The sequence below is a fragment of the Cryptomeria japonica genome, chromosome 9 (genome assembly GCF_030272615.1).
Source record: "Cryptomeria japonica chromosome 9, Sugi_1.0, whole genome shotgun sequence".
In the NCBI taxonomy this organism is placed as follows: domain Eukaryota; kingdom Viridiplantae; phylum Streptophyta; class Pinopsida; order Cupressales; family Cupressaceae; genus Cryptomeria; species Cryptomeria japonica.
This window is the reverse complement of record NC_081413.1, coordinates 456,004,934-456,149,112: the sequence shown is the minus strand read 5'-3', so window position 1 is coordinate 456,149,112 and position 144,179 is coordinate 456,004,934. Positions and strand designations below refer to the sequence as shown.

The 144,179-nt window shown below is 36.6% G+C and overlaps 1 protein-coding gene across 1 annotated transcript; it reads right to left on the bottom strand.

Moving 5' to 3' along the window:
* Positions 1 to 114,600: 114,600 nt before the first annotated feature.
* On the bottom strand, positions 114,601 to 115,137 carry LOC131858434 (uncharacterized). Its single transcript, XM_059211673.1, has one exon. It carries the CDS (start codon positions 115,135 to 115,137, stop codon positions 114,601 to 114,603), a length of 537 nt encoding a protein of 178 aa, XP_059067656.1.
* Between the last annotated feature and the right edge of the window lie 29,042 nt (positions 115,138 to 144,179).

Genomic DNA, 144,179 nt, shown 5'->3' with positions numbered 1-144,179 from the left:
ATGTAAGCCTCACCATCTAACCCAGGATATTGATAAGGAAATAAGGAAAACATAGAAAGAAATTGATGATATAGCTGATAATATGATTGGTTCTTCGAAACTTACTTCAGTTTTGGATCAGGAAATGGCAACCTATGAGAAGAAGATTGAGAAATTGGAAAGGGAGAAAGAAAGGCTAAGAATGAAAACTCAGGAATTGAAGAACAAGCTTGGTCCTAGATTGGAAAACTTATTAACATATCGGAATGAGCTATCTAAAGTGACTATTCAAGGAGAATGATCATCAGAGAAACAAATGCATTATCTCACTGGTATGATACGATAAACAAAGACCATAATTTCTCACAATACTAAAGTTTTGCAAGGTCTTAACTTAGTTTTGGCAGACATTTTCCAGATTATACATAACCGGCTACAGGTTTCTAGGTAAATTTTGAATATTTTTTATTCTTTTGATATCCTTTGTCATTGATGTCAAAGGGGGAGTAGTGGTGTATGAGAAAAATGTACAGAAGGAGATCATTTGCTCAAGTGGAGCACACTCAGTTTTTGGACTTCATTTTTGGATATCAGTTTTTTTATTTTTCTCATGAGTGTTTCCATCAATGCCAAAGGGTGAGATTGTTGGCATTATACACACAGATGAGAATGGTTGATGTTGTCATTGATGGCAACCAACTAGTAGACATGGTTCATAGGTTATACCGGTAATAGACATCACCTACTGGCACCGACAGTTACTACAAAGGTTATTCACACTGGCATCCAGTTACACCGACAACAGATTATACCGGCATCTAGAGTCGACATGAAATTAATATTGTTTATGCAAAATGTTTTGTAATGTAATATTATATTTGTATAGCCGACATGATGCATTGTAAAGAATCACATATGTATGAGATCTTGTAGGTCATTTTGAAAATTAATTAGGTATGTATGTAAGTGGTATATGAGAGCGAATAACTGTATATGCATTTTGATGTAATTATGTTATGAGCGAATAAGAGCAAAGCAAAGTGAAGCAAGGTTTATGGCAAAGGTATCAGACAAAGTTTAAACCGGTACTGAATCCAGCATTGCAGATGCTATTTTGAAGTAGTACATTGTTATTGGATTTAATCATCCAATTGTAGTCAGTGGGACTCCATTTTGTGTTGAGCAGTGAGCTCTAGGTTGTTGGCCTTCCTGCATGTACAGGCCCCTATTGTACAAGTAGTATTTATTCACATTGGCCACCGAGTAAATATTGGGGGTCACAAATCCCACCGAGGTTTTTCCCCTATCGGATTTCCTCACCACAAATATTTGTGTTATGGTGTGCATTGATGCTTATTCTTTTGTTTCTCTTTACTGCATTATTATTTGTTTACCGATATATTATTTTGGGTTACAAAGTTGCAAACAAGTTTAAATATTTCATCTATCGGTTAGACACTGATTCACCTCCCCCCCTCTCAGTGTCTTTGGGACTGTCCTAACATCTAACAGATAAACATGTTTTATAGGGACCTGAAACCCAAAGTTTTACAGACCAAGGCCAACAACAAAAAATACATTAAACAAAAGTGAAATAGGGGATAAACCCCACACAGACCCAAAGCCGAAAAACCAGACGCAAAGACCCCAAAAAATAGGAAAAATCACTCAATTGAGAGAGTGCACCAATTCAGTGTTCTTCTGAATAATCTTCTTGTTGATTTTCTCCAAATCCTCCATGATGAATCTAGAGGTACCGTATTCTTGGTTCTGACTCCTGGTTCTAGTATAGGGACCCAAACTAGTCTTCCCACCAGCAACACTCTGACCACCCTCCAAAGCATTCTTTTTGTGTTTTTCCCCCAACGGAGGTTCACTGGCTATGGGTCTGGTTCTATAGTCGGCCATCATGGCATTTATTTTCTCCAACCCTTTATTGTTGTTACTCATCGCCTCCTTGCTGATTTCCACCAAATTATTCAGGTTGTATTTGATGTCATACACATACTCCTCTAGCTTATTAATTCCACACTTGTGGAAGATCTTTATAGTTTCAACATCCTAAAAAATCTTCTGAATCATGCTCGTGATTATCTCAGTTTTACTAGGCCCAGGGGAGTTCGTGAAGGTTTCAATAATTCCTTTAATTCCATCTTTCAGAGTACCAATTTCCTTATCCACCCAGTTCCAACATTTTTCCTTGCCTCAAGTGCCCTCCAAAATCAGGTCTTCCAGCTTCTTCTGCCCCCTTTTCTCCCCTTCTTTCTCCTTATTCACAGTCCCCTGTTTCTCATTATCCACATTGATAGGAATGTCTAACCTAATCTTCTGGTCCTTGTCTTTGGACCCACTTGACTTGGTCTTTTTTATTTTCTTTCTGATGGGGGTCTCCAGGTCTTGCATTTTCCTTCTACTGGATTTAAATTTGCTTGTCGCCCACCTTGGAGGGTTGGTTTTTCTACTACTGTTAGTTCCCAGGGTCACCATAGGCTCCCATTCTTTTTTCAGTCTATATGTAGGGTCCTTTTAATCCTTGATGTCACGCCAATCCAAATCAGTGCCACTGTCATCCTCTTTCAACTCTGTGTCAGAAACAAACTGCAACTCAGGGTTAGAAGAAGAAATGTGGGTTTTATCCATGAGGGAGGGTTTCACTTCATGGGCTTTGGCATACTCCATGATTAACATGATAAGCCCCTCATGAAGCACCGGATTATCCTAGTTCTCAGCATGTTTAGCTAAGCTATTTTCCAATGATGAAACCAAATAGAAGGGGATGTAAATAATTTTACCATGCCTAAAGTGGTTTAAGATTGTAAATTGATATGAGAAAATACTAGCATATCTGTCATCAAGAGTGATATACCTCATGATGAATTTTTCCATGTTAGCCCAAAGGGAATTCATCTCTTTCCTATTTTACTCGTCATCCACCATTTTTGTCACCCTTTGTCGTTCCTTTTCCTTGTCAAAAAAAGAAGCAATGCACTCCTCATCTGAATTCCTCTCTCTATAAAATTTCTTGCCCTCCATATCAAGACCAGTAATAGTGGCAAATAAGGTTTCATCAACCTGGAATTCTGCCTCATACACAACCAGCACACTCTTATTCCATCCTTTGACAAAGCTTTTAGTAACTAGGGTAGAGTTACCATGAAGTCTCTCCAGATAGAGAACCATCCCATTGTCAGAGATTTCCTCCTAGACCTCCTTATTTTTCTACCACTTATCATAGGTTGTAGTTTCATGCCTATTCCTCTCCCCTCCCATTCTGTTACTTAGACACTCCAAGAAACTACACTCCAAATGCAAAACTAGGAAGAAACAAAATTAGAAACAGGGCAAGCTGAAAGTTCTAGAGCTTCTCAATTCGATAATTTGAAATACCATCCCAATGGCTCCCATCCCATCATAATCTTTCAACATTAAATTCATTTGTAAGGATGAAGATATTGGCATCATTTCTTGACAGGTCATACATAGTTTTCGAGAAGGTTTCCCTCCCCCTCCACCATTCAATCGCCATGTTATCAACAACCAAGTTGGCCACATGATCCACTGGTTTATTTCCTTCCTAAAAAACGTGCGAGATCTTGAACTCCTCTAGGCCAACAATCATTTCAAGGCAGTCCTTAATCAGGTTCAAAATAGTCTAGCTAGGCTCAGTACTACCCTTGATGCATTTCATGATATTAAGTGAGTCACTTTCCAACCAGACTCGTCTAAAGCCTTCCTTGCTAGCCATGTGTAGACCTATGTAGGCAGCGTTGGCTTCTGCATAATGGTTAGTCTGGGTGCCCAAAGGAAGCGCCACTGCAGAGACTAGCAAATCCAAATGATTCCTCACCACTCCCCCACAACCTATCGGCCTAGGATTACCCTTGACTGCCCCATCAATATTGATTTTGATCTACCTCAAAGGGGGTGGATGCCAAGACACATTCACTTTAATGTATTTTTATTTTATAGACTGGAATAGATATATCCCAACAAATCTACCATCTTCTGATAGTATCCCATTCCTCCTAGTTAGAGTCAAGTGGAGGATCATTTTCCCTGGTAGGGCAATAATTAAGTAAGTTTTCCTTAATATAATTCCTTATTCTGATTGCCACCACTTGAGCAGTGGACTCCATATCTCTGAAAACCCTTTTATTTCTTTCCTTCCATATACCCCAAGCAATATGAGGCAGCGATAAGTTCCACAAAATACCAATCATCTGGTTACCATAAGGGCACTTCCATTGGCACCAAAAGTTCTGAATAGAATCAGGAGGGACCCAATTAAAATTCCACAAATTGAGAAAGAAATCCCATATATCCCCAGCAAAGGAACAATGTAAGAGCATATGACCATCATTTTCAACATATTCTTTACATAAAAACCATCTATTAGTGATGGGGATTACATGTTTACACATATTATCAGTTGTAGAAATATTGTTTTGCATGAACATCCAGAAGAAGATATTAATTTTGGAAATTAAGAGTTTATTCCAAACTCCTGCCCAAAAGGGGGCAGGATTAAAAGACCTAGTAAGGATCCTGAAAGCATCTGCCACCATGAAATGCCTAGAAGTAGATCCATTCCAAATGAACGAGTTCTCCACCTACAAGGAGGGGTGAGGATCAGATTGAGCCAAGATTGCAAAGGCTCCAGAGAAGCATCAAAGCTACTGAGGTCAACCCAACCTCCATCACTAATAAAATCTGCCACCCATGTACCAATCAAACTAGTGCATTTTTATTTGAATTGAGAATCCCACAACAATTCAAACAACTTACCCTCTCCCGTCCACCAATCTTCCTAGAACCTTATATTTCTCCCATTCCCTAGCAGCCATCGGCATCCCTAATTGATAATGGGGTTGGAGCTGAAGAAGTTGATCCATAGATTAGAAGCCGAAGATGGGAGCGTATAATTTTCTCATCCTTTGGAAACCATGAATTTGGTATTTGTTATTGAAGATAGAAGTTCATTCATTATTCTCCTTTAAGTATCTCCAAAGTTGTTTGGTCATTAAAACCTTATTGAAATCTCTCAAATGCCTAATATCAAGACCTCCCCTATTTCTAGGTAAGAAGACTTGGCCCCACACAACTAAATGGAGCCTATTCTTAGATTCAGTTCCTAACCAAAGAAAATGCTTATGAATTATTTCCATTCTATCAACAAATTTTGTAGGGATTTTAAAGAGACTCATAGCATAGACCGAAAGATTCTAAAGTGAAGCCTTGATCAACTGAAGTTTACTAGCTTGACTTAACAAAGCTCCTTTCCAGCCATCCAACTTATTTTGGAATTTATCAATAAGACCAGACCAAAAGGAATCTGGGGTGGGCCCCACACATAGGAGCAGTCCCAAATATGTATCTGGGAGGGAACCCATCTTACAACGCAAAATATTGGCAATCTTCATTCTTCTATGCTTGGGGGTATTCATGAAAAAAATGGAGCTTTTAGCAAGGCTAACTTTTTGCCCAGTTCCTTTCTCATAAGTATCTAGGATAAATTAAAGAGTTTTTTCTTCTTTAATCGATCTTTCCCCCATCAGCAAGGTATCATCAACAAATTGTTGGTGGGAGAAGATAGTAGCTTGGGAAGATGGTCGTAAACTTGACAGATTGTTCTTTCTATTTTCTCTTTGGATAATTTTGCTGAAAGCTTCACTCATCAGAATAAAAAGGAAATGGGAGAGAGGATCCCCTTGTCCAATACCCCTTAACATAGAGAAGAAACTAGATGTAGAGCCATTCGAATGTTGGTTAACATAATATTAATAGTTAAAATAGTATATTTTAATGGGTTCTATACATGGGGGATTCACTTAGTGAACCTCAGTTATATCATTTGTGTTCATGGCATACTAAATAATCCCCCTATTTTCAAAAATATTGCCCTAAACTCCTTAAATTTTGTTGCCCCCTCCCAATACAAAACTTGAATTAAAAGCCCCCCTATTTTAGCCAAATATTAAATTTTTCATAGCTCGAATAGAAAACCCCTCTATTTTCACCAGTAGGCAATATATTGTACCCTTATTTTTGGGATATTAAACTCCCCAATATGAATGCACATGATATAATATTTCCTAGCCAGTGAAGTCCTCGTGGTTCTATATTATGAACTTAATGCTTTATATTTTAATTAAAAATTATTTAATTAGTGTTGAAAGAGAATAATACTATATTGATCAATTATCTGATGAATGTCTTACATATATAAAGTGAAGAAATTTGTTCTGGCAACTCCCAACCACATCATAACTACTTAGGATCATAGCTGCTAAGAACATTGTATTGCTTAGCATCATAACCACACCATAACTACTTAGGTTTTGGCCTGATTGCCAGACTCATCTGCTACCTTTGACATCTTCTCTAGCACTTCTCCTTTACATTTTTTTGGACAGTTATTTTTCTTCTTAGACTATTGTATGTACAAGAAAAGGAGTCAATCTAGGAAACTTAGATCGTACTATTGGACCCACTCCTGGGTCACAACTTTGGTCTTCATTACCTATTTCAAAATATTTTGGTTTGGTTTAGTTTGTTGTGTTGTACTTTTGTTACTTTTGAGTAACATTTCTATTTGGTCCTTCATCTACTTGTTTTTCTATTGGCTTTTTTTGTTTGTAATGGGTTGAGACCCTTCACCACTTTAATAAATAAAAATGTAGTATTAAGGTTACACCAGTGTTCCCACCTTAATACATTGTTCCTAAAATCATCATTACCTTGCCAATGGACCCACTTTAAGGCTTACACAACAAAAATTCTTGATTGTACATAATATGAATGTACATTTTTAAGAAGATCTTCTCTTCAAGAAGAAAATATTGAACCAAGTAGGGCTCCATCAAGATATCTCTTTACCCTTGTAAAGCTGTAGCTTTGAGTTGTGATCTTGATTTTTTAGTCCCAAACTCTCAAACCATAGGGTCTTGAAGTATTCAACAACAATCCCTAAGAGCTACTATAGAGCTCTATCATTATTTAATGACCCTTTATAATTATTAATCATATACTTTAAAGCTCACTAGAAAATGATCCATATTGAGCTCAACACCAAATCCCAATCCCACCTCCAAAACATAACCCTCATAATACATGTATTCTTCAAATCTTTTTGCATCAACAAGCAAGGAAAAAAAGAAAGCATAAACCAAATATGAGAAAAAATGCTTCTCATGAAATCACCATCTCAAAGTGAGAAGATAGCTTGAGATGATGGAAAATCCTCCATCCTTCAGAGCTACCAACCTCCAATATGATCTTGTTACATTTTAGCCAATTAAATATGAGTCTTTGAAGGCCTCATCAAATGACACATGGATGGTTCTAAAAGTCCAAAAAAATTAAAACACATATGACATATTCCCTAATCTTTAAGTGAATCAATATTTCTACTTCCTCTACATAATAAGAAGTCCAGGCTTTCTTATAATATTACACTTTCCTTTGTATAGAATTATTACAATTTATTCCACTTCAAAATCTATTGCAAAAAAATACGAAACATTATAAGTAGAGCCACAAGAATTGCCAATATATGGAAATTGCTTATGTGATTGCCACCTCTTATAAATGTAATCTTTCTTTAGGAAAATAAATTGTGCATTTCTTGTAACTTTAGAATAAATCAAATATATAAATGTTCTACATGTCCAAATGGATTAAACCACAAATGGTAGTTACTAGCAACAAATGAAAGCAAAAATATAGAAATAGCAACAACTTAATAGAGTGACAAAATAGACCCTTGCAGATTAGAACTAATGTGTGCCCTTTTGATCTCACATGAACATGTACAACCAACTCCTCCAAATTGAAACTAACTTAACAACAAGTTTATAGGCAAAACAAATTAATAGTTTCTAAACCTACATGACTTTGTACATTGTACATTGATAATGATTCTATGAACTAAAACCTTCACCTTCCTTTATGAACTAACTCTTATAGAAATTATTCAAATTGTACACTATTTATCCTTATATAGTGCACATAGATGATAGATTTTAACTAGAATTGATGTTAAGTATTGGCTTTAATATATTTTATATCTTGTGAATTTGTTAAATTATTCATAGTGATAACTTAATTTATGATATCAAACTATGGTAAATACCATGCCAATCTATTCTCAAACAAATTAGTCCTTAAACCATACTATCACATGCATAACACAACATATGATATTCCTATAACTTTCTATAACTACCTTCTACCCTCATTGTACCTCATTTGTGTAGAAATTAGTGCCTTTTTTATTCAAATTACATTATAGTAATTTTAGGTCATGTAAATCATTGGCTTAAATAAAAAAAAGAGAATAACATTACTATTTCTATAGAGAATTCAACACTTGAGGAAAATAATCATTGAAATCTTAGTATATGGTCACCAAACACAATGTCTCTAGGCCCTTAACTATGTACATTCACTTAAATGTGTGAATGTAATACTTGGTTATATTGTTTAATAATGAATAAACGCGCGCATGCACACACACACACTTATAGTGAGAGGGGTGTGAATCAATATTAGTCTATTTTACTTTTTTACACCTAAAACTATAAGTGTATCAATTGCACAATATTAATAACATAGTATGCAAAAATTACACAATATAAAAATCCAAACACATAAGAGACACATGATTTTACATGCAAACCTATAACACCCCTGCTATGAGACCCAGAGGACTTAAACAATTAAACCAATGAAAATGTGAATAATTTTTAAAAATAAAAATAAAATAAGAGGAACCATACAATTGCATGTTGTTGTTTATGCTCTAATACCAAGAGTAATGCCCCACTATGAGGCCTAGTGGACTTAAATAATTAAACCAATGAAAATGCGAATATTTTCTTTTGGTATCAGAGCCCATGTTCAAACACTAGGATCTCTGGATAAGGTTGTGCTCTTAGTCTGGTTGGTGTGTATAGTCATTTTTTTGTATGCTTGTCCTTCTAGAGTATGCTTGGAATCGATGTATAGGACCTTGTAAGTCTTGGGTGTTTTGTGCTTGGTGTCTCTTGCCTGTTCCTCCTGAAGATTCTAATTGAGTATAACATGTGTTTTCACTTCTTGTTCTTACCTTCTTGATGTTAGTGCTTGTTATATGGGTGCATGTGCTTTTGATTTCTTTTATGATTTTTTGGATCCACAATAACTCTTAGTATAAAGGGAATCGTATATGCCTCCCTAACTGATGTTGTACTTTGTAGATTAGTTTATTGCATTGGATAACGAATTGTTCTAATCTTGAATGTTATGACGATGTGCTTGTGTTAAACTTAGAATCTGACTCAGTACCAAAATCATGTATGAATTAGATATATTTCTTTCTTTCTTCTTCTCTATAGAAATTAAAACTAACCACATCTTGTGTATTTATGGCTTGTGTATGTCTTCTTGTTGCGAGTGAATGATTGTGATTTCCTGAAACCCTTATGTGTGCCTTGAAGATTCTAGTGTGTACTTGAATGTTGGGAGAGGTTTTGGGTGTATAAATGATCATGGGGTAGATTAGGAGGGAATTGTATGTGTTTCCCTTAAGGATTCTATCATTTGTTTTTGGATGACTAACTTAACCATGTTTGTATGATCTTGTTCGTTTATTTGCATATGTATGAATTGTTTGACTATTAATTTATCTCTCTTTCCTCCATATAGGTATAAGAACTCGTAGGGATGCTACTAAATGATGTATTTGGAAATTAAAGAATAAGTATTTAATTGCATTTTAATGAGTATTATAAGGCTTGCATTAAGGAATGTTTGATTAATCTTTGCATTAAAGTCCTTAAAGGTGGTATTACACTTAGGATATCATGTGAAGTAAGTAGGTAAAACACCCATTTGCATATATACTATAGGTAGTTCATGTGATCTATTCGTTACACAGATCATGATAGGGGATAAGTAATAATTAAGATAAAGTTATGCACTATATGTAGTATGGAGGAGAATATGAAGTTATTCTTTTGTGGTTTTGTTTTATGTTAGAAGATAGAGGTCTTAAGCTTTGTAGAGGAAATTGCATGGTTAGCAAGGTGTATATGAATGTTGAGCTTGTTTAGTGAATGATTTAGAAATGATGCTTCTTACTTGTCTTGATTGAAATATAAAGGATGTGTATTTAATGGAAATACTAATAGAATGGATAGATGGTGATAGGAATAATGCATCCATCTGTTGGTAATTTTAATTGTGATTGTTAAGATCATTAAGTGGTTAGAAATTTATATTTTAGAGCTGCTCGAAGATGGTATTGTTAGGGATGTAGTTACTCGGTAATCATGATATTGTAAGGAATGATAGGTATGTATTGAGTATATTTCCAATATGTGTGAAATGACATATCTTCACCCTTCTTGCATATGTTTTCTTGCATCTCAGATAATTTCATTAAATTCTTTTTCTCAGTAATCATGATATTGTAAGGAATGACGGGTATGTATTGAGTGTATTTCCAATATGTGTGAAATGACGCATCTTTACCCTTCTTGCATATGTTTTCTTGCATCTCAGATAATTTCACTAACTTCTTGTGCTCAAAAGATTGCATTGTAATAAAAAGTTACTTAGTTAATTTAATAGCCTAAGGTGTCTATTATACATTCTCTAATACACTAAGGACATGCGATCTTGGGTGTTGTGTAGTGGTTACTCCCTGTAGTGTGGTTGATATTGATCACCTTGTCTTGAGATTTTGTAGTGACCGTGATTTCTTTGACTTGCTTATGTATTGTGTTTTGTGATTTTGGGGCTAGCTTACTCTTTTGAAATTTATTATGAAAGGAATGACCACTAAATCCTCTTTTCTTTCCATTTAATTTGGGACACTTGTCATGTTTTTGGTGTTTTTGGCTGTCGAATCACCAACACTTTTCAATTATTTAATGTTGAGCTTGTCAGATTTGTTCTTGGATTATTTTCTCTTTTGTTTCTTATGGTCATTCTAAATGTTTGAATTATTTGGCCCTAGTTGTGTGTTAAGTGTTACTTCTATCATGTTTGCTTGAACCCCTGATAGTGTGTTAAGGGAGAACACCGTAGATATCGGATCTAGGCATGTTGGGTAATCAAATAGTATTATTAGTAATTTAAGGAAATAAAAGTGTTTTCTCTATGATAAAATTTTTTGTAACCTTTTGGATTGTAAGATATGATAGGAAGAAGTGTGAATTGGGGCAAGTAGATTGGGTCATATGCTTGAGATAAATTTATTGATTTGCAGATTTATTGTATGACGAGTGTTTGTGAATGTCTACCTGGGTTCTAATTGAATTAAGTTGGCATTAGATGGTTGATGTATGAAATTGTTTTCACTGCCTCTCTTAGTTGGAGGCTATATTGTTCTGTATGATTGGAGCTTGGTGTTTATATGATATATCCACCTTCCGACAAGGAATTAAAAAGAGAATTGTTGTTTTGCAAGAATAATGGTGGAATGATGGTTTGGAATTATTTAATATAAGTGTGTGTGTGAAAAAGTGAACCTGTAGCTATAAGCACAACACTTAAATTAAGTCATTATATGCATGGTTAGTAATCAATAATCAATAAGTAATAAACCATAACAAGCGACCAATTGCCTTCTAAAAGATGCGAGTATAAGATTGCTCTCAGATTTTTATAAGCAATACCAGTGACTAGACTACACCAAGATGAAGGATTTAATCTATATGATATTAAGCTATATGGATGCAAGATGAATGAATAATTCAAGCAACAATGGATGCAAACAATAATGAATGGAAAATGGATGCAAACAATCTAAAAAGCACAATAATCTTCAATGACTCCAGAGCGAAATTAGCGTGATAATAATCTCCAAGCGTGTTCTCAAAAATCTCTGGGGTAAATTGGAACGAGAGTTGGAGACTGAATTTATAGAGAATCACAAGAGAGATGATGAAAAAGCTTCATTTTGGATTAATTGAAATAATTGGGAAATCATGTTCAGTTAACCTTGGGATAGATTCCAATTACAGTTTAATTGAAATGCATTCAAATTAGAAGTCCAAGTTGCATTAGAAAATAATAATAAATTAATTCCATGCATATCTGATAAAAATAGATAATTCTTTAATTTATTCAAGAAAAAGGTCTTTTCAATGCAACTGAACTTCTTTTTCTGAAAAGCTTTGAGTTCCAATTTTAGAGAGTAATTCAATAATTCAATTAAATTGCTTTTCTGATTTCAAGTTCTAAATTTAGAAAAAGAAATAATATCTCAAGTTTGATTTCTCTCTCAATTCAATTCTTTTTGTTTTATTTTCAATTCAACTCTTTGTAATAAATTAATTCATCTTTTGTAATAAATTAATCCTTTTTGCATGATTGAATGGCAAATTATTAATTAATTAAATATGCAAGGATATTTAATAAATTAAAATGGGATAATTGATCAAAATGAAATTATTGGAAATGATTTGATTAATTAAATAATTAATATTGAGTAGTTGATTTGCCATGTGATATTTGATGATTAAAGAATTAATAATGTGCTCAAGATTGATTCAATTGCCTTTGGTTAGGACCTTGGTGATGTTGTCGAGATTAGGGGCCCATGGTTTAGATGAACATTTTTAGGGTATTACATTTTCCCCTCTTTGAATTAATGTGTGAACAATGCGTTGGTTCAAAGAATGTGTGATGTCTAGGAGATGCCAGTTCTGAACTTGATTGATCACGAACTAGATGAAAAGCAGGGTGTTTAGCTTGATTCGAAGCGACAAAGCTGAATAAAGTCTGATTAAAGTGATACCGATCCCGAACTTGATTGAACTAAGGAACGATAGAAAATAAAGATACCGAACTTGAACTTGATTGATCAAGAAGCAGGTCTTACTGATCTAGAACTTGATTGAACTTAGATGCAGTGAGTGATGATAAAAATCGATCTTGAACTTGATTGATCAAGACACGATGAGCGAAGAATGAACCGTTCAACTTGATCAAGAAATGAATACTAAACACTTGCTTAGATTTAGTGTGATCAAAGATACTCTTGAAACTTTTGATTGAGTTTAAATGAATAATCAGTTTGATTTGAAGCGATGAAACCGATTAACGTTAAGTGATTAATTCAGATGATTGAGAGATATCAGCTTGATTTGAAGCGATGAAGCTGAGATGCCCCTTAGCAATAAGGATTGATTTTCTTTAATTGAAAAGATTTTGCTCGACTTTTGATGAAGATTTGAAAAAATTTCTCGACTTGTGAGATGTGAAGTCATAAGGTCGTGAGTATGCCCCCTCGGGAGAGAAATTGAAAGATAGCGAGGGATTGATTATAGGCAATTGTGTGGCGAAAATAAGTTATTTGAGCACAAATTGATTCTAAGGAATTTTTTAAAATTTCAGCGATGATTAATGAGAAATTGAGCATAGAGTTGATTGTAATGTTGATGTGTAAAATGAAATTGAATTAAGATTCAGTGTTGAAATTTGAGCGCAATTTGAAGAAAGAATGAGCATTTGATGAAAAAAGCGCTAAGTGGTTGAAATTGTGAAATTGGCTAGCAAAATGATCTTAAATTTCAATTTCGATCTTGAAAAATGGAATCAAAGTGGGCAAGTTAGCTAAGGGTACAATTTTCATGACCATCGGAGCAAGTTGAAAAATTAGGTTTTAGGCTATATATGAGACGAAAGTGTCATTTTCAAATCATTTTAACCCTCCAAGTTTGAAAATTCAAAAAGCCTTCTGCGAAGAAAATGGTGGTCCCGACTCATCAGCATCGATTTGAATGCCAGAGACATCACAATCGACCCCGAAACTACGAGCCAGCGGTAAGTGATCGATCTTAAGCCTGTTTATGTTTTCAATTTTGAAATTTTGTGTTCATTTTTCACATTTTTTGCATGTTTGGGGTCGGGTATCACGTTTTATCATGCGAGACAGGATCCTATCTCGTACGAGAAACTGGTAAAAAGTCTTTTGTCATGTGAAGCCATTAGAATTGTCATACGGAGCCCACCCTTATGTCGTACGACAGGTTGGTTAGAAGACCATTTTGTTGTGTGTAGTCTATTAAATTGCCATTTGAGGCTGTTTTCTCGTATGAGAGCCATTCCTGACTCATACGAGATGCTGCTTTAACTGTGTTTTGTCGTTCGAAAGGCAGTGATCATTTTTGAAAGGGTAAACATGAAATTTTGGTTTTGCATTTGACTTATTTGGATTTGTGTGATGTTTGACTTCTCTTGTAGGCTCATTTGGAATGTTTTCTGATGCTCGTTGTTGGTTTTTTTATATTTTTGCAGGTTCGATTACCTCCTGTGTTGTTTAGATGTGTTTATCCTCCCACGATGGCATTAGTGCATCATTTATCTGAGCTTGAGCAGGCTCATGTTGATTTGTGTGGCTTGACTCATTTATTGTGATTACCTAATATCCGTGTGAATGACGAGATGCTCACGACATTAGTAGAGCAGTTTCATTTGGAGCATATTACATTTCATTTGTCAGTTGCAGAGTTGACTATCACTCCCAAGGATGTGTACAAGATTCTTCATATCCCTTTTGTTGGGGATAAGGTGGATTATGGTACCACGTTATTATCGGGATTACAGGCACTTAGGAACATATTCAGGGATCCAGACATTTTGACTCATTCCATGAGTTGGGACATACTAATGAGAAGGTACAGTGAGGAGTATCCTCTAGCATGTGTTCTAGCAGGGTTCATCAGTTGCTTTTTGATGCCGGACAGAGGGCAGCAGGGTTTCCAGAGCGGATGGGGCCGGATGCTAGAGAGGTTGATAGAGAACCCTCAGAGACTTGGCTAGGGTTCTTGTTTATTGGCCAACATATATCGGGAGATGCATGAGATCGTTTATAGAGATGGGCGGAGCATGGCTGCGGGTGTATACATTTTGCAAGTGTGTGTTTGGGAGCACCTTCCCGTTTGTCGGCCGATAGTAGATGACAGCAGAGAGCTTGGGCAGCTGATCATTTACAGGTATGCCTAATATATCACACAACCACATCTGGGCAAGACAGACTTATGGAGACAGCAACTTGATGACCTAATAGTTGTTGTATGGAGACCATACAGAGGATTGGAGCTGTGGGATGACTGGCGGAGGGTTCGCAGGGACCTTTTTTTGACACACCCACTGATCAGGAGATCACAGATAGTTGTGGAGTGATTTGTTGTTTCACAAGTGATGGGGTAGTATGGTCGGCCTCAGGGGATCTCGCAGGAGTATACATCATATGCTCGCTATGCTGATGAGGAGAGGCAAGGATGGTCTCCACGGTTGTCGTATGCTTTGGCGATGCAGGAGCTGATAGGTTTATATCACCTGAGATGGGATTACCTGGATGATGTAGCAGATGCGGGGTATTGCCCCAGTATAGAGATTATTTTCAGTAGCATCCGTTCCCAAATTTTACAGACCCGGGCGAGCAGGCTCCACATATTGAGGATGTTGAGGAGGATGCCCTCGCACTAGCACAGGGATAGAGCCAGAGATAGGGCCAGAGGCAGGGTCAAGCACACAGAGCTGAGGAGCAGGGTGGAGGTGGTGATGGAGGTGGAAATGGGGGTGGAGATGGGGGTGGAGATAGGCCTGCGAGAGATCAGGGGATAGATACTGGATGGTCGATGAGAGCACATCTTGCAGAGCTATGGTCATAGTTGACAGTGGCGCAGACTCAGCTGGCGGAGCGAGACTGATAGCTAGCCGAGGTGAGGGCCGAGCGTGATCACCAGATCATAGCATTGAGAGCAGATTCGAGAGTACAGATAGAGTCTCTATGACTGGAGGTCCTTCTCCAGAGCAGTAGGGCAGCATATTATGTGGTGGCATATAGTGTCGCAGTTCCTATTGCACAGCAGGTGCAACCCTATTTGCAGTATATGGCATGATCGGAGGGAGTTCAGGCACCGCGCCAGGATCCTGAACATCAGGCTCCTCCTCCTCCACCAAGCGATGAGGGAGAGGGTGCTAGCTAGATTTTTCATTTGTAGCTCGGATATTTTTTTGTAGCCTATACAATTCTTGCTCCGATGGGAGTTTATATATGTCATTAGACATCATTTTGTACTCTTATACTTGACATTATATATATATATATATATATATATATATATATATATATATATATACCCGAGATCCAATTTGACTTCATTGTACTTGTGTTGATTCGTTTATGAGATGTCTCTTATATGCTTTATTCTATATGTATGCATTTCTTTTCCATATGAATGTATGTAATGCAAATGATCATGAATGTATATTTTTGTTTCTTTTATATGCAAATAAATGATAATGCAAATGAGTAACAATAAAATGTATGAAGCTATATGAAATGTTATGTATGCAACTAAAACATCTCAAAACACAAGTACTCAATCAAAGAAATGATGATAAAAAGACCACTTAGCATAAGTAATGATGATGCTTTCAGCTCTCCTTCAGAAGATAAAGGGATTATTACCATATCGGAATCACTCTAAATTCACAAAAATGCAAAATGATATGCAAAATGATGTGCAAAATGCAACCTAAACCTAGTCACTGGATTTAAAATACTTAAGATTCATCACTGAGCATAACAAACACAACAAGCAGGTTAGAGTTCTTTTCTTTTTCAATGTGCAATATTAATTATCTTGTCCGCGATGACCCTTTTTTTCGTTCATATCTGTTGGTGTAAATAAATACTCATTTTGGATATTATTACACTTTACTTAAGTTAACTTAGGATAATGCATCTCTTCGTAGTTTGGATTTGAGACACTTAGGGAAGTGTGCACATAGGGATAGAGCTTGTAGGAGAAATTCCACCTTTTGTGGTCTTATTTTGCTGTTACACTCCACATTCGGTGGGTCATCCACCTCTTGTGGAATATTATATTATTTCTCCTACCTACCCTTAGTATTTCTTACCTACCCTTGTTTCTCATTGAGCCACATGTCATAATTGTGTGCTCGTACATCCATATGGCCTTGCCTATATAAGCAGGCCTATATTCATTGTATTGGTTAATACAGTTGATCATTTGCATATTGATGAGAATACAGTTTGTTTTTGTCATTCTATTGTCTCTCTTTTTATGCTTTTCATTGTGCCCTTGATCTTGGCAAAATCCTACATGGTATTAGAGCTATTGGGGCTTCATTGATTAGTCTTTTGGAGACATTTTGGAAGCTTCTATTTTCGGATTTGGGGATCTTCATTTTTTGGGGGCGTCGTATAGTGATTTGGACATCACCGTTGAATCCGGGAGGCCGTTTCCATAAATTTCGACTATAAAGTCGACCTATTTTGGTGAGAAAACATTTTTCCCCATTTTTGCTATTATCGTACGGATTTCGAAATTTTTATAAAAAAAATTATTTTTCGAAAAAAAAAACAAGAGAAAATTTGGAAAAATTCAAAAAAAAAATTTAAAAAAAAACAAAAAAAAATATTTTTTGGGGGTCCGTAGACCCCCCCGTTCCCCGCAGTACCCTGCAGGTTGTAGGTTGCAGGGACGTACCTACGTGTACCGTCGTCGCCGCAGATCTCCCCCGTGTCGCCGAGACCCGCGCCTCCGTGTATCCCCCGTGCCACCGAGACCCACGCCACCGTGTACCTCCCACACCGCCCAGCCTCTGCACCGCCGGGAAACGCGCCGCCCAGCTGCTGGGACCTCGCCGGCCGCCGCCCACACCTCCCGGCGACGCTTCCGCTGACAGTTTTTAAATCGGCAACCCACATCCGCCACGTGGCAGGAGGCCACTGGCTTGTGGACACATAATCTCTGCCATGTCAGATCTATATGCCACATCTATCTGCCACGTCAGATCCGTACGCCACGTCTGCCTGCCACGGTATGTCCGCCACATCAGCTTGCACAGTCAGCATGTCCGTACGGTACAGACGCCACGCAAGGGGGATGACATTTTTGTGACAACCAGATGGGAATCAAATTTAAGCCCATAAATCGCTGATGTCAGCGCTACATCAGCATTTTTTTGAAATTTTTTGACCCCCTCTCCATTGAGCTTTTCAATTTTGCAGTCCAACTTTGAAAGGCCATATCTTACTCATTTTTGCTCCTTTTTTGGTGCAATTTTTTTTGAAATGGTCTAAAATTTCATGATCTTCATAGTGGTGTGGTTATTTTTTGATTTTGGTGCATAGGTTTTTCGGAATTTTTGGATTCTCTCAGTTGTACCTATCCAATCCTCAATTCTGCAACTTCAAAGGCCTTGTTTGAGTTCATACGACCTCCTTTTCAGGTGCTGCTTTTTTTGAAAGTGCATGTTTTTTTGTCTACTTTCATAATCTATGATCATATTTTAGAGATTTTGAGTGGAAATTGTACTTTCAGATATTGGTCTTATTTGGCCTATTAGGTACTTGTAATGTGCTTGGATCTTAGTTTAGATCTCTTGCATTATCAGTTTGAGACTCTTTTGGCCTTATTGAGGCAGTTGTAAAATTGTAATCAGAAGTCCACTTTGCCATTTTTTGCAAGTGGCCCATTGTATACGCACTAATTATAAAGTGCCAAATCATCACTTTTGGGGGGGTTCTTTGATTGAGTGAATTTGGGGGGTTGTCTTGTGTAATCGTGCCTCTCTTTGTTCTCTTTCCATTTTTGTTGCAATGAGTCCTCATAAATTTCCACCTTTAACTCCACATAATTATGCATCATGGAAAATTAAAGTTTGGAGTAAATTAATGGAAAAGGGTCTCACACATTACATAGATGGAACAATAGTAGCACCACCTGATCCTAAGGCTGATCCTAATGCTCAGTTAGAATGGCTCACTAAGAATTGCATGGCTCTTGGAACTTTGTGCAAGTATGTATCAAATGACCTCATTTTTCACATTGAGAAGTGTACAACAATTAAAGAGGCTTGGGATATGTTTCAGAAATTGTATGGTCAAGTTGATGAAATCAGAGGTTACAAAATTGACAATGAGCTCACCAACTTGGATCCCAAGAGTTTTGATACAATCCAAGATTATGTCACCAAAGCAAATGAGCTAAGAGCAAAGCTTAAGGATTGTGGAATTGACAAAAAGGATGCTCAGTTGATATTCAACTTGTTGGACAAGCTTGCACCAGAATATGCAACATTTATGTCTAGCTTCCAAACTCATCGTTTGATAGTGGGGAGTTCCTATGTTATGCCTTCATTTGATGCTTTCACATAAATGTTGATATTGGAACAATCTAAGTTGTTGAACATGGGGCTTCTCAAGTCTTCAAAGTCCAAGGCTTTGGTGGCTAATCAAGGGAATCAAGGAAGTCAAGGCAAAGATTCCAACAAGAAGAAGAAGCAATCCAAGTCTAAGCCACACCAGGAAAAAGGACAATCATTCTCTCCATCACAAGGCGATTTTTCATCCTCTTCCAAGAAGGGGACACCACCTAAGAAGGATAAACCAACTTGTGCATATTGCAAGAAGTATGGTCATGATGAGCATCGATGCCACGCAAAGCAAGTTGATGAGTTAACTAATCTTCTTAAGAAAAACAACATCAACTTGCCATCTGCCTACACAAAGAAGGATTCATCTCCTTCCTCTTCCTCACAGTCTAAGGGAAAAGGGCAAGCATTTGTGGCTACAACAGGTTCTTCACAGCAATGGATACTTGACTCGGGTGCCTCATATCACATGGGCTCTACAAAGGAGCAGTTTTCTTCATTGGAGCCATCTAAGGTACCTCACATTTACAAAGGTGATGATACACAAGTAGAGGTTGAAGGGAAAGGTTCAGTTGACATGGATGATGGAACATTTGAGAATGTTCTCTATGTTCCTAACTTGTCTACCAACCTTCTCTCTATCTACCAAATCACTCACTATGGAAATGGGAAAAAGGTTGAGTTTACACCAGATTCAGTTGTGGTAAAGGAACTTGATGATGATACCTTGGTAGTAGTGGGACAAGTCAATGACAACTCAAGGCTTTATTCATTCTCCCACTTTGTGCCAAGTTCACCTTCTAGGGCCTTGCTTACTCATTCAAATTCAGAAAGTAAGCTATGGCATGAGCGGTTTGGTCACCTCAACTACCACTATCTTCAGCAGCTCAACACTAAAGACATGGTCACAGGTCTACCTCGAATCAGTTTTTCAGAGGGTGTATGTTTAGGTTGTTCCATGGGCAAGCATCCTGAAGAGAAGTTTGATAAGGGGAAAGCTTGGAGAGCCTTGGAAGTTCTTCAACTTGTTCACAGTGATGTAGCAGGTCCATTTCCAGCACCTTCATTTAGTAAGGCCTGCTATGTCCTCACCTTCATTGATGACTACTCCCATTTCACTTGGGTCTACTTTCTTATTCATAAGAGTGAAGTATTTGACAGATTTCAAGACTTCAAGACTCATGTGGAGAAGCAATCAGGGAAAGTGGTCAAGATTCTTCGCACAGATAATGGAAGGGAATATGTGAACAAAAGACTTGAGGATTTTTGTACATTTGAGGGGATTGATCTTCAGCATTCTGTCGCATACACTCCACAATAGAACGGGGTTGCAGAACACAAGAATAGAACTCTCAAAGAAATGGCTAGTTGTATGATACATGCACGTTCTCTTGATCCCGCCTTTTGGGCAGACTCTATCAGTTGTGCCACACACATCCAGAATCGGGTTCCTCACAAAGCTTTGCAAGGTACTACTCCTTTTGAAGCTTGGACTGGTCGGAAACCGATTGTGAGACATTTCAGAGTCTTTGGGTGTCCAGCATGGGCTTGCATACCTCCGCAGAAACACAAGGCATTGGAACCTCAGAGTCGGCCTTGCATATTTGTTGGATATCCTAAGGGTGTTAAGGCATATAGATTGATGGATCCTGAGACACATGAGGTATTCATTGAGAGGAGTGTTCACTTTGAGGAAAGCTCTCCTAGCTTAGCCTCTACCTCCTCCACCTTCCTCCATTGTGGATAGTGATGTTAGTGATTCAGATGATGAGACTCCTACAACTCTGACTCGCAAGGTTACACCTCCGCAGGGTCCACTTGCAGTTGAGGAGCCTCATTCTTCACCTCCACCTAGACCTCGTTGGGCTCAAAAAACACTTGAGTCTATAGGTTCTCTTATTGGAGATCCTTCAGACACACAGAGAACTCAATCAGAACATCAGGATCTACCACATGCATTCATTGCTACCACTTCTAATCCACAGACATTTAGGGAAGCATCAGGGGTTCCTGAGTGGGACCAAGCTATGGAGGAAGAGTATAGTTCCTTGATGAGGAACAACACATTGGAATTAGTCCATCTCCCTAAAGGGAGAAAGATGGTTTGATGTAAGTGGATCTATCAGACCAAGTTTGCAATGGATGGTAGTGTGGATAAGTATAAGGCTCGGCTTGTTGCGAAAGGTTTCTCTCAGGTTGCAGGTGTTGACTATACTGAGACCTTTGCACCCATAGCCAAGATGAACTCCATCCATTTGACACTTGCTATTGCTGTAGCTCATGGTTGGGCTGTACATCAAATGGATGTGAAGAGTGCTTTTCTTCATGGTGATCTTGATGAGGAGATTTATATAGAGCAACCACAGGGTTTCATCCAGGATACTTCCTTGGTTTGCAAACTAAGGAAATCTCTCTATGGCCTTAAGTAGGCCCCCAGGGCTTGGTACACCAAGATGGATTCCTTTCTTCTCTCCGCAAGGTTCACCAGGTGTCATTCCGATCCGAATGTCTACATTTTGTGATAGGATGACTCTCACTTGATACTTGTGCTCTATGTTGATGACTTGATCATTACAGGGAGTACTACATCCATCATTAGCAGGGTCAAATCTGCTTTGCATGATAGATTTGCTATGACTGACTTAGGTCTTTTGCACTACTTTCTTAGGATAGAGATTTCATAGTCACCTTCCAGGGTTACACTATCGCAGCCCAAGTATGCTCTTGATCTACTTGCACACTTTCATATGGCTGATTGTAAGCCTGCTCCGACTCCCTTCCTTTCAAGAGTCAGGCTTGAGGCTCAGTGTTCTTCTCCACCAGTTGATGCCACTTTGTATCGTTAGCTTGTGGGTAGTCTCATCTACTTGACCCATACACGCCCTGATATTTCATTTGTAGTTGGCATGGTTTCCCGCTTCATGTAGGAACCACATGAGCTTCATGGGAAAGCCACCAAACGCATCCTTCATTACATCCAGGGTACACATCACTATGGGATTCACTATGCAGCAGGCACATGACTTCGCTTGGTTGGTTACACAGACTCTGATTGGGCTGGCGATCTTGATGATCGTAAGTCTACTTCTGGTTATAGTTTTCACCTTGGCTCGAGCCCCATTTGTTGGTAGAGAAAGAAGCAACATGCTATTGCTCTCTCTTTGACTGAGGCTGAGTATCGAGGCGTTGTTAACGTAGCGACTGAGACCATTTGGCTCCAACAGGTTCTCACAGAGTTTGGATTCACCACTCCACAGCCGATAGTTCTACATTGCGACAATCAGAGTGCCATTGCAATCTTGAAGAACCTGGTCCAGCACCAGTGGACCAAACACATCGAGATTCATATGCACTATATCCGAGCGCTCATTCAGGAGCAGGTCATTGATTTGCAGTATTGTCCTACAGCAAAGCAAGTTGCTGACATATTCACCAAACCTTTCACCGAGAGTAAGTTCTAGCAGTTGCGAGCTATCTTGGGGGTGCGGGATGTGTCATTAGGGTGGGTCAGCTGACTTCTCCTTTCTCTCTTATGGGGGGGACTTTTTCCTCTTTGAGGTTTTGTCCTTCTTCTTTGAGAGTCTTTTGTACATTCATCTCTCTTTTGGGGGGGAGTTTTTTCCCACTGGGTTTTCTCCCTTTCTCCGTTTGTGAGAGATTGCATTGCATTGTTTTGCTTGCATTTGCATATTGTACATGGGTACCTATCATGGCCTAGTAGCTGAGACCCATCTTGCATTGTTGACTTGAGTCTTGATTCCCCTAAGTTGCACTTAAGGGGGGGTGTTGGTGTAAATAAATATTCATTTTGGATATTATTACACTTTACTTAAGTTAACTTAGGATAATGCATCTCTTCGTAGTTTGGATTTGAGACACTTGGGGAAGTGTGCACATAGGGATAGAGCTTGTAGGATAAATTTCACCTTTTGTGGTCTTATTTTGCTGTTACACTCCACATTCAATGGGTCATCCACCTCTTGTGGAATATTATATTATTTCTCCTACCTACCCTTAGTATTTCTTACCTACCCTTGTTTCTCATTGAGCCACATGTCATAATTGTGTGCTCGTACATCTATATGGCCTTGCCTATATAAGCAGACCTATATTCATTGTATTGGTTAATCCAGATGATCATTTGCATAATGATGAGAATACAGTTTGTTCTTGTGATTCTATTGTCTCTCTTTTTATGCTTTTCATTGTGCCCTTGATCTTGGCAAAATCCTACAATATCCTTGGACAGATTTCGCAAGGACCCAAATTGCATCATAAAGAAATTCCCTCAAAATGAACAAAGAAATGATATGGACCTCCCTATAGCATACAAATAAGCGGAGTCAAGGTATGTGAGGTGATTCCACCTTGATGTGAAGGCTCTTATCACAGACACGCAGCTAATTTATATGTTTCTAGATCATCGGGATCATTCCTACAAGCAGAAAACAAAGAAAATATTATGCCCCCAATCCTTGCTCCTCTTAGTCACAATAGACTTCCTCGAGTTACTCAGAGGCATAGTAATCGAAAATCAATATAAAAGACAACATACAAAGAAAATTTTCATTCATAGCTCAAACTGTTTAGTGATTGTTTTCCATTATGTTGTTTTGCTTGTGAACTCAGTGATAAACTCTTTGGTAGTTAGGAGACAGGTGATTGACTCGGAGTGGACGACTAGGTTTCACTGATGGAAAAATGACTTGGTTGATACTGCTTAGGATATGTAATATGCTCTATCGAGTAACCTAAGACTAGGATGTTGATCAATTTCTAGTCATGAGGGTTCCAATGAACCAGGATGTCATGAAAGTGACTGAAAATATGTACAAGTGAAAGCAAACGATGCATGAAAGTGGGAAATGCCAATGTTGCGTTGATAGATGGAGCGCTTGAGTACAAGAGGCACCTGTTTGCCAGGTTTTCACCTGCTTGGCAGAGATTCATTTTTTTTTTTTACCAAGGTGCCTGTTTACCAGGTTTTCACCAGGGCAATTTTTTTTTCTTTTATATTTTTTTTTTCTTTTCTTTTTTTTTTTTGGTTTTTTTAAATTTTTTTAGGACCTTTTCCAACTATACAAGTTTGCTGGAGCAGAGAATGCTAAACGAAGAATTTATTCAAGTGGATGGTGTTAATCGGTTTATGGAGTTGTTCTCCTTCTGAGTTTGAGAGTTGATAGGCACCAGAGCCGAATATTGCAGTAACAATGTAGGGACCCAGTCAGTTGGGTTCAAACATCCCTTTATTATCGCGAAACTGTTGGTTTTTTGGATTCTCTCTCAAGATTAGGTCACCAACTTGAAATTCTCTTTGTCGAACCTTCTTGTTATATCCTCTGGACATTCTCTTCTGATACACTATGAGATGATCAAATGCCACTTGTCGACGCTCATCCAACAATTCGAGTTCTTGCAATCTAGATATTCTATGATCTTCATCAGTAACAAGACCTTGCAATGAAACCCTTAGAGACAATATTTCTACTTCAATAGGTAATATTGCTTCGGACCCATACACCAAAGAGAAAGGTGTAGCCCTAGTAGGTGTTATAATACTGGTTCTATAAGCCCATAGTACAAGATTGAGCTGCAGATGCCAATCCTTCTCGGATTTATTCACTGTTCTGTGCAAGATAGTCAGTAGGTTTTTGTTAGATGCCTCAGCTTGTCCATTACCTTGAGGGTAATATACTGATGACCAGTGTTGCTTTATTTTGAATTTCTCACAAAGCTCATCGAGATCTTTATTCTTAAACTATCTTCCATTATCAGTCATGATGGACGAAGGTATCCCATACCTGCAAATTATATAGTTTAGGATGAATAAGGCGACTTGTTTACCAGTTGCTTTGATAAGCAGAATTGCCTCTACCCACTTGGTGAAATACTCAGTGGCAGTTATGATGAATTTATGTCCATTGGATGAAGCTGGATATATTTGACCAATAAGATCAAAGGTCCATTGCTAAAAAGGCCAGTGTGTAACGAATGGTATGAGATCCCTTACTGGGGCATGTATGAGATTTCCATGAAGCTGACATTTCTCACAGGTTTTAGCAAATTTTATGGCTTCTTTTTCCATATCTGGCCAGTAGTAGCCAACCCGTAATAGTTTCCGAGCTAAAGTAAAACCATTCGAATGAGATCCACAAATACCTTCATGGACTTCTGATAATGCACGTTTAGATTCTTCAGTTTCTAGACATCTAATCAATGTACCATCCAAACCTCATCTAAATAAATTGTTAGCTATGATAACATACCACGAAGCATTTCGATTTAGGTTTCTTTTCTCATTACGAGTAAGGTTTTCAGTGATAATTTGATCACATAGATAGGAATAGATGTGGCTCTATCGGGATGAGTCATGTCCAATAATAGAATAGACTATTTGGGTCTCAAGAGAATCATAAGCGGGGTAATATAACTCGTCTACAAGGAAATCAAAGCAAAAATTGGAATCCTGTAACTCAGGTATAGATGCCAAGGTGGCCATAGCATCTGCTACTCTATTCGTTGATCTAGGAATCTATTGGAATGATACAAAAGAAAAGTACTTCTTGAGATCATCCACCATCCTCTTGTAAGGCATCAATTTCTCATCTCGAGTCTGATATGTATCATTGATTTGATTGATAACCAGCTGAGAATCTCCATAGATATGTAATTCAACAACCTTCCATTCAATGGCTAGTTTTATCCCATTCACCAAAGCTTCATATTTTGCAATGTTGTTTGTGCAAGGGAATAGAATCTTATAAGACTTTGGGATTGAATACTTCTGAGAAGTAATGAATAATATGCCAGCACTTGAACCATTTTGAGTAAAGGAACCATCCAAGAACATCTTCTAGGGTTGTTGAGTAAGATGCATTATTGATTCATCTAGGAACTTGATGTGTAGTGGTTGAGTATCCTCAAGTGGAGTTTCAACAAGTTCATCAACAATGACCTGTCCTTTTATGGCTTTGCGTTCCACATATTCAATGTCAAAATCTGTAAGGATCATAACCCATTTAGCCAATCTTCTGGTGAGTGTTGCTTTATTAAAAAGATACTTGAGTGGATCGATTTTGGCCACCAACTTGACTGAATGTGCTAGCATATAGTGCCTCAGTTTCTATGATGCAAAGACTAATGTCAAGCATGCTTTTTCTATTATACTGTAGCTCATTTCATAAGACACCAATGTCCTGCTAATGTAATAAATAGCTCTTTCCCTTTTGTTGTCATCTTGTTGCACCAGAAGTGCCCCCAGTGATGAATCAGTTGCTGATATATAGATAAGATTAGTGGCTTACCCTGAATAGGTGGCATCAATATCGGTGGATTAGACAGGTACTCTTTTATCTGTTGAAGATGTTGTTCACACTGCTGATCCCTGTTGTATATTATTCCTTCGCTCAATACTTTTGTAAAAGGTTGAGCCTTGTCTGCTAGCTGAGAAATGAATCTTCTAATGGATTGGAGACGTCCCTGTAGACTTCTCATTTGACTAATGTTCTTTGGAGGCAACATTTCCATTATAGCTTGGACCTTCTCAGGATCAACCTTGATTCCCTTCTTTGAAATGATGTAGCCAAGTAGTTTACCAGATGTCACTTTGAATGCACACTTATTTGGATTTAATCAGAGCTTGAATTTTTCCATTCTGTTAAGTATAGGACCTAACTCTTGAATATGCATTGATCTTTTCATAGTCTTCACTAAGGTGTCATCAACATAATCTTCCATATTCTTATGCATCATGTCATGAAATATAGTTGTAACTGCTCTTTGATAGGTTGCCCCTATGTTCTTTAACCCAAATGGCATGACATTCCAGCTAAAGGTTCTCCATGCACAGATGAAAGCTATCTTTTCTTGATCTCCAGGAGCGATTTTAATCTGATTGTAGCCAAAAAATCCATCCATTAGTGAGTACATCTCATACCTAGCTGTCATGTCGACTATCATATAAATATTTGGCAATGGAAAGTCATCTTTTGGACATGCTTTGTTGAGATATCTAAAATCTGTACAAACTCTGGTAGATTTATCTACCTTCAACACAGGCACTATGTTGGAAATCCATTTAGCATAATCTATTTCTCTGATAAATCTAGCTTTGAGCAGTTTCTCTAGTTCAACTTTGACCAATAATACTACATGCGGGTGCATCTTACGGATTTTTTTCTTAACTAGTTTTACTCCTGGTGTGATTGAGAGATGGTGCATAATGAGATCAAGATCCAAGCCTGGCATATCAGAGTATGTCCATGCAAAGTTTATTTTCTTTTCTAAGAATAGCTGAGTTAACTCCTTCAATTCTTTTGCTAATAGTGATTGAGCTACGTGAATGATTTGTGGTGTCTCTTGATTCCCAATATTCACTGGCTGAGTTGGCTCGATCAATATGGAAGACTGCTACTGGAAATGACTGGGCAGTATACCAAGTATCTCACCTTCAGGCGCCTCAAAGAGGTTTTCACCTTTAGGTATGTCCTTTATTTTCTGTTTTTAAGATTCTGACACCGCCACAATATGGTTTTTGCCATCAGATCTTTTATTTTTATTTTTCTTGTTTTTGCGACTAAGATACTTGATATCTGCTTCAATCATATTTTCACTATGTTCACTAATGGAAGAGTTTATAGGTTCGACTGCATTGAGATAATAGGATAATGTATAGTCATTGGCAAAAGTAGGTATATCCATGGGTTGATTCTGTAAAGTATAGTCAATCAATTTGGGATGTACTAAGGACAAATTTTGGATAGGTTCAAGAGTGTTCACATTATTGTTATCATAGCTGTGGATCGAAAAGTCGAGTTCCAGAATGATACCTTGCATAAGTGTCTCGAGACCAGGAAGATTCAGATCACGATTATTAAAGTTCACGTTAATATTTAATCGATCTAATCCAATAGACATACTTTTAACATCGTGTACTAGGCCAGACTGAACATCATATCGTGGTTTAACAACAATAAGACTAGTAGGCAACTTTTCATTGTTTGTATCAGATGATTTAGAATTTGAGGCTGAGTGGATATCATCATGAATAGGACTGTCATCAGAGTCATCAGAGTCATTGGATGAAGTTTCCAAGCCTCTTTTAGGTGATTAAGTAAGCATATGTATGGTATCAATACCAACATCTTTAATGCTACAAGTTTCTTCATGTTATGGTTCATTTGTCATTTGTATCTGACACACCTGTTGACATGATCTCATTGTTTCTATGATTTTTTGTCATCTACTCCATTCAACTTCTTCTGGACTGATGACTGGTTCTTGTTCTGTAGCTTCTAACTTTTCCTCTGTAGTGCTATAACTAATTTGTTCTATTTTAGGATAAGGGTACATAGATGAGAAGCTTTCTAGTATTCTTCCTTCTTTCAATCCTTGTTCATAATTTGCTTGCCTCTTTTGTCTAATTTCTTGTATTTCCTTCTCTGGTTTTATGCACATCAACTCTTGAGTATCATCTATGACACCACTAGATTCTTCTGGAGTTTCTGTAGTGGATGTGTCTGAAAGATAGTCAGGACCCTATTCATACTCATTTGAATCAGTCTCTGAATCATCTACTTGTTGCCTACCAGTATATGTGACTGGAAATTTTAATGGTGCAAACAATTCTCTGATTCTTACAACTTCATCTCTTATATCCTCAGGAACCTCAACTTCTTGTATTATCGTAGTTGATACCATCGAAGCCTGGGCACTGACTATTTCTTTTTTCTTGACTGTTGATTCCTCTTTCTCTTTTCTACACTCTACTTTTGTTTGTTTAGTGTTTGCTTCATGTAATGTTAAAGGCAATATCTTTTTCGAGCACTTAGACTTAGAAACATGTTTTTGGTTTGATGTCTTTTTTGGATTGTATCCCAGTCCAACCTTATCATTTGTGGATTTGGTTTGTAGCTGAATTGGTTCAATAATACCTTCCTTTTGTTTGCCCAGAGGACCAATACCTGGGTATCCCATACGTTGAATTATTTTATAGCCAGGACCATATTGGTTTGAGGAAATCTCACAGTGTCATACCTCCTCATTTTGACTATCTTCCTTAAAGAGCCAGTTAAGCACAACATCCTCTTCTATTTCATCTACCAAGGAGGTAGAAGACTATACAAAGAGACCATCATATATGGTATTTGGAGCCGAAATTTGTGTTCTCATAGCCTCTAATGGCTTTCCCAACTATTTTGGCGATGGAGGGAGAGAAACTAATGATAGTACTGGTTCTATCTTGTAGCCATCCATGCCGGTATCTGTAATCTTCAATCTCTTTCTAAGTCTTTCATCAATGTTTCTGGGTCTTCATTTGGAGAGGCTGCCCTATTATGAGGCACAAAAGTATCTGTACCTTTTGTCAATGCATTACAAATGACATTTGTATCAGCAGGAATACTGACTTCAGCTCCGTTATAGGGAAACTTTAAGCACTGGTGATACATTGACGGTATTGCCTTCATTTCATGAATCCACGACCTGCCCAGTAAAATATTGTATGACAATGGAATATGAGGAACCTGGAAAAGGACTTCTCTCTCTACCGATCTCACTCTAATTGGTAATGATACCAGACCTTTGGAGGTCCTCTCTTCCTCATCATAGGCTTTAATTGTTATTTTCTTTCCTGGATCAATGGCATTTTTCAGAGAATCCTAGTTGTGTAAGCAGATGATAAGTATCGATATTCAACCCCGTGCCTCCATCTATCAAAACACGTTTGACTCTGTGTTTGTGGATCATGGCTTCAATATGCAATGGCTGGTTATGTGGATGATTTAATGAATTGTCATCTTCTTTAGAGAAGGTTAAATAGTGAGTTGAAGTTAGATGACCCACCATAGACTGAAACCGATCAATGTCTAAATCTTTTGGAACATTGGTAGTGAGCAATGCTTTGTCTAGAATTTTCTCATGAGCAGATGAGAGTTGTAGCAATTCAAAAATTGAATTTGAGAATTTGTCCTTTTTAACTGTTCAACTACGTTGTATCCAAAGGATGATGATGAAGTTAACCTTTTAAATTTGTCCAAGGTTGATTCCTTTTGTTTGTTTGGCAAGGTTGTTGGGTTTGATGTTTCTTGAGCCGGAGTGGAAGAACTAGCTCCTTGGAGAGTGACTTTCTTTTGAGATCAGGTCAGAGCTCTTGCATATCATGATTCATTTGGTTTATCTTGAACTATAATCACATTGCAATATTTCGAGTGTGAAGGCTCAATCATGTTGATAACGTTGTCCTGGCTGGCATAAGTATAATTTACCTTAGCACCTCCTTTGGTATTTGAGGAATCACCTTGTTTGTAAACAGGCAAAGGGTCCTTAAATGCTTTATGATCAGTATTGGTTGGATGATTCCCAACAACAACTTTACCAACGTCTATGAGATCTTGAATCTCATGTTTTAACTTCATGCAATTGTTTATGCTATGACCCTTATTCCGATGGAAGTCACAGTATTCATTTTCTCTCCACCATCTTGGTTTGACATTTGGATCATATGGTCTGGAGTTATCTGGTAGTGGTATCAAGTTGTTTGCCAATAGAGTTTTGAAAGCAGATTCATATGATTCTTCAAGAGGAGTAAAATCACGCTTAGGTTTGGAAAGCCAAGGCTTTTCTTTGAACCATTCCTTTGTTTTCTTTGGCGGATTATCTGCTGCAATCTCAGTAGCTTTAAGTGCTTGTGTACCACAAGCCAAGTTGAATATTGTGGATTTTGAGTTGGTTTTGACAGTGTCTACTACTCCATCATTAACAACATTCTTGTTGTTGTCTTTGGCAAATTTCCAATACTTGTTCTTCTCTTTAGAGCTAGATCCTGTTTGTGTTTCTTTCCAAGGCATGATATCTCCTTTCTTTATGAGTACATCTTCCATTCGAATGGCATTATCTACCATTTTGTTAAATGATGGGTGTACTTGCATTTGTATACTATATATCAGTTCGGGGACCAAGTTATTGACAAATATATCCATTTTCTCAGAGTCTAGGATAGGTCGTGGATACCTAGAGAACATCTTTCTCCAGCGTTAGAGAAAAGTAAGAAGAGGTTCCCATGTTTTCTGTTGAGTATTACAAAGATCGATCATAGATACAGGATGTCGAATGTTGTATGAGTATTGTTGTAAAAATAGTTGAATTAGTTCTTCAAATGTTTTGATTCCTTTGGGTAGACTTGAGAACCATTCCATTGCTTGACCCCCTAAACTCCTTGGGAAGAGACACATGAGGTATGTTTGATCGTGCATGAACTCCATACAAGGAGCACTAAATTCCCTAACACGATCTTGAGGATCTGAGGTACCATCATATTTGTCAAATTTTGGGATTTCCACTTGTGGAGGAAATGGAGGCATGTGTAGATTCTTGTCAAATGGAAAGGGACATATTGTTTCTAGAGAATATTGTTTTGGAGACTTGTCCTTATTCTTCAGTTCTGTGACCTCCATCCACAAAGCTAGTAACTATTTGTGTACCATGAGTATAGGTGAGTCTTCCTTTTTAGTAACAAGTGTTTGAACATCATATCCAATAGGAAGTTTGGCACCTTGTTTTGCTAGTTCTAAGAAATAGTCTTCCTTCTCTCGGGTCATGATAGTTTTCATCATTTTTCTAAAGTCTTTGTCTTTCTAACAATTAAGGATTTCTTTTTCTGGAGGTTTAGCGTCTTCGTTAGTCTCACTTGATGATGAGGAGTCATTATGATTTTTGGGAATATTACGGTCATTTTTGTTTCCATCATTGTATTCTGTCTCATGTATGGTGGGAGATTCAGGTTCATCAAAAATTGGTCCACCTGATGATGATGACATGTTAGTGAGTGGATCCTTCACGTAGAATGGATTATCTTGATATTTGAAGGGTTGTTCTTTGCCTTTGGCTTCTTTCTTACGAGAACTCCTGGTTTGAATAGGCATCTTTATGGATTTGTGTGACCTAAAGTTGTTTGTGATGCAGAGGTCAAGATCAATTTCAGAGCTAGTTGTTCTATTTAGAGTATTGTTTAGGAGAAACAACTGAGATTTAGTCTGATTTCAGGAATGATCTATCCTTTCTATGACATTATCTAAGTTGATTCTAAGCATAGTGTAAGATTCAGTCTAGTTTTAGGAACGATCTATCCTGTATAAGACATTATCTAAGTGACTAAAATTTGATAGGTAGTTGATTGAACTAGCTGAAAGGTGATCGACCAAATCATGCAACACAAATGGCAGAGGTACACTGTCTTGATCTATTTATGCTTAGGAAAATGATAACCAGTATTATGTTTGTTGTAAGCTGTTTTTAGGCAAGTTTGATTGTTCTGTTCTAACAAAACCAGAGACTCGTACGAATTTTCTGGACCAAATGATAATTTAGTAGCTATAGGACGACAATAGTTTTGTTTCGTACGAGTTGTTGCCTCGTACCATATGACAAATGTGCATGTTCAGGATGACAAAAGACTGAAGGCAATTCTGTCTCGTACGAGACAGGATACAGTGCAGGACGATAGATGACTCAGACTCATACGACAGATAATATGGTATAGGATGATAAAATCAGTAGACTCGTATGACACAGGACTTGGTGCAGCACGATGGATTATCAGACTTGTATGACTGTTCACAGGACAGAGCCTGGAAATTTTGAGTTTTTCCGATTGCTGAGTATGATAACTGAGTATGACTAATTCTGAGATGGACTGATTTTTTACCAGGATAAACTAGTTTCTGACACAGACAGATTTTCGACTTAGGATGGACTAGTTTCTAACACGGACAGAGTTTCAACTTAGGATGGACTAGTTTCTGACATGGATAGAGTTTCAACTCACTAAATTGTTTTTAGTCTTCACCAATATTTGGTATTTTAGTTTTTGTTTCAGGGATGAAAACACAGAAAACAAGTCATATGTATAGTGACTCCAATCACAACATGCAAACCCTAAGGAATTTGGTGAGGAAAGAAAACCTTTGATTTTAGACTCAGGTACACACCCAATAGCTAAACAAAATACGGCCGCTGAGTCTCATGCAATGGATTCTCAACGTCCTATTATCCGACTCCAAATGCTAATGGGGGCATGAAATGACAAGTATCTTGGGAGAGTTACTATCTCTCTTGCGCAAAGATTATCCCCCTTTCGAAGGTGAACCGGGTAGCTTCTAATTTTAAATTAGATTTAGTCAGGGATCCATTCAGCACGTTGAGGTATAAACTCAATTAAAAGGTCTCCCAGCCTTGAAAACCAAGTTTTAATATACCCAAAGGTACGAAGGAGAACTATTCCTGAGCACTATCGTTGACTTGATTTTCATCAAATCACGTTTATTTTATAGTGGGTTGGAGTACTTGGCATCTAGCCATTCCCACTTAGGTCATTCCCCTCTCACCGGTCGTAAAGGCTATAGAGTTATTAGCTCCTCGGGAGGGTAAGCCTGCTAAAGATGTTACAATCAATCTTAAGAAAATACTTCAAGGGTCTAGATTTCTGATTGTCTAGAAGAAGACAAGAGCATACTCTCCTACCTCTCAGATTTTTCTAAAACACAAAAGACAGATTTTGTTCATTAACCAGATAGCAAGTTAGGTGCCTAAAAATGAATTTAAAGAATACACGACATTTAGTCGATTCTCCTCAGGCAACCTACAAAGACAACGAATCAGTAGTCATATTGTCTTTGTGTGACAAGCATATTCATCGACAAGCATTCTGCAAAAACTAGTTAGGCTGTGAAAAACTCTGAGATAGATAGATAAATAGTTAGGGTTAGTCATCAGAATAATCAATCAGAAATGAGAAAATTATGAAATTTGCCTCTTCTACCAAAAAATACAGAATCGTAAAATAGACACTTGACTCGTACGAGTAGGATTTAGTGTCGTACAAAAGTAGATTGCTAATGATGTCTTCTCGTACGATAGAGGATTTCTACTTGTATGACAGAGGATCTGCTCGTACGATAGGATATTTGCAATTCATGCGACGCCTGCAATTTGTCATTTCAACCTATAAAAATTGTCGTACGAGATGTATGGACAAAAAAAACCAAAAAATCTGAAATCTGGAAAATAACAAAAAAAAAGTGGTCAGTCTTGGAGGCTGAAAAAGTGTAGTCTTCGGGCCCCACGATGGGCACCAGAGATGTGTGTGTGAAAAAGTGAACCTGTAGCTGTAAGCACAACACTTCAATTAAGTCATTATATGCATGGTTAGTAATCAATAATCAATAATTAATAAACCATAACAAAGTGACCAATTGCCTTATTAAAGATGTGAGTATAAGATTACTCTCAGATTTTTATAAGCAATACCAGTGACTAGACTACACCAAGATGAAGGATTTAATCTATATGATATTAAGCTATATGGATGCAAGATGAATGAATAATTCAAGCAATAATCAATTCAAGCAACAATGGATGCAAGCAATAATGAATGGAAAATGGATGCAAACAATCTAAAAAGCACAATAATCTTCAATGACTCCAGAGCAAAATTAGCGTGATAATAATCTCCAAGCATGTTCTCAAAAATCTCTGGGGTAAATTGGAATGAGAGCTGAAGACTGAATTTATAGAGAATCACTAGAGAGGTGATGAAAAAGCTTAATTTTGGATTAATTGAAATAATTGAGAAATCATGTTCAGTTAACCTTGAGATAGATTCCAATTATAGTTTAATTGAAATGCATTCAAATTAGAAGTCCAAGTTGCATTGGAAAATAATAATAAATTAATTCCATGCATATCTGATAAAAATAGATAATTCTTTAATTTATTCAAGAAAAAGGTCTTTTCAATGCAACTGAACTTCTTTTTCTGAAAAGCTTTGAGTTCCAATTTTAGAGAGTAATTCAATAATTCAATTAAATTGCTTTTCTGATTTCAAGTTCTAAATTTAGAAAAAGAAATAATATCTCAAGTTTGATTTCTCTCTCAATTCAATTCTTTTTGTTTTATTTTCAATTCAACTCTTTGTAATAAATTAATCCTTTTTGCATGATTGAATGATAAATTTATTAATTAATTAAATATGCAAGGATATTTAATAAATTAAAATGGGATAATTGATTAAAATGATATTATTGGAAATGATTTGATTCATTAAATAATTAATATTGAGTAGTTGATTTGCCATGTGATTTATGATGATTAAAGAATTAATAATGTGCTCAAGATTGATTTAATTGTCTTTGGTAAGGACCTTGGTGATGTTGTAGAGATTAGGGGCCCATGGTTTAGATGACTATTTTTAGGGTATTACAATAAGTATTATGACTAACGTGTTCTTGTTGTTCCTATCTGGGCCTTGCAACTTCCAGGAGTAAGTCAAACCCTAGGGGGGGAGGATGTGATGCCCCTCCCTTGATCAAACTTGATTTAACCTAGTTTGACTATGGATGATCTTTGTGGTAATTTATGTGGCTATCTATGGTATATGCATTGTGGATCGATGATTTACATGTTGATGTGATTATATGTTTTTATTTAAACTCTGATACCAAGTGTAACACCCCCGCTATGAGGCCCAGAGGACTTAAACAATTAAACCAAGAAAAATGCGATAATTGTTTTTGGTATCAAAGCATAAATAACAACATATAATCACATCGACATGTAAATCATCGATCCATTAAGCATATACCATAGATAGCCACATAAACTACCGCAAAGATCATCCAGGGTCAAACTAGGTTAAATCGAGTCTAATCAAGGGAGGGGTATCCCAAAAACTGTACATGAGAAAACTATTGAAAAATATTGCATATATAAAAATTCTTACAAATATCATGGGCTCCAACCTTTAGGAGACACCAATCCCATCTAGATGATTCATTGGCAGCAACTTACTAGAGACACCAATCTCCACCACTAAGCACCAATACAACAAGTGACACCAATATCCTTTAATGAGAGACACCAACTTCTCCATGTCCTTAGTTAGAAGGCATCAATGTTCAAAAAAATGATGTGATAAATTTTTGGAATTTCTTCTTGAAAAAAAATTACTTTTTTCTACTCAAATCTACTTATCAACCCTAACAATAACTACTTTAAATAATTTCAAAGATCAACCATAAATCTACTCAAAATATCTTTAATAAATCTGTAATATTTTTGCTCATACAATTTCCATAATCTTTCCTTGAGATCTGCTACAAACTTGTATTAAATTTTCTCCAAAACTTTGAATTTTACTTCTTGAGATCTACTTTAATAATTGGAAGGATAATCTATAAATTTCTTTCTTGTATCTCAAAACATCTATTTATACCTTGCAAAAATACCTCTTCACCCAAGGGAGGCAACTCTTCAAGGAGGTCAGCCTAAAAATGAAACAATTTATTTCCTTGCCCAAGATGGGAACTTGCCTCTAGGGAGTCATCCCTCTTGTGAATATTTTTATTTTTATTTTAAATTTTACAAAAGTGGGTGTCACTCTTGGAAAGGTTGGCCCCTAGGTACTCAAAATTTTCTTTTGGAAGAGACTTTGTGAAGATGTCTGCAATCTATTCCTTTGTAGCAATGTACTCAAACTTCACTTGATGATCAATAATCTGCTCACTTATGAAATAATATTTGATTGGAATATGCCTTGTCCAAGAGTGCATAGCTAGATTCTTTGAAATATTTATTGCACTTTTATCATCAGAATGTATGGATATGGGATGCTCATACTCAAGGGTTAGTGTAGGATCATGGGGGGCCAAAAAGTGGTTATGTGAAAAAAATAGCCTTTTCCACTCACCTAAAAACACGAAAATCCATGTTGACGTTTTGCTTGGCCTGGGTGTAAGTACACCTTGGCATGGTAAACACCTAAGCAAATTGGATATCAGATAAAATCGGATATCTGAGAATATCGGATATCCGATTTTTATAGGTAATTTTAAATTAAAAAATAAATTATATATTATATAATATGTAATATATAATATATTATTATATTACATTATATATTATATAATATATAATATAATATAATATAATATATTATATAATATATTATTATATTATATAATATAATATAATAATATATTATATTTTATATAATATATAATATATTATTATATTATATAGTAATATATTATATATTATATATTATATAATATATGTTATTATATATTATATATTATATAATATATAATGTTATCTAATAATATATTATATATTACATATTATATAATATATAATTATATAATATATTATTGTATAATATATTATTATATATTATATAGTATGTAATAAATAATATATTATTATATTATATAATATAATGTTATTTTTAAGTAATTTAACTATAAAAATCTGATATCTGATAAAATCGGATATCGGATTTTATCGGATATCCGATTTTCAGAGACAATATAAGTAGACTGTGACAGCTCGTGAGTTATTTTTCACCCACGGGCTACGCGATTTTTTTAAAATTCGATATCCGGTTGGACCTGATATCTGATTTTGTGACCCAAATTTGCAAAAAAATCCATTAAAAGGTAGGATTTGTATTGTTTTCATCATTTTCATTCAATTTTTTGTATTTTTTTAATGTTTATTTATTTTTTCATTCAAAATATGTTTTTTTTCATGAAAACTAGGTTTTTTAAATCAAATACAAAATTGTTCAAACTTGTTAACTAAATTCAATTGTTTACATTCAATTAGGTTAAAAATGGGGGATAATAGTGAAAACATTGATCAACCACAACCGCAACAACCAAACCCTCCTACACAAAACCCTCCTTTGCCAAAAACCCCCTCAATTCAGGATTTAACTGCACAAAATTTGAACCAATTGAGGGGGATTGTAGATGTCTATCATAGGATCCTTCGCCTGAACCCAATGTTTGATCCCCTCACGTCCAGTTAGTAATTATTACCCTATGCATGCTCCTATTTTTCCCCCCTGACTCGGTCGAACGCTTGGGGTCATACCCTACTGGAGTCATCCCTTGAGAACCCTAAATGCTAAAAATTGTCAAACTTTGACGGGCCCTAACTCACAATCCATGACACCTACAAATGATCCAATTGAACCTATGGGGTCAAGAGAGGGGTCCCTATAAAATCCTATTTTTTTTAATCTTTCCCTACGATTTTATTAGGGCAACATTTTTTCAATTGGTGAAAAAATCGTCAATCTCATTCAATCGAATGTTGTCGCGTGGCAATTTCTTGTTCTGCTCATCATGATAATAAATTGTCGGTTCTGACATGTCTAGTTAGGTATTATTACCCTATTCATTCTCATATTTCCCTCCCCCCCCCCACTCATTCTAAAGCTTAAGGTCATACCCTACCGGCATCTTCCCTTGAGCACCCTAAGTGCTAAAAATTGTCAAACTTTGACGGGCTCTAACTTGGAATCTGTGCCATCTGTGAATGATACATTTGAACCTACGTGGCCATGAGAGGGGTCCCTACAAAATCCTATCTCAGTTTTTCAAGTGTCCCTATGGTTTTATTAGGCAACATTTTTTCAGTTGGCGAAAAATTGTCAGTCTCATTCAATCGAATGTTGTCACGTGGCCAATTTCTCTTTCTGCTTGTCATGATAATGAACCGCCGGTTTCGACATGTCCAGTTAGGAATTATTACCCTATGCATGCTCCTATTTTTTCCCCCCCACTCAGTTGAATGCTCGGGGTCATACCCTACCGGTGTCGTCCCTTGAGCACCCTAAGTGCTAAAAATTGTCAAACTTTGACGAGCCCTAACTCAGAATCTATGGCACCTGCGAATGATCCACTTGAACTTACGGGGCCACAAGAGGGGTCCCTACAAAACTCTATCTCGGTTTTTCAATTTTCCTTACGGTTTTATTAATGAAGCATTTTTTAAGTTGGCAAAAAAATCACGAGTCTCATTCAATCGAATGTTGTTGCGTGGCCAATTTCTCATTTTGCTTGTCGTGATAACGAACCGTCAGTTCTGACATGTCTAGTTAGGAATTATTTCCCTATGCATTCTCCTATTTTCCCCTCCCACACTCTGTTGAACGCTTGGGGTCATACCCTACTAGCATCGTCCCTTGAGCACCTTAAGTGCTAAAAATTATCAAACTTTGACAAGCCCTAACTCAGAATCCGTGGCACCTACAAATGATCTATTTGAACCTATGGATCCATGAGAGGGGTCCCTACAAAATCCTATCTCGGTTTGTTAAGTTTCCCTACAGTTTTATTAAGGCAACATTTTTTTAGTTGGCGAAAAATCCGTTAGTCTTATTCAATGAAAAAATATAGATAAACAAGCATTATAGTGTAGACACATAATGATAATCAATATTTCCATGTATTTTATACACATAATTACCATTACAATTACATTTGACATCCATGAATGAATATGCAAATATGATTTTTCATCATTATCAATACAACTACACCAATGTACTCATGTACATATACATTGTATATCATCAATATAACTAAACAATTTTTCTCATGGACATCGTATATCATCATAACAAAGTTACATCAATTCACATCCATATACAAATACACCAATCAACAATAGAACGTGCATCCGAGAAATTTGCACTTGAAATCCTCAATTGCTCCTTAACTAGAGCTCTCTTCAAACATGCACCTGCTCCATCATGCTCCCCCTTCCCATGTCCTACCTCAAAAAACACCAAATATGAGGTATATGCCTCTCTACATCCATTCTACTCAACCAATAAAACATACGGGCATTCTTGAATTGACTTGTACAATTATCTGACCATATGATATGTTGATCAATTGCAATATCTTTCTCATACAAGAACTCAAAAAAAATCTCAAAAAAATGTTGCACATACTTGGAGGAGTGTGATCTATCATCACTCATATAAAAATGATACTCCCTGATTATCTTCATATCCTCTTTTGTACTATTAGGAGCATGCCTATATGTAATGTGAACAAAAATAGCAATCTGGATTGAATTGTAGTACTGAGACTGTACCTCATTCTATGGTTGCAATGTATAATTCTCTACAAAATCAACCACTGATACAATAGTGCCAATTAGGAAAGAGTTCTTACACATCTAGAACTATTGATCCAACCACTGAGACCTATGGGTGTGCCTTGCATACTTGTAGAAAAGATTTTCCTTAAAATCCAAAATAAAATCAGCAACACTCTCTTGAGACTAATTCGCATCTAGAACCTTCACCTCCACTCTTCAAAGTATATTTCACCATCTCATATCTTTTTTTCTCAACATTATTATTTCCAAACTTGTGTTCGCTGCCCTCATGAAAGCATGAAACAAACTTTGAAAACTCACCACATTGTGAGCACTTCTTATTCAAATAATCATTTCTATAGAAATAGCAGCCATCGTCTATAGGGCATAAAAATAGATCTTGCAAGTCTCTTGATGATCTCAAAAATAGCATTGCACCACACTCCTTCAAAATCTCATTAGTATGCATCGTAGAACAAATATGGCATAAAAGTTCATGGTACATTGAAAACTTCACATGGTACTTGCAACAACAAGTATTACGAATCTTAAGAGGTACACAATAAAATGGCTTCAAAGATTCAAAGGCTCTTTGTGATATTTGCAAAGTTGGATGTACTTCACAAAAAAAAAATTTACAACATTGTTTGGCTTGATTCCAAGAAATGTTTGGGATGCGATGTGCGGTCTCGGTTGCCGATTCTTAATTTCAAAATGTCCTTTACATTGGGTGATACTCTAGAATTAGAGTGCAAAAATTGTTGAATCTCCTCCTTCACATTGTTAGTCAACTTTCTATCAACACATGGAAGCCTCCCACCAAAATCCCATGTATCATGTTGAAGTGGATCGTCAAGTCTTTATCTTTGTGCAAGTGCTCTATCCAAAGGTTTACAATTTATGTTCAAATCAACACAAGTTTGTCTCATTTGATGAGCCTCCCTCAATTGATGGCTTACTAAGGAGGTTGTAATCACTCTTCGAGCGGCTCTCTTATCTCTTTCCTTGGTATTCTTTCCAATAGAATTGAGAGCATCAAATAGATTTTTGACAATAGTAGAATTTCTCTCCATCTTCTTGTTCATACAAATCTTCAATTTGTTTAGCAATAGTCTCATCTTTATCATATTTAGCAATTGAACAAAAAGTTGGCATTGCTCGGTCAATGTCTTATTGCTAAAATTTTGGTCGAAAAGTTGTGTAGCCCACAATTGAATGGTTCTTGTTGACCTCTTGCCTTCAAGATTCGCAATAATGTTCTCATCAATTTCAAGTAATAATTTTGGGGTTCTTGAAGGTCTTAGATTTGGAATTTGTCTTTCATCCATGAGAGGTTCTTCATTTCTGAAGTAATTAGGTGTTACATATTGTTCACTTGGTTGATCAATTCCACCTTCAATGTCAAAGTTTTCCACATTTTCACTTCCAATGTCAAAATTTTCCACATGTTCACCTCCTATGTCAAAATTTTCTACATTTTCACCTCCAATGTCAAAAAATTCTATATTTACACCAAAATTATGGACACCTTCATTGTGAACTCCCAAATTTTCACTTTCCATTCTCATGTCATGTTGAGCATTTTCATTATCACTTTCAGCATTTTCAACATGTTCAACATTTTCACTTTCAAAATTTACATTTTCATTTTCAATAACTTGTTCAACATTTTCAAATTCAATTTCCTCTTCACTTGAAGTAACATTAGCAATATTTAACCTACCTTGACTTCTCCTCCTATGACCTTCTCTATCTCTTTCTCTATACACTTCAATTTGGTCATTTGAAAGTTTTCTTTTGCGTTTAGACTTTCGATGACTACTAATCCCCATTTACCTCCACAAAGATGCTCCTAAATGATTGACAATGTAAGATTTGACTTTAAGAATCTCTCAAAAGAACAAATTTATCTCAACCTGTCTGAAAATCCATGATTGTCGACAGAAAACAAGATGTGAAGAATGTGGGCTATTGGAATCCACAAAATGGCCCACAAGGCTCTTTTTTATTTATAAAAATCAGATAATCGGATATAGGATTATATCAAATATCCAATTTTAATGTATAAATTTTTGGTCCCAAAAATTATTCATGTTGCTGCCCTTTTTTTTTACTATTGCCACATTAATGGCAGTGGCAAAAATCAGATATCCAATGAAATCCGATATCCGATTTCTTAGGGGAGAGAGAGAGATTGGGGGGAGAGAGGTGGAGATTAGGGGAGAGGGAGAGAGAGAGAGATTAGGGGAGAGGGAGGGAGAGAGATTGGGGGAGAGAGAGAGAGATTGGGGGGAGGGAGAGAGAGATTAGGGGAGAGGGAGAGAGAGAGAGAGATTGGGGGAGAGAGAGAGAGAGAGAGATTAGGGGAGAGGGAGAGAGAGAGATTAGGGGAAAGGGGGAGACAGAAAGATTAGGGGAGAGGGAGAGAGAGAGAGAAAGAGAGATAGACAGATAGATAGATAGATAGAGAGAGAGAGAGAGATTAGGGGAGAGGGAGCGAGAGATTAGGGGAAAGGGGGAGAGAGAGAGATATTAGGGGAGAGGGAGAGAGAGATTAGGGGAAAGGGGGAGAGCGAGAAAGGTTAAGGGAGAGAGAGAGAGAGAGGGAGAGAGGGGAGAGAGGGGGGCGAGGGAGGGTGAGAGAGGGGGGAGGGGGGAGGGGGAGAGAGATTAGGGGAGAGGGAGAGAGAGAGATATATTAGGGGAAAGGGGGAGAGAGAGAGAGAGGGATTAAGGGAAAGGGGGAGAGAGAGAGAGAGGGATTAGGGGAGAGAGAGAGAGAGAGAGAGAGAGAGAGAGAGATTATGGTGTCCTAAGGGATCGTAGAACACAATATGACCCCTTAGGACACCATAGGACCCATAATGACCCAATATGGTGTCATAAGGGTCATATGTTGTCCTTAGGGGTCATATGGTGTCCATGACCCCTTAGGGCACCATATGACCCCTAATGACACCATACGGTGTCATAAGGGATCATATGACCCATAAAGACACCGTATAGAGTTGTAAAGGGTCATATTGTGTCCTAAGGGGTCATATGGTATCTTAAAGGGGTCATATGACACATTATGACCCCCTAGGACACAATATGACCCATAACAACACAATTTGGTGTTGTAAGGGGTCATATGGTGTCCTAAGGGGTCATAGGACATAATATGACCCCTTAGGACACCATAGGACCCATAACGATCCAATATGGTGTCATATGTTGTCCTTAGGGGTCATATGGTGTCCCATGACTCCTTAGGACACCATATAACCCCTAAAGACACCATATGGTGTCATAAGGGGTCATATGACTCATAACAACACCGTATAGAGTCGTAAAGGGTCATATTGTGTCCTACGGGGTCATATGGTGTCTTAAAGGTGTCATATGATACAATATGACCCCTTAGGACACAATATGACCCATGATGACACAATTTGGTGTCGTAAGGGGTCATATGGTGTCCTAAGGGGTTGTAGGACACAATATAACCCCTTAGGATATCATAGGACCCATAATGACCCAATATGGTATCATAAGGGATCATGTGTTGTACCATGACCCCTTAGGACACCATATGACCCCTAACGACACCATATGGTGTCATAAGGGGTCATATGACCCATAACAATACTGTATATATTCTTAAAGGGTCATATTGTGTCCTAAGGGGTCTTATGGTGTCTTAAAGCGGTCATATGACATAATACGACCCCTTCGGACACAAAATGACCCATAACAACACAATTTGGTGTTTTAAGGGGTTATATGGTGTTCTAAGGGGTCGTAGGAAACAATATGACCCCTTAGGACATCAAATGACCCATAACAACCCAATATGGTGTCATAATGGGTCATATATTGTCCTTAGGGGTCATATGGTGTCCAATGACCCCTTAGGACACCATATGACCCCTAACGACACCATATGGTGTCATAAAAGGGTCATAAGGGGTTATATGACCCATAACGACACCATATAGAGTCTTAAAGGGTCATATTATGTTCTAAGGGGTCATATGGTGTCTTAAAGGGGTCATATGATGCAATATGACCCCTTAGGACATAATATGAACCATAACGACACAATTTGGTGTCTTAAGGGGTTATATGGTGTCCTAAGGGGTCGTAGGACACAATATGAACCCTTAGGACACCATAGGATTTATAACGACCCAATATGGTGTCCTAAGGGGTCATATGTTGTCCTTAGGGGTCATATGGTGTCCCATTACCCCTTAAGACACCATATGACCCCTAACGACGCCATATGGTGTCATAAGGGGTCATATGACCCATAACGACATAGTATAAAGTTGTAAAGGGTCATATTGTGTTGTAAGGGGTCATATGACACAATATGACCCCTTAGGACACAATATGACCCATAACAACACAATTTGGTGTCGTAAGGGGTCATATGGTGTCCTAAGGGGTCCTAAGACACAATATGACCCCTTAGGACACCATAGGACCCATAACGACCCAATATGGTGTCATAAGGGGTCATATCTTGTCGTTAGGGGTCATATGGTATCCCATGACCCCTTAGGAAACCATATGACCTCTAAAAACACCATATGGTGTCACAAGGGGTCATAGTGTGTCATAAGGTGGCAAGATGAAACATTATTACAATATAAAAAGCAGTTTCAATATTGCTTACAAAAAATTGACACCTATGGGGTCATATGGTGTCCTAATGGGTCATAGGACACAATATGACCCTTTCCCCCTCCCTCTCTCTATCTCTCTCTCTCTCTCCCCCCTCCCCGCTCCCCCCTCTCCCCTAATCTCTCTCTCTCTCTCTCTCTCTCTCTCTCTCTCTCTCTCTCTCTCTCCCCCCTCCATCTCCCTCTCTCTCTCTCTCTCTCTCTCTCTCTCTCTCTCTCTCTCTCTCTCTCTCTCTCTCTCTCTCTCTCTCTCCCCCACTCTCCCTCTCCCTAATATCATATACTAATTTATTTATAAATTAATATATTATATATTAATAAACAATAGATTAATTGTGTGTAAATTTAGTTATTGAATTTACTTATTAAAACTGGATATCCGATTTTTGTTGTACAATTTTCAAATTTGAAATTTTGGCTCGAGAATGATTTGGGATTTGGCTTGGAAGTGACAAGCTTGGAAAGTCAACTGAAAAAACATGTTTTTTAGTATTCCTTGATTTTCCAGACTTTACACTGGTGGTTGACGACTTTTTTTATAGCCAAAATTGATAAAACAAAAAGGTTTTTTTAAGTACATTCTCACATTTCCAGCAATATAAGGCTTGTCTTATTTCGACTTTAATAAATAATTATTATTTATTTTCTAATTGAATTCTAACAAAAGTCCCGATTGATAGACTGATTGAAAAATACTCATAACTTTCAAACGGTATAACATTTTTTGAATCTAAAACATGTGTCACATCCTATGCTTCGTCTACTATAGGGAAAAACTAAACTAAATTAAATTTCATAAGGTTTTGACCAAGTTAAGGTGGTCAAACGTAGGAGTTTCTGAATTTATGAAAATTTGTAGTAAAAAATTCATAAATAATTATTTACTATATAAAAAATTATAAAAAATATGTGTCACATCTGAACACAAGTCTAATACTTATATTATAAATATTATTAAAAAATATTATGATTTGATTGTGATTAGGGTGGTCATACATACGCCTACTTCTTATCTTTTTTTTGAAATTTAAGTACCACTACATTGAAATTTGAAGTTTTCATCAAATAGGATTTTTTTTTCAAAAAGCAACTAGTACCTTAGAAACTAAATTCAATTTTCTATAGATTCTCTTCTTACATATTTTAAAAATAAAGTTCACAACTTATTCAAATTTTCATGTCAAGTTGCATAACTCTGATTTTTTGAAATTTCATTGCCACTTAAGGGTCTGTTTTGGCACACCATGATCCTGTACTTACCCTCAAACTTAATATCTTTAAATGTTTGTTTAATCTAGATGACTTATATGCAATAGGCTACTACTATGATTTATTCCACCTCTAATATAGATAAAAAAAATTAAAGCCTATCTCTTGATCAACCAAGACACAAGATTGATATGATGAAAGAATTCTCCCACACTATTACTTTTTCTATCATCAACATTATCGGCCCAATTCACATCCATATATGTTGTAAGGCTGAAATATTCACCTCTTGGATACTACAACCTAAAATCCATAGTGCCCTTTAGATATTTGAATATTCTTATGATTTCTTGCACTTGATTTTCCTTTGGTGCTTCCTAAAATCTTGCCACCAAACTAACTTCTTGCATAATATTGGGCCTTATAGTTGTCACATATAATAAAATTCTAATCATGGACCTATAAAGAGGTTGATTAGCTTTATAAGATTCATCATTCTTACTCAATTTTCATCTTGTAACCATGGGAGTGCCTTTGTGATTGAAATCTTCCATCATTAATTTCTTAATATACATGATTTGTGAATTAATTATCTCCTTATCTGACTCAAAAATTTGCAACCCAAGGAAGAAAGACAACTCACCAAGCATTGACATTTAACATTCTTTCTAGATGTTCATGTTAAAAAATTGGCACATCTTGTCACCACAACCTCCAAAAATGATATCATCTACGTAAACCACAATATTAATTAACCTCTTTAAGCCTTGTTGTTGAAGATACTTGTCTAGTCTTGAATGTACTTGATAAAAAAAGTGTTGTTTACAATCCCCCTTTTCAAGCCTTGTTGTTGAAGATACTTGTCTAGTCTTGAATGCCAAGCTCTTGAGGCTTGTTTTAGCCCACATAGTACCTTCTTTAGCATGCAAATGCAGTCCTCATTCTCCAATAGGATTTAAATTCTTTTGATTTTTCAATGTACACTTCTTCCTTCAAGTTCCATTTAGGAAGTTTGATTTTGCATCCATCTAGTAGACTTTGAAGTTATTAAAATTGGCAAGGGCTAAAAACATCCTTATCACCTCCATGTAAGCAATAGAGGAAAATGTTTCCTGGAAATCAATTCCTTCAATCTGAGAAAATCATTTTCTTACAATTATTGCTTTGTTCCTTACAACTTCATCATTCTCATTCAACTTATTTTTTAAAACCCATTTGGTGCCAATGAAATTCTTGTCCTTAGGTCTTGGGACAAGTTACCAAGTTTTATTCTTCTCCATTTGATCCAATTCTTCTTTTGTCACCTTTATCCAATTCTTGTCTTTACTTAATTTTGTAAAGTTATTCAATTATATTTCGCCAAGAAAGCATAGGTTCACATGTTTTGATGTACTATAAAATTTCTTTCTTGTCTAAATTTCTTTATGTTTTTCTCAAATAATCATTTTTTTTAGATGATTTTATTAAACAAATCTAGATGGTGCCTTGGGTGGTGCTCTTGATGGTGCCTTCATATTTCTTTTCTCAACTTCTCCAATATAAATTTCTTCATCTACCTCTACTTTTTTACAAATTTCTTCATTTTGATAGACTTTCTTGTACTATCTCCTTTTGATGCCTTTCTTCATCAACTTTTACATTATTACTTTCAACAACTTTGTACAATCCTTTATTATAGTATTTGTTATCTTTAATCTTTGTAAAATAGCCAAAAAAGTTACCTTCATCACACCTAGAATCAAAATTTCCCAAATATTCATTGTTTCTTCTTATATAACACTTTCTCTATTAAAAAACTTTGAAATACTTCATTGATACTAGACTTACCTTCCAAATTTAATATGGCATTTTACTATTGTTCACCATGATTTATGCTCGGTTCAAATTGTATACTGTCATATGAAATGAGATAGGTGGGACTCATTTAACATTTCTCTTGCCATTTGTTATACTAATCTATTTAAAATGTTAAATATGTGACTTCCAACCTAGCATATTTTTATCCTTCCAATGAGAACCTACTCCATGAGGATAACACTATATATAATGTAAAGCATATTCTTACTGGTTGTAATTTGGTGAAAAGTGATGAGGGGAGATCAAGTGGAAAGCTTTACTCCCCTCAAAAGAGGAATGAAAGTTTCACAAAGGATTCCCTTCAACTTCTCATGCACATTACATTTAAAAGAGGGGGAGGGGGAATTCATTAGATCCAATCTCAAATGGAAAGAGTTTGAATGCTAAATGAATTGACAATAATTTGGAAAGTAAAGTAACCCCCTTTTAAAATAGACAAGTTGAATTGAAACTAAGCATGAAGATGAAAAAGAAATGATTATAACCTGAGATAGAGTTGTGGGATGAAGCTGCACACCTGGAATTAGCATTAAAATGTCAAGACGAAGCTCCCTTGCAAATTTGAGTGAAAGTTGTCAGGATCGGGTTGAAAGTGTACTTGGTCCTCCGAAAAATCCACGTGCTAAAAAGGGTTTTTCTGTCTCTAAAAATGAATCCCAAACCTACAAATATAGCTGTGCACCTACAACCTAAACACAAAAAATTGAGGAAATGTTGTTGGGGCTGGGGGTTTGCCTTCAGGTCAAACCCCATTTTGGAATTAACCAAATGATGAAAAATACTTGCAAGTAAATGAAAGGAAATGTCTGAAGTAGAATTAACCTCAAGAGAGGATGCAATTGAAATGTAGATAGAGTTGTTTGGAAGGATATGTGGAATTGAATATCTTGGATATTGGTAGGGATCTCCTCTTCAATGGTTGAATCCTTGACTTGAATGCAACACCTAGCCTTGAAAGGAGACTTGAGATGCTCAATGCTTGAATAGAAGGTTGAATGTGTGCACTTGATTTCTCTTCTTGAACTTATTTTCACTTATCCTTGAATTATTGTACCTTATGCAAATAGGAGGGCAAAAAGGTCCTTATATACTTGCCAATTAGGGTTTTTAATTGATTTTCTGTCTTAGGTCAACACAGGGAAACCTTTTCCCACTCACAATTGACAAGAACAATGTAGGATAGGACCAAGGGGGCCCCAAAATAGGGTAGGGACAAGGGTGCCATGACCCTGTCCTAGGAGGACAGAGGCACCATGCCCCTATCCAGCCCTAATTCAGGAGAGGCAGTGAGAATAGGCAGTGCGGGGTGCAAGAAAATGCAAATTTCTGATGGTATGAGCATGTCTTGGGTCTCCAGTCAGGCTTTAGCCCCCACTTTAGCGGGAGTATAAGCATATGCAAATACTACCGGTAAAGTAAAAGGTAACAAGATTGAAAGACTTTCACCATGTCAAGAGGCAAGATACACCAAGCTCCCAGTGGACTAAGGATCTTATGACTTTGATTGACAAAGTAAAAGTGAAGACCAAGAGGGAGAGAACTATGATTGCAAGTAGCAAGGTTCCCCTCACTATGAATCATGAAAAGAAAGGATACCAATAATTACAAAGCAAAGACAAGTTCACTAAGTAACTCAAAGTATCAAGAAGGAAAATATGAGTGGAGTGTATGCCCCCACATTAAAGTGATCATGCACGCCTTATCGGGAGTGATTGCTTTAAGGAAGAATATACCCAAGGTAGATAAAGAGAAGGAGAACATTATCACAAGGATTTAGCCCCCAATCGAGGATTAAACCCAAGGATAATGAACACAAAACACAAATCACAAGGTGGCTTCGCTTTCCTCGGGGTCAAGTATGTTGTATGATAACTCATGTATATCATACATATATGCATAGAATAGTCCCCATTCCACAAAGAAAGGAAACCACCTTGGAAGAAAGGGAACACATGTGTCTTTTGAGACAACATGAAAAAGACCAAAATAGATCTCAATGGTTTGCATCTTCCTGAAGTAGACATCACCAGGGACAACAAATAGAAGAATAGGGGTACACATAGAAGAATGGGCACAAAAGAGAGAGAAAATAGAGAGGTAGAGGATCTACAATGCGAATGTAGCTAGTCTAGCATGATATCTACATCCTGATCCTGCTGATCACTATTTTGGGAAGGTGGGAAACACGCCAGAGGAGCGAAATCAAGCATAGCACATGGAGCTATCACAAGAACCAAACAAGGACTATGCTCATGTGCTAAGTCACTTTGTTCGTTTCTAGGAGCTAGGATTAAAGCTTTTGAAAATTATGCAGATAAATGTTTGTCAACATCAACATATTAATATTCATTATCAAAAGCATTAGGAGTTGTATTGCCATCATGAATAACATTTTCACCTATTTCTTCATCAAGATTTATAGAAAGAGGAGCTCTAACATGAATAGAAGTAAAACCATCACATGTTTTCTGCAACTTATGATTTGGAGATTTAGGTTCAACATCTTTCTTAGGAGAAAAGGGAATCATGCCAATTGTTTGTGTTTTGGGAGATTGAATAGTTTGAGAAACAACATCATGAGCTCTAGCACGATGTTTTCATCGGCGATCTCTTGCACAATGATTATGTCGAGTCTTAGTGAAACGCTGAGAAGGATGAATATTGATTAAAGAAGGAATATTTATTAAAGGAGGAATATTTGAAGGAGAAATATTCTCATCTTTGGTAGTTGGAGGTTTAGGTTGAGGTCTCTTAGGTTGAACAAGAGGAGAGGCAGGTCTCTTCTCTCTATAAGAGCAAGGAGGAAAAACAACACCATATAAAGGAGGAATGTTTGTTGTAGGAAGGAGACCAAGTCCATCATGAGGAGGAGGTACAGGTCTAACCTGAGGAGGAATATTATTGTTCTTCTTAGAAGAAGTCATAGTTTCATCCATTGGAATAGGTTGGGAATCTTCCTTAGGAGGAAGACTAGTTCTATCCGTTAGAGGAAGAACTTCATCTTCAAGAATAGTGGGAATATCAAGTGTTGGAGTTCTAGGTTGACTTAAGGATAAGATCATATCTTTCTTCCATTTCTGATAAGATTGAAAGAGAGAATCACTTCTTGGTGGAAGATATTGAAATTGTTGAGGCCAAAGGTAATGAATAGGAACACCTGGGCTTCTTTCGGTTTGTCAAAATAGGTTGTGGTTATTGTAGACACCCAAAATTGTCATGTCTAATTAAATAAATATTTTATTTATTTAATTATCTAAGCCTAATTCCTCTATTAATTAAATAAATCTTTATTTATTTAATTAATTCATTTATCCTCTTCTAGCCTTATTTCTTATTTAAATAAATACATTTATTTATTTAAATTATCCCTTTCCTAAATTAAATAAATATTTTATTTATTTAATTGTCCTACTTCTTCTATTAATTAAATAAATCTTTATTTATTTAATTAATTCATTATCTTTTTCTACACATGACACATGTCAGATTTATTTAATTAATTCATTATCTTTTTCTACACATGACACATGTCATTCATCTCTTAATTCATACACTACCTACCCCTTTCATTATTTTGGTATTTCTTATACCTACCCTCTAATCCTAGCCGACCTCTCTTTTTACACCTCTTAATCTTATCCCTCCATTTCATATTGTGTCTTCTATTTAAGGAGATGCTTTCTTCATTGTCAAACCCTAATCAATCATTCTAATGACACATGCTAACTACTTGATCAATTGACTACACTACGATCCTACTTGCAACCACATTCCGTTCTTTGTTGAGCTCTTGTGCATATAAAAATCTGAGAGCAAATATATCAAGCAAGATCAATGGAGATAGGAAGAATGGAGATCAAAACCCTATTGGACATGTGATGGTATAATCTTTGTGATTTTGAGTTATTTGCATTGTCTTAGGTAATCTTCATATGTTATGGTGGATCTTTGTTGATTGTTAGGCTAGGGTTTAGTGGTTGGATTCATTTTAGCCTTTCAATATTGTTGTTTATTGTTATCCATTTTCACCATATACATTTTGGCACGCCCGGTGGGACTCTTGTCCCTTTGCATTTAACACTTTTGTTGCAGATTTTGCATTTTTGAAGTTGCAGATCGGACAATTTCGATGATATTTTAGGTTTTTTCCGCGTCTGCGAGTGTTCAGATCGCGTTTTTGTGTTTCAGAAGCATCTGCGATATCGGGAATCGCGTCTGTGTTTCTGCCAATTTTTATTTTTTTTTGCAGGTTTCTGGAATCGCGTCTGAGAATTTTAACCGCGTCTGTGCTGAATCTTATCGCGTCTGCACTCGGAAGTCGCGTCTGTGACCTCTGATCGCGTCTGTGAACTACAGAACCACGTCTGTGTCATACAAACGCATCTGTGTCTGGTATAAAGGCGTCTGTGCATTCTGTTTTGCAATTTTCAAATTTGTTTTGATTCGGGTTTTCGGATTTTGTACTTAGGGTTTCAGATCTGGTTTGTTTTCGGCTAACTCTTGTAGATCTAGCTAACCTAGTTTGTGCAGCTTGTTTTGGAGGCAAATACGTTTTTGTTGAAGGCCCCTTTTCACAAAGTCTTTTGGATTTTAAAATTTACCTAACTTGTGTGCTTGCAGGAAGGGGTTATCATTTGAAACAACCCAAACTACTAACAATTTTGTTGCAAGACCTTTGCTAGGGTTTTGTAATTTTGTTGTGTGCCTTGTTTTCATAGCTTAGAAAACACTTCAATTGGTGCACTAAAATTGAATCATTGTCTTTTGTGTCTTGAGCAATAGGCTCTTTTTGTTTAATCTTTAGAGGGCCTATCTTCCCGTGTGGTCATTAGGACTACTAGTGAGAAGAGAACGACCCAAGTGGTAGCGAGGAAAACCCACCTCATCCAAACCACTATAATCAAATGTATTCATGGTGAAAACTATGGATAACGTGTGCTGATTAGTTCATACCGACACTATGTCTCCCCATAAACCCGTTTGATCAAATTTATTTGATCATTTGTAGGGCGTAACCCCTACCGGCTGGGAGCCTTCTGTATTTACAGAGCTAAAAGTGCCGCATGTATGGCCACACGAGTGGATGCCCTTACTAGCACCTCTTTGTTTTAGATGCCCAAATCCTTCTAGTTGTTGAGGCAGGAGGTCGGACCTCTGGTAGCGACCCACACACATACGGTTCTTAGTAGAGATACAAAGTTCGCCATGGGGAGTTTTCATGGGGACTGATGCTTGGCTGACCCGAGAAGTGAGTGCCGAGGGTGGAGCCAGTGAGGTCAAGCATCTAAGTATCCGCTCTGAATAGCGTAGCCTCAGGGGTAAAACCCTATGTGGGATCAACAACTATTGTCTTGGCCAGCCCTAAGATTTGTGCTTGTCTTATGCTAAACACTCAAACATTCAAGACAAAACAACAAAACATTGTGTCTTTTGTGTCTTCAAGTGTATGCAAAAACTTTTTACATCAAACAACACACTTTTGGAGTCTAAACAGTCTACAAACATTGAGTCATCAACACTGTGTCCTCTTGTCACGAAAAACAGTCGAAAAATCAGATTTGGTCACAACAAAACAACTTCACAGATAGGAAAAATTGCACTAAGGTTACAGAAACGCGTCTGTGTCTGTTCAAACCGCATCTGTGTCGGATAAGCGCGTCTGTGAAGTACAGAATAGCGTCTATGTTTTTATCAGCGTCTGCGTCAAACAGAGTAGCGTCTGTGAAGTATACAGAGGCGTCTGTGTTAGGATTTGAAAACTTTAACAGTCAAGCAAACAAAGAAAATCAGTTTCGGCATACTTGAGCTTCTTAGGTTGTCTCTTCAGGTTTTCATCTAGCATTCAGCTTGTTCTAAGGTCTCACAAAGTCAATCATCACTTCACATCTCATTTTACATTCATACTTGTCTAAACTTGGGTCAAAAGGTCACTTGCTTGTCCTCATCATACTTTGTCAACACACTACATACTACTACACTTTGCTAAGTGATCCCTCATCAAGGTTTCTTACCTTTGGGTCTCATTTGGTCTTACTTAGAGTCAAGGTCAGCTTACCTCATCAAGAGAAACTATCCTCTCTTTGGAAGTCACACCTACTCTACTACTTACATACTTGGTCTTACACTTTGGACATTGCAAGTACACCTCAAGATTCATTTACACTCCATACAACTCTTGGTCTTCCATACTCTTGTCATTTTCGTCTAGTCTCTCATATTGGTCTAACACCTAGTTCATGGTTGAAACCCGCCTTCAAAAATCTAGGAGAATAGCTAAAGAAGCTCAAAAATCCGCAAACATGAGTTCTTATGAGTATGACAATGATCTATTCTACAATCCTGAGCACACTACATTACCAGACATGAATGTTTATAGACACAATCCAAATGTGGAAAGCGCAAACACTATAAACAACAATGCTACACACAATGACAATGTTGACAATTCTTCAATACTATCAGCAGACATACAAGAATCTATAATGGATCCTCAATTCAATAGATTGGTTGAAGAGATAATGAGGAGAGATCGTCAATACTTTTTAAACATGATGGCACAAAGTGGAGCTAAAATACCGCATGATTTTGACTTATCTCAACTTATGGAAAGTCGACCTTCACAACAAGCTCAACCTAACATGGATCAAAGGAGACCAAATAGTGGAGGAAATAGAGGACCGAATATGATGCCGAAGTCACCATTAGCTTTGCTTCAAAAGCCAGCAATCCCACATACACAAGCTCAAACATATGATACTTACACTCAAGGACCATCATGGAGGCCTTATGCTCAATCACATGCTCAAGGTATGAATCAATCAAAACAAGTGGATACTCAAGGACATCCTCAAAATTTTGACACAAGGAGACCTCATGTCAAAATTGGGGGCAACACAATGGAAAATGAGAGGCCTATTGAATATGGTTTATACACACAAAACAGATATGGGGTCCCTCAACAAGAAGTTATGCCAAGTGCTCCATATATATCGCAACAATATGGACCTCCATATGGACATGTCTACGATCAATATCATCCATACATGCAACAAGCTCCTCCTCAAATGGGTGTTTCAAACATGGGGTATGCTACAAGAAATCAATCTCCTCCCAAGAACAATTTGGAGCAACAAATAAGAGATCTACAAAAGAAAATGGAGGACATGAGTACACCAAAACCTACATACACTATGAGAGATATATGTCCTTATCCCTTCGATAAGAGCATTCCAATGCCTCCATTTCCTCCACACTTTGTGACACTGAAATTTGACAAATATAGAGGGAGAGGAGACCCCAAGGCACACATAAGACAATTCTTCACAGCTTGCATTGAGGTAGCGGCAGAAGAAACATACTTGATGAGGTTATTCCCACAGAGCTTAGGAGATCAAGCTATGGAATGGTTTTCTCAATTACCTCCTGGTATTAAGTCATGGGGCGACTTAGCAGAGGCATTCATTCAGCATTTCTCCTACAACATTGAAACAGATGTCTCAGTTACTACCTTGTGCAATACTAAACAAAAGGAAGGAGAATCTTTCGCAACATTTTTACAGAGATGGAGAAACTTAGCTAGCAGATGCTCTTGTGAAATCCCGCAAAAACAAATGGTGGAGATGTTCACACAAAATGTTAACAAGGCTATTGGCTATGATCTCAGAAAAGCTTGTTTGTCTACATTCAAGGATGTCATTGAAAAGGGCCTAGCAACAGAAAAGGTCTTAATTGAACAAGGAGTTATCAAACTATTCAAAGAAAACAAAGAGGACTTCAAAGGAAAGGACAAACCAAAATTTTGGAATAAGAACAAGAACACAGTTAATGATGGTGTTGTTGATGCCAATACGGTGAGACCCAAGTTCGTCTTTTCTGGATCAAGTTCTACCAACAATCAGGTGAACACTCAAACAACTTCTAGACCACGAAGGAAGTATACTCCATTGGGGGAACCACTTGAATCAGTATTCAAAAAGCTTGTAGCAAACAAAGTAATTACAGTTCCAAATTTTCCTCCATATGAACCTAAGGTAAAACCAAATTGGTGGAATGATGATGAGTATTGTGAGTTTCATAAGAGCAAGGGTCATAAGACAAGTAATTGCCATCGATTGAAAAACATTGTGCAAGATCTCATTGACAGAGGAGATATAGAGATTGAGGGACATTCATCTAATCAAGAGCATGAGATGTTTAAGGAACCATTCCCAAAACATGACAAAGGAAAAGGCAAAGTCACAGATGATCAAGCCAATTATACTAGAGCACCTTACAATTATGATTCTACTATCAATCACATCTCAATGGACAATCATATCTCTACTATTACTATCAAAAAAAAAAATCCTGAGAATCCTCCTCAGAGACCCAAGATTGTCCTAAAAGGTGTGGGATCTTCTTCTGAATCTACCTCGGAATGTCATGTTACAACCCGTCGAGGTAAGATTACATTGCCAGGTACCTCCACTAAAAATACCAATCTTTCATCAACCAAGCCTGAGTATGACCTTGTAGAACAACTAGGGAAGACACCTGTGCTCATCTCTATTCTTGAGCTCTTACGTATATCTCCTGCACATAAAGCTATCCTTGACAAAATCTTGAGAGATACTGCCATCCCTACTGATCTGAACGTGGACCAGTTTCAAGCCATGGTGGGATACCTATCCGTTCCACACTCCCTCACATTTACAGAAGCCGATGACGCCTCCATAAGTCAGCCACATAATGCACCTCTACATGTTGAAGCCTTCATACATAAACATCGAATAAAGTGAGTCCTGATAGATGGAGGAGCAGGTCTTAATATTTGTACATCGAGCACCATCAGACAATTGGGATATTCTGACAAAGCTGTGAATGCTACAAACCAAATCACCATTAAGGCTTATGATGATGAAGAGCGCTCGTCCCAGGGCACGGTCACCTTACCACTAAGAATAGGGCCAGTCACAAAGGATGTGGTTTGTCAAGTCCTAGATCTAGATCTCACGTATAACATATTGCTAGGACGTCCGTGGATTCATGAAATGAGGGCAGTCCCATCAACATATCATCAGTGCATTAAGTTCCCTCATAATGGAGTCGAGGTAACGGTCAATGGTGATCCAAATCCATTCATATATTGCAATAACTTGAGGTCACATACTAAGACTATCATCCCCAATAATCGTGAGGCTACTCCTTCTTCAGCATATATTGATCCTGAGTCATTAAAGCCCTCGACATCCAAACAGGGTGAACTTAGAGCCAAGTTTCAAGACAAAGGCATGGGAGAATACACTTTGAATCAAACAATGTTTTTACGACAAGTCATGACTTCTCCCAAGGAATATGGGAAGCCACATCCTAACAAGCAAATCTCCATCATGATGCTCAAATGGGATCCTACCATCTTTCAAAAATGGGGTGAACTAGAAGAAGAAAACTTATATAAAATGCTCTATAAGGACGTTGAAGAGGAAACACATGACCAGATTATAATACCCTGTGAGAACTATGGCAAAGGCTTCAAAATTTTGCAAAGATTTGGGTATGATGGAAAAAGCCCTCTCAGACTGCGCAAAGAAGGTGTCATGGAGCCCTTACAACCTGAGCTAACTACAAGAAGGGAACGCTCCAAGGGGCTTGGTTTTCTAAATCCCAGACTACATAATAAAAGAACAAAAGAGGTATGGCGAATTAAAGTTGCCGAAGTTCAACAAGAGGATTATCCTTCCACAGACTCCAATGAGTGGGAATGGGGTTCAGACAAATCCTCCAGTGACTATGAGCTCACTGAAACATTCAGAGAGCCAGATGAACCCACAGAGGAGGAGGAATTTTACAAAAAGTTCAGAGTTGGTCAAGAACCAACCCATAAGGATCCCGCACAGTCTTCGTTTCAAGGTCCTAGGTCAAAATCACATAGGATGAGGACACCTGTCCCAGAAGGCTCTATTAGTGATGACAATTTGGATTCGCTCACGATCGAAACTGATGAGGAGAGTGCCATCGATGACCTCGACGATTGCCTTGACATACCTAAATATAACCACATCTTCACTATTAGTCCTGCAAAACCTGAAAGCACTAAAGACCTTCCCCTTGTTCATCCCCAACTCATTGACTGGGATCATGAAGGACCAGCACAATTTGATACATTTCAAAATGACGAAGCTATTATCGACTACCTTGGCATTCGAGATGATCTTCCCCCTGGAGACCACAAAGCAGGATACGCCATAGAGCTCAACAACGTGGCATACTTTGGTGAGGGTGTCGGACCTTCCAGTCGCAAAAATGTGAAAATAAAAGCAAAACAAGGGTCTTATGGCGAAAACCACACTGTGGCGCTATCTGACTCCAAAAAAGTAAAAAGAAAGGACGTATCTGAGGGCGAAAACCTCTCTGAGGCACCCGAAGATGGAAGGCTCGACATTCTCCCAGCATCATATGAGGAAAAATCATCCATGTTGGTAGAGGAGACTATAAAGACAAATATTGGTAGAGAAGAGGTTCCACACAACATATTTTTGGCTCAATCATTGACAAAGGCCGAGAGAGCAAAATTCATAAGCTTTTTCAAAGAACGACAAATCAACTTCGCATGGTCTTACGCTGATATGCCTGGGCTAGACCCGGATTTGGTGATGCATCATTTAACAGTCAAACCGGGGGCAAAACCAGTAAAGCAGAAATTAAGGAAAATGCATCCACAAGTGGCATTGCTAGTCAAGGCAGAGCTAGAGAAATTATTGGATGTCAGATTCATACGCCCAATTGATTATCCTGAATGGATTTCCAATTTAGTACCTGTCAGCAAACCGGATCACAGCATCCGAATATGTACAGACTTCAGAGATATCAACAAGGCTTGTCCAAAGGATGATTTCCCATTACCAAACATTGACTTGATCGTTGACCTCACAGCAGGCCATGAAATGTTATCTTTAATGGACGGATTTTCTGGATATAATCAGATCAGGATTGCACCTGAAGATCAACATAAAACATCATTCACTTGTCCATGGGGAACCTTCTGCTGGAATGTCATGCCCTTTGGGCTGAAAAATGCAGGTGCCACGTATCAATGAGCCATGACTACTATCTTTCATGATCTCATGCATGTAACGGTGGAAGATTATGTTGACGACCTTTTGGTTAAATCAATAGACAAAAATACACACTTGGACATACTTTCAGTTGCTTTTGATCGGTTGAAAAAGTACAAGGTAAGATTAAACCCAAAGAAATGTGTCTTTGGAGTAACCTCTGGGAAGCTCCTAGGATTCATTGTGTCTAAAAGAGGAATAGAAGCTGATCCAGCAAAAGTCAAGGCTATCTTGGACATGCCGCCACCCAAGAATATCAGTCAACTTTGATCTTTACAAGGGAGACTCCAGTCCATACGAAGATTCATAGCACAACCTGCAGATAAGTGTAACCCTTTCCAGCACCTGCTATACAAAAACATCAAGTTCAAATGGGATGAGAACTGTCAACAAGCTTTTCAGACGCTCAAAGATTATCTGTTGAACCCGCCAGTTTTGATGCCACCAATTCCAGATCAACCATTGCTACTTTACATATCAGCTACTCCGACAGCACTGGGGGCACTCCTAGCACAACAAATACCTGATGGCAAGGAAAAAGTAGTCTACTATATCAGTCGCACATTGGTGGGATATGAGCTAAACTACACACCAATCGAGCGTGCATGTCTCGCTGTGGTCTTTGCTTCACAAAAATTACGACATTATATGCTCACTCACAAGACTAAGTTGATTGCCAGAATTGATCCACTAAAATATCTTCTCAACAAAGCTACACTTACTGGGCGGCTGGCCAAGTGGGTAATGATTTTGAGTGAATTCGACATTGAATACGTGGACAGAAAAGCTATAAAAGGACAAGCAATTGCAGATCAACTGGCAGATGCTCCCATGATAGATGATGCTCCTCTACAGTCAGAATTTCCAGATGAGTCCATTCTAACAATATCACCTGCAAAGCCATGGCAATTATATTTTGACGGCTCATACACACAGCATGGGGCAGGAGCGGGTATACTCTTTATAACTCCCCAAGGCGATTCTATACCAAAATCATACCGCTTGTCATTTCCTTGCACCAACAATATAGTGGAATACGAGGCATTAACAACTGGGTTAAGAATTGCAGTTCAATGGAAGATCCAAGAACTTCGTGTTTTTGGGGATTCTCAACTTGTTATCCGTCAAGCAACTGATGATTATCAAACAAAAGATGAAAAGCTAATGCCTTACAAACAGCTGGTAGATGATCTAAAACAGCACTTTGCAAAGATAGAGTTTGAGCAGATACCAAGAGAACAGAATCGCGCTGCTGATGCCATGGCTACAATTGCTTCGCTCATTGATCTACCGCAAAATGAGACCCGCTATGAGTTCCTGGTAGACAACCTGCTGATTCCTTCATATGAGATCACTCCTACGGAAATGATATGTGTTGTTGGTCCTGAATCCCAGTTATATGGTCCCATATTCACATACCTTCGCGACAATATCTTACCTCCTGATCTATCGAACAATCAACGCCGTACTTTCATTCGCCAATCCTCTCGATATGTCATTTTAGCTGATATCCTATACCGACGAGGTCTAGATGGCACCCTTCTTAGATGTTTAGAGAGTGATGAAGCTCAGATTGCGTTACGAGAGGTGCATGAAGGGATATGTGGCCCGCATACTAGTGGTCCTACCTTGGCCAAGAAACTCATCCGGACTGGATACTACTGGCCTACTATGGAAAAAGATGCATACCAGTTTGTCAAGAAGTGTAAGCAGTGTCAAATTCATGGAGACCTCATACATGCACCAGCACAAGAACTACAACCACTTGCGTCTCCTTGGCCTTTTTGTCAATGGGGACTCGATCTCATAGGCAAGATTCACCCTCCTTCTTCCAATGGACATAAATTCATTATCACAGCCACAGAGTATTTCACAAAGTGGATTGAAGCCGTGCCTCTCATACAAGTTACTGGGAAACAAATCGCTACCTTCATCCTGAACTACATCATTTGCCGATACGGGATTCCTACTTCCATTATTACTGATAACGGGCGTCCCTTCAAAAATTAGGATGTTCGTGAACTCTGTGACCGCTTCCATATTGCCCACCATTTCTCCACACCATATTACCCCCAAGGTAATGGCCAAGCTGAGGCGTCTAATAAAACAATTCTCAAAATCCTTAAAAAGACAGTCGACGACGCTGGCCGTAACTGGCATGTCCAACTCAATCCTACACTTTGGGCCTACCACACAAGTGTCCGCACACCTACAGGAGCTACACTCTACTCACTTGTCTACGGCTCTGAAGCCATCTTGCCTATTGAGGTCGAGTTACCTTCTCTACGGGTCTCCCTGAGAAACATAATCAACGATGAAGACTACAGGGTCTCTCGCTTACAAGAACTAGAACTGCTGGAGGAACGAAGGCACACTACTTTTAACCATCTCAAGGCTTACCAACAACGAATGAGTCACAGCTACAATCACAAAGTTAAGCCTCACACATTTGAGGTAGGTGACTTAGTCCTCAGAGAGAACCCCAAGAATCAGCAAGACAAAGATAAGAAGGGCAAGTTCGAACCAAACTGGCTTGGTCCTTACATTATTACAGCAGCATACGGATCTGGGGCATATCAGCTCTCAACTACAGAAGGTGAACCTTTGGAGGATCCTATCAACAGCATGCACCTTCGTAGGTTCTACACATAGCTCTTCAGAGTATCCTAATTCGAAAATACAAAAAAAAATCAAAAAATTTCAAAAATACAAAAAAAATTATAAAACAAAAAATCGTTACTTGGTGAAAACCTGGCAAACAGGCGCCTTGTGACACAAAAAATTGAAAAATCGAAAAAAGTAAAGAGAAATAATTTCGTCCAATGGTGAAAACCACTTCGGTGGTGCCCTGGGCAAGTACCATGGTGAAAACTGGGTCACCAGTGCCATGCGTAGAGACTTTGCTCCTCCATCCTTCAGGATTCTCTTTCATCCTTTCACTTTGCACACACTCACAACCTATTCACTCATAATAAACATCCCTTTTCACTCCCTTTCCATCCATAATAAATCCGATCCTCTCTGTGACTACGGCCAATCCTACATCTAGTAATGGGTGTGGAACTGAGAACATCACATGTTTCAAGGAGTACAGTTTCTTCTAGCTTCCTTCAAGTCTATCCGCGCACAATCCGCAATAAAGCAACATTTGCATCGCAGATCCGCAATAGAGTTTCATCTTCTCCGCAATAAAGTATCAGTTTCATGGATTCAGTCAGTTTCAGATGCGACACAGCAGCAACAATGGGCTTCAACAAAATCAAATCTTTCAACAGACTCAGACAACATATGGTTCAGTGCTATCTATCCTTTTTGTGAAAGTGAACATTGTGACCACAATCAAATAAGACTTAAACAAGTGACAAGAGACACTAACCTTGAGGACTACAGTGGATGTTGGTGTCGAGTCTTGGTTTTCTTTTGATTTTATCTTTTTGGTGACATGTCTTTTAGCTTTTCCAGGATGTCTTTGACTAGAAAGGCGAGGATGGGGTATCGTCACCTATTTGCATTTGCTGTCTATGGATTGTCTTTTAGTAATGCTATGACTTGTCCAAGGATATGAGGACATTGTGAGTCTAGTATGAACTGGGGCATTCCTTGTTTGTGACTGTCTTATCTCCATGCAAACAGGTACAATGACTTTCTGGGTCGAACAAATGCCTCGATTGTCATAACCTATTTTGCCATAATAAGCTCAATGATGATAACGCACAAGAAGCTCTTTCACGTTCATATCTTCTGTCTTTCATCCCCCTTTCTTGATTGACTTCCATCATCCTTCTCGAGTCCGCGTAGCCCGCTGTCACATGACTGAGTATACTGACACACCAAAAAATATTTGCATTTCATATAGTTACACCTGCATCACTACATATAAGCATTTCATACATACATATAGATATCACAATTGCATCACACCCTGCATACAACACATGTTAGCACATCTCACATTTTCATTATGTAAATAATCATTTGCATTATCATATTCATCTGCATTACATACATTCACATTTGCATCATGCATTACATATACAACATAAAAGAACAAAAATATATTGCATTACATCATATAAGCATCCATATCATAAAACATGTATCACGTAAGAACATCTCATCACATAAGGTACACATGCATATAGCTGCCGCAAAAATGAATCATCTCATATATAATCAAAATGTGTCATGATACAATGATGTCAAAAGAATCATATGGCTACAAAAGAATCACCCGTAGGTGTCTACAATACAAAAAAATGATACATATACTGATACAATGGGGAGCCCTCTATGGCTATGATGAACTCCCTCCCTTGGAGCCGCCTGGCCTCGACGGAGTCTGAGCTGTAGATGGACCCACTCCAGGATCCCCCTGTCTCTCTGGTGGTGGTGGAGGACCCATAACCCCACCGCTGGATGCCTGCCTCCTGCGACTCCCTCCCATAGCCGTCGCTGTGCGCGACGATCTGTGGAAGCTCCTCGCCTGCTAATCTGCTGGCACGGCAGCATAGTACAGATCCCTCCAATAGGCGATCTCCTCTCCGGCTCGCAGCACATATGCGTAGCCTGCCCCTACATCCTCTGCTGCCCGCCTCCCTGCCCTCAGAGCTGTCTCAGCCTCCGTGTATCTCTGGATAGCTTGATCCCTCTCCCGCTCTGTGTCCCTGAGCCTGATCCTGAAGTGATCCCCCTCCCGCACCAAATCCTCAATCTCATCTACTTGGCCCTGGCAGATCTCTCGCAGCCTCAACAGCTCATCCTCCTCAGGATCTCCACCCTCAGCCTCTGCCTGTGGCTCCTCCTCTACAGGTGCCTGTCCCTGTGCCTCTGCCTGCACCTGTCTAGGTGCCTGAATAGGTCCCTGTGCCTGTATCTGTCCCTGTCCCTGCACCTGTCCAGGTCCCTGTCTAGGACCCTGTGCTGCTGGTACCTGTAGGGGTACTCCACCCCGACCCCTCACCACCACCTGGGCTGGTCTCTCCTGTCCTCCCTCCCTCCGAGGTGCTACTCGCCTCTCCCCTACCACTCCTCTCTGCCTCCGTCTGCCCCTGCCTCCATCTCCTCCACCATCATCATCATCATCCCCCCCACCTCTCCCTCCAGCAGCTCTCCCAGATCTGTCAATCTCGGAAAGGGATGCTCTGCCCAATACGCAAAGTACTCTGCGTCCATCCCTGCATCCTCTACCTCCGGCCACATGTCCCATGGTAACGACATCATCTCCGCCAACTGTGTCACGGCCTGATCATATGATAGCAGTGGCCCGAACTATACCTGATCTCTGACTGTGCAGGCATACATGCCCAAGCCTCGCGGCATCCGCTGAATCCGCCCAAACTGCCTGCATACCCTGTCGACAAGCTGCCTCTCCAGAATATAGGGCGTCTGCCCAATAAGATACCTGCTCCTGAATGCATAGGGTAGCTCTAATGCATCATCATCCCACTCCTCGCACCCCAGGTACGGCCTCCAGATAACCATGTCTATGTCATCTATGATGCGCCTCTAATGCTCCAATCTGCCAATCCGAGGCTGGGATGTGATCATGTCGTACAAATGCACGAAGCTCCATCCCTGCCCTCTGCCTCTGAAGTGGATCGGCCGTGTGATGGGAAGGTGCTCATATGCCCACACCTGAAGGAGAGTAACGCCGCAGCCCAAGCCCACTGATCCGTGGTACACAAACTGATGTAGCTCATAGTACAAATGGGCCAGGACACATGGCCCCCATGCATACCTGGTGTGCTCTATCATCAGTGTCTCCAATGCCCCTCCCCAGCCAACTGCCAATCCTCGTGTGGCTCTATCCGGACATAAATACCCACTGATAGCTCCCCCAATAACAGCCGACAATGCTAAACCTGTGGCGGTCATGGTATCCCAGGCCACGTGACCTACTCGCATCTCCAAACCGGGATCCTGAAACACCCGTCTCAATGCCTCCCTGTCACCGTCACGATCGTATGGAATCAACTCTCCATCGATCGGGATATGCAGTATCCTGTACACATCCTCCAGTGTCACTGTCATCTCACCCATCGGCAGGTGAAACGTGCACGTCTCAGAGTGCCATCTCTCAGCCAACGCAGTCAGCAACCCCATGTTTGCCCGAAACTCAGGCACAAATAGCACATGTGTAAGACCCATCTCCTCAATGGAAATCCTATCCTGGATCGACAACTCTGGTCGCAATCTCTGTGTCGACCGGAATCTCTCCCGTGACTCCAACATAGGCAAATACTCCTGCAGTCAACCAATCAATCATGTCAGTTATCGTGGCATTCACTGTTTATCACAAAATGCTACTTGCTATCTAAATGCATACGCTTACCTATCCTAGTGACACTCACTGTTCATCACAAAGTGTTGCTATCTATCCTAGTAGTGCTCCCTGTTCATCACAAAGTACTACGTGTGTGACATTCCCTGTTCATCACAAAGTGTTACTCACATTCGCACTCCCTGTTCATCACAAAGTGTTGCCTATCCTGGTGCTCCCTGTTCATCACAAAGTGCTTTGATCTATCCTAGTCTTCCTAGAGGACCTGCTTGAGTGTCTCCTCTCAGCAGCTTATCCAATCGACAGCGTATGTTCATCACAGAACTGCCGATTTGACCTCAAAGACTCAACTTATGCATTTTGACTCACAAACGCGCTTATAGACTGCACAAACGTGCTTCTGCAACACAGACGCGTTTTCTGAACACAAACGTGCCTATACCATGCACAAATGCGACCAGGGAACACAGACATCCCTACATGACATAAACGCTCCTACAAAGCACAGACGCTTCTACATTTCACAAACGCGTCCGTATTCAGCACAAACACGGTTCCAGGCACAGACGCGCCTGGACCCGACACAGACGCGCCTGTTGGACATAGACGCGCCTGGCACTGACACAGATGCGGTTGCGCGTTTTTGCACTTTTTAACTATCCTATTCCTAGCGCATTTATTGCTACTAAACATGCATTTATGACAAAACTTGAAATGCGTGAAAGTACGAGGAGGTTCTCGGGTACTTACCGGCTCTCCTGCATCTGCTGGTCGCTGGAATCGGCAAACGCGATCGAATCTATGAATGGAAGCCATCGCTGCTAACTACTGCTGCTCTTTTCTCGCTTTGCACTATGATCTTCTAAGGGTGTAGATGACAATGAGGATGTCTTTTTCCCGTGGTCTATCTTATAGCCTAGCCTAGCCCTCGTCTTCCTTTCCCGAGTCAGTCTTTCTCATCCCGTGACTCTGTCACTTTATCTGGTCAGTCCATTCTAGCCTTTCTTTCTTATCGAGAGATTGTCTGCAATCTTTTCAGACTTTTTCATCCAATCTCTCGAGGGGGCATATCATTCCCATTCTGGGGCAACTTTGTATCAGTTCATCTTATCTTCTTTGAAACAACGCGACAAGCCGCATTGTCTCAAAGAGGGGCAAAATGTAGACACCCAAAATTGTCATGTCTAATTAAATAAATATTTTATTTATTTAATTATCTAAGCCTAATTCCTCTATTAATTAAATAAATCTTTATTTATTTAATTAATTTATTTATCCTCTTCTAGCTTTATTTCTTATTTAAATAAATACATTTATTTATTTAAATTATCCCTTTCCTAAATTAAATAAATATTTTATTTATTTAATTGTCCTACTTCTTCTATTAATTAAATAAATCTTTATTTATTTAATTAATTCATTATCTTTTTCTACACATGACACATGTCATTCATCTCTTAATTCATACACTACCTACCCCTTTCATTATTTTGGTATTTCTTATACCTACCCTCTAATCCTAGCCGACCTCTCTTTTTACACCTCTTAATCTTATCCCTCCATTTCATATTGTGTCTTCTATTTAAGGAGATGCTTTCTTCATTGTCAAACCCTAATCAAGCATTCTAATGACACATGCTAACTACTTGATCAATTGACTACACTACGATCCTACTTGCAACCACATTCCGTTCTTTGTTGAGCTCTTGTGCATATAAAAATCTGAGAGCAAATATATCAAGCAAGATCAATGGAGATAGGAAGAATGGAGATCAAAACCCTATTGGACATGTGATGGTATAATCTTTGCGATTTTGAGTTATTTGCATTGTCTTAGGTAATCTTCATATGTTATGGTGGATCTTTGTTGATTGTTAGGCTAGGGTTTAGTGGTTGGATTCATTTTAGCCTTTCAATATTGTTGTTTATTGTTATCCATTTTCACCATATACAGTTATTACTTATAATTTCTCCATTGTGGGGAAATTTCAAACACTTATGGATTGGAGAGGCAATAGCCTTCATGAAAGATAGCCAAGGGTAACCTAACTCAATACGGAATTATTCAGATGAAGGAATAACAACAAAGTTGACATCTATAGATTTAGTGTGAACCTAAATAGGGAGTGTGATAGAACCAATACTAGGACAAGAAAATGCATCAAATAACTTAATGACCACATTAGTATCATCATAGATTTCTTTATGCAAATGTAAAGTATAAAGATATTCTTTAGTGATGACATTAACCATGCAATAGGGATCAATAAGAACACCACGACAAGGTTTGTCTTGGATTTTCACAACTATGTATAAAGGGCCATCGGATGCTCTAATGGTCTTGCTCAGGTCAAATGTGATACACTGATCCTGAGGTGTTTCTTATTTCTCTACCATATTCACTAAATTTGGAGTTGTGGTAGTGAGATAATAAGGAGAGAAAGAGGTATGTTCAGTCTCAATCACGTTAAAGCTATGAGCAGGTAAAGGATTAGTAAAAATCTTAAGATTTTGATTAGGAGGAGCTAGTGATTTGTTTCCCTTATCATTCACACCTGCCACAGATATAGTAATATTGTAAATCAGGTCTTGAATCTTACTTTTTAATGCAAAATATTTCTTCGTATCATGACCAGGTTGACGATGAAATTGACAAAAACAATTATTATCAAAGTAAGGTGAGGTTGCCTTAGAAGGGTCAACTGGTTTTATTGGAGGGAGTTTGATAACATTTCTTTGTAACAATTGAGACATGATGCTATGAAAAGATTCATTCAAAGGAGTAAATTGTCTTTCTCTTTTGAAAAATTTAGAAATAAGAGGAACACCTGTTGTAGCATTCACATTGTTGTTGTTGATCATGTCATTGAATTTGATAGAGCCTTTATTTTGTTTGAACTACACAAATGGTTGTTGAGCACTCTCACCCTTATCACTCAGAGCCATAGGAGTAGATTTCTCTAGTTGACTCATAGTCAGTTGATAATTGTGAAGTGTTGTGCACAACTATGGAAATGAAGTAAACTAAGAAAGGAGAAGTTTGTCCCTAATGTCTTTTTGCAAATTAAAAATGAAAATTCATTGAATATCATTATCAGGCACTGAAAAAGAAATTTGAGAACACAAATTCTTATACATACCAATGAAATCAGTCACTTTTTCTTTAACACCTTATTTACGATGCATTAAATCAGTCAAAGTGATTTTAGGACTTATGTTGTTTTGAAATTGTTGAATAAAAGCATTTGCTAATTATTGAAAAGAAGTAATAGAATAGGAAGGCAAAGAGCAATACCATTGTAAAGTCTTATCTCTTAATGTTATAGTAAAAAATTTGGCAAGCAAACTCTGATCATAAGAAAAGTCAGTACACAAAGTTTGGAATGTTTGACATGTGTTAAAGGATCACCTTTTCCATTATAGAGTTCCAATTGAGGGACTTCAACATGTTTAGGAGGGACAACTCTAACAATATCAAGAGAAAGTGGGCTCGCAACATCAAATGTGGACACACTAAACTTGGATTGACTCGTAGAAGAAATTTGTTGTTGCAATGATGATATAGTTTGGGCAAGGCTATTAGGCTATTAATGGTTGCTTCGGTTGAAGAATTTATGTTAGACATATTTGATTGAGAAGGTGGTGTGATGTTATTGAAAGAAGGCATTGATTGAGAATAGGGTGGTGGAACACTATGGTAAGTAGGCGTAGGTGATGATTGAGTAGGAAATGGGACACTAAAAGGAGGAATAGAATGATTGGATGAATTGCCCCCTTGTGTCACATTGATTAGTTGAGAGACAATGGGAGTACTCATTGAAGGCATAGATAAAGATGGAGGATTGAATGAAGAAAATGGATTGCCCCCATGACTAATGGTTGTAGGTATGATATTTTGAGTTGATGCAGAGATGATGTTTCAAGTGAAAGTAGGAATGCTAGTCATTGAAGTGGTCAAAGGAATAGAATGATTGATTTGTGTAGGAGGTTGTGAATAACCTAAGTTCTCAACACAATTCTTTATAGGCATGACATTAGGATCAACAATGTGAGAAATACCATGTAATATATCAAATTCATTCTTATCACTTTGAATCATGTGTTGTAGACCTTCAATTAATGGAAGAGCTTCACTACGAGGATATTCTTGGGACATCCATTGTTGAAAGTTGTCAAATTGATTATCCAATTTTGAAAGTTTATCTATGGAAACTCCAGTCAAAGCTTCTTCTTCATCATTGGAATCATCAATTGGGTAGATAGGGATGTTATTAGGATGGGAAGAATTAGCATTATCCTCATTAAAGAAGTCACCCAAATTAGGCTCCATCTCTTCAGGAATTAAACCTTGGGAAACCTTAATTCTAATGCTTCATCTCACAAGGGTAGTATAGGTAGGACTAATAGTTGTAAAACTCATGCACTAGAGGGGAAATTTGAATTTTGAATTTTGGGAACAAAGTTTGCAAAATTGGATAATTCAAGAAAATGATGATTATGCAATTTGAGCTTTGTGGAAAGAGGAAATGACACAATTTCCAAGATAATTTATGATGAATGAAAAGAAATTGAAATTGAAAATTAGGGCCAATGGGATGCCACTTAATTTTGAAAAAAGTAGGATTTTTAAAATTAGGGAAGATTATAATTAACCACTTAATTTAAATGTTTTCCTGAAATTTGTAATGTTGAAATTGGGAAATATTTTTTATTTTAAAGGGATCAAAATTCGACGAAATTAGCCAATTTTCTAGAATCAAGCAATTAAATAGTCATAACAATATCCCAAGATTTCAGGAAAAAAGCCGAGGACCAAGTTGAAAGTGTACCTGGTCCGCCCAACTTTTTCAGAAATTTTTCAGGGATGAAAGGTACGATGATTATAGAGCTAACCCCCAAAAATTTGTTAATTTTACAAAGTGTAGATAGGTGAAATTAAGGCATGTCAAAATAAGACCTTATTAGGGTTTTGAAAAAGATGAAAAATTGAATTGCAAATTTGAAAAAGGTCAAACCTAATGGATAGGGCCACCTTGAATGATATTTAGAAAACTAAAATTGATTGAAATTGATTGAATTTTAGGCAAGAAGACAAGTTTGAAAATAGTCTTAAATCTAAAAATTAAATGAAAATCCAATGTTTAATTTCATTCCTCTATTTAATTAAATTTTGTTTAAATAAATTATTCACATTCATCTATTTGATTAAATAAGTTATTCAATTTATTTAATTAAATTCACCTAAGTCTCTCATAGCCTTTAATTAAATAAAATATTTTATTTAATTAACTCCCTTTTCTCCCCTTTTAATTAAATTTACATTTAATTAAATTGTTCATTACAAATAAATAAATCTAATTTATTTATTTAAATCCCCCACTTGTATTTATGCAAGTCTATTTTAGCTAAAATAAAGTAATTTATTTTAATTAAAATTACCCTCCTATCCACTTGCATTCTCCTACATCTCCCACTTGCCTCTCTAAGCCCCCTTATCGATTCTTCTAATCACTTCTAATTTAGCCTAATCCATCTCCTAAATATTGTCTCATCCCTAAGCAAAGGGAAGTCACTTCTCAAACCCTTAAAGTCTTTGAAAACCATTAAAGGCTTTATGTCCTCAACAAGTTAACCTCCAAAGTCTTCCAAACCATTAATGGTTAACTCAACCTTCTTACATGGTTAGAGACTTTTTGCCTAGCTCAACCTTCATCTAACCCAAGGGTCTCATCAAGCATTCTTTGCTTTGACCATGATTATTCCTTTAACCCTTGCACACGAGTTTATCCTTTGGGTAAAAGCTTTATCCAGTGGATAACCCTAACCTAACCTTAACCCTTACCCCCTAAGGTAGCCATGAGGTCTTCTCAAGCATTTAATGCTTCTTACATCTCCTCTCAAGCAGTCTCCTATTAACAATTGTCACCATTTCATTGGTGAGAATTGAGTGCATGGATTGATAACTTTCAATCCTGGCCCTTGATAAGATCATCCAATCCTGACCATCCATTGCCCTATTTTTCCTATAAATAGAGACCTCCTTCTATCATTTTGATATCCAAGTTTCATGCATCTAATCTATACTCATTTTTATAAAGCATTTAGTCCCTCTCTGAATAGAAATTATCTGAATAAACAGTTTTAGAAAGCATTTCCATTATAGTAAATCATATTAGGCTAGTGTATCATGTTACGATAGTTCTTTTACTAATCCTTTCATCTTATCATCATATACATGCTAGTTTAACTCATGCTCCATTTGATATCATTCACATCTAGGATTACATTCATGTTAGATTGATCAAATATCCCTCATTCTCATGATTGTCATCCCTAAGTCACTTTGCTCAGTGATGAGAAAAAAGGCATTGGCTTGAGGGGTCTTGTGAGATAGAGAACAATGGAACATCCCTTGGGAAGTTGAGTTATTCGATATAACTCCATAAATTGCACCAAGAGTCCCATTGGTGTGTGGACTAGTTTTGAATTCGCATTTTCTATTTCATCACTCCACTTTTCCCGCACAAATTTTTGGCGCGCACCATGGGGCATAACCCCATTGATAAGATCATTTTTAATGTAGGGCTAAATTTGCAAGTACACGGAAAACATGAATTAGCATGTTGGTACCATCCTTTAGCGCATTTGGTCTATCTGTCAACGCATACAACTCACTATTTAGCGCGTAAGACCCCAAACTTAGCGCATTCCAGAGTCATCTTAATGCATAACATTTCTGCCAATAATAGATAACCTCAGCATATTAAAACATTAGTTCAACGCATCCATGCAACAACATAGAACATCTGGATCTTTTGTTAGCGCATTGGTGCGTTTCTGTAGCGCATAGGGTTTGCAGATTAGCGCATAGCAGATATAGAGGGAAAAACACAGTTTGTAACCGAGATAGAAAGTTAGACTTGTAGAAGTTCACCTTTAAAAATCCTTTTTGCTAACTGGTGTTTTGTTGCAGGTCACTAACATCTATTTTGCAGGATTGGAAGATTTTGTTTACTATTTTAGGCATTAGATTATTTTCTTGTTTCTAACTTTTTCTAAGTTAGTTATTAGAAGTTTTTCATTTTCCTTATTAGTAAAATAATGAACTCATTTTCCTTTGGGGTTATTTAAAAGGAACAACAAAAAAATCATCTTCTTGCTTTCTTAGAAAGAAAGAAAAAACACTTCATTTTTGGGATTTAAAAAGAACAAAGACAAATTTTATTTTTGCAAAGTTTTAAAATGAACCTCACCATCCTTTGGTGTTTAAAAGGATCCACTTCATTTTTTTTGCATAAGTAAAAGAACCTCACTTTTAAATTCTAGATAAAGCAAAAGAGGGAAATCCTTCCCCTTTGAGATTTATATTTGTTGACGAGATCAAAAATTTTCTTTGTTGACCAAGTTTTTGATTCAAGCATTTATTTTAAAATACACACTTTTGCTATGAGAGTTAAAAAGGACACCATGCCTTTTTGGAGCAACATCTCCCAATAGACTTTAGCAAATCACTGAATTGAAGGGTTAAAAATAACCATTTTGTGCCTTGTCTCGAAAGTGGAAGGTATATGCTCTCCCCTTAACTAGGTGACCAAAAAGCCAAACCACTCTTTCATGGTTTCAGTATTTTAAAGTACTTAAATCTTTTAGTAGGCCTGCCCTCCCGAGTTTCTCTTAGAGTGCCATTTAAATGGTCAGTGAGAGGGGAACGACCTAAGTGGGAAATGACTTTACTACCAAGTGTTCCAACCCACTATAATCAAAAGTGGAGGATGATGAGAGTCCCTTCAATGGTTTTTCTTAGCGATTAGCCTTCCCCTAGTATTTTTACAATACGTAAAGTCTTTGTTCTAAATGTTGGGAAGCCTCCCGAGGGAGTTTATCACTGAAGACCAAACATGAAGCTTGATTATGAACCTTCGCAATAGAAACCTTGAGCTGAGTCAGTATCCAAACATTGGCAATATCATAGTGCAAGGGTGGGGAAGAATCCACCCCCAAGATTACTCACCATATATCTCCCAAGATAGCTACCCAATTGTGAAGCAATTCACTTTGGGTTAATTTCTGGCAAAAGGCAAAAAAATAGGTGCCCCCTAGGGGGTGACATGACTGTTTGAGCTGATGGAGTATCGAGACTAGTAGGCTATGATATTGTTGATGACCCTTGAATAAAGAGTCTGTTTGATTTGTATTCTTTGTATCCAAACTTGTGAAAAGATTGGGGATTTGAACACATCCTCGCAGAACATACACTATCTATTTGGTATAGGCAAAAATGGTTGTCTTTCTCATGCCGTGTTTTCAGTTTATAATTAAGAAAATAATCCATCAAAATTAAACAAGTGTTGAAAATTTCCAAGAAAACCAAAAATAGAGCAAATAGAGCAGTTTAGCACGTAAGAGCAACTTCTTAGCACATTGAAAGCATTCTCTAGTGCATGCCAACCCAACTTTAGCATTTTTATTCATCAAGTTAGCGTGTAACACTTCCTTTTCTGACAAACATTTCATTAACGCTTTGTGCTACCATATTAGCACTTTGAAGCATCATCTTAGCGCATTGGGGGAAAACTTTAGCGCTTTGAGTCTAAATATTAGCGTGTATTAAGAACATAATAACGCTTAACCATCCTTGACAAAGGAAAATTCAAAACTCCGAGTTAGCGCATAGCACAGGAAGCCTAGCGAATTGGTGGCTTTTAATAGCGCATATTGATCACACTTTAGCGCATCAGGTCTTTGTTTTAGCGCATGCCTGAAACTTAGAAAAATAGAGATTAACACTAAGTATTTTGAAAAAATTTATCATCAGTCTTGGATACCCTTTTGGATCCTCAGTTGACCTCGCCGATCAAAAAATTGAACCAAAACATCAAAGAAATATTCCAACTGTAGACACCTAAAAATGGTCAACGCTTGCGGAAGTCATACTTTAACATTTGCGCATTGCCTCATTTTAGGTTTTTGCATCGCATTAACATTTCTCCTATGATTCGCACTTGATCTTTATCATTTGCGAGCATCGAGTCATTCTTCTACATTCTTCATTCATCTCGCCTTTGAATTTGGTCTTGTTGACAACAATCTTCAGTCATGATTTTGGTCGATCTTTGTCCTTGTCAATCTTGTCATATTGCGATCAATTCGTCATCGATGCTTGTCCTTTTTAATCATGTCAATTTGGTCAATTTTTCATTGATTTTTGTCAACCAACCTCAATCAAATCATTTATCAACACTGGTCATTTATCAATTCAAAATCATGATCGAATCGATATCAATTATCTTTCAAGACCTAATTCGCCTTCTAAGGTTTCATGATTTAGTCATTTAACCTTGCTTATCATTTTCTTCCTTTAGGATTAATAAATTACTTATTTATCCTAAGTCTTCTCATTGCAATTAAATGTTCATTTAATTGGCTAATTATTCCTCTCCTTGTGAATTAATTAATAAATGAAAGATTATTAATTAATTTACCTAATTTCAATTTCCTAATTTTCATCATTTCTAAATTCCTAATTTCCACCTATTTTCTAATTTGTCAAATTTAATTTCCACCTAATTAAATTGTCTTTAGTTCTCCCTATTTTTGTGCTTCATGCGTCATACTCTTGGCATAGCAAGATGTCATAAGGTTCTAGTCCTCTAACCATTGCATTGGCAATATGTCATAATTCATGACATAGAAGGTGTCATAACCTTCTTCTTTTCACTCATCTTTCCCATTTTGAAATCAATTGCCTCTTATGTCAATTTAATGCTAATCTTGTCATCTCTCCAATTTATCTATAAATTGGATGAATTTCTTCAATCAAATCCCTTAATTCTTAATCCCGAATCTCTAATCAAATTATCGAACTTATGATTCTAGTACTCTTGAGCTTTTCATCAAAGTCAATCTTGCTTTCAATTGTGTGTGTGCTTGTAGGTGAGATCCACAAATCCATTTGAAGAGGAAAGAAGAACAATGGAGTCGCATGGAAGAAGCATCCAATTCGTCATCTGGTTTGCATGATATTTGTGTTTTGAATGCTTTGTTTTCATATCTCTATTGAGTGTGCTTAGAATTAGGTTCATTTCAATGAGTGTTCTCATAATTGAGTTATCATGTCTTGTGTTTTGATTGATTGATCTACTTGCTTGTGATGATTCCTAATTTCTACGCTACACCAACAATCAAGCAAGTCATTCTCAGAACAACATTTGTCAAAATCCAAAACTAGCTAGGGGTAAAAACTTTATCCTATCAGAATCAAGTAGTATCATCACATTGATCAAAAGGTCCACCATCTAACGGATTCCATCAACCAAACATACCTATTTTAAACTTAAGTCATCAAATCGAGTCTCCATATCGGGAAACTCTTATCCATATCATTTGACGCACTTTGTCGTGGAGGAAAATCTAAACCTATACTCGATAAAAGTAGGCTTAAGTTTTCAAACAAAGTATCTCAATCCAAAAAAAATCAAAGGAAACCATTGATCACTCATGTATGACTACTCCTCATATTTTGAGAAGAAAAAGTCTTCATCACAATACTAAGTTGAAGAAACGACAACCTAGTTCCAAAACACTTTCCAAATGAAATAAATTTCTCTACATAAATCGTCAACTCTTCAAATCACATCGCACCTTTCTCCGTCATATGCGGTTGTATCTTGAAGACAAGTCAAATGAATTTGACGAAGAACCATTAAGAAGCAGAGCCTTTTGCCAAAAATCAGCATTCAGTCAACGCTTGAATCATGGAGGAAAGATCAACCCCACTTTCTTTCCAGAAGTCTGCATCACTTATAACATAGCTCGATTTGAACCACCAACCCCTGAACAACAAGAAGAAGAGGAGTTTGTCCCCTTTTTCATGGAAATTTTCTACTAGATGCCCGCTGTCACTTGCTCTCAATGAAAAAAGAAAAGCGAACCACAACCAGAGTCTAGTATGGGTCAAAGATTATCAAACCCGTTCGATTATACTGATCTAGGGGAAATAGAGATCATTGAGGAGCTTATTCAAGAATGTCAAGAAAACCCCTCATTCCAAAAACTTATGGAAAGACTCATAGAAGTTGACAAAGAAAAATATATGCTCATGCTAACAAGCAAAGGAGTTAGACTTCCTAAAGACTTTGATACTGAAATCTTTAGAACAAGGTCTTGAAATTATGCTTATCAAGAACAATAGAGAGAAGAGGAAATGCGTGACCCTGAAAACATACCTGAACAACAAAACATACCTAAACAACATCACATACCAGAACACACCCATGCCCGAACTAGGGATAACGAAAGAGAAGAACCTTTTCCTCTGCAAACAAATGTGCCCATTGTTTCTCTAACACAACAAATTCAAATGCTGCAAAGACAAATGCAGGATATGCAACAGGGGACCACATTATGATACTCCTTAAACAAAATTTGTCCTTACCCATTTGACATGATATTAAACATGATACCCTTTCCCCCAAATTTAGACATACCAAAATATGACAAGTATGATGGTAAATGTGATCCCCATGATCATGTTCAGGAATTCTGCACCATAAGCCTAGAATTTTCTCACGATGACACTTACCTAGTGAGGCTATTCCCAATAAGTTTAGGAGGGAAAACAATAGAGTGGTTGTCTAAACTAACACCTCCCATCATATCCTTTGATGAATTGGTAAACAAATTTATCACATAGTACTCCTATAATATCCAACACGCAATCACAATATTGGATGTATATAATACCAAACAAAAAAACAACGAGACATTCATGGTGTGTCTACAATGGTGGAGATGTATGGTTTCAAGGTATCCTCAAGATGTTCCTAAAAAGGAAAAGCTGGAAATCTTTATCGACAATTTAAATACTTAGATGATTTATCAACTCAAGCTCCAATGCATCCCATCTTTTGCAAAACTCATCGAGAATGACATCCAAGTAGAGGAAGCTTGCATCAAGAAAGGAACTCTAAAATTCTTTAAGGAAGGAAAGAACTCCTCAAACTTTAACAACCAAAATAACAACACTGTAGACAAATCCAGATTCTGGACCCAAAAAAAAAATATTCATGAAGGAGGAGTTGATGCTAATGACATGAAGTCCAAACAACCAGTATTAGCTTTATCAGGTAATCCGCAAACTAACAAAAACCAAAAGGGTGCTAACCAAGGCACTAACACTTATCCACAAAATACCACTCAGGGACCTTCAATCCAAATACCAACAACAATGCCCAAGGAAACAACATTAATCGAGGAAGTAACCCAAACCCAAGGGGTAACACCAACAATTTCTCAAATAGATGCATCTACACACCATTGGGATAATCCTTAGAATCAAAATTCTGAGAACTCCTGGAAAATAAGATTATCACATTGCTAGCCATAAACAACTTTGAACCCTAGGTCAAACCACCTTGGTGGAATGCCTCACACTTCTGTGATTTTCATCAAAACAAAGGACATAAAACAAATGATTGCATGAGGCTTAAAAAAATTATTCAAGACATGATTGATAGAGGTGACTTAACGGTCGATGGTCTCAAAACAAATGGTGATCATGACACATTTAAAAATCCTTTTCCAAATTACAACAAGGAAGGAGCTTCATCATCAAACAATACCAGAGGAGCTCACATAAATCACATATAAAATAATACCATCAATCATATATCGACAGATGAAAACCAAGTAAATGTCATTAAAATCAAATACAAACATGAACATGAGTCGATCATTGTAACCACTAGAGCTTAGAAATATGTCTTGAAAGGACATACATCAACAACAACTATCCTCCCCGAGAATCAATATAACTTAGTTGATCAACTGCGAAAAACTCCTGCTCAGATATCCATACTCGAGTTACTCAAACTCTCGCCAAAACATAAGGACATCTTAGAGAAAGCACTCATTGAAAACAATGTGCCTCAAGATCTGGATATTGATAAATTTCAAGCCATGGTGGCTCATATGACAAGGCCTCATAATCTCACCATTTCTGAACATGATAATATATTTTTGAGCCATCCACATAATACTCCCCTTCATATTGAATTCTTAGTCTACAAACATCGAGTTAAAAGATTATTAATAGATGGAGGAGCTGGTCTCAATATCTGTACCTTAAAACTTTTCCATGCATTAGGCTTCTCTGAGTAGTCTATTGATCCACACAAAAGGATCACCATCAAGGAATATAACGATGAAGAGTGATCATCCAAGGGAACAATGATACTACCTATTCAGGTAGGACCGATACAAAGGGACACTATGTACCAAGTCTTAGACATAGACCTAACATACAATATTTTATTGGGTCGTCCTTGGATACAGGAAATGCAAGCAGTGTCATCAAATTACCATCAGTGTGTCAAATTCCCATATAATGGAAAGGAGATTTCTATATCAGCAGATAACAACCCCTTTCAACATTGCAATTCTATGGGGGCATCCCAAGACAGCCTAGTTCCACACAATAGGGAAGCCCAAATTTCCTTAGCACGAGATCATCATCAAGAAAATCTTAAAACTTTATCCATGAATTTTAAACAAAAGATGAAAATCAAAGAGCAAGGCATGGGAGAATACTCTTTTGAACCCATGTGTCTATCCAAATTACTAGCATCACCAAAATCTCATGGACAACATTCTACATCAACACATCAAGAAACACAGCCCATCACCAAGTTTGATGGCAAGTTCATTCAATTGGGAACCCTAACACATGAATCAAAAGAGAAAGACATCCTTAGTTGGCTATACAAGGATGAGGAAGAAGTTTGAGATGCTACTCTAGAGGTAGCCATACCAACACAACAATATGGAAAAGGATTCCAAATCATGCAAAGGATGGGATACAATGGTAAAGGACCTATAGGCAAGTGTCAAGAAGGCATCACAGAACCACTGGACCCTCCTTCACAATTTTCTAGAAACAAAACAGGACTAGGTTATTGACACAACCTACTCCCAAGATAGAAGAAAAATAAATATCAAAAACCTCAATGGAAAGTAAAGAAGAAATACAATGAGGACTCGTGGCAAGAGGCACTACACCAGGAAAAAGAAAAATGACAAGAGGAGTTGGCCATTCAAAGAGAAGAAGCATCTTATGAGGAAGTACACCATGTTTAGAAACTCATTCAAGGCAAGGCGAAATCACCTCCTGAAGAAATCACTATTCTCCAAGGAGAAATAGTATATGAGTATATGCAAAGATTAAAAGTAGGTTCTGATATGGAATCAGAGAAAACTATAATACTGGTATCAATTATCAAGGATCTCTTTTCACCCTACAACGTACCTGTCCATAGCATTGAAAGACTTTGGGACAATACCTCTAAAACTGATTCTAATGACTATGAATGGGGAAGTTGTTCAAATGTTACTAAAGATATACTTGAAGGTGCTATTCATGCACCCCTTTCTCAAGAAGGACAAGGCACAAAGTCTAGACTACTTGAATTTGGTCCACAACATATCTACAAAGCTAAGGAAAGCGAGTAGCGACATTATGATCAAGTCTACACGGAATGTGATACCATCGAAGACCTTGACAATATCATTAACTTATCCAATATCCCAGACAACCTTAATGATACCTCTATCATGACACTTACCATAGTCAACCTCGACCCACCCAATGACTCTTTACCACTCGTATTTCCTGATCTCGTAGACTGGGATGAACCTGAACACCATGACATACCTATTTTCCTAGATGACGAATCCATTGTCCATTACCTATTTACATTCAACTCGGAAAAAGACTCTACCAGCGAACACAATAATGATATCTACAATTGGGAGGGTGCCAAGTCTCTCAGACACAAAAATGAAAGAAATAAAGGATCTAATGCTGAAAACCAGTCAATGGCAACACTAGACCGCAAAACAGTAAAAATAAAGGATGCATCTGAGGGTGAAAACATTTTTAAGGCACCTAAGGATGGGAGACTTAACACTCTTCCTGAACACTATCAGGAGTGATCACCCATATTTATTGAGCCCACTCAATGAATCAACATTGGTACAAAAGAAGCAGCTAAAAACATACACCTAGCACAAAATCTCTGATAGAAGAAGAAAAACCAGACTTTATCAGATTCTTCAAAGCAAAGAAAATCAATTTTTCTTGGTCCTATGTAGATATGCCCGAAATAGATCCAAACTTAATCATGCATCATTTATCTATTGCTCCAGGAGATAAGCCAGTCAAACAAAAGTTAAGAAAGATGAATCCACATGTAGCATTAATGGTCAAAGCTGAACTATAGAAGTTATTAGACATCGGATTTATTCGACCTATAGACTATGCTAAATGGATTTCAAACATTGTGCCAGTTTCAAAACCAGATGGAAGCACAAAGATATGCACAGATTTTAGAGATGTTAACAAAGCATATCCAAAGGATGACTTTCCTTTGCCCAGCATCGACATAATTGTAGACCTCACAGAAGGCCATGCAATGCTCTCCTTAATGGATGGTTTCTCTAGATACAATCAAATCAAGATAGCTCCAGAGGATCAAGATAAAACAATGTTCACCTATCCTTGGGAAACGTATTGTTGGAATGTCATGCCTTTTGTCTTAAACAATGTTGGGGCAGCTTATCAAAGAGCAATGACGACAATATTTCATGATATAATGCATACCTTCATGGAGGACTATGTGGATGATTTACTGGCTAAGTCATTTACCCGGGCAGAACATTTGGGCATATTAGATAAAATATTTCAAAGATTGGAAAAATTCCAAGTCAGGCTAAACCCTAAGAAGTGTGTCTTTGGGGTGACATCAGGAAAATTATTAGGCTACATTATGTCAACAAAGGGCATTGAAGTAGATCCAACGAAGGTACAATCTATCATGGAGATGCCACCTCCCAAGAACATTAGCCAACTCATATCTCTACAAGGACAACTATAGTCTATCAGGCGATTCATAGCCCAATTAGCAGATAAAAGTTTACCATTCAATCATTTGCTACATAAAAACATACCATTCAAATGGGAAGCCAAGTGTGCAGAATTGTTCTATCAAATCAAGCAGTATCTAATGAATCCACCAGTTCTAGTACCACCAATAGTAGGGAAGCCACTTATTCTCTACATATCAACAATGAATATATCATTGGGGGCACTGTTAGCACAAGAAGATCAAGAAGGAAAGGAATGAGCTATATATTACATCAACAGAACATTAAATGGATATGAGTTGAATTACACATTCATTGAAAAGGCTTGTCTAGCTGTGGTATTCACCTCTCAAAAGTTCTGACATTACATGCTAGCTCACACAATCAAGCTAGTAGCAAAAATTGATCCTCTCAAGTATTTACTCAGCAAAGCAGCTCTTACAGGCCGACTGGCTAAATGGGTCATGATTCTCAATGAGTTTGATATCCAATACATAGAGCGTCGGGCTATCAAGGGACAAGTAATTGCAAATCAATTAGCTGAAGCATTACTACCAGACAAGCAACCAATGAAAGTGGAATTTCCAGATTGGGATGTCTTTACTATCACACTCAAGCAATGGACATTGTACTTTGATAGTTCCTACACTCAACATGGCTCAGGTGCTGGCATCTTGTTCATCACCCCTAAAGGACACACCATACCAAGATCATATAGACTCATGTTTCCATGCACAAATAACATCACTGAGTATGAAGCACTAGTCACAGGAATCAAAATGTTCATAGAATGGAGAATCATGGAATTGAAGGTCTATGGATATTCCCAACTGGTTATAAATCAGATCAACAATGAATATCAGACAAAGGATGACAAGCTACTACCATACAAAAGAATGGTGGATGACTTCAAATAGTATTTTGTACACATCACCTTTGGGCAAATACCAAGGTTGGACAACAGAGAAGCCGATGCAATGGCTACTATCACTTCACTACTACAAATTCCAGAGCAACAAAGTCATTATGAGTTTCTGGTAGAGCAATTGTTTTCCCCAGACTATGACAATTATGCATCCCATGTTATTTATGCCTTAACCAGTTCAAACTCTCCTTTATACGAGACAATATATGAGTATCTTAAAACCAATACCCTACCCATTGACCTATCTCGAAATAAAAAATGAAACTTTACTTGGCAAGCCACCCGGTATACCTTAATTGCTGATACCCTTTACCGTCAAGGTCTAGATGGTACTGTTCTTCGTTGCCTTGATCATAATGAATCTGACTCTGCTTTACATGAGCTTCATGAGGGTATCTGTGGCACACATTCAAGTGATCCTACTCTCGATAAAAAACTTCTGAGAATGGGATATTACTAGCCGACAATGGAGAAAGACTTATCAATTTGCAAAGAAATGTCCTAAGTGCCAAATCCATGACAATCTTATCCATGCACCAACACAGGAATTGCAGCCATTTACAACATCTTGGCCTTTCTATCAGTGGGGACTTGATTTAGTAGGGAAAATACATCCTTCCTCTTCAAATGGACACAAGTTCATTATCACAGCCACAGAGTATTTTACAAAATAGATTGAAGTAGTCCCAATGACCACAGTAACTAGAAAGCAATTTGCCTCTTTTATTCTCAATTATCTAATTTGTTGATATGGCATCCCTAGTTCTATCATAACAGACAATGGGCATCCCTTCAAAAATCAAGATGTACAAGAATTATGTGAACAATTCAAAATACAACATCCTTTTTCTACACCTTACTACCCACAGGGGAATGGTCAAGCAGAGGCATCAAATAAAACAATATTGAAAATCCTAAAGAAGATAGTAAATGATGTAGGAAAGGATTGGCATGTGCAACTCAATCCAGCACTCCAGGCATACAGGATTAGCATTCGAACACCTATAGAAGCTATGCCATATTCATTGGTGTATGGATTAGAAGAAATTTTACCTCTTGAGGTAGAAATTCCATCACTCGGAGTATCTTTAAAAGACCTCATTCCAGATGAGGAGCATCAGGTCAACAAATTGCAAGAACTTGAGCTTCTGGATGAAAAATGCCAACATGCCTATAATCACCTCAAAGCATACCAACAATGCATGTGTAGAAGCTACAACCACAAAGTCATCCCTAGGATTTTTAAAGTCAGTGATCTCGTACTCAAGGAAAATCCTAGAAATCAACATGATCGAGAAAAGAAGGGGAAGTTTGAACCTAACTGGTTGGGTCCCTATGTCATTATATCAGCCTATGTATCAGGTGTCTATCAACTTAAAAATTTAGAAGGCGATGTGCTCAATGAACCAACCAACAACATCCATCTAAATAAATTCTATACTTGAATGCACAGAAAAAGTGAAAAATAAAAAAAAACAAAAACAACAAAAAAGGTGCAATAAAAACAAGTGGTGAAAACCTGGCAACATGCACTATTTGTGAGGGAACAACTTCTCTATCTATCATTACTCATATCTTTTGCATCTGAAGTCATAGCTAATGGCCATCGCCCAACACTTTATACGCAACATTGTCCGGGGCATACTTAGCGTAGTCACTATCCTTGCTTATCTGAAGATCAGTTCATTATATCCCACCATGACTTGGTAATCACTGTAAATATCCACATCGATTGGTATCTATAACTAGAGGCAACATTCCTTTGACTTCAAGCATTCCAACAACAAGCAAACAAGAATCGCAACATGCCAAGAAAATCTTGTCAAACAACAACTCAGCAGCCGAGAAAAAAAAACACTATTCCAATTAACAACTTCAACACACACATGCTGGATGATTTTCTGAAATATAACTTGTTTACATCTCGCATGAAGTTTTGACTATTTTGCACTTACACTTTTTGAATCATTGGATCTCCTAAATGCATCGAGCTAGAGGAGGTGGCGGGAGAGTCTGATTTTTTGTGGTTTTCTATTTGTGAGGCGATCACTGATATTGTGCAAATTTTGTCTTGAGACATGATTGGAAATATATCACTGAAGACATTGTTCCACTTTGCGCATACAAATACAATGGTTCAATCTTGTCTGTTTATATGCAAGCAACACTCAGGTCATCTTGGTTCAATTATACCTTGGCACTTGTGCCATCTTGCAATATCAAAATCCATGTAAGTTTTTCTCAGGTCATTATGGTTCAATTATACCATTATGCTTGTATAAACTTCCAACATATCAAAAGCTCAATGATGATAAACAAAAACAAAGCAAAAACATGTGACTATACAAGAATGACAAATGAGCAAAAGAGGGTGATCAGTTAGTTGCATATCATTTTACATCATATATTAGTTACATATCATTTTAAATCTTGCATTAGTTGCATAACATTTTAACTCTTGCATTATCATACATCTCGTTTTCAAGATATATCTCACATCATTATCATTATCATACATCTCATTTTCAAGATACATCTCACAAGCATTATAATTATCATACATCTCATTTTCAAGATACATCTCACATCATAAATCATATCAATTAAATCTCAAAATCAAAAGCATTTATCTAAGCATCATCATCATAGAAACATCATATCAATGCATAAATCATCATCTGTAAAACACATCACATGTGGATCAAAAAATCGGTGTCGTATATATCTCAAAAATGGTCAAAATATACAAGGGATGTCATTTCTGTCAAAATACAACACAATGATCAAAAGACAATAGAGAAAAGTCTCTCAGGTATGACTATCTCCTGAGGCTGACGGTCTCCCAGCAGATGTCCTAGCACCTGGATCTCCACCAGTGGGATCACGACGGGGAGGCCCTGTAACCCCTCTTCTCTTTGTCCTCGAATGAGTCCACATGGATCGACTGGATGCCACTGTAGCATAGCTAGGAGCTCTATGATCTCTAGGGACCACCTCCTCATATAAACGCTTGTAGTACTTAGCCTCCTTGGCTGCGTACCACATCTCTCTCAATGTGTCTCTCATAGGGGCATCAGTCGCTGCTCTCTCCAAGCTATCCGCCTGAGCCTCTGCTCAACCTAGGCGCTCTATCACTGTATCCCCCAATGCTGTAATCTGCGTAATCTAACACTGCTAAGCTAGTATCTGCGCCTGCAACTCCTGCACTGTAACCTACATCACTCGAATCTGTGAATCCTATTAGTGTGATGGTACCCTGATCTGCACTAGTACCTGAGTCATGACACTACCTATCCATGTCCTAGGCCCCAGTGGAGGTAACACATCTGATATCCTCCGCTGGGTCAGCCGCCTAAACTCCTCTAAGCCACCCACAACTGCTAGCACCTCACCTGCTCTACCAACCCCGCCAGCTCCAAGAACCAAACCTCCCCTACCTCCATCACCACCCGGTCATCTGACTAATTCAATATCTCCTCTCCTCCCTCCATCGCCTCTCCCATCTCCTCCTCTATCTCCCCATCTCCCTCTACCACCTCCTTTCCCATCTCCCCCGTCATCTCCTCCATCATCCCCATATCCCTCCTCCATCTCCTCTCCCTCCTCTCTCCATCTCGCTAGCCTCTCTGGCTGCTCATCCTCATCATTGTCAAAGGAAGGAATCATCTCTGTCGGATCTGATATCCATGCAATGACATGTGCCACGAAGTATGCTGCAAACTCCTCCGCCATCCCTGCATCCACTATCCCAGCCCCATAATCCTATATATGTCCAGCCAAATGCATGTACTCCTCCACGAACACTGCACTATCAATAGTCGGACCCCACCATGGCACATCTTGTCTCTGACGAGCATATAAGCATGCTCCCTATGGCCCTAATGTCGACCATACTATCGTTGAACACGACTATGCAGGAATCTCTCAATGATAAAAGGCATCCACACGATCAGGTATCTAGACATATATACATAGGGAATCTCTAGCCCATCCTCCGCCCACACCTCACAAACCATATATTGTCTCTAGATGACCATATCAATGTCATCCAACACCCTCCTACAATGGTCTAGTTTGCATAGCTTACGCTGGACAACTATACCTGTGTACCCATATGCATAAGCCTGACCAACTCGCCTATCCCTGTCTGCAAGTGGCCTCGCTATAGGAATGTGCTCCCAAGCCCACACCTATAATAACATGACCCCTACTGATAAACTCGTGCATCCCAGATACACTACCTGGTGCAACTCCCTATATAGGTGTGCTACCATACAAGACCCCCATGCAAACCTATGACCCTGAGTCACCATATCCTCTAGCACCAATCCCCAACCCACTGCCAGTCCCTTTGACCTACGGTTGGGACACAAGAAGCCACCTACAAAACCTGCCAATATAGAAGGTAGTGGAGCATAATCAAAATCTATAAACTCCTGCCAAAGGATCTCATATCCACAAATCTGATCATCATGGAATATCCGGCGAAGAGCCTCTATCCCATCCTCCTCCGTCTTCTCATATGGCAATAGTGCTCCAATCACTGGAATCCATAAAATCCGATAACAGTCCTTTGGAGTGACTGTAATCTCACCAGTAGCCAAATAAAAGGTGTTCGTATCAATATGCCACCTCTCTACCAAAGTTGTCAACAAACCCTGGTTAATGATATACCAAGGCATGTCCACCAAAGAGGATAAACCACACCTCTCAATAATATCTCTATCGGCCTGTGTCAAACGTGGAATCAAGGACCATGATCTCAAAAATCGCTCTCGCGACTGCAATACACCAAATTGTGCCTGCAAAACAACAATTGTCCAATATCAGTTACCATATCTATCCAATGTATCCAATCAAAACAAAATCAGAAGCACCTTGAAACAATGAACTATCAAATCAAGTTCCATATCAAAAATCAAATCTCATACCGAAATCAGAAGAAACTTGAAACAACGAAATATCAAATCAAGTTCCATATCAACAATCAAGAACCATATCGAAAATTAAAAATCCATATCGCAAGAACCATATCGAGAAATCAAATCAAAGACCCATAACGCAAGCAACTCGAAAATCATATCAGGAACCATATCGAAAATCAAGAATCCGAACTCATATTGGACATCAAATTCAATCACAAGACAAAAATCAAAGATCCATATCAAAAGAAAATTAGGATCCTTATTTAAACAATCACTCAGCTTGACACTTCATAAAGAGAAAGCAATTCCAATAGACTCTCAAATCATCATACCAAGACTTGGAGATCAAAATCAATTACAAGGCAAAAATCAAAGATCCATATCGAAAGAAAATCCGGATCCTCATCATAAACAAACATTTAATCTGGCAATCCATATCAAACGCAAAAATCAAAGCAGCAAAATCTGACATTAAGACAACAGGCACGACATTGAAACCACTCAACAAGTACTTATTTACCCCTAGACCATCTCCCTCATCTATCTTTCCCCGCAATGCAATCTTCCCAATCCTCTCTAGGTATTTTTCTTGCTACGTGCTAAAAACTTTACCCTATGCGCTAGCTAAACTTGGCTATGCGCTAAAACCTTTACCCTATGCACTACCCAAATCTTCCCTCGCGCTAAACTAAGATCCCTATGTACTAGGTTAACCCTACGCGCTACCATGTTCCCTGCATGCGCAATCTTGTTAGCCCTATGCACTAGATAATGCTATGCGCTACCCTAAACCTATGATGCACTGCAAGACGACTCCCAAACACTACCCTAGCTAAACAACCCTATGCACTAAATTTTGTATCGTATGCGCTAGGAAAGGAGTCCTACGCGCTAAACCGCAAAATTTAAAAGAAAAAAATTAAAAATGTGACTAAAATCGACAAAACAAAAAGAAAACAAGACAAAATTAGGATGACTTACAGGTGGACCATATACGGTGGGCCTCTGATGTTGACGAACACACTTGAAACGGTGAGAAGCATAGGGAACCGACATTTTTTTCACTCTCGCAAGAAGTCAAAAGGTGCAAATAATCCAAATGAAATCACTTTTTACCATTTATAGGGTAAAAGTCAACAAGGGTTACCAGGTGGGGCATGTATTTTGCTCATTTTCTCACTTTTAACCCTATCAAACATCATTTTCGAGAGATGAATCAAGCAACTCTGCATTCAACACAGTCAAAATTTAAAATTGCAATCCATTCAAAAACGATTATCAAATCAAAAAAAAATTCACAATACTTGATTCATCTCCCAAGGGGGCATCATCAATATCATTCATCAAATCTGGGGCATGACATTAGCATCTTGATATATGACATCACATCGATCAAATTTTGGCGACACATCAAATTTTCTTTGAATCAACATGTGCACACACATCACTTCAAAAAGAGGCAAAATGTACATGTATAAAAAAGACCACATTCTTAAGTGAATATTTAATATTCATTTTTAATCTCATTCCTCTATTTAATTAAATTTTGGTTAAATAAATTATTCCCATTCATCTATTTGATTAAATAAGTTATTCAATTTATTTAATTAAATTCACCTACGTCTCTCTTAGCCTTTAATTAAATAAAATATTTTATTTAATTAATTCCCTTTTCTCCCCTTTTAAATAAATTAAATTAAATTAAATTGTTCATTGCAAATAAATAAATCTAATTTATTTATTTAAATACCCCACTTGTATTTATGCAAGTTGCATCTATTTTAGTTGAAATAAAGTAATTTATTTTAATTAAAATTACCCTCCTATCCACTTGCATTCTCCTACATCTCCCACTTGCCTCTCTAAGCCCCCTTCTAGATTCTTCCAATCACTTCTAATTTAGCCTAATCCATCTCCTAAATATTGTCACATCCCTAAGCAAAGGGAAGTCACTTCTCAAACCCTTAAAGTCTTTGAAAACCATTAAAGGCTTTATGTCCTCAACAAGTTAACCTCCAAAGTCTTCCAAAGCATTAATGGTTAACTCAACCTTCTTACATGGTTAGAGAATTTTTGCCTAGCTCAACCTTCATCTAACCCGAGGGTCTCATCAAGCAGTCATTGCTTTGACCATGGTTATTCCTTTAACCCTTGCACAAGAGTTTATCCTTTGGGTAAAAGCTCTATCCAATGGATAACCCTAACCTAACCTTAACCCTTACCCCCTAAGGTAGCCATGAGGTCTTCTCAAGCATTTAATGCTTCTTACATCTCCTCTCAAGCAATCTCTTATTGATAATTGTCACCATTTCATTGGTGAGAATTGAGTGGATGGATTGATAACTTTCAATCCTAGCCCTTGATAAGATCATCCAATCCTGACCATCCATTGCCCTGTTTTTGCTATAAATAGAGCCCTCCTTCTGTCATTTTGATATCCAAGTTTCATGCATATAATCTATACTCATTTTTATAAAGCATTTAGTCCCTCTCTGAATAGAAATTATCTAAATAAACAGTTTTAGAAAGCATTTCCATTATAGTAAATCATATTAGGCTAGTGTATCATGTTAGGATAGTTATTTTACTAATACTTTCATCTTATCATCATATACATGCTAGTTTAACTCATGATCCATTTGATATCATTCATATCTAGGATTGCATTCATGTTAGATTGATCAAATATCCCTCATTGTCATGATTGTCATCTCTAAGTCACTTTGTTCAGTGATCTGAGAGCAAAGGCATTGGCTTGAGGGGTCTTGTGAGATAGAGAACAATGGAACATCCCTTGGGAAGTTGAGTTATTCGATATAACTCCATAACTTGCACCAAGAGTCCCATTGGTGTGTGGACTAGTTTTGAATCCACATTTTCTGTTTCATCACTCCACTTTTCCCGCACGTAGAAACTAAGCATGAAGATGACAAAGAAATGATTATAACTTGAGATAGAGATGCGGGATAAAGCTGTGCACCTAGAATTAACAGTAAAATGTCGAGACGAAGCTCCCCTACAAATTTGAGCGAAAGTTGTCAGGACTGGGTTGAAAGTGTACTTTGTCCTCCGAAAAATCTGCATGCTGAAAAGGGTTTTTCCGTCTTAGAAAATGAAACCCAAACCTGCAATTACAGCTACACGCCTACAACCTACTCACAGAAAAGAGAGGAAATGTTGTTGAGGTTGGGGGTTTGCCTTCAGGTCAAACCTGGTTTTGGAATTAACCAAATGATGAAAAATATTTGCAAGTAAATGAAAGGAAATGTCTGAAGTAGAATTAACCTCAAGAGATGATGCAATTGAAATGTAGATAGAGTTGTTTGGAAGGATATGTGGAATTGAATATCTTGGATATTGGTAGGGATCTCCTCTTCAATGGTTAAATCCTTGACTTGAATGCAACACTGAGCCTTGAAAGGAGACTTGAGATGCTCAATGCTTGAATGCGTGCACTTGATTTCACTTCTTGAACTTATTTTCGCTTATCCTTAACTTATTGTACCGTATGCAAATAGGAAAGGAAAACACTCCTTATATACTTGCCAATTAGGGTTTTTAACTTATTTTCCGTTTTAGGCTGACATAGGAAAACCTTTTCCTGCTCGCAATTGAGAAGCCCAATGCAGGATAGGACCAAGGGGGGCCCAAAATAGGGCAAGGACAAGGGCGCCACGCCCCTGTCCAAAGAGGACAGGGGCTCCACGCCCTTGTGCAGCCCTAATTCAGGACAAATAGTGAGAACAGGCAGTGTGGGGTGCAAGAAAATGCAAGTTTCTAATGGTATGAGCATGTCTCGGGTCTCTAATCAAGCTTAGGGATTCCTCCGCCAATGCGAAGACCCAAATGCGGTCAAAAATTGCAAGGTTGCAATTACAGAATGCAATGCACATTCTCACTGGTATATATAATGCTCAATTTGGAACATATTTGTTTATTTATTCTATAATTTTCTTCTCAAACTTGTTTGATATCATGAGAACATTTTACACATAAAAGATGCCACTTTAGATCACCAATCCAATAAGTTCAGCAAGGAGAAGATACCACAACATAATTAATACGGAAAATAGTTTCCCCGTACGCCAAGCAATCAATTTGATCCAGCAATTTTCAAGGAATCAACATTCTTACTCATAGCAGGGGATTTGAAAAACATTTGTGTTCTCTGAGATATTTATCCCAAACTTAACTAAGAATCGAATTAGTTATCGCCATTGTCAATTTAAAGTTATGTGTGCACAACTCGTGTGCAATTTACAGTGGGCAAATGAAATAGCTGGGCATGTATTAAAAGAGATAAAACATTTGGGCATTTAATGCCCAACAAATTCAATCAACTTCTTAAGAGGGATAGCCAGAAAAGCGAATCATCCATCTTCTGATCAAGATTTGTTCCACTCTCCTCCAAATCAAAGTCCAAGTCGAAGGGTCGAATCACGAGCACATCATCTCCAAACCAATTTAGAGAGGGAGGAAGGCCGAGCTCATCATCTGAGGCTTCATGTAGATAATCTACATAGCTCATAGAATTGGGTTCCTCGAATTCTTCATAATTTGTATCACTTGTTGTAGATTGCGCATCATCTGCAATAAGAAAACTGCCCAATTCATTGAATGTGCCCGAACAGTATGAAGTTGTTACAGAGGATTCAAAAACAGAATCCGAATCACAAGTCTCCTCCATTGGAAAGTATTGATCAGAACTTAGCGTTTCCATTGTTATCAATCTTGCATTCAGGCAGTTCCATCACAGAATTTAATGGCATTTTCCTTCTTGTAGTAAAATAAGAGGTGTATCCACGTACATTAGGAGAACGTGCCAAAGCGGAGATATTTGACATAATATGTTATGGTGGTCAAACTCGAGTTTTCTGATTGACCAAACGTTATCTATGTGTTGTATCATGTGAGTGGTAGTTCTAGAACCAATGAAAAACTCCAAGAAAGGGCCATGGTCAATCTTCGACGCCTTGAAACTGTTGCAGGGATACATCAACACATTTTATCAAATCAGATGTATACAAAATTCAAGGCAATCAATACTACAAAATTTTTATTAAATATTTGTGATAGATATGTTTTTTAATCCATAGCATGATTGTGTAGTCTCGTATTCATCTTTTTTCAGTCTTGGTTTACAACTAATAATTTTTAATTTTTTGAATTCTATCATTTTGATGATGAGACATTAAGTGTAATCCAGAATATTGATGCAAAAACACTTCAACACAATTGAATTTAAAAATATGAGTGACAAAGACTTTATGAATTGTAAAAGTTGATAATATTAAATGTTTTAAATATTTGATCGAAATTGTGTAAACCATCTTTTTGTATAGGAAGATGCTTAAGGAAATGGAGACCCCTTTTAGATAGAATATTAACAATATTTCATACCCTAGTTATACTTGGTATGCATAATATCAATTATAAAATGGGTTTAGTGTTAAGTTGAATGAGAAAAGCCTCTCATTTGATTTTAATATTTGAATTATATATAATTGATTTCAATCATTATTAGTGTCAAATTTAGTGTTAATAAGTTGATGATAATGCTTTCTTTTTAATAATGCATGTGCATCTTGTTATGAAGAGTTTAAATTAACAAACAAACAAACAAACATACGTACATACATACATACATACATGCACATGTGTGTGTAAACATTCATATGTATTTCTCTATACATATTAAAATTCAACTGCTACCAAAATAATTATAAATGTACACACAAATGTAACATAAAACACTAAAATGCAAACTCTAGCTTAACTAACCACACAACACATCTACTTACCACATGTATACAATGCAAATACAAATGTACAACAAACAGTGATAATACAAAACACCAAATTAGAAGAAATTAAACATTTGCAATCTATTACTCAAACCTCACTAGGTACCCTCCATATTAGTCAAACTTTGTATGTCCTAATTAATTTCCTACAATAAAAAAATAGATTGGAATTAGTTCTCGAAAAAGTATAAAATAAAATTTATTTATTTACATTTTAAATTAATAGCTAACATTAAATATATTTTGATAATATAAACTGATGTTGGTTTTCTAATGGAATTGCTTTTAATACCTTACTCTATTATGAAATTAATTATTTAATTTACTTATTAATTTTTTATTTATTTCTCCTTACTCTAACTAGAAATAGAGAGTATCTAGGAATTAATTTTAATAAGTAATTATTTCAAACTTTCCTCAAATTTAATTAAAAGATTCTTTCAAATGTTCTAAGGGAGAGGGTTACATGACAATATATGTGATGTAATGAGATATAAATATAAAAGAAAAGAAAGTATAAGTTATATATCTGAGAGAACTATTGCTTGCTAAAGATGTTATAATGATATAAATATACCACAAGTTTTTAGAACGAATATATAAGGGTTTGCAGTATTTTGGATATGAATGTGATGATTGTAAGAAATGCATTTATTTTGATTTATCTATGTAGAATTCTCTCACACTTCATTGTAATCCACCACTTTAATTATGTTTTCCCTCTTACTCATTCACGTTGGGGAATAAACTACACTTCTAAGATTATAAACATGTATATATTTGATTTGTCTTGCCTCTTCTACCAACACCACTTACCAATAATATTGTTGGAAGACTATTTGCTTTTTCACCTTTATCTTTGAAAGAGATAATAACATGTTTCACTCCATACTTTATTAGTGTATAAGTTTTATATCAAACTAAAATATGGCATACCCAATATAATATGACAACTTCAATAAGCATGATATCACGGACAAAATTCATCTTCATATTACTTAATCTTTATAAAGATGATAATGTGTCCTATTCTATTCATTTTCAAGATTTCAACCTTTCACATGAAACCAAATTGTTGGTACAATTTTTCTCCAAATATTTCATGCAACATATTTAATAAGAAATGATTCACCTTTCCCTCATGCACTTGCACTTTCATATGGTGATACTTCTTTATTAAAATGAATTTCTCATAATGTTCTATCAAATTATCTACCATATCTTCCTTGTGATTGTATACATTCAAACACGACATTTAGATTAACATCTGGATATGTGCAGGATCATGCTAGGCCAAATAGGCCCTTAAGTGGCAATGAAAATTACAAAAACAGAGTTAGGTAACTTGACGTAAAAATTTGAATAAGTTACCTACATTATTTCAAAAATATGTAAGAATAGAATATAAAAAAAATTGAATGTAGTTTCTAAGATACTAGTTGGTTTCTTAAAATACAAAATCTATTTGACAAAAATTTGAAATTTCAATGCACTAGTACTAAAATTCTAGGAAAAAGATAAGAAGTTGGTGTCTATTTGACCACCCTAAGCACAATCAAATCATTTTATTTTTTAATAAGATTTTAGATATAAGTAGATGACTCATTTCTATATGTGACAGATATTTTTTTGTATTTTTTTTAATAAATCATTAATTATGATTTTTTTACAACAAATTTTTAAAAATATTAAAAAATCATATGTATGACCACAATAACTTGGTCAAAACTTTATGAAATTCAATGCTTTCTTTTTTAATCCTATAGCATACAAAGCATAGAATGTGACACATGTTTCTGATTGAAAAAATCTCATACCGTTTGAAAGTTATAGATATTTTTCAAACAATCTATCAATCAAGACTTTAGCCAAGAATATTGCCACTTTTTGGCCCCCCATGATCCTATACATACCCATCTAATACAAGTTTTAGTAAAGCATCTCACTTTACTTCCCTAGGTTTTCCTCTACTTATTCCATATTTAAATCATCATCAAGATTATCATATATACACTTATTTTTCTTATAAGAATAAAATTTATCTTTATATTAATTTCCATTATCATCTTTGTCTTATGTTTCTTATTATGTATTTTTGTACCCTTGCCTGGACATCTTCCTCTTATATATATATTGTTAGGTCCCAAAGACAACTGAGAGGGGGGGGGTGAATTAGTTGTCAAATAAATTTAAACCAAAAATAACTTAACCAACTTAATGCTTAATACCGGTAAACTAGTTAAGTATGCCACTAGACAGTTTTAATAGTTAATTGCTATACCGGTAAAGATTAATGCATGAAACATAAACACAAAGTCATCCATAACACATAACACCAATATTTGTATGTGGAAACCCTGTAAGGGGAAAAACCAAGGTGGGAAACCTTACCCACAATCAGATGATACTACTGCAGATAGTAAGTGTACATAAATGGGGTCTGCAAATGCACAAAGGCCAACAACCTAGAGCTCACTGCTCAATCACAAAATGGGAGTCACACTAACTACACTTGGATGGTTAAATCCAATAATAATGTACTACACAAAATAGCATCTTCATATGCTGGATTCAGTACCGGTGTAATGCTGATATGCTTTCACAAAAAAACCTAGCTTCACCTTCAACTGATGTCTTCGTGTATAGCTCTGCTTAATCTTGCATATACCTTCACACAATCCTTTTTTGCATTCCACACTTGATCTTACAAATAAGATCTTACATTTATACCATAACCTAAGACCAATTTTAGTAGGTCGGCTCTACAAGATATTACAATAAAAAATTTTTACAAACAATATAATATCCGATGCAATAACCGATTGAACATGTCGACTTAATGCATTTACAACAACAATTAATTATCTCCATAGCATACCATGTTGATCTGGAAAAGATAAACCTGCCGGTGTAACCCTAGACCTATTTGCCAGTAACAACAAATATGCAAATATGAATATACCAATGATCAAAACTATAGGACAAGATGTCCAAACGATGTCTTCAACATAACCATGTGTCTTCCATGTCATTCCAAGTGTCGGTGATCATTATATCTTGCCGGTGTGCTATATACCAGTAACTGTGCAATAGTTACTTGCTTGCCGGTGAATGTTGCTAGATCTCCAAAGTGCTAGTGTTTTAGTAGGTGTTGACATCAATGACAAAACCATACCAAAATACCAACAATCTCCCCTTTTGGCATTGATGGCAACATAAGATGGAAAAACCATCAAAGTGCCAAAACAGAAATGCCAAGTATCAAAAACTAACAATCTCCAAAAAGATTATAACCAGAAAGTAATAATCTCTCCCCCTGGGAGCAACATGTGTTTTCCAAAGTTTTTCATACCAATCTCTCCTCAAAAGAACATGTGTTTTTCCATATATCTCTCTCTCTCTTTGACATCAAATGCCAAATTCATATACAAAATACCAGTCAATTCAATATACCAACTACTCCCCCTAAGAAGTAGCTTCCTCATGAAAGACCAGAGTAAAAGATTTCTCTGTTAATTCTGCCGGTTGATGACAATCATCAACTGTCTAAGTCTCTACCGATGGTGGTATGACTCCAAGATGATCTCTGAGATATTCAAAAGTCTCCTTAGGCAAAGGTTTAGTGAAAATATCTGCAATCTGCTCTTTAGTATTCACATAAACTAGTTTTATCTCCTTTGCTTCAATTTTTTCCCTTAGAAAATTCAGTTTGATAGAAACATGTTTGGTTTTAGAATGTAATACCGGATTCTTAGATATATCAATTGCTGCAGTGTTATCACAATAGATAGTAATAGGTTCCTTGCATTTTACCTTTATGTCTTTCAACATTTGCTTAAGCCATAGTACCTGTGTACAGTTAGTTGTTGCTGCAACATATTCTGATTCTGCTGTTGATAAAGATGTACAACTCTATTTCTTATTTAACCAAGAAACTAGTCTGTTTCCAAGAAAGAATGCTCCGTCGGTGGTGTTTTTTCTATCATCCACATCTCCTGCCTAATTTGCATCTGTGTATGCACATAATTCAAAGTTTTCATCTCTAGGATACCATAATCCAAGATTTATAGTGCCTTGTAAGTATCAGAAAATTCTTTTTACTGCTGATTCATGATTTTCTCTAGGATTACTTTGAAATCTTGAAACAATACATACTGCATTCATAATATCAGGTCTGGTTTGTGTCAAATACAGTAAACCTCCTATCATAGATTTGTATCTAGTTGGATTAACAGGTGTAGATTCATCCCTTTGAGATAATTTGTCATTTGTTGTCATAGGTGTGCTTACCGGTTTAGAGTTCTCCATCCCAAATTTCTTTAGTAACTCTTTCAAGTATTTGGATTGACTCAAGAATATACCTTTATCAGTCTATGAAATCTGCAATCCTAAAAAGAATTTTATTTCTCCAACCATAGACATTTCTGTTTATGGAGGAAATGGATACAACAATACTGAAAGACTAAATGAATTCAACCACAAAACGCTAGCCTAACAACAAGAAGGATCCACCATAACATATGAAGATTACCTAAGACAATGCAAATCAAATGAAATCACAAAGATTATACCATCACATGTCCAATAGGGTTTGGATCTCCATTCTTCCTATCTCCATTGATCTTACTTGATATATTTGCTCTCAGATTTTATATGTGCACAACATCTCAACCAAGAACGGAAATGTGGTTGCAAATAGGCTTGATTGCATATGCAAGTTCGAAAGCATAGTGTAGTCGAGTAATCATCGGGGGGTTAGAATGCATAGTGAGGGTTTGATAATGAAGGAAGCATCTCCTTATATAGAAGAAACTATATGAAATGGAGGGATAAGATTGAGAGGTGTGAAAGAGGTTGGCTATGATTAGAGGGTAGGTAGAGAAAATAAGAAAATAATAAGAGGGTAGGTAGTGTATGAATTAAGAGATGAATGACATGTGTCATAGGTAGAAAAGGTTAATGAATTAATTAAATAAATAAAGATTTATTTAATTAATAGAAGAAGTGGGATAATTAAATAAATAAGATATTTATTTAATTTAGGAAAAGGATAATTTAACTAAATAAATGTATTTATTTAAATGAGAAATAAGGCTAGAAGAGGATAAATGAATGAATTAAATAAATAAAGATTTATTTAATTAATAGAAAAATTAGGCTAAAGTAATTAAATAAATAAAATATTTATTTAATTAGACATGACAATTTTAGGTGTCTACATTGTGCCCCTCTTTGAGACAATGCAGCTTGTTGCGTTGTTTCAAAGAAGATAATATGAACTGATACAAAGTTGCCCCAAGATGGGAATGATATGCCCCCTCGAGAGATTGGATGAAAATGTCTGAAAAGATCATAGACAATCTCTTGATAAGAAAGAAAGGCTATAATGGGCTGACCGGATAGAGTGACAGAGTCACGGGATAATGAAGACTGACATAGGAAATGAGGGCTAGGGCAGTCTATAAGATAGACCACGGGGGGAAAACATCCTCATTGTCATCCACACATCCAAGAGATCAAAGTGTAGAGAGAGAATAGAGCAGCAGCAGTCAGCAGCGATGGCATTGGTGCATAGATTCGATCGCGTTCGCCGATTTTAGAGGTCAGCAGATGCAAGAGAGCTGGTAAGTATCGCAAAACCTCCTTGTAATTTGCTGCAATAAATGTTGTCATAAATGCATCTTAGGTAGTGCAATAAATACACTTTTAGGAATGTCAAGCGGGGTAAAAAAATGCTAAGGTGCATCTATGTTGGTGTCAGGCGCGTCTGTGCAATATGTAAGCGTGTTTATGTCTCCTAAGTTAAATCGGCAGTTCTGTGATGAACATACGTTGTTGATTGGATAAGCTGTTGAGAGGATACACTCAAGCAGGTCCTCTAGGGAAGACTAGGATAGATCAAGGCACTTTGTGATGAACATGGAGTACCAAGATAAAGTACTTTGTGATGAACAGGGAGTACAAATATGAGCAGCACTTTGTGATGAACAGTGAGTGCAAATGTAAGCAGCACTTTGTGATGAATAGGGAGTGCAAAAACACGTAGTACTTTGTGATGAACAGGGAATACCACTAGGATAAATAGCAACACTTTGTGATGAATGGTGAGTGTCACTAGGATAAATAGCGCCATATGATAAATATAAGCACTAGGATAAAGAGCAGCATTTTGTGATGAACAGGGAATGCCACTATGATTGACATGATTGATTTGCTTGACTGCAAGAGTACCTACCTATGCTGGAGTCACGGGAGAGATTCCCATCGACTCAGAGGTTACGACCAAAGCTGATATTTGAGGACCGAGCTGCCATTGAGGTTATGGGTTTGAGATTCATTCTATATGTGCCTGAGTTTCGGGTGAACATGGGTTTGCTGACTGCACTTGCTGAGAGATGGCATTCTGAGACATGCACTTTCCATTTGCCGATGGGTGAGATGACAGTCACCTTAGAGGATGTATATAGGATACTGAGGATACCGATCGATGGGGAGTTAGTACCTTATGATTGAGACAGAGATAGGGATGCACTGAGACAAGTGTTTCAGGATCTAGGACTGGAGATGAGGGTTGGACACGTGGCTTGGGATACCATGACATGGACAAGATTAGCACTACCAGCAGTGTTGGCAGGAGTTATCAGTGGGTTCCTCTGTCCGGATAGGGCAACACGAGGGGTGGCTGCAGAGGACATAGGGGCCAAGAGAGATGATCTTGGGGCAGGTCCTTCCAAGGCTCAAACTCTGTTGAGGCTAACCGATTCTGAGGGAGGGAGTCCCTCATAGCCGTAGAGGGCTCCCTATGTATCAGTTTTGTACCATTTTGTATGATGATGTAGACACCTTCGGGTGATTGTAGCCATATGTATTTTGACATCATTGTATCATGATACTTATGATTATATATATGAGATGATTCATCTTCACGGTAGCTATATGCATGTGTAGCTATGTGATGCTTTTATATGATTCATGATGTATGCGTCTATGTGATGATTATGATATGTTTAATGATGACAATTATGATGATGGATGCAAATATGTACATGATGAAATGCAATATTTTTGTTCTTTTATGTTTTATATGTTATGTATGATGCAAATGTGAAAGTAAATGTATGAAATGCAGATGAATATGATAATGCAAATGATTATTTACATGATGAAGATGTTAAATGTGCTAATATGTGTTGTGTGCAGGATGTGATGCAATTGTGATAGCTATATGTATGTATGAAATGCTAACATGTGATAATGCAGGTGCAACTACATGAAATGCAAATTTTTTAGTGTGTCATTATACTCAATTATGTGATAGCAGGCTACATAGACTTAGGGATGATGGAGGTCAATCAAGAAAGGGGGATGGAAGATAGAGGATATGGAAGTGAAAGAGCTTCTTGTGCGTTATCATCATTGAGCTTTATTATGGCAAGTAGGTTATGATAATCAAGGCATATGTTCGACCTAGAAAGTCATTGCACCTATTTGCATGGAGATAAGACAGTTGCAAACAAGGAATGCCCCAGTTCACACTAGACTCACAATGTCCTCATATCCTTGGACAAGTCATAGCATTACTAAGAGACAATCCACAGACAGTAAAGAAAAATAGGTGACGATACCCCATCCTCGCCTTTCTAGTCAAAGACATTCTGCAGATAGAATCTCTAGTCAGAGACATCTTGGAAAAGCTAAGAGACATGTCACCAAAAGATAAAATCAAAATAAAACCAAGACTCGACACCAACATCCACTGTAGTCCTCAAGTTTAGTGTCTCTTGTCACTTGTATAAGTCTATTTGATTGTGGTCACAATGTTTACTTTCACAAAAAAGATAGATAGCATTGAACCATAATGTTGTCTAAGTTTGTTGAAAGATTTGATTTGTTGAAAGTCCATTGTTGCTACTGTGTCTCATCTAAAACTGACTGAATCCATGAAACTGATACTTTATTGCGAAGAAGATGAAACTTTATTGCGGATTGGCGATGCAAATGTTTCTTTATTGCGGATTGTACATGGATAGACTGAAGAAAAGTGGAAGAAACTGCACTCCTCAAAACATGTGATGCTCTCATTTCCACACCCATTACTAGACGTAGGATTTGCCTTAGCCACAGATAAGAGCTGATTTATTATGAATGGAAAGGGATGAAAAGGAAGGATGATTATGAATGGATAAACAATCTTGGGTAGATCAAAAACAAACCATGATGGGAATGGGTATGTTTATTATGGATGGATAGGTTGTGAGTGTGTGCAAAAAGTGAAAGGATGAAAGTGAATCCTGAAGGAGGGAGGAGCAATGTCTCTACACATGGCACTGGTGACCCAGTTTTCACCATGGTACTTGCCCAGGGTGCCAATGAAGTGGTTTTCACCGTTGGACAAAATGTTTTTTGTTTTTCAAAAAAAAAAAAAATTTGTATCACAAGGTGCCTGTTTGCCAGGTTTTCACCAAGTAATGATTTTTTTATTTTTATGATTTTTTTTTGTATTTTTGATATTTTATGATTTTCTTTTTGTATTTTTATATTTTTTGATTTTTTTGTATTTTGAATTACGATACTTTGAAGAGCTATGTGTAAAACCTGCGAAGGTGCATGCTGTTGATAGGATCCTCTAAAGGTTCGTCACCTAGAGTTGAAAGCTGATATGCACCAGATCCATATGCTGTTGTGATGATGTAAGGACCAAGCCAATTTGGTTTGAACTTGCCCTTCTTCTCTCTATATTGTTGGTTTTTAGGATTTCCTCTGAGAACCAAGTCACCCACCTCAAATGTGCAAGGCTTGACTTTATGATTGTAGCTACATTGTTTCTTGACTGAATGATGTGTAGCTCGAGTAACTGTCTTCCTTGATGAAGGAACTGAGATAGAATTACTAGTGTGTGGACTACACAGGCCCGTATGCATGTCACTTGAAGAACTTTGGGCGTCCCTGATAACAAAGTCCTTTGAGGAAGCTCCATTAAAGGTCCATGATGTATTGCTAGAAGAGAAAGGATGTGTGGAACAAGTAGATGAGTGATGAAGGCTTATGATTGTGAAAAGAAGTGAAAGTAGGATGATATGATGGAGACTTAGGATCAACAAGTATGATTTTTGACTTGAAATTTTAGAGCTTTTACCCCTAGTTGTTTTGATATTAGGGGAGATCAACTCTTTCTCTTTTTGCCTCATAGGATTTTTATCCTTGACTTTGATTTCTATAGAGTCCAGTAGCTTTTGATTTTGATTTGGACTAAAGGACTTTTCTTTATTTTTGACTTTTAGATTTTTCTTTCCAAAGCTTGATTTTCTATCCCCAATTAGTAAGGGATTTTGTGATTCTTGTTGATCCAAGTCTAGGAAAGGAGTGAAAATGGAATTAGTGGATGAAATAGTAAGGCTATGTGAGTTCTCAAGAGGGCTGGTGATACACTCAATAGATTCTTTGTTGGAACCACTCTTAGGACTATTGATATCAAGAGTTGCTTGCACCACTAGAGGAGATTTGCATTCAAACTTAGTAGCCACAACACTAGGTGGTTCACATCCAATTCCTTGCAAATTGTTTATAGATTGTTCATGTTGACTGAATACCTTAGGAGATAGTGGGAGTTGATCAACATGAAAGATATAGTCACCACATCCCATGTCTTTAATCTTGAACTTTTCTTTTATCTTTGCTTGTTTTGATGTAGAAGCTTTCAATGATTCTGGATCCACATATGCTAATGAAGGAATAGCTTCTCAATTGACTGGGATTGTTATTTCTGATCTAGGTCGTAGGTTATTGCAATATATAAATGGATTTGGGACAGCTTTGATGGTCACTTCAACTCCATTGTGTGGAAACTTGATACATCGATGATATGTAGATGGTACTGCACTCATCTCATGAATCCATGGACGTCCTAACAATATGTTGTATGTGAGATCAAGGTCTAGGACTTGACAAACCACATCCTTTGTAACTAGCCCAACTTTGAGGGGAAAGGTGACTGTGCCTTTGGATGAACGCTCTTCATCATCATATGCCTTGATGGTAATTTTGTTTGTAGAATTCACAACTTTATCTGAATATCCCAATTGTTTAATAGTGCTCAATGTACATATGTTAAGACCAGCTCCTCTATCTATCAGGACTCGTTTTATTCGATGTTTGTGTATGAAGGCTTCAATGTGTAGTGGTGCATTATGTGGCTGACTTACGGAGGTGTCATCAACTTCTGTTAATGTAAGAGAGTGTGGAATGGAGAGGTATCCCACCATGGCTTGAAACTGGTCCACATTCAGATCAGTGGGGATAGCAGTGTCTCTCAAGATTTTATCAAGAATGGCTTTATGTGTGGGGGATATACGTAAGAGCTCAAGGATTAAAATAAGCACAGGTGTCTTCCCTAATTGTTCTACAATATCGTACTCAGGCTTGGTTGATGAGGAAGCGGTGTTTTTAGCTGAAGCACCTTACAAAGTGAATTTACCTTGACGAGTTGTGACATTACATTCAGAGGTAGGTTCGGAAGAAGATCCAACACCTTTTAGGACAATCTTGGGTCTTTGGGTAGAATTCTCAGGTGTTTTGTCCTTGATGATAATGGTAGAGACATAATTGTCCATCAAAATGTGATTGGTAGTTGAATCATAGTTATAGGATGCTTTGGTATAGTTGGTTTGGTCATCTGTGGCTTTAGCTTTTCCCTTGTCATGTTTTGGGAATGGTTCCTTAAACATTTCATGTTCTTGATTGGATGAGTGTCCTTCAATCTCAATGTCACCTCTATCAATGAGATCCTGTATGATGTTCTTCAGTCAATGGAAATTTCCTATTTTATGTCCCTTGCTTTTATGAAATTCACAATACTCATCATCATTCCACCAATTTGGTTTAACCTTTGGTTCATATGCAAGTAGATCTGGGATTGTTATTATCTTGTTTGCCACTAGCTCTTGAAAACTGATTCTAGTGGTTCTCCCAATGGAGTGTACTTCCTTCATGACTTGGAAGTTGTTTGAGTATTCACCTAATTTTTTGTAGAGTTTGATCCAGAAAAAATAATTTTGGGTCGCACTGTATTGGCATCCACAACACCATCATTGACTGTGTTCTTGTTTTTATTCCAAAATCTTGGCTTGTCTTTTCCTTTAAATTCCTCTTTGTTTTCTTTGAATATTTTGATGACTCCTTGCTTAATTAGGACCTTTTCTGTCGCTAAGCCTTTTTCAATGACGTCCTTGAAGGTGGAAAAACAAGCTTTTCTTAAGTCATAACCAATGTCTTTGTTAACATTTTGGGTGAGCATTTCTACCATTTGTTTTTGTGGAATTTCACAAGAGCATCTGCTAGCTAGATTCCTCCATCTTTGTAAAAATGATGAAAAAGACTCTCCATCCTTTTGCTTGGTGTTGCACAAAGTAGTGACCGATATGTCTGTCTCTATGTTGTATGAGAAATGTTGGATAAATGCCTCTGCTAAGTCACCCCATGACTTAATTCCAGGTGGAAGTTGGGAGAACCATTCCATAGCTTGATCACCTAAGCTTTGTGGGAATAACCTCATCAAATATGTCTCTTTTGCTGCTACCTCAATGCAAGCTGTGAAAAACTATCTTATATGTGCCTTAGGATCCCCTTTTCCTCTATACTTATCAAACTTAGGCGTCACAAAGTGTGTAGGAAATGGAGGCATTGGAATGTTTTTGTCAAATGGATCGGGACATATGTCTCTCATTGTGTAAGTTGGCTTTGGTGTATTTATGTCGTCCATTTTCTTTTGTAAATCCTTGATTTGTTGTTCCAAATTGTTCTTAGGTGGAGATCGACTTCTTGGACCATACCCCATGCTTAAACCACCAGCTGGAGGAGGAGCATATTTCATATATGGATGATATTGATCATACACATGTTCATATGGAGGAGCTCTATAGCGATGTTGTGTATAAGGACCACTTGGTATAGAGTCATGATGAGGAATGGAATATCTATTTTGTCCATGTATACCATACTCTACAGGCATTTCGTGAATTTGTTCTAGTGTGTTGCCCCCAAATTTGACGCGGGGTTTCCTTGTGTTCAAATTTTGAGCATGCCTTTGGATATCCAATTGCTTTGGTGGTTGGTCCTTAGTATTGGTATGCAATTGAGTATATTTTTCTGCATAAGACTTCCATAATGGTCTACGAAGGTGAGTATCATATGCTTCACCATGTGTGTATGGGACCTCTGGTTTTTGAAACAAAGATGATGGTGATTCAGGCACAAGATGTGGTCCTCTATTGCCTCCACTATTAGGCCTCCTTTGATCCATGTTGGAGTGAGTTTGTTGCAAAGGTCGATTTTCCATTATTTGAGACATGTCAAAATCATAAGGTATCTTGGCTCCACTTTGTGCCATCATTTGTAAGAAATATTGTCTATCCCTCCTCATTATTTCCTCAACTAATCGATTGAAATGGGGATCCATAATGGAGTCTTCCACTTCTACTGAATGTATTGAAATGTTGTCCATATTGTCATTGTGTGTATCATTGTTGTTTATAGTGTCCATGTGCTCAACATTTGGAATGTTTCTATAGGCATCCATGTCAAGTAATGTAGTATGATCAGAATTGAAAAAGACATCATTGTCATACTCATAGGCACTCATGTTTATGGACTCTTGAGCCTCTTTAGCTTCTCTCCTAGATTTTTGGAAACGGGTTTCAACCATGAACTAGGTATTGACCAAGATGTGTGAGACTAGATGAAAATGGAAAGAGTATGGAAGACCAAGAGTTTGGATGGAATGTAAATGAATTTGAGGTGTACTTGCAATGTCCAAAGTGTAAGACCAAGTATGTATGTAGTAGAGTAGGTGTGACTTCCAAAAAGATGAGAGTTTCTCTTGATGAGGTAAGTTGACCTTGACTCTAAGTAAGACCAAATGAGACCCAAAGGTGATAGACCTTGATGAGGGACTACTTAGAAAAATGTTGTTGTATGTAGTGTGTTGACAAAGTATGATGAGGACAAGCAAGTGACCTTTTGACTCAAGTTTAGACAAATGTGAATGTAATGTAAGGTGTAAATAAATGATGGACTTTGTGAGACCCAAAGATAGGTTGAATGCTAGATGAAAACCCGAAGAGATAGCTTAGGAAGCTCAAGAATTTTGAAACTGATTGCTCTTGTTTGTTGGACTGTAAAATTTTCCAATTTGTGAAGTTGTTTTGTTGTGACCCAATCTGAAATTTTGACTGTATTTCTGTGACAAGAGGACACAATGTTGATGAAGACTCAATGTTTGCAAGTGTTTAGACTCAAAGACTCCAAGAAAAGTGTGTTGTTTGATGTAAAATTTGTTTTGCATACACTTGAAGACACAAAAGACACAATGTTTTAATGTTTGGTCTTGAATGTTTGATAGTTCAAAATAAGACAAGCACAATTCTTATGGTTGGCCAGGACAATAGTTGTTGATCCCACATGGAGTTTCCCCCAAGGCTACGCTATTCAGAGCGGATACTTAGATGCTTGACCTCACTGGCTCCACCCTTAGCACTCACTTCTCAGAGCAGCCAAGCATCAATCCTGATGAAAACTCCCCATGGCGAACTTTGTATCTCTACTAAGAACTGTATGTGTGTGGGCCACTACCAGAGGTCTGACCTCCTGCCCCAACAACTAGAAGGATTTTCGCTTCTAAGACAAAAAGGTGCTAGTAAGGGCATCCGCTCGTGTGGCCATACATGCGACACTTTCAGCTCTATAAATATAGAAGGCTCCCAGCTGATAGGGGTTACGCCCTACAAATGATCAAATAAATTTGATCAAATGGGTTTATGGGGAGACATAGTGTCGGTATGAACTAATCAGCACACGTTATCCATAGTTTTCACCATGAATACAGTTGCTTATAGTGGTTCGGAAGAGGTGGGTTTTCCTCGCTACCACTTGGGTCATTCTCTCCTCACTAGTAGTCCTAATGACCACACGGGGAGATAGGCCCTCTAAAGATTAAACAAAAAGAGCCTATTGCCCAAAACACAAAGGACACTGGTTCAATTTTAGTGCACCAATTGAAGTGTTTGATAATCTATGAAAACAAGGCACACAATAAAGATCAAAAGAAAATCCTTGTCAAGGTCCTGCAACAAAGATTTGTTAGTAGTTTGGATTATTTCAAATGATCACCCCTTCCTACAAGCACACAAGTTAGGTAAATTTTAGATCCAAAAGACTTTGTGAAATAGGGGCCTTCAACAATGCGTTTTGTTGACCAATTCAAATATCTGATTTATCATAAAAAAAAGACCACTTGTAAAATTTCAAGAGATTTCCAGAAATGTAAGAAAATCCAAAAAAATTGCTAATTTGCTCCAAAAATTAACTTTTTTTGAAAAATCATAAAAAATTCATATAAAATGCAAAATTGATCCAAAAAATCTGAAATTTTTATTGGAGAAACTTGATGGTCTTCCAAACTCGCATAAAAAAATTTCTACAACAAATCCAAGCAGTTTGTGAGATATGAGTAAAATAATGTAAAACCCTAATTTTCAAAGATCCGATTTTTCAGGAATGATTTTGCATCAAATTTAAAATAAAAAAGAACAGATCCTATGTATGATTTGCTCTCAAAATTAATTTTTTGTGAAAAATCATAAAAAATTCATATTAAATTAAACCTTGATCCAAAAAATCTGAAATTTTTATTGAACACCTCTGATAATTTTCCTGACTTGTAAAACAATTTTGATGCCAAAATTCGAAGTCGTTTGTGAGATATGATCAAAATAAGGAAAAACCCTAATTTTTAAAGATCCAATTTTTAGGGAAATATTTTGCATCAAAATTAAAATCACAAAGAATAGATCATGTGTATAAATCAGAGATCTTTTAAAAAATATAAGAAAATCTAAAAAATTTGCTAATTTGCTTTCAAAATTATTTTTTTATGAAAAATCATAAAAAAATCATGGAATATGCAAATGTCCTCCAAAAATTTTGAATTTTGGATTGAGATCTGTTAATACTGTTGTCAACCCACAAACAAAATTTGGTGCAAAATTCTTAGCCATTTGTGAGATCAGATCAAATCTCTCCAAGATCTTGATTTTGTGTCCAAAACCCTAGCTGCACAAGGTTATTCTCCAAATTGTTTTACAAAACAGCAATATAGGGTTAGAAAAACCTACAAAAAACACAGATCTAACAAAAATCCATGTCCCACGGGGTGTGCCAAAATGTTTATGGAGGAAATGGATACAACAATATTGAAAGACTAAATGAATTCAACCACAAAACTCTAGTCTAACAACAACAAAGATCCATCATAACATATGAAGATTACCTAAGACAATGCAAATCAAATGAAATCACAAAGATTATACTATCACATGTCCAATAGGGTTTGGATCTTCATTCTTCCTATCTCCATTGATCTTGCTTGATATATTTTCTCTCAGATTTTATATGTGCACAAGAGCTCAACAAAGAACTGAAATGTGGTTGCAAGTAGGCTTGATTGCATATGCAAGTTCGAAAGCGTAGTGTAGTCGAGTAATCATCGAGGGGTTAGAATGCATAGTGAGAGTTTTATAATGAAGGAAGCATCTCCTTATATAGAAGACACTATATGAAATGGAGGGATAAGATTGAGAGGTGTAAAAGAGGTCGACTATGATTAGAGGGTAGGTAGAGAAAATAAGAAAATAATAAGAGGGTAGGTAGCGTACGAATTAAGAGATGAATGACATGTGTCATAGGTAGAAAAGGTTAATGAATTAATTAAATAAATAAAGATTTATTTAATTAATAGAAGAAGTGGGATAATTAAATAAATAAGATATTTATTTAATTTAGGAAAAGGATAATTTAAATAAATAAATGTATTTATTTAAATGAGAAATAAGGCTAGAAGAGGATAAATGAATTAATTAAATAAATAAAGATTTATTTAATTAATAGAAGAATTAGGCTAAAGTAATTAAATAAATAAAATATTTATTTAATTAGACATGACAATTTTAGGTGTCTACAATTTCAAATTCTCGCTGCATTTTAATAGAAAATTCTTTACATAAACCATCTTCTCCTCCAAAGATTATATCATCAACAAATACTTCTATAATCAAGATGTCATCATTAGTTATTTTGTAATATAAATTGTTGTCTGGATTTCCTTTAGTAAAACTAATCTTTAAAAGATACTTATCCAATCTTGCATACTAGCTCTTGGGGCTTGTTTTAGTCCATAAAGAGCTTTCCTTAACCTGCATACCATATCATTGTCATCTGTCAAAGAAAATCCATCAGGTTGTTCAATGTATACTTCCTCTTCAAGATCTCCATTCAAAAATGCACATTTAATATCCATTTGATAAACTTTGTAGTTCTTGTGTGCTGCAAAAGCTAAAAATAATTTGACTGCCTCAATTCTAGCTACCGGTGCAAAGGTTTCATTGCAATCAACTCCTTCTTTCTAAGAATACCCCTTACACACTAGTCTTTCTTATTTCTGACAACCTTACCATCTTCATTAAGTTTGTTTCTAAATACCCATTTGGTTCCAATTACATTTTTATCTTTAGGCCGGGGAACTAATGTCCAAGTGTGTTTTTTCTCAATTTGTTCTAATTCTTCTTCCATAGCTTTAATCCAAAATTTATCTTCACATGCCTCATTAACAGATGATGGTTCAATTTGAGAAATAAGACATACCTCTTCATTTGCCAATCTTCCTCTTGTCATAACTCCTTTAAATTTGTTTCCAATTATCTGATCTTCAGAATGATTCAGTCTTACATACCGGGGTGTCTTAGTTTGTTGTTGTTCCTCAATTACTGTGGAATCCTTAGATGGTACCGAGGTAATTGGATTTTCATTCTATACTAGTCGATTTAGAGTAGGTTCATTTGTCAAATTTTTTGTTGCTGGTTCAGAGTCTATATACCTTGAAGTTCCTTTGAATTGTTCATCAATCTTTACATTTGTACTCTCAACAATTTTTTGTAATCTCTTGTTAAAACATCTATATGCTTTGCTCTTAGATGAATAACCAAGAAATATTCCTTCATCACTTCTAGGATCAAATTTGCCAATATACTCATCTCTTCTGATATAACATTTACTTCCAAAACTTCTGAAATACTTAAGAGTGGGAGTATTACCAAACCATAGTTCATGAGAGGTCTTACCAGTTTCACCTTTGATGTGAACTTTGTTAAATGTATAGACCATTGTGTTGAATGCTTCTCTCCAATACACATGTGGTAAATTTTCTTCTGATAACATACTTCTTGTTGCATCCAAGATAGTTCTGTTTTTCCTTTCAACAACTCCATTCTGCTATGGTGTCCGAGGTGCTGATAGCTGTCTTCTGATTCCATTCACTTCACAGAATGTATTAAATTCCTTAGATGTAAATTCACCTCCTTGATCTGATCTTAAACATTTGATTTTCTTACCGGTTTCATTTTCAACCATTGCTTTGAACAATTTCAACTTTCCAAGTGCTTCTGATTTTTCTTTGAGAAAAGTAACCCAACACATTCTAGAATAGTCATCAATGATTAGCATGAAATATCTATCACCTTGTAAGCTTTTAGTTCTAGCTGGACCACAAAAATCAGTGTGAATCAAATCAAGAGCATTATTTGATTTTTTTGGAATACTTTTGAAACTAGCTCTAACTTGTTTTCCAAATTGACATTCCTTACATACTGTATTATGAGGTTTGACAATTTTAGGTAGATCTCTACCTGCCTTAGTAGTACTGATCTTTACCATGCAATCAAAGTTTACATGACAGAGTCTCTTATGCCATAACCAACTTTCATCTATATGTGCAATTAAGAATGTCTTTTCATTGTTATTCAAATGAAAGATATTACCTCTAGTCTGATTACTGGTTGCAATTTCCAAATCAGTTCTATTCATGATTTTGCATTTTCCATTTTTAGATTATAACCAAAGTCCTTTCTCAACTAATTGACTAACACTCAAAAGATTATGCTTTAATCCTTCAACATAGTAGACATTGTTAGTGTTATGCTTACCATCAAGAGATATTGAACCCTTACCTCTGATTGAACAAGCTTTATCATCTCCAAATCTCACTAAGCCTCCATTGAATTCTTGAAAGTTCAAGAATTTACCTTTGTCTCCTGTCATATGATGTGAGCATCTTGAATCAATGATCCATTCATCCTTTACTTCAACTTTAGCTACCAGTGCTTGTACTACCGGTTGAGCAGTAGGTGCTGGTTGATCTTCTGTTATAGCAACAAAAACCCATCCATTGTCTTCCAGATCCTCATCAGAATCATCAGTCACACCTTCATTAGCAATATAACAAGATTTGTCTTTATTCTTCTTAAATCTATATCTCTGATATTCAGGGTTAGGCTTGTATGTTCTTCTAGCTTCTTCTCTTAGTCTAGCATGTCTATCAAGGCATCTCGAAGCCATATGACCAATCTTATTGCAGTTAAAACATTTAAATGGTGCTTTACCTTCATACTTACTTCCAACTGGACCTTTAGGCATTTTCCTTGCAAATAGTGCTTCAAGTTCTTCAAGTTCTTCATTTTCTTTCCTACTTTCTTCAAGTTCTCTAGCATAAAAGGCTTTCCAATCAGATTTGTCAAATGATGGAGTAGATGATGTTGATGCTTTAAAGGCCAAATCTGTCTTTATAGTAGCAACAGGACCAAATTCTTCAATTTCAAAAGCTGAAAGTTTCCCAATCAATGTATCCCTAGTTACTGATGTATTAGGCATTGTTCTTAACTCATTTATAGTAGTGACTTTCATTTTGTATGCTTGTGGCAATCCTCTTAAAACTTTTGAAACAATTTCATCCTCACTTAAGGTTCCTCCACAACATTTAATACCCAATACAATTTCATTTACTCTTTCCATAAAAGCAGAAATCCTTTCATCTTCTTCCATTTTCAGATGTTCATACCTGACTCGGAAGCTTTCAAGTTTTGCAATTTTGACTGTGGAATCTCCTTCATTCGATGTTTCCAAATGATCCCAAATAGCTTTAGTAGTAGACCTATCTGATAGTCCCATGATTTGTTGATCTGATAATGCACTCAAAAGTGCTTCTCTTGCTTTGCAATCATTTTCCGCATCTTTTGTCAAGTTAGCTGGACTGGGCTGACTAGGTATAGCAGCCGTATAACCATTCTTTGTAACTTCCCAGATGTCTTTTCCAATGCAATTTAAATGTGTCTCCATTCTAATCTTCCATATGCCATAGTTGGTTCCATCAAGTTTAGGACTGTCCTTTCTAAAATAATTAGTAGGCATTGGATCTCCTCAAGCTGTTAAACTTCTGCAAAAGAGGACTAAGCTTTGATACCAATTGTTAGGTCCCAGAGACAATTGAGAGGGGGGGGTGAATCAGTTGTCAAATAAATTTAAACCAAAAACAACTTAACCAACTTAATGCTTAATACCGGTAAACTAGTTAAGTATGCCGATAGATAGTTTTAACAATTAATTGCTATACCGGTAAAGATTAATGCATGAAACATAAACACAAAGTCATCCACAACACATAACACCAATATTTGTACGTGGAAACCCTATAAGGGGAAAAACCATGGTGGGAAACCTTACCCACAATCAGATGATACTACTGCAGATAGTAAGCGTACATAAATGGGGTATGCACATGCAGAAAGGCCAATAGCCTAGAGCTCACTACTCAATCACAAAATGGGAGTCACACTGATTACAGTTGGATGGTTAAATCTAATAATAATGTACTGCACAAAATAGCATCTTCATATGTTGGATTTAGTATCAATGTAATGCTGATATGCTTCCACAAAAAAAACTAGCTTCACCTTCAAATGATGTCTTCGTGTATAGCTCTACTTAATCTCGCATATACCTTCACACAATCCTTTTTCGCATTCCACACTTGATCTTACAAATAAGATCTTACATTTATACCATAACCTAAGACCAATTTTAGTAGGTCGACTCTACAAGATATTACAATAAAAACATTTTACAAACAATATAATATCTGATGCAATAACCAATTGAACATGTTGGCTTGATGCATTTACAACAATAATCAATTATCTCCATAGTGTGCCATGTTGATCTGGAAAAGATAAACCTGTGGGTGTAATCCTAGATCTATTTGCTAGTAACAACAAATATGCAAATATGAATATACCAATGATCAAAACTATAGGACAAGATGTCCAAACATTGTCTTCGACATAACCATGTGTCTTCCATGCCATTCCAAGTGTCAGTGATCATTATATCTTGCCAGTGTGCCATATACCGGTAACTGTGCAATAGTTACTTGCTTGCCGGTGAATGTTGCTGGATCTCCAAAGTGCTAGTGTTTTAGTAATGACAAAACCATACCAAAATACCAACATATATATATATATATATATATATATGTATATATATATATATATTTTCTCGATAATATTGTTATTTTATTACTAATAAAAAAGACGTACAATACTCATGTCAACCAAAAACCTCCCCCCAACACATCAAAATTGCCTACATATCAGACTACCCATTCATCCTGACCTCAATAAAAGTACATCTGCAGATATAACTGATCAACCAAAAAAAAACCTAACACAGTCCATATAAATCGATATTTAAATAAAGCGGATTTCATCTCGGTGATCAATAGTCGCAATGTCCATCATCAAAAAACACATTCTACATCTTAAAAAAGAGAATTTAAAAGGAAGTTGCCAACCGACTCAGCCTCTATGAGGTGAACTTGCCTTACCACCTGGGCCGGAACCAATCTTTTCCCTTCACAGATGAAGTGTTTGCCTTCTTGCTTTTGCCTCCTCTGCCTTCACTTGTTCTATAACTGCTTCCAACTGCTTAATCTGGATTAGCAACTTCAGGGCCTCCCACCCCTATTGAGCCTCCAACTTGCGGTGAAACTTGCATTGTCCTGGAGACTATCTCAAAAACATTATTATGGCCTTCTTAATCCCATCACCTTCATGATTAAGACCTTCACCAACATCAAAACCCACACTTGGGACTACCCATTCAAGCAATGAATCCAATTCCCCCTGGTAGTCATTGGGGACTAGAGCCTCCATCACACTTCTCACCATTTCCATGTCTTTGCCGCTCTCCAATCCCTAAGCCATCACAAACTGAGTACACATCCATTCTGGTCTTGTAGTGATGTCTAATTCCTTTGAAAGATCTTCCGACAATCAAGTAGATGTAGAGCACAAAATACTCATCCCAAAACCTAAAAAAAGTCTTCACCCTTCGAACATTTAACTCCTTGTGAAACAGGCACAATTGTTTCTATGTCTTGAGAGTAAAGTTCACCTCCATCTCTGCCCTTGCTTAAAACTAGCCACCACCTCTTCTCTGCAAAAAAACCTTGATACTTATAAATCTAAATAAAATTCGTTCTAGGCGATATCCGCTCTATTTTTGCATTGATTAAAAGAGAAAGGATAAGAATAAATCTCATCAATGTCATCTCACATTCCTTTATAATGACTCTGAGCTTCATTAATGTAGCGTCGCCAACCTTACCATCCATCAACCTTATAAGTACTCATCCATTACTCAATAGCCTCGAGTTCGTAGTCAGCTGACATCACCCCCTTACCAAGAAATTAATCATCAAAACTTAAATGTCTCATCTCTTCAAATATAATTTCTCTTATTTCATTGAAAGTTAAAGCCCATTTTGATAAACCATCAACTTCCTTGTTGCCCGTTCGCTTAAAATGACTAATTTTAAATTCATCAAACATATTCAACTATTCTACAATATTTAGTATTTTATTTTGCAAGTGTCATGCCTCAATTGACCCTTTCATAATTGCTTGTATGATCACCAACGAATCCCCTTCCAAGTGAAGCTTACTCACCCCCGCTTGCCTACAAAATATAACTGCCATCAAAGCCGCACATACTTTTGCAATATTATTTGTCCCTAAATCAATTCTCTTTGCCCCCCAAAAAATCACCCACTCATTCCAATCCCTAAGAATAAATCCTACACCTAATGGTCCTGGGCTACCCTGTGAAGCACCATCAAAATTTTCTTTCATGCAAGCCTCCGAAGGATTTTCCCAAACTACCTCCTGTTGCAAAGAAGAGCTAGATTGAACCCAGTCAAGCCTATTAACGGGCCTCAACTTAATGTCTGGCCACATAGATTGAATTAATCTATCATCCAAAGTAAATGACACCTTCAGATTAAAAAACTGCCAAGCTGCAGCTCCCACCGTCTCCTTGAGGGCATTACTAATTCTATTTTTTAATCTCTCCAAAGACTCCTTCTTGTCCACAAAAATATGCCTATTTCTTTCCTTCCATATCTCCCACATAACAATCAAAGGGAAAAATATCCAAATACAAGCCAAGGTAGACTATTTTAATCTCATTGGCCAACTTATCAATTCCTTCTTCAATGTTGGTTGTCTCGGAGCTTGCCAATCTAAACCCTTCCTCACCATCTCCCAGCATTCTTGAGCCACTTTATAGTTCAAGAGAAATGATCTGTAGTTTCTTCTTCCTCTCCACACATAACACATTTGGAAGGCTCACAGAACTCGAGTCTATTTCGATGTTCACCTGTAAGAATTATATACTTATAATCCAACCACGCAAAGGTGCCTGATTTTGGTAACACCTCTTTACTCCAAAACAAATCCACCGACCAACTTTCTACCCTTTCCTCCATCTCTAAAATTTGATACACTAATTTCACCAAATACATTCCATCCACTGCCCCACACCACACCACTTTATATTCACGATTTGCAAACTAACACTGTCTATCTCTAAGAATGCTCTGCATCTAAACTTTTTGTTGATCTGATAAGTTAACATCTTCATTATATATCTAGAACCAATTAATACCAAAGGCTCCATGTTGAAAATGTAGATAATCAAAAACTCTTTCCCCCAGTGCTGAATGACCACAATCTCAAATTGTGAAAGTCTATAGAGTCCTTAAGTGTCGAGTAACCATTCCAAGAATCATCCTAGAATTTTGCATTTTTCCCATTACCTATCTACCAAGTAATGTGATCCACAATAGCTTTATGACAAGATATTATGAAATTCCATATCGCTGATGCGCAAGGGGGGTTTCTAATAGTAAAGATTCTACTTTCCTCCATGGAATCCAAATACTTGGCCTTAAGAATTCTCACCCATAACATAGACGTTGAGTATATATATTCCAAACTAATTTAGCACCTAAAGCTTCATTCATAAGATTCCAGTCTCTCAATCCAGCTCCCCCTTTGTCCTTCATAACACATATTTTGTTCCGAGACAATAATGAAATCTTATCTTGGTCTCTAGCCCCATTCCAAAAGAACTTCCTCATTCTTTGCCCAGTTAATCTAATAATTTTCTTAGGAATCTTCATACACATCATAGAATAAATAGGAATAGCAGATACCACATATTTTATCATAAGAATTCTTCCTGCTAAATATAACCATCTTCTTTTCCATCCATCTATTTTTTTAAAACAACTGTCCACTAATCCTTTCCACACTCTACTCCTACTGGCTCCTCCAAAAAGTGGAATGCCTAGACATTTTCCTGGAAGGATACCCAGTTTCATGCCTAAAATATCACAAATTTACTTTTGCTTCTGCAAAATAGTATTAAAGAAGAAAACTATTGATATGTGGTGACTGATCAGCAAAGTACTGTACACTCAGCACATATTCTCTCCGGGGCCGCGCCGGGCCCTGGGACCGCGGGCGGTAGCCCACTGCGGGGGTTTGGAGGTGGTAGCCCCTGAGAAATTTTTTTTTGGTCATTTTTGTTGATGAAAACCGACATTGTAATAAAACCCTAAAAATGCCAACTTTGTTTGTTGCCTTAAAAACGCATGTTACAAGTGGCTGGGATGCTTAAGGCATTGATAGGTTTATGTACTGTTTTTGCTGGATAATAAGAAAGATTGGATGACTGACGTAACCCATTTTGGGTGAACCACGTTAAATCTATGTGTTATCTATGTCCTATTTTATTCCTTTATCTTTTGTATTTAGATCTGCATATAATTGTTAGTTCATATTTTCTTTGGATTTGCTTGAAACCCTAACAAAAACCTCCAATTTTCTTCAATTGATGCACTGCCCTGATATCCGATTGCACTTATTAATCACTTGTTTTATAACTCTTATTTCTTTGAATGAGGCCTCACCGAGTAAAAGAGTGTCATTTGCAAATTGTAAATGAGAGATATTATCCACAACTTCAGCCACTTTTACCCCCTTCCAGAGACCATCAAGTTTCCTCTTTGAAATTAAAATTTTAAATGCTTCAGCCATAATGATGAAGAGAAAAGGTGAAATAGGATCCCTTGTCTTTAGCCTTTCTTGCTCTCAAAAAAACCTTGTGGGCTTCCATTGACAAGAATAGAGAATCGTGGAGATTTAATATAGCTAGTAACCCAATTAACCCATTCATCATAGAAACCAAATCTTCTGAGAACATCTAGCAAAAACTATCTATTAACTCCATGATACACTTTCCTAATATCGAATTTGATCAGCATTCTCTTAGCCTTAGAAACCCGAATAGAGTGTATCACCTCATGAGCCACAATAACCCCTTCATAAATAGACATGTTTCAAGAGAACCCACTCTGCTAACTTGAAATAACAATATCCACCAACTTCTTAAGCCTATTCACCCTAACCTTAGATATAATCGTATAAATGGTGTTGCATAAGGATATCATCTAAAATCTCCAAAAATTTTAATCTCATCTCTTTTAGGAATTAGGGCAATAAATGTATTATAAAATCTCTTAAAACAAAGCCACCAACTCTAGATTCCTCCACTACCTCCAACAACTCCTCAGCCATTGAAAAGCACATACGCTGAAAGAAAAAGGTTGGAAATCCATCAAGGCCAGGAGCTTTATCTGCTCCCAAGTCAAAAAGAGCTATTCTAACTTCCTCCATGGAATTCTTGGTTGTCAAGAGTTCATTTTAATCCCTTATGATGTAATTTTGATGTAAACTTTATGTATATGAAATGAGACTTAGATGGTAGGAATTTATATTAGTTAATGGAAACACAAATTTTATGCAACAAATTGTGTTCTTGATGAATGTAGATTTAGAAATATTTCTATTATGATATGTAAATATATGATTCAATACTTGCTAAAATGGATTACTTTGGTTGATTATTTTTTTAAGTACATGTATGTATTAATGTTATCTTTAGTTAGATTAATTTCCTTAAGTGATGTATGGTTAGATTAAGTTATCACATTGAGATAACTTAGGAGAAATATTGTAGAAGTCTTCCGCTTGTGCATTATTATTTAACCTTATCCTATTAATGTAATTGAATGTTCATTAAATGTTTTAATTAAAAATAATAATTATTTAACTCTTTTTGGGAATTGTTATTCAATTCCTCTAGGGTTTCTTGGCGGGGTGTTACACACTTTGAGAAACATGGACATACAACTTCACCACCATATCATTAATGACAAAAAAAATCAAGGACAACATATATTGTTAGACATCGGGTTGGCATCAATGGCAACACATATTTCTAATATACAATGCATTCCCCCTCTTACAAGTTCTCTCTTCTTACAAAATGATGGCTTTATTTTCACTCATGTCTTGGTCCCTCATGAATTTCCATCTATAGATATATAACTCATAGGTCATGGAAAATTGAGCATAATTTGCCACCCTAGCTCTAGTTTTTTTTTATATTTATCTATTAGAGTCATTCTATTGGCTTCTTGAGTCATTAGTTCTACATCAAAATTCTCTACTTATCATCCAATATATTGTTGTACATTTATTTATTTATTTCAACTAGAACCTCTTCATCTTGGGCATCATTTGTATTGAAATTGGTTTCTATAATTCTTTCAATAAAAGTTAGTTCTTTGAACTTCACATGTCAGTAAATAAATTTTCCATATATTACATCTCTTCAATACTTTGTTTTATCAATTGTTCTTCGCACCTAAGACGTCCAATCCATATGTTCCTTTAAGATAAATTTTTCACATAAGGGTTCAAGTTTTACCATTTTTTGGTAATTTGATATTATTTATTTTACTATATTTTTAAATTCATCTATTGATCATTTTTATTTTAGTCTCCCATTCGATTTCCTCTTCCCATTTTAAGTTGCAATCTAGATTGTTTCTTCCCCTTTAGATATTATTGTTTTATCAATTCCTCTATTTTAATGAATAAATGTTTTATTTTGTCCAACAAGGAGACCTCACCTTGCAAGAGAAGTACTCGGGCGATGGGAATTTTAATCTATTCATTGTAATAGTATAGTTAGTTGTATTATATATCCACATAGTTCAACAACCTTTTTTCTCTAGTTCTTGCTACTTTTCCTTATCCTTTTGCATTCTTGCAATTGCAATAGATCTAAGTTGATATTCCTTAGGAATTATCTCATGTTGGTCATTGAATACTATTGGAGTTACAATATATTATATTATTGATCTTGATGCATCAGTTATAATCAATGAAAAATTCTAGCATTTCTTTTATGATTGAAATTATTAATCATTTTCATTAGATTCTTCAAATCAATGGAGACAATTTTTGTTTACTCTTTATGCTATTTTTTAAAACTAACTAGATAGGGATGCTAGGGTCTAGTCCAAGTTCATATAGTGGCGACCTTTCAATTTATCTTATTTGATCTATGTGTTCTGATATCATTTTCTTTCCTATGTCGAGTTTACTCCTTATGGATCTCTCCCATTATTACATCTCTAGAAGAAAAAACATTTACTTCCTACTATTTTATTGATTGTTCAACTTGAACATTGATATTAACTTCTCTATTCACCTTATTTTTCTTTTCATTCAAAGAAACTTTTTGGTTGATTCCCCTAGTATCACTTCTTGCTCCACATAGGTATTGGTTCCTTATTATTCTATTGGCTTATCAAACTAAATTCCAACATCAACTTTTTAATTATCCATGTTTATTTCCCTAATAATGAGTGTCTCTTTTTTTTCCTTTGCAAATTCCTTAAGACTTTTTGGGTTTATTTCTTGAATTAGTGATGCTATACTTGAATCATTATAATTTTTTCATCCTTGACACCATGTTGAGGGGAATGCAAGTCTTATTGCATCTCAATAGGCTCTTGTTGAATCTCATAAAAAAATCCTTTAAACTCTTCCTAATTTTCAATATCTTTATCTCCCTCTTCATGTGCAAGAGCTTCTAGTTCTATTTCATGTAGAATTAATGATTCCACCCTTTTTCTACTAGTGACCTCTCTTTTTCCTAACTCTACTTTCTTTGTTCTTTTACAATGTTTACTATGTTAGAAATGGATAGAGGAAATAAAAATATAGTTATGATAGGAGAAGAAGAGGGTGTTACCATTAGTAGTTTTCCCCATTTGGATATCACTTCTTGTAATCTTTTATCTATTGGTAACTCTTCAACTATGTGTCTTATCATTGAGGATGTACATTGTGCTTGTGAGAGAGAACTAGGTGTAGTACTTTGTGTAACTAAACTGATATTAGGTATAGTTCTTGAAGGTTGAGTGAGAACCGAATTTAGTCCTCTTGGTGTTGTTATAATGGTGACCTCTAAAATAAGAAGAGCCTTTGTTGTGTGTTGGATCCTTCCTCAAGATAGACTATTTGTGTAACTTCTTGAACTTTCCTTTTCTTTATTAAAAAATTATCAAAATCAAGATCTTCTTCTCCTTTCCTTTTCTTGTTCGTATCTCAAATATCTGTCAATGGCACTACCCTAGATATTAGGGCTCAAATATTGACATCAATCTTGTCTATACAACCATCTAAGATATTCTTTGTATTTTCATCAATTGAAGATTTTGTTTTCTCCAATTAGAGTTTTCTAGTAGTTCATTGAAGATTATATTCACGTTGTATCTAGGGTATAGGACCTCTTTGTCATCTTTTACATGTTGAGACTTGTATGTGTCCCTAAAGTTCTCAGTTGACTTCTCAATAGCATAGTGGTCCTTCATTTCTATTACTTTAAATTATATGGCCCTTTTACTCTAGATGAATCTACCTCTTTAATTCCGCAAGTCTCTATTATATCTATAGGTATTTCATCTACCAATTTGATGTTGCAAAAATTTCATGTAATAATGGTTTCCTTAAGTCTTCCATAACTTGTTTGGGCATTTTTTTTTTAAATTTAGCTATACAAAGTTTTAAGTTTGTCCATTATAAAAGAATCCATGGGACCTTAGCTTATAAAATCTCCTAAAACTTCTTAGTAACACCTACTCAAATATATTAGGGAGCTCCCTTACATAGGACAACTACCTAAGAGTTTTGTGTTGTCTTATTTACTATTAATATAGACATCTTCAGTATATTTATTTTAAAAATATCAAGAATATCAATATCTAATTTTTTTATTAATTTAAGAGGCATTTTATACTATTTCAATTAATAATATATTGACATATAATTTTAATTTAAAAATAAGTTATTTGAGAAATTAATTTTCATAAAAACAAAATTTTGAAAGACCAAGAAATAAAAATAATAATATTCAATCTAAATTTTTAAATTCTAAAATCTCAAAGAATTTCATCGTTTCATGCTTGTTCCCAACAACAAAGAATGCTAAATGTTTAATTATATAACTAAATAAAATTTAAAATAATTGTAAAAAACTAGAAATTCTCCTCCATTAAAAGGTCTCTCCTTATTGCAATAGTAAAATATGGGAGGCTAATTTGACATTAGCAAATGTGAGAAAGATATTTTGACAAACCATATTGTGGTGAGAAAGAGAGAATAGGTGAAATTGGAGATTTAAATCTAAAACCTCGTTACCTATGTAAAGAAGAATAATTTTTATTTAAACTGGCCGTCTTCTAGAACCAATCAATCAATCAATCCTTCAAGAAAGTCATGTTGCAGAGTGTGTAAACAAATACATTTTCACAAATCAGATGGTATGAAAATGCAAGAGCGATATAAAGCCTCCCCGCATGCCATTATTGACTGCAAAGTTATGTCTCAAACTCAATACCCATTTTTCGTTTCAGAACTTCATACCAGAAAATTGGTCTTAAAAATATTGTGCACTTTCTTTCTATTTTATTTTTTTAATTTTGGTCTTAAATAAATCATTTTTTTATTTTTTGAATTTTCTAACGTCTTGATGATGGATCACGGAGTATGATCCAAAACATTGATATAAAAAAATCACACAATCAGAATCAGAAACAATAGCAACAATCATATTCAATTGTATAAATATGATAACGCTAAATATTTTAAAATGTTTGCTAAAGATTGTATAGATTATCTTTAGTGTAGAAAGATGCTTAACGAAATGGAGGATCCCCTTAGAAAGGATATTAATAATATTTCATATCCTAGTCATACTTGGTATGCCCAATATACATTATAAGATGGGTTTAGTGTTAAGTTGAATGAGAATACACTCTCATTTAATTTGAATATTTGAATTACATATAATTTATTTCAATTGTCATTAGTGTCAACTTCGGTGTTAATAAATTTATGATAATGTTTGTCTTTTAATGATTTAATGTGCATCTTATTATAAAGAGTTTAAAATATCATAAATACATACATACATATACCTACATATACCTATATATACATTAATCCATAAATATACACACATATACATATATGTGTATCCGTATGTATATGTGTATGTATATGTATATGTGTATATATACGTATAGATATAAGAATGTGTATTTATATATATCTATACATATAAATGTATGCAAACTAAAAAAAATTTGCTAACAAAAGAATTATAAACCTACACAAAAATGTAGAATGAAACACTAAAATCCAAGCTCTAGTTTAACTAACCACAAAACACATCTACTTACCCATTGTATACAATGCAAAAAAAAAAAATGCAACAAACAATGAAATTAATAGAAACACCAAATTAGAAGAAATCAAATATTTTTAATGCATTACTTAAACCTCAATAGGTACCCTTAATATTAATCAAATAATTTATGTTATATTTAATTCCCTACAATAAAAAACTAGACTAGAATTAGTTGTGAAAAAGTATATTAATGTGTGTGTGTGTGTGTGTGTGTGTGTGTGTGTGACACACACACACATACACACACACAGAGTAATGATCCACTTAACTTAACCCAAAAATTCTCACTAATATATTTTTTTTAATTTACTTATTCTTACTTGTGTTTCATTCAATTGCATACTCAAGTGCTTCTATCCAAATGGGATAGGCATCCATCCAACCAAGATAGGCATCCAACCATATGCGTAAGGCCTTTGTCCATACAAGACAGGGGGTTTCATCTATCCAATTCAAGATAGGAATCTACCCAAACGAAGTGGGTATCTATTCATAAGAATAGGAAATGCTCTAGCTAGAGACTTAGACTCATCGAGACTATTTGGGTCCTGAGTCACTCTCTAAAGACTATATTCCACTACTAGGAGTGCACCGAGGTCACCATCCTTAGTAGTATATGAAAAAATAATATAAAAAAGATTGAGTTCTACCTCAAAATTTAGCCTAAATCTCTTGAAATCAAGCGAATCCATACGAGAGTCCATCTGAGTATGCATTGAATTAAATTTAATCTTTCAATTAGTATTATCTATACCCTTTGATTCAAGGAAAAAGGAGCTTCAAGAAAACCAACAACACATCCTTAACAAACTCCTAATCCGCATCCCCGAATGCCTGAGTACTAGGGACAACTTTGTCCCTAGACTGCATACATACCCGTTTCAGCATGGGATCAAGGTGTAAATATATGTAGTTATGGTTTCTATCTACGTTTAATGTAAACTATTTGGTGGGTACACAACCCTTTCTAGGGTCAATGTCCCAAATAGTTTCTCTATGATTGCTACCAGCGATGGTAGCTTTTATAGAAAAAAGGCTCAAAGTGGCCTCCTTCTTATGGCCTAAGATAACTAAGTCTTATTTCCTATGATTTACGTCACCCTTGACCCATTATAATCTGCTAAATTTCTATCAAGATTATAATCTTGAAACAAAAACATCACACACAACCAACCCTGGTGTGATTTTCTAATATTAAACTAACAAATGATAATTCATTTAAAAAAAAATAGGTTATTGATCCAAGAAGGATCACCCACCCCTTAGATTTTAACTTCCAAATGACCCTTATTTCTCCCCTGACAATTAATAGTGATGATGCCACAAACATCGTTATTGCACCTTTATTAGGAATTAGGTGTAGTAGTTCAACACGATGGCATTTCCTGTAAGTGTGACCCAGAGGCAACATAGACACCGAACACTACTAATTTTTTGGTTTCATCTCCTCTTGTGTAGTTATCTAACTAAGAAAGATGAAACTAACTCTATTATATGCAAATAAATCCATTCGCGATCAATAAATTAATTTACTTGAAAAATACTATTTGCTTGAAAATAATAGATCTAATTTACTTGCAAGGAACTATTTGCTTGGAATTTAAAATTATGATAATAATTTGAAAATAATTCAAATTACCTAAAAGTAATAATCTCTCTAAAAGGATGATTACATTAATAAATTGATTTTTTTGAAAATTAATGCTTCCCTAAAAAGGTATGCTATGATAGTAGTTTACTTTAAAAAACCTTAAATTAAATGCTTGAAAGTACTAATTGCTTGAATAATGAAGAGTGAAAATGATTCTAATTTCTTGTAAGATACTGATTAAGTTGAGAAAATACAACTTTAGAGATCCCAAGAGCACCTGCAAGAAAAATACCTGTCACAAGAGAAGATTGGAGACAAAAACACAATAATGGCTCTGAAGAAAAAGATTATCATTCAGAGAGGGAATAGAAAAGAAAAATACAATACAATCCTTATAAAAGAAGAATATGCAACCCTAAAGAAACCCTAAACGGATAAAGTCTATTAAATAATTACAATAACTATTAAATACCTACCATATTATTAAATGCCTAAGTTTGGCTTAAGTGTAGAGTATAATAGACTAATAATTAAATAAATAATTATTAGCTAATACAAGAGAACTCTAACACCCCCCTTAAGATGAACTTAGGGAGTAACTAAAAAACTAAATGCATGAAAGCAAAATGCAACTACTTGAAGAAGGAAAATTTAGGTCTCGGCAACAAAGCCTAATGAGGTACACAGTCACAACCAAATCTCTATGAACCAAAGAAACAGAGAAAACCACATGGGAAAAAAATCTACTCCAAAAAGAGATGGGAAAAGCATGCTATAAAAAAACATGAAGAAAGGAAGGCCTCAATGATACCCCCCAAGGACAACTTCCTTCACCCCAACCATAGAGCGCAACTCAAGATAGCGCGGAGATGCAAAAGGTTTAGTATAGATGTCAGCAACCTGCTTCTTTGTAGGAATGTACTCCAAGATGAGAAAGCCATTCTGAATCAACTATCTGATGAAGTGCTTGTGAAGCTCAATGTGTTTAGTCCTTTGGTACTCCACTGGGTTGTAGGAAATGTGAATGGCACTTTGATTGTCACACCAAAGAAGAGTGGGACTATCAGGAGGGAACCCAAACTCGGCCATCACCTATCAAAGCCATAAAACCTCATGACTAGCTAACACCGTTGCTCAGTACTCAACCTCTATAGATTGTAATGCAATAGCAGACTTCTTCTTGCAAGACCATGTGAGGGGACCAGAACCGAGGCAAAAAACAAAGCCATAAGTCGACTTCTGATCATGAGCATCACTTTCCCAATCTGAGTCAGTGAAGCCAACAATGTGAGGGGATTCCAAAGTATAGTGAATGCCAAATTGTGTAGTGCCTTGATTGTACCTCAAAATACGTTTGGCAGCTTGCCAATGGCTCTCATGAGGATCATGGGAGAACCTAGAGACAAGATCAACCGCAAAGAAAAGATCCAGACGAGTATGTATCAAGTACAACAAACTACCAACCAACTACATGTATAAGGTAGGATCCATGGAAGGTGTAGAACAAGTGGCAGACAAAACAACACCTGACTGAAATGGTGTGGGTGTAGGCTTGCAAGAAATAATGTCAAATCTGTGAAGCATATCAAGAGAATACTTCTGTTGTAGTATGGAAATCCCATCGGAAGACTGAATAACCTATAGGCCCAAAAAATAGTGCAGAAGGCCAAGATCTATCATCTCAAACTACTCCATCAAGGCTATCTGAATATCCTGAATCAAGGAGGATGAGCTATCGGTAATGATAAGATCGTCAACATATAGCACAAGGATAACTATATCATCCCCCTGATAGTGAATATATACTGTGGGATCATAATGGCAACATGTGAAGAGTGTGGAGAGTAAGAAAGAGACCATCTTCTCATACCAGGCTCGAGGAGCCTGTTTGAGACCATATAATGAATGCCAAAGTCTGCAAACCAAAGAGGAATCCTACAAATATCCCTGAGGCTACTCCATAGATATCCTCATGAAGGTGTCCATGCAAGAAGGCACTCTTCACATCCATCTGAAAAATTGTCCATCCCTGTGAAGCTGCAAGTGAAAGTACAAAGTAAATACAATTCATCTTGGCGATACGAGGAAAGGTCTCAAAGTAATCAATACCCTCCATCTGAGAAAACTCCTTCACAACAAGACAGGCCTTATACTTATTAATAGAACCATCTACAACATACTGTGTATGGTACACCCACTTGCACTAAACCAACTTTCTTCCTTTCAGAAGAGTACAAAGATCCCAAGTATGATTCTTCATCAAAGATGAATACTCCTCATCCATGGCCCTATCCCACTCTAGGTGACCTGTCACCTCTAAAAAATTTTGAGTATCATCCAAAATGGCATGACTCAGAAGACTAGAACTAGATGTTTGTGCATGAATACGACGAGTGTCTGAAGGATCACTTGCCATAGAACCAACAACGTCAACTATAAACTGGGCCCACTTGGGCAAAGGATGAGTTGCGGGTGGTGGTGGTGGTGGGGATGGTGGACCATCATCTGCATCATCCCCAAAGAATAAGGAATCCTCAAAAGATGAAGAATGAGGAGGAGGAAGTGAGAGAGAATATGGTGATGGAGAATCCATCTAAGGAAGGCACTCATCAAACTGGACATCCCGCCTAAACAGGACCTCTCGGGAATCAAGATCAAACAACCTGTATGCCTTAATATCCTCACAGTAGCCAACAAATATGAGTGGTCGACTCTTCCTCTCCATGGCTTTTCTTTGAGCATCTAGAATAAATTCCCAAGCCTCACTACCAAAAAATCAGAATGATGAAACATGAGGTTTGACATGATACAAAGCCTCCTCAGGAATCATCTAGCATAATGCCTTATGAGGCATCCAATTCTGAATATAAGTGGCACAATTAACTACCTCAACCCAAAAGGTAGGCTGCATAGAATGTGACTGAAGCATACAATTGGCCATCTCCCATAGTGTTATGTTGTTTCTATCAACAACACCATTCTATTGAGGAGTGTGAGGAATAGATAACTAATGTTGCAAACCATGCTCTATGCAGAAATCTGTAAAAGCCTGATTCACATATATTCTCTCCCATTATATGTGTGTATCCTCCTGATAGAAAGACCATACTGCTTCTTTTACAAATGTCTTAAAGACTCAAAATTAATCAAAGATATCAGACTTATACTTAACAAAGTACACCCACGTACGTCTAGAGAAGTCATCAATGAATGTGATCACATACTTGGATCCTGAAAAAACATGGAGTCAGAAATGGCATAAGATCACTATGTACCAAATTCAAGGGTTCCTTAGCATGTGTCTCTCTGCCTATAGGAAAAGGATCTTGATGATGCTTTCCAAGTGCAAAACCTTGACATACACCACCAGTACAGGATATTTGAGGGAGCCCAATTACAAGTTCTTGTGTGCTCATCTACTGTAAGTATCTATAATTGACATGGCCAAAACACTCATGCCAAAGTCTTCTCACTGAATCTACATGTGCTACAAGAGAGACACCTAAAACATCTAGACTCTCAAAGCCATAAAACCGGTATAACCAAGAATCAAGATCAACACTGCTAGTAGCCACAACCAAATCAGGATCATGGAGCTCTCTAATAACCACATCATATGGTGAGAACTCAACTATTTTACTAGAGCCAGATGAAAAATATGATAAACAGAGAGGAGGTTTGTCAAAATGTCAGGAACCAAAAGAACATCCTGAATATAACCACCTATCAATGGAACAAAACCTAAAACTGAAACTGAAAGTTGTGCTAAGTCACCAACTACAATCTATAAAGTATCACTATGAGCAAGTGAGGTAACAAGTTGTTGGGAGTGTGTCATGTGATGAGAAGCCCCTAAATCAATAATCCAAGTGGATACAGAAGTAATAGCTAGTGCATAAAGAGCATGTCCTTTCCTTGTAGAAGAGGAAGATAGAGGCTGAGGAGAAGAAATATGATGCTATTGCATGGATTCCTCCAAAGCCTCTAATTGTTTCCAACACTGGAAAACTAGATGTCCTTCCTTGCCACAAAAACTACAAAGTTCATTTGATTTCTTCTTAGTCTTGGAGGAACACTCACCAAACTTAGAATATTTCTCCTGTTTGGGATAGGACTTCGGTTTATAATCACACTTAGGTGGTGGCTTGGAGGAACTCTCACTGCTAGCTGAATCCTTCTTAGGATTTGGTTTCTACTTCTTGTTCTCTTTAGATGTTTATGCAACCAATGCTTTGTTCTTTGATCCTGTGAGAGTGTCCAACTAAGATAGGTGAGTTTTCTCACGAGTCAAGCGATCACAGAACACATCAAATGTAGGCATGGTGAAGTGTGTACCCAAGACATCCATAGTAGAATAAAATGTGGAAGAAAATATCTAATACAGACCTCGAAGCTTAGAGAGAATTAGGTAGATACACTTTGTGTCTATCTTATTTTTACCATAATTGTGGAGGATATATCTAGGGGTTTTAAACATGTTCAAAAAGTCCTCAATGTGAGAAAAGGACCCAGGTAACAAGGAAGAGAGCTCTACCTCAATCTATAATACTCTAAACTCATTGATAATACCAAAGAGAGTATCAAATTTGGACCACATAGCCCAAGGAGTGAGAAAACTATCAAGGTGAAAAAGTAAGTTGTCTGAAACATGTAAGGAGATGACACCCATAGCTTCATCCATCGTATTCTTGTACTGAAGAATCTCAAAAGGATGCTACAACTGAGGCCGATCTGGATCCAAACAGGACCACAACCCTCGTAATCTAAGAAGCCTTGTCATACGAGCTTTCCAGAGGTCATAGTTCTAGGATGTAAGAAGCTCAACTGAAGAGTCTGCCATGTGTACCTACACTTGCTCTTGATTTTTTTAAAAATAAGTGATCTTTTATACTAGAAAAAAGATGCAAAAGGTTTTTTTTTTTAGTTTTAGGTGTTTCTAATTTTCTGAAGTAAATTATAGAAAGTAGTAAAATAACACCCCCCACAAGATGAAAAACCAAACCCTAGTACAATTTGAGAGCCAGAAAGAAAGGCAAGAGAAAAAAATGCTTCAGATGAATATCTTTTGTACCTGGTAAACTTTCTGGAATAATGAACCCGAAATATGAATAGGGCTCTCCAAGACCTTTCCAACTCCTATTCGTTTGCCAAAAACGGAGTTCATTTGCCCAAGATATGGCTCCTGGAGTGCAAAAAAGAGCTCTGACTTTGACATTAAAAAAATAGGTACAAAATGAAAAAAACCAGCAAATCTCACCTCTATATCTTAATAGAGCTCAAAAAGAGCTTTTTAGTGATATAATATTTTTCAAACAATCGACTCCGTTTGCCCAAGTTATGACAAAAAAACCTCCTCCCTATCAAAAAGGCTTTCAAAGAGGAGCAAGAGGAGGTGATTGGGTGGAGGTGGCTCTCTAGCTAGGTGATAGTGGTGGACGGGTGAGGTTGTGGTGGTCGGGTGGCAATGGTGGTAGAGGTGCTCCGGGAGGCAGTGACTGTGCTCCGGTTGGTGGGCGACAGCTCCTGAGCTACTGGTGGTAGCTGGCGATTACGGTGAGGGTTGGCCCCAACGGTCAGCGTAGCGGTGTCAGCCTAGGCAAGTCGTTAAACTACCCAATTTTTTTTTCTTGAAAAACATGCCCTAAAATGGCCAAAATAAAATAAAAAATCCCTAGAGCCAAAGTTGTCCAAATTGGATAAATGTTATATGAAAATGGGGATTTTTGGGTGTTCTGAGCTCAACGATGAGGTTCGTTTGAGCCCAAAATGCCCAGAAACAAAGAAGCACCCCAAATCCAAAATAAAACTCTGAAAAAAAACTAAAACCCTGACCTCCAAAAATTCTTCTAAAAAAAATCAGGAAGCAACAATAGATGTAGGCTCTGATACCATGAAGAAGTTAAGAAAATACAACTTCAGAGATCCCAAGAGCACTTGCAAGCAAAATTACTGTCACAAGAGAAGATTGGAGACAAAAACACAATAATGGCTCAGAAGAAAAAGATTATCATTTAGAGAGGGAATATAAAAGAAAAATACAATAAAATCCTTATAAAAGGAGAATATGCAACCCTAAAGATGTGCAACCCTAAAGAAACCCTAAAGGGATAAAGTGTATTAAATAAGTAGAATAACTATTAAATACCTACCATATTATTAAATACCTAAGTTTATCTTAAGCGTAGAGTATAATAGACTAATAATTAAATAAATAATTATTAGCTAAAACAAGATAACTCTAACAAATACTAACCGCTTGAAAGAAAATAAATGAAACTAATTACTAGTATAGTAATAACTATGAAAATGATTTTTATCATTTTAATATAAAGCTATAAAAATGATTCTAATTACTTGTAATTACTAATTTCTTGAAAAATGAAACTAATATAATGATATGCTTGTAAAAGAATTTAAATATTAAGTGTTCAAAAGGAAGACTATCTAATGATTAGCTTTTAAAGTAATCTAATTATTTCCAACACTTAATTTTGTTGATAATAACACTAATTATTTGAAGTACCATTTTCTTAAAAAAATATTTAAAAAAAATTAATAAGAGAACTTGAAAACAAATCTAATTATAGGTATAGTAAGTTGATTACTTGTAGTGAAACCAACTAATTAAATAATAGAACTTGAAAGAAAAACCCATAGTACTATTTGCTTCATTAAAAGGAAATCAGTCTAAATACTTGAAAGATACTAATTGTGCCAAGAATGAATCTTTATTAGTAAATCTAGTACTTGTAAGATGCTCAATATTTTGAAAGAATAACTATAGTTGTAGAGTACTAGTTCCTTGAAATAAAATCTATTTAGTACTAAAATTTGAAAGGAATCTTCTTACTTTAAAGAACACTACTTATTTGAGATAAGATTTTAAAACAAGCCTAACAAGAAATTGTGCTAATACAATTAATATCATTGTTGGAAAGGGAAACCTGTGAGGTAAGAAATACGGATAGGCATCAAAGTACAATAATTAGGAAACCACAAACCTAATAATGCAATAAAAATAGAGTCCTATCACACTCAAAAGAAGAATTGAAGACAAGATGTAAATTAAAAATGGAAACCAACAAGACTCTCCTTCAATTGGCCTCTATGGTTTTTCTTTCTCCTCCAAATTTGTGGATTCCACCTACCATTAGAAGTGATTGAAAGCAAGTTGGATTGCAAGAAGATGTATTCGAAAGTGACAACATAAGGATACTGGAAATGTGTTTAAAATTGAATGAGAAAAAGTCCAATTTATAGGCGAATTGATGATTGATTGGATGGCTAAGATTGATTTGAGATTGAAAGTAATCAATGGACAAGATTAAATGAGATGACTTGTTAAGAGAGGATAAAAAGGAAATTGTATTTCCAATGTTGAGGAAGAAATAGAAATGAAAAGATATAAGTGAAAATAATTATTGGAAACATCTATTTTCACTAAAATATGCCAAAATGAAATAGACGAAAAGACTAGTGGTGAAGTTAGCAAGTTTGAAGAGATAAGTGGGGTCATAAATAAATAAAGTTTATTTATTTCACCCACACATGGTAATTAAATAAATTAAAAATTTATTTAATTAGAATAATTTGGAGAAGGGGATTATAATTAATTAATCATGGAAGAATAATTAGCTTACAATAAAGGGATTAAATAATTAGAGAATTATTCAATCAAAGAGGAATAGTTAGGAATAGTAATTAGATAATGAGGATTATTTAATTAATGATTTAGAAGAATAATAATTAAATAATTGAGCATTATTTAATTATAAGAAATTCGAAGAAGAATATTAGTACTAATTAAATAATTAAAATTATTTAACCAGCTTAGATGAAAGATTAGTGAAAAGTGTCGTCGAAGACTTGGGACAATTTTTAGTATCTACATTTTGTCCGTCTTTGAGACAATGTGATTCTGAGCGCTGTTTCAAAGAAAAAAATTGAGAAATCATGCCTTAGTAGATGGAATGATGGAGGTAAGATTCCCTTTCAAGAGATTGTTTATGTAAGAAAGAAATGAATGATCTCTCGAAAGAAGAGAAGAATGTTAGATGAAAGAGAAAATATGATGAAAGAGAAAAATGTTAGTAAGTGAAGAATGTTAATTGATTGTAAAAAAGGGTTGATTGATATTAAATGAAGAAATTATCGATTCATCAAATAGAATAGATAGCAGGATAATGATTGATATAAGAATTGATGGGATAGAAGAAATTTTAGCTAGAAGAAATGAAAATGAGAAGTGAGGAATTATTAGTGTGATGAAATCTTGCTTTCACAAATGCTAATAGTAGGTGAGAACCTTTATTTGATATGGCAAAATGGATGCGACACACCATGGAAATGAAGGCCAGGGTGATAAGGCAATCTCTTTGCATAAAAAAGACACATTGCAGACAAGGAATGGTTCAACCATCCTAAGACATTATGTGTGTCAAAGGTTGAGGTATGTGCGATAACCACAATGTGAACGTGCCGACATAGACACCCAAGACATACTTGCCCCCAAAATGCTATGAATAAACCCCACAACAAAAAGACAAAAACAAAAAAGGACCATGAGCCATCCATACCACTCTAAAACTCTTAGTGACATCATCGAGAAATATAGGAACATTATCAAAGAGAAATCAATGAAAGAAAAGACTCGCAAATTCAAACAAGTCAAACAACCATTCTGATCTTGTTGTCAAAAGTGATAATATTTATTTGATGATAGGATGATCATGATGTTTGGTTTTAGGGAATGTAGTACCCCATATAAGATAGGACATAGTCTGGTTTAAGGTATACCACACCCTGTATAAAACCCATGATAATGTTGACAAAGGATAGATGATGTTAATGTTGTTTTGATTGATGCGACAATTTTGATCCTGCTTGCTTGGTTGAATAGTACATCTGTTGATACTTGATTTTGTTAAGTGTGTTGTTTAATGTGTTTATGTCTGATGTCTGCTCAAATGTTTGTCTGTGTACAAGAGGGACAATTTATTGGCAAAATTAAAACGATTATTTTTGGATTTTTGATGTTTTGAAATTTTTAAGGTTTTTAAACTTCTAAAAAATTTTGTGCTTTTTTCAAGACATTTTACAATTTTTTAAAGATTATTTCAGAACATTTTACAATTTTTTTGTGTTATTTTAGGACATTATGCAATTTTTGGTTTGTTATTTTAGGACATTTTAGAATTTTTTGTGTTATTTCAGGTCATTTTAAAAATATTTTTGTGATTATTTCATGACATTTTTTTATTTTTAGGGATTTTTTTATGACTTTATGTGATTTTTAGTTGTTTTTTATGATGTTGCCCCCCGTGTCTAGCAAAGAAAGGAATATGACAAATGGATTGTTGGTAGCAACAATGCAAGAAAACTGAGACAGGGGGGGGTGAATCGGTTTTCACCAAACTAAAGTAAATTAACCACAATTTTAGATCTAATCAACAACAACAATAGAAAAGATAAACACCACATCAAAAACACACATAACACACAAATTTTTGACATGGAAAACTCAGTTAAGGGAAAAACCATGGTGGTAGCCTACCCACAATATGATGATACTCTACAGTAGTATGTGTAAATATTACAATGGGGAATGCACATGCATTCAGGCACACTACCTAGAGCTTACTGCTAAAAAAACCAAAGGGCTACAACCTTGGGAAGACTCACTACCTTACAAATATCAGACAATAATCCAGATTACATGAACTGAAAGAATAACATCTCCAAATGTGTGATCACAGTTCTAGTTAAGCACATTGTCTGCACAACAACACTTCTCTACTCTTCTCCACTACCAAAAGATTAATTTGCTTGTTCGCACATACAATACTCTCCCAGATCATAGGCACAACCACAGACACACATCTTACATGATTACAACACTTATTTATACAAATCATCAACCTTAACCTTAAGGTCGACTCAACATATAAGACCTAATTACAAAGTTACATCACACAATACATAAATCCATATGCAGACCAATACAATATCAGAAAGGACATAGCATGGACCCAAATCAAAACCTCAAAAATGCAACACCACCAAATATCATGCCAAGATCATCCACAACACGCAACAACCATCGGGTTGACCAGAAAGTTGTATAACATGAAGAATATCACTAGACCAATAAAATCTTCAATAACACACACTGCAATCAATGTGGACCACCAAAACGTATAAAAAATGATCAAACAACATCAACAAGCAATGTGAATTCCTTCATAATAACCGTAACAACTTGGATAACAAGAATTGTCATTATCTCATCACCAAAGCTTAAGAAAACCAAAAACAAACTGAAAGATACACTTGTGAATCTCCAAATCATGAACGAACCGAAGTGAAGACACACATGAACATCCCAAACACTCTCCAAAATCCACACAACATAAAGAATCAATTCTGGAGTAATACAATCCAGAAATCACAAATTTGTAATATAGAACTAATAGAAAAACCAACTTTCACACCGGATCACATAACCAGATCAAATCACCTTCTGGAAAATCAACTAGAGATAAGTATCTCAAAACCCATTAATCCAAATCAACAAATATGCAACCAAAACAACTCAACTCTCTACAACAAACCAATTCTCTGCAACACTAGAATATGTTGACATCAATGAAAACAACACATTCCAACAACTCTAATATCCAACATGGATAAATAAGCTTGCTGAAATGTTGGTGGATATAGGGAAGATAGAGGTTGTTTATTTTGGAGACAAAGGATTCAATTCCCAAGGACTATTGCATGATGGGATAAGGGACTGGATATGACAATCTAAAGCAACAGAATGACATGAGGGACATGTCAAGAGGTTATTGAAACCGTGTTTTGTATTTTACGTCCTTATGTCAGATCAAGCTCAAGAGACAAAAAGGAGTGCATGGACGGTGATAGGATAAGGATAGGATACCCACGATAAAAAATGGATAAGGGATATGGACTGAAGGTTGCAATCGGCTAAGGAAAAGTGATAGAAGGTTGTAATAAGCCAAGTAATATGGACAAAAAGTTGTAATATGCTAATGGATAAAGACCAAAAGCTATGATAGACTAAAAGTTGTGAACAAGACATTGGCCATTTGGTGGAATTGATTATGTGTTGCATTGATTTTTTGTCATTGATGTCAACACTAGCTTTTTGGATGGTTTACCGGCACCTTCTAGGTCTCGGTAGGTTGAGTGGTTTCTGGTTGTTTTGGATGTGACATGATCTGGTAGGCTCTGGTATAGTTTGGTTATGAAATTGGCTTATTCATGATACTCATGTTCATATTCAGTCAGTTGGTTTTGGAATGATCGGATGCTATCTTGTTTGCTTAGAAGCCTAGCTTTTGGTTCTGACGAGGGTTTCATCGGTAGAGCTTTTGATGAAGATCTTTGATGAATTGCACAAGTGGTGTTGGTGCAGTTTGTGGTGGAGATTTTGGATGTTGATGGTTATCATGTTTGAGACTTGGTGGATGGAGATCATTGCTTTAGTGTGTGGACCTATACCTTGGTCCCAATTGATCTAGGTTATGGACCAGCTTTAATGTAACGTGTGGATTGGACCTCTTGATGTGTTTTTGGGATGTCTTATGTGTTTGATATTATTTATTTGGTTTAAATTTGACATGGTTTGTAATTAAGTAATTTTCTTATTTTTTGGTGGCTGACTTGATTGTTTATGGTCGAGGGTTTGTATATATAGATGTAAGATCTTATTTTAGATCATATGGTAGAGGTATATGAATATGTGAAAGGAATGCAATGTGCAAATAATGTAATATCATTCAGGCAGAGGATTTGGTCGATCATTGGAGATCGAATTGGGTTTCTGTAAGAGGATTTAGTCCTTCGGTATTGAGCTCAACCGGAAATGTACTCAGGCATAGGAGATGCTATCTTTTGCAGTTCAACACTTCTTCGGATCGTAGTCTATATTTCTATGTAGTCAGTAAGGCTCCTTTTGTGATGAGTAGTGCACACTAGGCTATTGGCCTTCCTGCAAGTGCAGACCCCTCAATTGTAATTCACATACTTACTGCAGAAGTATTATCTGACTATGGATAGGCTTCCCACCATGGTTTTTCCCTTTAACGGGTTTCCACATATAAATCTTGGTGTCATGTGGATGGTATTTATTTTGTGATTATTGTTTATGCTTAGTTGGTTTAACTGTTATTCCGGATTAATGTTTTTGGTTCCGGTATTAAAGTTATAATTGCTAATGGTTCCAATAATCCATGACAACTGATTTCCCCCCTCTCAGGTGTCTTCTGGTTATTTGAACTATCTAACAATTGGTCCTCTCTATAGAAAGCTTAACCTCTTGAGGAAGATCCTATGGCGTCTAATAGTTCAAGTTCATCCAGTTCATCTGAAGCTATCTTTTGGAGAGATATTCCTAGGCTCAATGGAAGAAATTACACAGTATGGAAGATTCAGATGGAGATTCATCTGAGATGTCTTGGTAAGGATGTGAGAATTTTCCAAGATCTAGAGGCAATGGAAAGCACAAATAAGAGAGAACAAAATAGATGATAGGAATAAACTGTATTCTATTAAGATGAAAATACTGATCAACTAGATCATCAATCAATTATTCCATTTAATGAATATGAGCCTTCTTATGTAGGAAAGGCTATATAGATATGTGATCATACAAACATGACATGTGGCTCAACAAGAAATAATGGTAGGTAGGAAATAGGTGTGGTAGGTAGGAGAAACAATAAAATATTCCACATGAGGTGGATCACCCATCGAAGGTGGCATTATCACTCCATAATAAGTGTGTTAGATAGTTGGTTAATCCTAAAGACACTGAGAGGGGGGCAGTGAATCAGTGTCTAACCAATGGATGAAAGATTTAAACTTATTTGTAACTTTATAACTGAAATTAAATTACCAATAAGCAAATAATAATGCAATAAAGAGAAACAAAAGAATCAGCATCAATGCACACCATAACACAAATATTTTGGAAACCCTATAAGGGAAAAACCTCGGTGGAATTTGTGACCCACAATATTTACTCATTGGCCAATATGAATAAATATAACTTAGTACAATAGGGGCTTGCACATGCAGGAAGGCCAACTGCCTAGAGCTCACTGCTCAACACAAAATGGAGTCCCATTGACTACACAATTGGATGGTTAAATCCAATAACAATGTAATGCTTCAAAATAGCATCTACAATGCTAGATTCGGTACTAGTTTAAGCTCCGTCTGATACCTCTGCCAAAACCTTGCTGGTAAATAGTCTTTGCTCTACTCTGCTTCTTATTCACTCTTAAAATAGATACATAAAAGTGCATATACAATTATCCGGTACCATACATACATTTCATTACCTACTTCGCATACAACTATGCACAAAATGACCTACAAGATCTCATACATATATGAGTCTTTACAATACATCATGTCGGCCATACAGTTACAATTTACATTACAATATATTTTGTATAAACAATACTATTGCCAAGTTGGTTTTGGATGCCAGTATGATCTGTTGCCAATGTAAACTGGATGCCAGTATGAGTAAACCTTGTAGTATCTATTGGTGCTGGTAGGTGAAGTCTATTGTTGGTTGAACCTTTGAACCATGTTGAACCTTGTTTCCACTAATGACAACATCTACCATTCTCATCTGAGTGTATAATGCCAACAATGTGGATATGATAAAGTAACAACAAGATCACACCATAAAAGGTGGAAATTATCCTACATACACACTCCCAATGTATGCAAATATCCCTAAGTGTCTCATATGCAAACTGCAATGTTGTGCATGTACCTAAGTACACTTAAGTAAAGTGTAATTATATCCATAATAAATAAATAATTACACCAACAAAGGAGATTTGGGAGATCACATTGAATGGTGTCACACCTTATAATCCAACATTTGGCAATCCTCCTTCGACAAACCTAGATAAGGAGCTTGATAATGAATGTAGAGAAAGAGAAGCCCTCTTGTGTGCACTTTTTGATCAACAAATAATGAGATTAACTGAAAAGTCATCTGGAAAGGATATATGGGATAAGTTGCAGACTCTTAATGAAGGTGACCCTACAGTGAAGATTGCTAAACTTGATGGTTACCAGGTGAGATATGAAAACCTTAAGATGGAAGAAGATGAAAGGATTACTGCATTCATGGAAAGGGTAAATGAGATTGTTATGGGAATTCAATGTTGTAGTGGAATTGTGAGCAAAGATGAAATCGTTTCTAAAGTTTTGAGAGCCCTACCACCAGCTTACAAAATGAAGGCTACTATTATTAATGAGTTGAGAACAATGGCTAATACATCTGTCAACAAAGATACCTTGGTTGGGAAACTATCTCCTTTTGAGCTAGAAGAATTTGGACCTTCTAGAGCTGTGAAGACTGAACCTTCTTTTCATGCATCTACATCTACAATTGATAAGAAAGATTAGAAAGATTTATATGAAAAGGAATTGGAAGATATGAAGAGAGAAGATGACAAGTTTGGGCAACTTGAAGCACTATTTGCTAGAAGAGTACCTAAAGGACCGATAGGAAGTAAGTATGAAGGAAAAACACCTTTTAAGTGTTTTGCATGTAATAAGATTGGTCATTTTGCATCTAGATGTCCTGAAAGGAATTCAAGATTTGAAGAAAGAGTTAGAAGATCATTTAAGCCTAACCCTGGATATCGGAACAAGTATAAGTACATGAAAACCATAGATAAATAATGCTACATAGCGGATGAGGAAGGCATTACTGATTCTGATGATAAACCGGCATAAGACTCTGCTAGTGGTTCCAGCAATGGAAAGGAATTGGTGTTCCTAGCTATCAAGGAAGATAATCCGACACTAGAAGAGAATGTACCTAAAGAGAAGGAACTTGCTGCTAAAATTGAAGACAAGGATGAATGATTAATTAACAGTGGTTGTTCACATCATATGATTGGAGATAAAGGGAAGTTTCTATCTTTGCAAGAATTTGATGGCGGTCTATATAGATTTGGAGATGAGAAAACAAGTATGATTAAAGGAAAAGGAAATATATCATTGGATGGTAAGAACAATACTGACAATGTTTATTATGTTGAAGGTTTAAAGAATAATCTTTTGAGTGTAGGAAAATTGGTGGATAAGGGATTTCAATTACAGTTCAAGGATGGAAAATGCAAAATCATTAACAAACCTGGTTTGGAGATTGCAACCGGTACACAGACAAAAGGTAACATATTTCATTTGAACTCCTGTAAGAAGACATGTTTGATTACACAGATTGAAGAGAGTTGGCTAAGGCATAAAAGGTTGTGTCATGTGAATTTTTCTTGCATTGTAAAGATTAGTTCAACTAAGGCAGTTAGGGATATACCTAAGATTATGAAGCCCTATAATCCAGTATGTAGAGAATGTCAAATGGGTAAACGAACCTCTTTTAGGAGTATACAAGATATATCAAATGATGTTCTTGATCTTATTCATACTGATTTGTGTGGCCCTCCTAGAGTTAAAATATTTCAAGGTGATAAATATTTCATGCTAATCATTGATGATTATTCTAGAATGATGTGGGTTACTTTTCGAAAGGAAAAATCTAAGGCATTTGAAAAGTTTAAAATCTTTAAGGATAAAGTGGAAATAGAGACAAGATTGAAGATTAAATGTTTGAGGTTATATCATGGTGAAGAATTCACATCCGGTGAGTTTAATAACTTTTGTGAGAAGCATGGTATAAGAAGACAATTTTCTGCTCCTCGGACACCTCAGCAGGATGGAGTTGTGGAAAGGAAGAACATGACTATCTTGGATGTTGCTAGAACAATGATGATGAAAGATAGTATACCTCATATCTACTGGAGAGAAGCAGTGAGCACAATGATTTATAAATTCAACAAAGTACATATCAAAGGAGAAACTGGTAAGATACCTTATGAATTATGGTTTGGTAATACACCTACAATTAAGTATTTTAGAATCTTTGGTAGTAAATGTTATATCAAGACAGATGATATCATTGGAAAATTTGATCCTAGATGTGATGAAGGCATATTTATTGGTTATTCTAATGAAAGCAAGGCATATAGATGTTATAACAAGAGATTATAGATAATTGTGGAGAGTGCTAATGTCAAAGTAGATGAGCTAAACATAAGTCAAATCAGAGTTTATGAGAAGGAACTGATAGTGCAAATGATTATATCTGAACTAGTAGCACCTTTACCGGAATAGAGTGTTGAACCAGTTACTCCGGCAGTATCAGACAATTCTACAGTAACTAAAGAACAAGATAGAGGAACATAGAGCTAGAGGACTCCTAGGTATGTGAGATTGAATCATTCAAAAGATCAGATCATTGGGGATAAGAACAATGAAGTAATGTCAAGAAGAAGACTGACAACTAATGAGGTTTGTTTAATTTCACAAGTTGAATCAGTATCAGTAATTGAGGCATGTAAAGATGAATATCGGTTAAAAGCTATGGAAGAAGAACTAGATCAGATTGAGAAAAATAACACATGGACTTTGGTTCTCCAGCCTAAAAATAAAAATGTTATTGGAACTAAATGGGTTTTTAGAAATAAATTGAATGAGGATGGTCAAGTTATAAGGAATAAGGCTAGATTGGTTTGTAAAGGATATGCTCAGAAGGAAGGAATTGATTATGGGGAGACTTTTGCACTTGTAGCTAGGATTGAAGCTGCAAGATTATTTCTTGCATATGCTGCTTATAAAAACTATAAGGTTTATTAGATGGATGTTAAATGTGCATTTTTGAATGGGGATCTTGATGAGGAAGTTTATATTGAGAAACCTGATGGTTTTTCACTGTCAGATAATACAAACATGGTTTGCAGGTTAAGGAAAGCTTTATATGGATTGAAACAAGCACCTAGAGCTTGGTATGCAAGGTTGGATAAATATCTTTTGAAGCTTGGTTTTACAAAGGGTAGTGCTGACAGTAATTTATATTATAGGATCATTGATGATGATATATTGATTATTGAAGTATTTGTTGATGACATTATTTTTGGAGGTGAAGATAAGTTATGCATAGAATTTTATAAGAATATGGAGAAAGAATTTGAAATATCTATGATTGGTGAGATGAAATTTGGTATGAGAGATTCTAAACCGGTAAGTACTCCTATGGTTACAAGTGAGAAATTGACAAGAAAAGATGTTTCTACACCGGTAAATTCTACAAAATACAAATCTATGATTGGAGGTCTGCTTTATTTGACTCAGACTAGGCCTGACATAATGAATGTTGTTTGTATTGTTTCAATATTTCAGAGTGATCCTACATAAAATCATGAGATTGCAGTGAAAAGGATTTTTAGATACTTGCAAGGTACATCAAAATATGGTTTGTGGTACCCCCTAAGGATGATGACTTTACTTTATGTGCATATATAGATGCTGATTAGGCTGGAGATGTTCATGACTGGAAAACTACTCCTGGTGGAGCTTTTTTTCTTGGAAAGAAGTTGGTTTCATGGATCAGAAAGAAATGGTCATGTACTTCTTTATCTACTGCTGAAGCTGAGCATGTTGCTGCTGCTACTAACTATACACAGGTTTTATGGATGAAGAAAATGTTGAAGGACATAAAGGTGGATTGTAATGCATCAGTAGTTATTCACTGTGATAACTCTGCTACTATTGATATATCAAAAAATATGGTATTTCATTCTAAGATAGAGGACTTATCTATCAAGTACAACTTTTTGAAGGAAAAGGTGGAAGCAAATGAAGTTAGACTAGTTTATGTGAACACTAAAGAGCATATTGCAGATATTTTCCCTAAACCTTTCCCCAAGGAATCATTCGAGTACCTGAGAGACAAATTGGGAGTTTCTGCCCCTCAGGTAGAGACTTGATTGATGTAGTTTGGCATCAGTCTAGTATGCATTATCAGAGATACTATTCATTCCAACACTAATGTGGGGACACTACTGCTCAGGGAGAGTAGTCAGCTTTGTGATTCAATCATTTATTTTTTTGCTTTGATATTTATGTCAGATTTCTAGCATCGATGTCAAAGGGGGAGAGATATTGATGTGAAAAAGAAAAATTAAAGGGGAGAGATATTGATAGGGAGAAATTCAGAGCTTTACAGAGATATTATTCACAGAGAGAGTTTGGTCTTTATTTTAGAACTGTATGTGGGAGATTGTTGGTTGTCTTCCATTGGGGGAGACTTGTTTGGCATTCCTTGGTACTTAGATGTTTTTCACATCTAGTGTTGCCATCAATGCCAAAGAGGGAGATTGTTGGCCATTTGGTAGAATTGATTATGTGTTGCATTGATGTTTTGTCATTGATGCCAAAACTAGTTGTTTGGATGTTGTACCAACACCTTTCTGGTCTCGATAGGCTAAGTGGTTTTTGGTTGTTTTGGATCTGGCATGATTCGATAGGCTTCGATATATTTTGGTTATGGTATTGGCTTATTCATGATACTCATGTTCATATTCAGTCAGTTGGTTTTGGTATGATGATCGGATGCTATCATGTTTGCTTAGAAGCCTAGCTTCTGGTTCTAGCGAGGGTTTCACTGGTAGAGCTTTTGATGAAGATCTTTGATGAATTGCATAAGTGGTGTTGGTGTAGTTTTTGGTGGAGTTTTAGGATGTTGATGGTGATCATGTTCAAGACTTGGAAGATGGAGATCATTGCTTTAGCATGTGGACCTATACTAGGTCCCAGTTGATCTAGGTTATGGATTGACTTTAATGTAACATGTGGATTGGACCTTTCAATGTGTTTCTAGGATGTCTTATGTGTTGAATATTATTTGTTTGGTCTAAAGACGACATGGTTTGTAATTATGTAATTGGTTTATTGTCTGTTGGCTGACCTGATTGTTTATGGTTGAGGGTTTGTATATATAGATGTAATCTCATTTTAGATCATATGGTAGAGGTATTGGATATGGAAAGGAATGTAATATGCGAATAATGTAATATCATTCAGGAAGAGGATTTGGTCAATCATTGGAGATTGAATTGGGTTTATGTAAGAGGATTTAGTCCTCTGGTATTGAGCTCAACTAAAACTGTACTCATGCATAGGAGATGTTATCTTTTGCAGTTCAACACTTCTCTGGATTGTAGTTTGGATTTCTATGTAGTCAGTGAGGCTCCTTTTGTGATGAGTAGTGTGCTCTAGCTTGTTGGCCTTCCTACAAGTGTAGGCCCCTCAATTGTAATTCACAAACTTACTGCAAAAGTATCATTTGACTGTGGGTAGGCTTCCCACTGTGGTTTTTCCCTTTACCGGGTTTCCACGTATAAATCTTTGTGTCATGTGGATGGTATTTATTCTCTGATTATTGTTTATGATTAATTGGTTTAAATGCTATTCTAGTATTAATTTTTTGGGTTCCTGTATTAAAGTTTTAATTGCTAATGGTTTCGGTGATCCCTGACAACTAATTAACCCCCCATCCCTCTAAGTTGTATTTAGAATATTTGAACTATCTAACACAGGATGCATGACATTCATGAATATCCTTGGCCTTGTAAAGATAAAATTTGGAAAAAGGAATAGGTATATGAGGGATGATAGGATAATGGAGGGTATGACAATGGTATGATAGGAGGGTAATGAAAGGCAATAGGCTATGATAGGATAATTAAAGATGATAGGATAGGATAAGATAGCAAAAATGAAACATGTCCCCAAGTATGGTATGTAAGAAGTTTATGTAGAATTATGCATGATGCCTGTTTGCCAAGTTTTCATCATGGTACTTGCCCAAAGTGCCTGTTTGCCAGGTTTTCATCATGGTACTTGCCCAAAGTGCCTGTTTGTTAGGTTTTCATCATGGTACTTGCCCAAAGTGCCTGTTTGCCAGGTTTTCACCAGAGGATGAATTATTTATCTTTACTTTTTGATTTTTTT

What these genes read in the sequence shown, in the direction of transcription:
- LOC131858434 (XM_059211673.1), bottom strand. Translation starts at nt 115,137, where the DNA reads ATGTGGGAGATATGGAAGGAAAGAAATAGGCATATTTTTGTGGACAAG.